This window comes from Zeus faber (assembly GCF_960531495.2).
Source record: "Zeus faber genome assembly, chromosome: 22".
Lineage (NCBI taxonomy): Eukaryota > Metazoa > Chordata > Actinopteri > Zeiformes > Zeidae > Zeus > Zeus faber.
In genome coordinates this window covers 8,313,043-8,432,726 of record NC_137209.1, presented here as the reverse complement: position 1 = coordinate 8,432,726, position 119,684 = coordinate 8,313,043, and the positions used below count along the sequence as shown (strand labels likewise).

Below are 119,684 nucleotides of genomic sequence, written 5' to 3'. Positions count from 1 at the left end.
GATTATAAATGAATTTATCAAGACATATGCGCATATTTATGTCGAAGTGCAAAGTCACCGCTTTGCGCAAATCACAGCTTTTAAGTCTAAAAAGGAAATTCTGCCGATGACGTCGCATGCGTCACACATAAAACGACAAACGGATAAGAACAAACCGGAGAGTCCTTCAATCATATGTTCGCATGGAGCGTCGGGTTCCACACGCAAAAAAAAAATGTTATCAACGTTAAAAGTCCGATGTCTCCACGTCCACTATCTATAAATCTTTTTATATAAGTGAATCGGGGGTGTTTGAGATGTTTGGCGGCACTTTTGAAACATCATGTAAATAGTTGTAAACACCCATTGATGGATCATGATAATGTACAGACATTCTATCCCAGACTCAGTTCATCCGATGGCCACTAGGGGGGAGGTCTGCCTGGCGGATACGATAACGCACTCGATGTGAAGCGCGCTTTAAGGCACTGGCGAGGCAGTGATAAGGAACTGCTTCTGAGATAACAGGCAGAAGCCAGGGGGCACAAACCCCAATCAGCCATCCCATATGTATTAATCAAGTCCAATAAGCACAGATAACCGAGCTAGAAGCATCATAATACATGTTGTATTAGAACACACACTGGCACATACACAGCACTCTATATTGCTTCAATGTAAGCACTATGAAAAAAGGAGTGGGACATTTTGGCATCTGGAGGAAGGAAGGGCTTCGCAACGAGGAACGGAAAAAAAGGAGAGTATACGGAGCGGAGGGAAGAACAAGCAACGGTCTGCGGAGGGAGTCACGTTTCCTCCTCTTCTCTGTTAGGAGAAGACGGTGCTGCGCTGGTTCGCCTCCCCCACCTTCTCAAAGAACATGAAGTCCTGGAGAGGGAACGCAGAATAGAACGTAAAAAACAAAACAAAAAAAACAAAAAACGTGTCTACACTCCGCGCTGACAACTTTTTTTGGGGGAAAAAATAAATAAATTAAAAAAAGGACGATACATACGATAAGGAAGCAGGCGCCCATGAGCACCGCCTTCATTTTGACGTCCATGTCCAGCGGGAACTGGATGCCAAAGTTGTCCGTGTCGGTGAAGACCTCCTTGAGGAGGCCGCTCCACTGCTTGCTAATGCGGCCGATGGGGCTGCCGCCGTCGTTCCCCTTCAGCTGCGGAGGAATCGGCACGAGATCTTAAAGAGAAAAAGACGCGCGACCGCCTGTCGTCGCCCCGCGGAGTCATGCTACTTCCGCATAAATGACAAGGGAACGGAGAAGACGGCGCCTTCTGCGGCTTACTTTCAAAAAAGTAAAGACGCCTTGATACGCGTCTCGAGATCTCAAAGCTGCGGTTCAGCAGAGGGGGTTTAATCTAAATCTAAAATAATCCTACTTTGATAAACCCAGAATTCAAAAATGACTTCAGGAGGCGTCGCTTACTGTAAGATGAATTAGCTCTAGACTAGGAAGTGCTAGACTAAGTTCATTAAGGACGAGTCAGCTCGTCTTTTTTTGCCTTCTTTTAAATCCTGTTTGATTTTATTTGTATGACATGTTTTTATTTTCAATTGTTTATGTGAAGCACATCGAGTCTGCCTCCTGTATGAAATGTGCTATATAAATAAAGTTGCCTTGTCTATAACCGGCCTCCTGTCAGACAATCCATTTAACTCTGTTGTCAAACTCGACCTGGTGGCCAGGTTTAATCCACCTTCACTTAGACCTGGACTAGCTCTAATCTTTCTTCTGGAAATCTGATTTTTTTATTTTTATTTATTTTTTTATTTTTTTATTTTTAAATTAAAACCAACACCAGGGCGAGTCTGAGACTATTATTTTTTAATGACTATAAAACTATTTTCAATGACTGACAAACCCCCCCCGGCCCCCGGGTGGAGCTGGGATCCTGGGGGGTAACAAACATCTTTTCACCACCACATCAGCATTTTTGTTCAATAGCTTTTTATATACAGAACCGTCTACGGAGCCCAACCTGTCAGACTGCTTAGCTCTTGGACTGCAGTTGGATAACTCCTCGACATTCCTTACAGTGGAAACGCACGGCGGCTACCAAAGGAATTTAATTGTCCCCCAGCATTCCCGAAGGCGGCGCCCGGCACTGACCTCGAAGTTGACGTCCCCGCAGCAGTTACAGGCGAAGCAGGGCCCCTCCAGCTTCATCACCGTCTCCTTGTTGGCCCCCTGGATGGAGAAGCGAGGGACGAACGGGTGCCAGTCCTGCTTCACGTAGCCCACCGTGGTGCCAGGCGGCGCTTGGACCTCCATCTTTTTTTTTTTTTTTCGCCGACACACAAGCGAGCATGTATGTTACACAACCGCACGGCGCAAAAAAATAGAAAGCAATGACACGGAATAAAATGTTTTCCTAGCACAGAGACTGTAAATAGGAATTTGGCCGGACGTCACATGGAATTCCGAGTGATAATCGAGTCAAGAGCGCTGCAGCCGCTCGCATTGCCAAAGTAATTTGTCTCACATGGCGCCATTCCTGAAGATAAACAGAGGAATGGAACGGCGGAGGGGCCCATGCTCCGGCAGATAGGGCTGAACTTTACCCAGCAGGCCAGCGATGTGGTTGAATAGAGGGAAGCAGAGACTGATGGAGACAGAGGTCAAGAGCCGAGGAACTGGCCGAACCCGCTGTGTCAATGGTACCAAGCGCTCCTTCCCACACATCCATCCACCCATCACAACCAGTTGCTAATTTGTAAAAAATATTAGGGGTGGGGTCTGGTGCGGACAGCATTCCTTGGCCACAGGTTTTACTTTGATCAAACAATATTGATAAACCAGCGAAGAAACAGAATTACAGGGTGAAACGCAAACCCTGAGAGGCTTCCATTTGTCTCCTGGCCGAGGAATCCTTTCATTTTTGTCTATTATTTCGGATGCATTCCCTGAATTTTCACCCGGACAGAACTCCAGTGTTTTCGTATCTTATTTTATTTACTTATTTATCTCATTTATTTACTCATTTAATCATAAGGATCTAATTAAGCAAGCGGCTAAGATAAGGCATACAGGATTCAACGCCGACCAACACATTTTTCATCTTCTAATTGAGATTCGGGAAATCTGTTTCCCCGCCGTTGTTATTTTTTGTGCACAATTTCCACCAATAATTCAATCGCTGCCAAACAACCAAACAACAAGAAACTGATAGTTATCCAAAGCAAAACTATGTCAACATTTGTCTTCGTCCGACACCGTGAAACCAAACAAAGCATTAACTGAAACGTGATACAAACTGGGATCCACCACTTCTAATTGGAGAAAACAGCTGGACAAACATTCACACACGCAGCAGCCTTTCCATTGTTTAAGATTAATTGTTAAGAGTGCCAAAGCTTAGAATCAATGCTTGTCCAGGAAATATTTCCAACCTGACTCCATTTACTCAGCCGAGAAGGGAAAGTTGAGTTATGCTTCAATCTGTTAAATGTATTTAGTGCTGTGTTCAAGGAAAACTTTGCAATTTCCTAAACCTAAACCTTATCTTTTTTCCGACCGTTTTGAGTCAACCCGAGTGATTGGCGTCAGAATATTTTTAATGTGTCCAGTATTGGGAGTAAAATATTCCGATACCAATTGCTCAAGTTGACTCCCTATGATCAAAAAAAAAAAAGGAGGTTAAAAAACGATACCGGAGTTTTCTATTAATCCATGAACCATAAGTACATTATCCATCTCCAGAGACTGTTAGGGTAATAAGGTTGGATATTAACAAAGGTGAAGTTATCCTTGGACTCTGGCCACTTGGCTTCATGCCAGGTTCGGCACTATTGAATGGATAAGGTGTTGCTCATGGAACATTTTATCAATACATGATGGGGCAATTCAGATTCATAATGGGTGTGGCTGACACTCATAAACAATGGCACACACACACACACACACACACACACACACACACACACACACACACACACACACACACACACACACACACACACACACACACACACACACACACACACACACACACACACACACACACACACACACACACACCTACACACACCTCTTGCAGGCAGCAGGGGCACCAGCAGGACACGCAGCGGCAGGGCCGGATGAGCCGGATCACCTCCCGGTCCGTGTTGTCCTTGATCTTCATGTCGAAGCTCCGCAGCGAGCCGCAGCAGTTCCTGGTGCAGCAGTCGTTCTTCTCCTTGGCCTTGTAGATCTTCTGGCCCAGGCTGTTCTTGATCTCATACTGGTTGTTGGTCTCAAATCCAATAAATGCTGGGAAGAACACGACAGCAGCAGGGTTAGATAAGCACGTCAGTCCAGACAAGAGGCGAGGAGGAACTTTTTCCTGATTTTAAAGTGGCAATCTGCAAGATCGGCTGTATTCTGTGGGTTGCACAGGGTTAGGACCCAGAATTTTGAGAGAGAGAGAGAGAGCGAGAGAGATTACTCCTTTGAAAGGGAGTTAATGTGATAAGGGAAAGAGGATGAAGGCTTAAAAGTTGGGAAATGGGGGTCGAAATAGTATCAGAGTTAGGGTTTGGCTTTACCTTCTAGAAGCTCCACTTTCTGGTGGATCAGGATCTGGTCAACCTGAAACACGTGTCAAAACAGCTTAATATCACGACGATTCTTCATATCTAGATCTCACAGCCCCTGGCACGCTCTGCAGCCCTACCTGCGTGAGGTACTCCAGCCCGGGCGGGACACCGACGGGAACTACCGCTGGAGCTGGAGCCGGGGATACAGTGTTTAAATGGCCCCCTTGGCCCGGAGCTGGGCCCTGGCCCACGGGCCCCGGCTGGTACATGACTGGTTGGCCTGGGGCAGGCTGCGGCTGGTAGCCGATGTTGAAGCCCATCTGCGGTGGAGCCTGGGAGTTGTCGCCGTACCCCCCGTGGGGGTTAGGGTACGGGGCCACGGAGTAGCCTCCAGGCTGCGACATGGGGTACATGCCTGGTGCCTGGTTTGGGGAGCTTGGGTAACCTAGCAGGACCAACACAGGGTTTGGCTGTTTACTCATTAACATTATCAAAACACCGTTTATCCTTCAGAATGCAAAATCTTTAACTTGCCCACACAAAATTGAGCCAACATATATTTTTTGGCTTAAATCTTTTGCCTCTAGTAGGTCTATATATTTTGCTCCTATTTTTTTTGCTTCATATATCCAGTAGCCTACAGGGGCTTCAGAGGGGAGTAGTCAGATCCCTTCACTTTCCGCACACTTTGTTTTGTCGATGTGTTTTTAAATGGATCAAATTGCCGTTCTTTGTCCATCAATCTACACCCAATAACCTATAATGACAAAATGAATACACATTTAGAATATTTTGCTAATTTATTAAGAATCAAAAACAGAAATCTCTCATTTACTTAAGTATTCAGACCCTTAATTCAGTACTTCGTAGAAGCTCCTCCGGCAGCAATTACAGCTTCCAGTCTTCTTGGGTTGGTCTCTACAAGCTTTGCACACCTGGATTTGGGAAGTTTTTCCCATTCTTCCTGGCGGATCCTCTCGAGTTCTGTCAGATTGGCTGGGAAGCATCTGTGAACTGCCGTCTTCGGGACACTCTCCACAGATGTTCCATGGGGTTCAAGTCTGGGCTTTGGCAGGGCCACTCGGACACTTGTCCCGAAGCCACTCCAGCGTTGGCTTGGCTGTATGCGTCGGGTCACTGTCGCGCTGAAAGGTGAACCATCCCCAGTCTGGGGTCGCGTGCGCTCTGGTGCAGGTTTTCCTCAAGGACCTCTCTGTGTTTGACTGTATTCATCCTCCCCTTAATTCTGACCAGTCTCCCCGTCCCTGCGAAGCGCCCCCATAGCATGATGTTGCCACCACCACCACCACCACTGCTGTAGGGATGCACCTGGGATAAGCCAGGTGATGAGCAGTGGATGAGGTGTTCTGCCCAAAGAGTTCATTTTATGTCCAGACCAGAGAATCTTTTTCCTCATGATCTCAGGGCTCCAAGCGGGCTGTCATTATGCTTTTAAGAGTGGCTTCTGTCGAGCCACTCTACCATAAAAGGCCTGATTGATGGAGTGCTGCCGAGATGGTCGTCCTTCCGAAAGCTCTCTTTAGAGTGACCTTGGGGTTCTTGCTCATCTCCCTGACCGAGGCTCTTCTTGCCCGGTTACTCAGTTTGGCCAGACGGCCAACGGTAGGAAGAGTCCTGGTGGTTCCAAACTTCTTCCATTTCACAGTGATTGAGGCCACGGTGCACCTGGGAACACCTAAAGCTTTCCAAACAGGTTTTCTACCCTTGGCCTGATCTTTGCCTCGCCGCAGTTTTATCACGGATGTCTACAGAGAGTTCCTTAGACTGCATGGTTTGCTTTTTGTCCTGACATGCAGTTGTCACAGAATTGTGGGATATTATATACACAGGTGTGTGCGACATTATATACACAGCTGCGTGGGACATTAAATACACAGGTGCGTGCCATTCTAAACTATGTCCAGTCAATTCTATTTGCCACAGGTCAGGACCATTAAAGCAAACAGGACGCAGCTGACAACAATCTGGAGCACCACAAGCAAGGGATCTGAATACTTATGTAAATGAGAGATTTCAGTTTTCGCTTTTTAATACATTTGCAAAAAATAGTTATTCATATTTATATATTATTTATTATTAGATTTATTGAAAATCTTGAATATTACATGTGGACACCTAAGCATTATAAAGGGAGTAGAATGTAGAAGGTAGAATAACAAACGCACATTATTGTTTACATCATTAACTTTCAGGGCTGCCCCAAAAGAGTCGACCAAAATTAGCCGACGAGAAGAGTCCTCGTCGACCAAGCTTTTAATTGGCCAATTAGTCGCTGTGCCTCGTCAAAATTAACCTTAAAACCCTTATGGCTGGACTCGTGTATGAAACGCGAGATGGCTTTTAATCTGAAACAAATTTGAACAAAAATAAATGTTTAGTCTCCTTGCTGGTGGTTCCAACACATTCAGAATACAATAACAGGTAAGATGGTCATTAAGAGACAGCTTGCTTCATGCGTGCGCACCGCATGAAGTTAACTAGTTTTAAGGTCTGAAAAAAGATTGTGTATATTATAAAAAATATTGCGTATTATATAAAAGCCATTTGAAATCAGGAATCACATTCTTCCACAACCAAATCGTATTTTAAATCCCCGACGGCAGCTGTGCGCCTAAGCTCCAGGGGGGCTGGGGACTGGTAAAGTCTCCGGGGAAGCAGCGAGGTCGGGGCGCTGTAAAGGTGGCGGCTTTACAGCGGGGATCCGCGGAGCTGGGAAATTTGCCCGACAACGGGTCCCTAATGAGGGGATTTATCTATAATATAGCAGAGTGTTAACAATGTTAGTTAGAACATTCTCTCTCGGCCCTGGAACTCAAACTATTTTCTGAAAACCCAAGAACAAATATTTCACTAATGAAATTGATATTGCAAACGTGCAACGATTAGTCGACTAACGGTTTGAACCGACAACTAATAGTCGACTAGGAAAATCTTTGGTCGGAGGCAGCCCTAACATACATAAAATAAAAACTGAAATGTTAACATTAACAATGAGGAAGGCATTTGCTATTCTAATATCATTTATAATGGCTTCAGAATTCACAAAATATCACATTAGCTTCATAAAATAATTTACATTTACATTAAGTCATTTAGCAGACGCTTTTATCCAAAGCGACTTACAATTATTCAAACACCGACGGACGCAGCCATCAGGAGCAATTAGGGGTTAAGTGTCTTGCTCAAGGACACTACAGCATGCTAGCAGGAGGAGCCTGGGATCCAACCAGCAAGCTTTAGATCACTAGACGACCAGCTCTGCCTCCTGAGCTACCATCCCCACCCCCCAATTACTGTGGTAACTACCAGTAGAACACATTTTGTTCATTTCAATTACTTTGGGAAAAGGATTTCATAATACTTTGCAATTGTGATGAGGAATTATGTACAACTCAGTTGCCATCGCTATTGTTCTTTGTGGGGGTTTTGAAAACAGACGCCGGGAAAATTCATATTGCAACAACAGTTTGTGTTGCTTTAACGTGAGATATTTCGAGTCGGCTCAATTCTCATAGTCTCACATTACGCAAGTCTCACATTTCCCTATATTACGTAAGAATTGTGTGATAAGCAAAGCAGAATGCACTGTCGTGTTGGACAGGAACAATACTGCACATTACAGAAGGGGGAAAATAGAAGTGTGTGTGTGTGTGTGTGTGTGTGTGTGTGTGTGTGTGTGTGTATGTGTGTGTGTGTGTGCGCGCGTGCGGCGTTCTCCCCTTGCCAAGAATATAACATCTCCTGCACTGTCTTTGCATGTTGGCAGTATCATTGTTTTGTTTTGTTTTTTCCTTTTATCCCCATTGTTTTGTTTGTTATTAATTATATTTTGGTCCACTTCTTGACTTCGCAGGATGTAAAACCTGAATTTCCAGAAAAGTAAACGGCCAAGCACCCCTCACCTAGTTGCTTATCTTGTCAAACACAGTGACAGATGTGCGCCAGGGAACAAAAAAAGATTTAAAGCCACTCCCTATTCCCCTCGTACAGGTGTCCATTAATATATTGGATGGATTCCAGAAGCTGTACATTGTTGTTTTGTTTTCTTCTTTTTTCTTCGCTATAGCATTAATTGAAGTTGGCAACTGAATATTGTTATATATTGATAACTTTAATTCAGATATTTGAGTCAAATTATATACTCTTCATTTGGAAATGTAATTTTTTTGTTTTTGTTTTTTTTTGGTCCACAAGTTAAAACGGCTAGAATAACATATTGTACATGTCCTTAACCAACACTACCTCCAACGAACCAACGATGGAAGAGGTCAATTATTTCTCCATTTGCTCAAGCTCAACTGTGACAGTCAAAATCAATGCATAATGTTCCCAGATGCACTTGAACCCGACCCTATTAGTTATTTACTCAACCTACCTTGTCGTAACACTGGACTTCGGTGCTAAAAATGAACATGAGTTACTTGGTCAATTGTTTGATATTTCACTAAAATATCTGATTGCATATTTAAAAAAATAAAATAAATAATAAAAAAAAATAAAAAAAAATAAAAAAAAGGAGCTGCACACAACTAAGATAGAGATGTTTCTATTCAACGAGCAGAGGCCGGTTGCTTAACAGATGAATGAGATCTGAGGACCCACGTCCCTGGAAGGATCCCACAGGACCATTTAGAATTAGTTTTAATTCGGCTTTCAGATGCTTTCAGATTTAAAATGATGGGAAAGTGTGGCAGAAATATAATGCCTGTTATTTCCGACTTAAACACAGCTTTCATTGCTATTTTGTTTTGTTTTTTGTTTTTTTTTGACATGCAGCTCCATCAGCTGATTGTCGAGGTGACCACGACAGGTGATGCGGAGATCAGTTTACAATGTTGTTATCGTTGTAAACAGAGTGTAAAACAAAAATTTTCCACTGGCGCACCTAGTTTGACCAAGGCAACACATAAATCCTTTAGCCGTGGTCGAACAAATACATAAATTTGACTCACTCTTTTTGGCCTCCAAACCATCGAGACTAAACACACCTTACATTTGTATTCAACTCTATTTTTAAAGCGTCGCTTCCGCAGTGAAGAACACTGGGAACACAATATGCGTAATGAGAAGAAACCAGGGGGGGCTCTGTGTTGCAAAACCAACTTTCCCGGTCGTGAATTGGAACTAAAAGCGCCATGGCACATGACCTGGAGGTTCAGAAGAATTTGCCAACATGAGGTACGACATGCTAATGTGCCTCAACTGACCAAAGCGGCTAGCAAGCGACAGTCCAACAATGGCCCCTAACATTCCCCTGATCTTATTTAGAAGACTTTGTGACAATTTAGTGATAGCAGAATGTGGCAAATTAGGCTTTATTGGGAGTTTCATGGTGGAAACCCAAGAAGCCAGGGGTGCTGAAACCAGGTTTGGAAACTTAATGGAAATAGAGGCTAGGGTTAGGAGGGTGAGGGGTTCGGGTTAGACCGGGATTACAATTATTTGCTATTATTTTTGAAGTTGATCTAGTGATCCTTGGGTGGTCTGGGATATCTTTTAGGAGTTTTTCGGAAATCTTTTTGAATGACTTTAAAGTTTTTATTTTGAGGTTGTGCCGTGGGGATGGTCTGGTTTGAGAAGCCACACTTGACATGGATCGAGGTGATAGGGATCAGAGTGGCTGCATATCTGTTGCTCGGTCTAACCAGCAGCAGGTAAAACCTCGATCCACACACTCACTCAAGATAGGAGCCCTGTCATGACATGGATGGGACGTGCTAACTCCACCTAGCCTCCTCTCTACAATGAACTGGTGTCTACAACCCATTGTCTTCTGTGTCTCTGTGCCAGAGGGCCCTGAAAACGCCACTTAGGTGGGTGTATGGTAGGCGACACTGCCACAGATGTATTTAAAAATGTTGTATTAATATGTATTGTGGGGGAGGGTAAAAATAAACGACTTTTAAAATCAAAATGACAAAAGTTTAGGTTTACGGCAAGGGTGAGGGTAAGGTGTGTTAAGTGGGTTAAATGATGTTTTGGGGGTTTAATGGAAGTAGTGTTCGGCGTAATTAGGCCAGATTTTCTAAATCGAGGTCTCGTGTGCTATTGACATCCGATAACAACGAAAGGAGAAGAACACACGGCACTTTTGTTTGTTTGTTTTGAACGGAAGTTAGGCGGATGGGAGTAGCTCTTCATAAATGTTAATGCTGCTTCACTTCTCTCTGCATTCCTATGTCTGACTCGGTGAACTCACCAGGAAAGACAGGTTTTGCGGAGCGGTGGGTTCTTGAAATTAGGGAAATCACGAGGTCACGATAAACGCAAATGGAATAAATAGTCGGGTAAGGCTGGAAGAATTGAAGGGAGCTTTGATTCGAGAGGTCCTGTACACATAATTTTGCCATATCCATTGTTTCCTTTAAATAACTTGATTTAAGGTGTCCCGCCTACATAATCACCCACATTTGACCTTTTTGTCCGATTAAGATACAATATGAGCGAATAAACGATCTTCACGGAGGGGGGGGGGGGGGGGGGGTACCTTGTCAGTAGTATGCGTTGCACGGTTATGACATCACAACACAACATGACATCATAACAAATAAAAACTATTACGTGAAATGAACACGATCAACCAGTACTGGTAAAACAGATTGCTATTTCAGGGGTGTCTGGTGTCGCGTCTGACGTTAAACATGTGCAGGGTTTACTTTTGTCACGGTTCTCTGAAGGATACACGCTTGACACAAGTTTGGCCACGCACGGTGCTGTTAACTGACTGACGAGCGTCATAAGAAAAGGCTGACGGAGTTGCCCTTCCACCCCTCCCGCCGTAACGCGAGCTACTCACCGGGACCTGACATCGTGGGAAGCGAGTGGGGGGGCTTCTGCAGAAGTGGGTCCAACTCTAGGGTCGCTGCGGGAACCTGGAGGAGCAACCGTGTCTTAGAGCGGTAGTCCGTGAGGTTCGTTTGTGAAAAAGGAATTCCACATTTCACCGTTTTGCCAGATGTTACAATCAATCAATCAATCAATGCACTGTATTTTGCGTTATGCGCATTGCCGGTGGAGGTGTTGTGGTTAGCAAACTGTTGATCTGGATGAACAATGACCAATATCAAGCCCTGATGAAGGTCAGTAGGGGGAGGAAGAAAAAAAAAAAAAAACAGCAGCCTTGCGTAATCCACCCATCTGAGGATGTCATGGATTACCACTTTAACACGAACCACAAATTCATCCTAACTTACATGCAGTACGTGTTAGGATGAGGGGAAAAGTCACAAAACATTACAAGAGTCCACAGGGGTCCATTTGCAATAAAAAAAAAAAATACAATAAAATAAAGTCTTTACTAGCTTGGTTGGGTTTCGTTCCACGGGGGAGTGGACGGAGAGAGGGTGTGGGTTAGACGAGGTAAGAGCTCGGGAGGATTCCACAACATTCCCAGTTCAAAAACAGGATTTCCCCTTTTCCATCGTCTGCTTTTAATCTCCATTAACGCAAAAAGATTAACAAAAAAATAAAAAATAAATAAAACTAGGACGCGCGTATCAACACAACGCGGAACACGAAGCCGGAGCCACGATTTCCACTGAGTTTTAATGACCGTTGCCGACGCCGGGACTCCGCTCCCCCGCCGCTCGAAGACGCGGGGAGGGGCGGGTGGATAAGACGTCTTACCTCTACGGTTCCCCTTGGCGCTCGGACAGGTGCTGGAGCCCGGCAGAGGTGGACCCTAGGGCGGTGGGGCTATGAAGGACACCGCCGTCTTCACCGGGAGCAACAAGCTTTCTTCGGGCATTCTCCGTTGGCCCCTCCCACTTGGCGCGCGGTCTCCCGTTGCCGCCCCCCCCCCCCCTCGACCGCAACCGGTCGGAGCCCGGGACACACGACACACGACACACGATATGGAACCGTACCGCTGAGTCGGAATAATCGCGCGGTCTTCTTGACTTCTCTCCGTCCGGTGCCCAACTTATAATCGCTTATGCTCTGATCGTCGTAAAAGAAGAAAAAACAACAACAACAACTATGTAATACTCCTGTCGACCGCTAGAGGGGAGTAATGTGTCACTAATGTATTGGGTTTTTACTGTTTTTTACCGTATGTACTATATATACAGTACATATACTATACAGTTCTGCTTATACGCTCTTGGTCTTTATCAATACATATATACAGAATGAGAGAATGTATATAAAGTATACTGCATATATAGTATATATACATATATGGAATTGAAATTTACAGTAGATGTGTATATATATAGAGAGAGAGAATGTACTGTAGGTATACTGCATATATATATATATATATATATATATTGCTTTTTTATGACGTCAGATATTTCTCCAGATAGAGGCCATGACACAGATGAAGCATTCATTCTCTACGTTCATTTGTTTTTTATTTAAATATCCGCCAAATGAGTCCAAAGTAGAATTTGCGCGACGACCAAAATCGTATAAAATAAAAACAATAGGTAGGATGGGGACGTCGTGGAGAATTGATATACGTTTTTTGTTTTTATTTTACATGTATTTTATATCAATTCAAATGGTGACACCCTGTCCAATTGTCTGAATGTGAGACTTCGCTCGTGGTTTTGTCATTGGTTCATTGCTGCCCGGTGCCAACAGAGTGTGTGTGTGTGTGTGTGTGTGTGCGTGTGTGTGCGTGCGTGTGTGTGTGTGTGTGTGCGTGCGTGCGTGTGCGTGCGTGTGTGTGTGTGTGTGTGTGTGTCTATATTTGGCACCTGCTGTAATGTCTGATACTTATATAGGCAGAGTGGGAGGGCGGAGTTTGGGCAGCAGTAAACAAACTCACACACACACACACACGCCCACACCCTCACTCTCTCCCTTTCTAATACACACACGTAAACTCACACAGACACTTAAAACACACACACACACACACACACACGCACACACGTACACACACGCACACGCACGCACACACACACACACACACACACCCTGAGGGCCCCGAGAGAGCAGACCCTGTGGATGAGTGCAATCAGCGCTGCTATCTACTGTGGCCCCCGAAAGGCTGATCTGTCAGCGCTGGGCCCAGCCTTCCCAAAATTAGAAACAATTATAACAGGGCGGGAAAGGAGGAAGAGTGAAAATGTGCCTGGGCGCCCGTGTGGTGGAAGGAGGGTCCCTCCTGTCCTCTATCTTTCCACCCATCCCTCCTTTCCTTTCCGATCATCCTTTTGTTTCGGGTCGTGTGGAGTGGGCTCCGTCTGTGGTCTGCGCGGGATAACAATCTGCTGCTGGGGAAAACAAGCTCCCCAAGCTGACCACACACAGACAGCACTTCATTCCTGTCCATCTGCGTACGTGCTGCGGTTACATCATTGGAACTTTTTTTTTTTAGATTTGATGAAGATCGATGAGAATTGATGATTTGCACTTCGAAGAATTGTCTTTCAATCATTTTGTGTCATTGATTATAGGCTTGACAGACAGACTGACAGACAGACAGACAGACAAACAGATAGATAGATAGATAGATAGATAGATAGATAGATTGATAGACAGACAGACGGACAGGCAGACAGACAGACAGGCAGACAGACAGGCAGGCAGACAGACAGACAGGCAGGCAGGCAGGCAGGCAGGCAGGCAGACAGATTGACAGACAGATTGACAGACAGATGGACTGTTGGACTGATAGACAGATAGATAGATAGATAGATAGATAGATAGATAGATAGACAGACAGACAGACAGGCAGACAGACAGACAGACAGACAGGCAGACAGACAGACAGGCAGGCAGGCAGGCAGGCAGACAGATTGACAGACAGATGGACTGTTGGACTGATAGACAGATAGATAGATAGATAGATAGATCGATAGCAATAAACCAAACAGAACAGTTAACTGTACCCAATAAAAAATAAAAAAGCCAACATGCCAATATACACTAACCCTAATGATAAAAAAACGATATTACCTCAAATAACATACAAGATATATATAAAAAATATAATAAAAATGAAAAAGGTCATGCCCAAAAATTAGATGCAGTTCCACTGTATATTGAAGGATTTAGACATAGAAAATAACTGTTGACACTGACATCACAATCAAATTCCAAATCCCTGCGGACACACACACACACACACACACACACACACACTCTTCCCTTATCATGTTGTCATCGGTCCTCATATCTCCTGGAGAGGAAGGTAGGGAAGGATGTGTGTTGTGCTTGTACGTGCACACCAAGGGTTCCCATTAACCCCTCTTCCTTGGTGATGGTGATATAGAGCCAGTGGAATTTAATTGGCGACACACACACACACACACACACACACACACACACCCCAAACAGGCCCTGACCCCAGACACACAATATAACCCCACCCCGGGTCCATGGCTACAAATACCCTTCCATGGCAGCCATGAGCAGAACCCAGACACTGGCACAAGCTCCCGCGCCGCTACTTCCACCCCAGAGAAAAGGTACAGAGGTGTTTTTTGGGTGGTAAAGTTTTATGAGAACTTTATTTTTTTTTAACAGTTGTTTATTCGTTTTTAATTCTCTTTTGATCATTAACAGGTTTATTTTTATTGTCTGTAGCTCATTGTTTCTTTTTTTCTTGTGCTTGTTTATTTTTTATTGTTTTTTGGTATATTGCCACATTTTTCTTGTTCTTGTTTATTTTAAGAATTTCTTTCTTGGTTGTTTATTTTCAGGTTTATTGTATGTCGACACTCCAATTTTTTTTGTAGATTAAGTTTATTGTGTATTGCCAATTTTTCCAAAGTTTAACATTTTTACACTTTTCATTTATTGCATATTGTCACTTATTGGTCATTCTAATTATCATTATTTAATAATTATAATGACCATCTGTCTTTACAGATGCTTGCCAGGTGTGTGATACCCATCTTGGTTATTTACCTGTCGCTGCAGCAGATGTCTGCCTTGGTCATACCAAATAGATTCAGAGAAAAAAGGGTAGGTTTTTTATATATATCGTTACACGCTCCAATGCTTAATTGCATTTCTTTGTGATTTTATGAGCCTTATTTTGGTTTATAGGTGAGTATGTACTGTAATATTTAAAAGCATATAAGAAGGGGGCTGTGAGGTTTTCCCTTTGATCCAGTCGTGTGTTTAGGAATTCAATGTTTTCTTTGGACCACGTCAATGTTTGTAGGAACACAACGTAACATATTTATGTTGTTGTTGTTCAGGATGTGAGCTGGCTCGACCAGGAGTTCTTCCAAAATCTGCCCGACGGCTCCAGGCCAGGGGATCTCTCTCTGGGGGACGCGGCTGACGTGGCCCAGGATCCAGGAGAAGAGCGTTCCCAGTTTGACGCCCTCCTCTCCCAGATGGAACACCCCTCCAGCTTCCGGCCCAAAATCCACAGCCATCGTAGAAACAACAAGAAATGGTGAGGACAACGGCCACAGCGGGATTTGACCTAACGCTGGGAAAAGGTTGCACTGAAGCTAAGATAATTTAAGGTTATTTAGGACTAGATATTGATCTCTGATGTAAGGGCTGTAATACACTACATAAATCGACTTATTTTTCTGTACATTCGGCTACATTTAAAATTACAACGTGGCTTATGTTCAACGTATTATGAAAATTGATGCTAGGATTTACTTTGAAACCTAAACTTGCTATTTGCTCATCCGGGCTTTAACCCTTTCCTGGTCTGTAGGAGAAAGGTGGCACCAATGGACGCCATTGGCAGCTCTCTAATGTCCAGCCACAGGAACAGGAAGGTAAAGACATTGAGAGATGGATGAATAAATAATGGATAATGAAATAGGTGTTTATACACATGTGCTTGTTCCAGGATGAACCTCACGGCTATTGGGAAGACGACAGTGGTTAAGGGCACCATGAAGCACAGATTTCCTTGGAAAATCAGCTTCAACACCTGAAGTCCTGCATAATTAACTTGCTACTGTACATGCATATATCTGGTAATGAAACATGATATAATCCATTTGAAGTTATCAATATTTATTCCTATTTGACTGCCACACTCCCCATGTGTGGTACATGTTGACTAGCACCCTCTAGTGGTGGAAAGTGAATAACAAATACTTCATTGAGTACCCATAAAGAAATAAAAAAGTATTTAAATGCAGTGTTTGTGGGTTATTATTATTTTTTTTTACATTGTTGTAACTTCATCAAGTGATAAGCCAATACAATTAAAATCTTTTCCCCAAAAACTTTTAATTCATCAAGCTACAATTAAAGAAAACAATATCAGAATGCAGAAAATATAGTATTTGCTTGGCTATTTTCTCTCTTCACTTTAACATATGTACAGTCGTCAAAGAACAGGATATGTACATAGATTTAAAGAAGTGGTGGAAAGGGGGTGCAAATTCTACTGGGGACTAATAAAGACTCTCCCACGGGCAAAATGAAAAGCAAAATGGTAAAACCAATAAAATAAAGGAAAAACAAAAAGAAATATGACACCACGACTGGTGTGGCCTCAACTTCCGTTTCTGTACATTACTGTATGACTTTGTTCTCGTTGTGAGACAATCAAATCCAGGTCCGTTCTTATTTTGGATAAACTCATCTGCTTTCCAGACAGTTGAGGGAAAAAAAAAAAAAAAAAATGACAGAAAAAAAAAAAAAATATATATATATATATATATATATTTTACAACCATTCATGCACAAGTCTCAAAGCCACCTCTACACGGTACAAGGGCCTACCTTTCATCTTACAACAGTGAAATATTCCACCCAAAAAAAATAAAAATAAAAAATAAAACAACGTTCCAATATCAAAAACAAAATATGGAAAGAACAAAACTCAACAGGTTGAAAGTTCTAATTAAAAGGTGGTATATGGTAAACGTACACAACCGACAAGCCAGACATAAACATTAAGCGCTGATTTGTGAATAAAGGTAGCCGCTACACACTATTTGAGATTACATAAGTCGTAGCAAACCAGATCCCCCATCAGCCACTGCGCCTCTTAAAAAGTGCACTGTCGACCTGCACGCAACCCGGGAGTTGAGGAATTTTCTATTCAATTTGTGTGCATTTCAGAAGTCTGATTTAAATCGGGCGCCTCTCGGAACACGAAGATTGAGATTGATTCTGCAAATGTTTGAGAACCATGGGAGTAGGCTGCGCGAGGTCTTCAAAACTCAAAAGCTGCAAAATGAGAGCAAATTTTAATACGCCGCCCGACCTCGAACTAATCGACATTTCCGAAGAGAAAATAAAAACAAAAAAAAAAAAAAAACATGAAAAAAACGGGAGTATGCCACTCCTCCGATGAGTGATACATTGTCGCCATGTAATGGTTGCTTCGTTACAGGTAGCAGGAACAACTCGTTCGATTGTGGACGTGTAGACGCTCACCGCCGTCGGAATCGAACCATCGACCCACGTGTTTAAAAGTAATTTCTCTCCACTGTCATTGTGACTTTCTTTATCTTTTATCTTTCGTGGTGGGGGTGGGGACAAGAACAAACCAAAAAAAAAAAAAAAAAAAAAAAAAGTTTGATAAATAAGAACGGCTGTGATTGTCTGAAGAAAACCTGTGACGGCCGTCCCGGAGGAGAGGCTGTTTTGAAGACGACAGGGACCATGGGATTCGGGGGGAGAGAGGGGCGAGCGACCGCCCGGGTCCGGTCCGGCTCCCTAAGTGTCTTTCTTGCTCCCTAATCGCCGCAAGTCCCTGCACTTGTGGCAGTAGAAGATGTCCGGGACGTTGGACTTCTTGATCTTGGCGCAGGACAGGTGCACCCATATGCTGCACTGGTTGCACTCGATCATCGGCCTCCCCGCAAACGGCTTCCCGCAGTAGCAGGTGATCAAGTCCCACGAATCGTCGCCTGCGCGGGACAAAGGGAAGGGGAAGGGTTACTTTCCTGCAGGCGCTCGGCACCGCCTATCTGAAGGGTGGTGCAGGTAACCGATTACGGTACTGGTTACGTGCATCATAACCACTGCCTTAACCAATTACGTGCATCATAATCAGTTAAGGCATTGGTTACATTACATTACACGCATCGTAGCTAGTAAAGGTACTGGTTACGTGCATCATAACAACGACCTTAACCGATTGCACCCCAACCAGTTATGGTATTGGTTACGTGCATCGTAGCCAGTAAAGGTACTGGTTACGTGCATTGTAACCACTACATTAACTGATTACGTGTATCGTAACCAGTTATGGTATTGGTTACGTGCATCGTAGCCAGTAAAGGTACTGGTTACGTGCATTGTAACCACTACATTAACAGATTACGTGTATCGTAACCAGTTATGGTATTGGTTACGTGCATCGTAGCCAGTAAAGGTACTGGTAACGTGCATTGTAACCACTACCATAACCGATTACGTGCATCGTAACCAGTTAAGGTATTGGTTACGTGCATCATAGCCAGTAAAGGTACTGGTTACATGCATCACCCTTGAAGAACTGACAGCGCTCCAACAGATACACAGATTCAGATTGTGCTTTGAGACCCGGGCGGAGCGGCGTACCTGACTCCACCATGATGTCTTCGTCGGCGATCCAGGTCTCGCCCTCGCTCGAGCTCATCTCCGCCTCCCGGTTGGACTCGTCCGCCTGCGCCTTCCCCGCCTCCTGCGCGCCCGGGCTCGGGGGCCCGTGCGCCGCCACCGCCGGCTCCTCCGCCCCCCCGGGGGGCCGCGCCACCGCCGGCGGCCCGCGCCCCGCCTCCGAGTCCGTCTCGCTCTGGGTCGCCGAGCTTTTGAGCTTCTTCGGCGCTTTGGGCTGCGTGGGGTTTTTGCTGCGTTTGATGCGCGACCTCTTCTCGCCCTCGCTGCTCCCGCTGTCCGCCACCGTCGAGCCCAGCGACAACTTCTTCAGCTTTTTGTCCTTCTTGCGCTCGGCCTTGTGGCCGGCCTGGCTCTCGTACAGAGAGTCTTTGAGGCGCATCTTGTCCAGCAGGGTGCTGTCCGGGTGCAGGCGCCGGATGTTCTTGCCCTTATTGGCGCGGGCCTTGCGGACAAACGTGTGGATGGTGTGGATGTCGGAGCTCCCGTCTCCCCACGCGGCCGCCATGGAGCCTCCGCCGCCGCCGCCGCCGCTGTCCGCCGAGAGCCCGGAGCTGTGGGCGGAGCTGGATGACGTCGGAGACCATGAGCTCTCCTGCGGGACAAAGAACCCATCAACGACAAGCGAGCACGCGTCCGCGGCGGCTTTCTGCCGAGAGTGCCAGCCAAACAAAACGGACCCCGCGGCGACTCACCTCCTTTGGACTGGGGATATAACCAGCATACGCCAGAACAAAGTTGCAGAACTTGTTGAAGTCCTCGACCGTCCTCTTTCTTTTCTCCGGAGGCTGTGGCACGGGAAAAACAAAAACACAACCGTTGAGAGAGTCGTTTGAGGAATTCGGGGAAAAAAAACGCAACGTCTCGGGGATGGGGGGGGGAAGGAAGGGGAGAGCTGGTTAAAACACACTCACCAGAGTCTCGGTCTTGCACGCCAATAACGAATCTGTAAAAAAGATGGAGAAGAGACAATGAGGGACGGGTCCATTCCTAGAGGCAGGGCAGTGGTCTAGCTGCATACAGTGCTAACGACGAGTCGGTTCGGCCAACGACAGTAAATCAAGTGAATAAAGCGACGCTGAGCTCAACGGGAGCCGAAAAGAATGTTAAGCGACGCTCCACCGACACTGTACGTCTGCACAATATTATTCGAGCCGTGTTGCGTCCACCCTGATACGCACAGCATATGTACAGATTGTATATGTTAAATGCAAACTTCCAGAATTCCCCGTTTCGGACAGCGTGTGAATCTCCGGCGCAGAGGTGTGTTGTGTAATGCCGTTTTTTTTGTTGTTGTTTTTGTAGCTAATCTATCCATCATTGTGGCTCGGCGCTAACGTTAGCAGAAGCTAACCCAAGCTAATCCAGCACGTTATGGCTGAATGCTAACGGGCTAGCGCGACAGAATCAGCGGTTAGAAAGCGTGATCGGCCGGCGGGTCGTTTAACGCGTTTCGACCCCTACTTCTGCGGCGACGACCGCCAAGACACGTAGTTTGGCGGGGGCACGGATGTGTGTGGCGTCGACAGAAAGAGCAGAAATCCGACCGAACTCCCCCCCCCCCTCCGTGAGCGGAGTGCCGCCATGCTATTGTTGGCATTCGGTTTGATAACAACCACTTTGCGTCGTTTGGGGGAAGCACCGTTACATTACAGTCTGTTGACATTTTGAGTGATGTTAACAACGGAAATGTTCATGTTCGGTTGGCGAGCTTTTGTAAAAATCCGCGGTGGTGGCGCCTTTAGCTTCCCAGCTAGCACACCGACTTGGCGCTGCTTAACACGGTCAACGCTACTTAAGTTTGATTCGTTTGTGTTTTTTTGTTTAATTTCGGTGGAGTTATTAAGAAACCACGAGGAATGAGGTCGAGTTGCCGCGGGATAAACACGAAAAAAAAAATGTTAACGTCAATATAATCGGACTTTTTTTTTTTTGGACCGCGCCGCCGCCGCCGCGGAGCGAGGGCGCTCCGAAGCCGCCTCTCTCTCTCGGCTTCGCGATCCACGCAGAGCCGACCACAAACCCCCCCGCCCCCGAATCCGAGGGGGTCGGCGGACAACGCGACGGTGCACCGGCCGTACCTTGGTGCTCGGACATTATTCCGAGCATCGTCGCCCCAGCAAGGCCTCGCTGCGCTGCTCCCCCCGGCGTGGCTGCACCTTACGGAGCAACTTCGCTGGAGATGGATCCGATCGTACGTCTCGGTGTCCTCCCTCCCTCCCCACCCCCCCCAAAAAAATCAAAAACAAGACCCCGGTGAGAATAATCCCCGGTCCTTATGGAAGAACCAGCCCCGCTGCGATCCGATCCACAGCGGCTCCGTCTCCGACGCCGGGCGCAGTCTAGCGACGTGAATCGGGTCCGTGACACAAGTTAACCGGAGCTCATTTTCCCCTGCGTCGTTGCATTCGCGCCGATCTCCCCCGTGAAAGCGGAGCGCGGGTCGGCGTGTGGGAGCACCAGCCTCGGGGAAGGCGCGGTTACATGGTGCGGATCCAAACGCAAGACGCGCCGTGCTCAACTTTCGGCGATCCGGGCTCGACTAAAAATACTATTTCGCACTGTGCTGCCTTTGCACAGCCTCTTGTGGCTGCCAGCGCGCGGGGCACTCCGGGCATTGTAGTTTACTCTACACGCGTTTCCCTCGATCCCGTGGTGGATTTAGACAACGTCCCGAACTACATATCCCGGATAACTAGCGATGCGGGGCTGGCGGACGATTCGTTCGCAGCGAACGCCGCGTTTGCGAGTCGGGATTCTCTCCCGACTTTTATTTTCACAAACTAAAAATACGCAATGAGGACAAGATTCAAGATTTTTTTTTTGTCACATACATATACATACTTTCATACACATATAAATAAAAAAAAATCTTTCTAATAGGCCGACTAACTGACTCCTAAAACGTAATACAGTAAGTTGGATACTTATAGAATAAAAGACAATAAAAATAAAATGAAATAAAATGGAATAGATAGAGGGAATATGCCTATGTATGTACAGATATGTGCATTAAAAGCCATCTGCCACGAGTCATATTGGATGTGACTGATTTATACTTTCGCACCCCACAAAAAAAAACAAAAAACAATTCTGGTAGAAATGAGCGTGGTCCGCACGTTGCATTTGTCCGTCATAACAAACATTTCCGAGAGAACTTGACTACAACGTTTTCCATGCGCAACACAGGTCCGACCGGGAGTCGTTCGCCGCGCTGCGTGATCCAACCGGACCCGATCAGCGACGGGTCGAGGAAACGAAGCGACTCCTTTCTCACCGGGCGGCTCGAAAAGCAACGAGGCCGAGGAAGGAGTCGAACTTTTCATCACGAGACCCTCCGCAGCGCGCGCGCGCGCGCGCCCAGTATCTCGGCGTGTGCCAGCGCGTCGACGATGCCCCGTGTATTCCGGGTGTTGTAGTTCATTAGCCGCGCGTATCCTGTACGACCCAATGGGGATTTCACAACTTTCCGAACTACATGTCCCGTACAACACCAAATAACAACAAGACTCGGAGGCTTGTGCCCGCGTTCAATTGCAATTTGGAAATCGGCAGTTCGAGTCGGTCGTTCCGCCTCCGGGACGAAAGTGTTCCATTTGCTCTGGCCGGGAAACCTATTGACGCCTGCGGTGTATGCGTTTCCTTGGCGAGGGAGTTCTAAAAAGCGACCACCACGTGTGTTACAGCAACATGAAAACTACGACGGAATAGTGTCGATCGAAGTTAGTTGTTGTTCAAACAAAAACCCACGCGAAGGGACCCCGTCGCCCCTGCCGCCGTGTTGCCAGGGCGATTGCCTCGGCTCACTCGCCCTAAAAACGACGTGCGCCGAATTTCCGACTCGTTGAGTTCCAATTTAAACGGCCGTTCCTTGACCACTCATTCAAGGGTGGTTCTGACTTTTCCGAACTTCAACGTTACCGGAACGCAGCACTGTAGCCGCCTTCATAGTTTTGTACATAGTGGGGGAAACGCGTTCCGTGGGGGGATGTGACTTGTGCATCCGATCGGCGACCCTCCCCGCTCCGATAGTAGAATCGTTCGTTTCCGGACGTTCCATTGTACGTCGTTATCTGGATCCGCCAGCTCGCCGCGTGCTTCGACCATGTTGCTGGAGTTAATGCAAGGAACCGAGGCGGGGGGGTTCGTTATAATACAAGGTAAAAGGCTCCGTGCACGTCCTACATACTACACTCCATACTACACTCCATACTACACTCCATACTATACTCCATACTACACTCCATACTGTGTGTGTTCGCGTGTCCATGCGCTCCAGCACGAATTATTTGCATCACCTTGCAGATTCTGCAAGTTATTGTGGCCGACACCTTCTGTGGAGCTTCATCAATGCCGCGTTGAAGAGGTAGGCGTGTGTGTGTGTGTGTGTGTGTGTCGACTTCGTTATTGTAAGTGTGAAACTGACACGCCCGTCCTCCGCTTCAAGTCCTCCGTTATAGTTTCCGTGTCGCACCACGCGGTGTCGCCACTAGCTAGCGCTGTTAATGTTAGCGTAAGCATCTAGGCGGAGCCATACGAGCGACGCGAAACCGGGCGGAGAAGCGGTTGCCCGTGGCAACGGTCATTGCCTACATACGGCGGTGGTTGTTCGGAAATAACTGCCCGCCGGTCGCCCCGCCACTTCCAATCGAAATCGAGCATTCCATTGCGCTTTGTGATAATTAGGCCCACGTCCGATTGAAACGCTCTCGTCTTGACCCTTTTTGGTTTAGGGAGGAGGATGTCCACGTCCTCGGATTTGAGGTTAGCGAAGAGGAGCTCAAAAAGGAACTGAGCGAGTCGTGCCTGCAAAGGTAATCAGGTCACAAGCCCAGTTTATTGGTCTCATAATAATGATCTTAAGTCTTTCCCTCAATTATTTGTTGTCCCCCCCACACACACACATACACTGATCATAGGCTACACTTCCATAATGCTTTCAAAGACCCTCTGGGTTGGACCGAAAATCCACCCTTCACCGTTCAGCAGTTCACAGCGGGGGACCTGTCTCGTCTCCTCAGCCAAACGCCGCGCACCAAACCAGTGACCCTGGTGATAGATTCCCTGTCGTGGATCCTGAGGCACCTGAGTCCCCCTGATGTCTGCAGAAGTTTACAGCAGCTGAAAAGAGGTTTTTGCGATTATCCTACATGGCAGCTTGTTTGTACTATAGCATATCATGTTTATTGTCCACTCACTCTTATTTACCAAATAAGCGATACAGAATTCTGAATGTTTATCCTTATTCTTAACTGTGTATATATAAGTTTGGACCATTAAAGAATTTTCATCTCATTAACCAATCAGTGGACTTCCTGTCATGGGTTCTAAAAGCACTTAAATATAATACACACTAAACCTAAGCTTTGTTTTTGTTTTGCTTTTTACTTTAACTATTGCTACAGAAATTAGATTGGAAGTTGTGAATAAGTTGTTTACAGTGTACGTCTTGCTGAGACTGTGTTTTCTGTGCATTCTTGTGGCGGAATGACACCTTAGCAGAAAGAAGTATTGATTTCCAGTTTCCCCATTCATCAAATTAAGGCTAAAGTGTGGTTTAATATTTCTGTGACATTATATGTGGTTTATGTCCCTTAGATAATCGTTAATTTCCATCGAAGCTAAATGAGCGCTGATCATTTCAATTAGACTTCTTCTTACCTCATACCAGGTGAGGGGTAGCTTAAAGTGAAAGTTATATTTATCTATTGATGACATCACTTCCGTGCTGGATCAGTGACTGAAGTGAAACCACATCACATAATTTACAACACTCTTTACTCTTATTTGATGTTATTTTCAGTCAGACTATCTGCATATGACGTAATTATTTGAAATTGAATGTATTTTGATACCGCGGTGTGGTGTATTCTGTCCTCTCTCCTTTAGGGGGAGCTGTGAGAACTATTCTTGGCCTCCTGCACTCAGACCTGCATCAGCGTGGCTTGGTCAGAAGCGTGTGCCACTTGGCCACGTCGGTCGTTACCGTGACCCCTGGGTTCAGAGGGCACGAAGCAGTGGCAAATATAACCAGGCGTGCGAAATCTGGCAAAGTTATGCAAGATGTAAGAGCTGTAATTTTCCCCCTGGGTCTGTACATTGTTGGGGTCTGGGAGCCGATCACGAGAATTACTGACACCGCTCTCCTCATTATCTATTGATTTGTCCTCAGGAGGAGATTTTTCGGTACAAAGAGGATCTGAGCGTCAGTATACAGAGCAAGCCCAGCCGTGCTGAGACCGCGGACACAAACCCCGATGAGTCCGAGGTCCAATCTCTTCCCCGCAGCTGCGCACGGTGTTAGGCGAACATGGCGGAAGGAGGTGCAGACGTAGAAAGGCTGACCAGTGTGACTCTTTCCGCATTTTTTTTTTTTTAGGTGGACCCAACCGCCAACCTGACCTTCAACCTACGCTTATCGGACACGGAGCGGGAGGCCAAGAAAAAGTTGCCGCTTCCGTTCGTCTTCAGTAAAGAGAAGTGAGGAACGATTCCGTAGCCGCTGGATGGGCCGTTTCCCGAACGGAGCCACACGCTGGCACATGGTTGAATTACGACGGCCACAAATCTGCCTTCTTTTCTTTTTTTTTTAAATAGGAAATCGGCTCTACTGCATTCAGGGCCGGGCTCTGGGAGGATCGTCTATGAGCCGGATGCCAATGATGACTACGACCAGGAGGACCCCGACGACGACCTTGATGTCTGACCAAGGGAGCTAGACACGAGTTCAGGACATTATGTCTGAAAACCTTCAGCTTGTTTTTGTTTATTTTTGTTTATTGGATTTTAGTAGTTGCTTTCGCTAATTTATGTTCTGGAGTGTGAATAATAAAATACAAAATATTGCATTATATTATGATGCCTATGAGTTAAAAAAAATCTAATATTGGAATAAAATAATTTATTTTAGCTTAAAAATATTACTCTTAATTATTTGAATCATATATTTTTTTTACATAGGTGTTCTAGGGACTTATTTAGTATTTTTTACATGATATTTACTGAAATAAAAAGCATTTCAAGGGCTGTAGTCTTGATTGTACACATACTTTCAACTAACAAATTGACTATATCGGTTCTAAATCATGCTGTATTTGTTCTTTTGTCCATAGTTTCTGTAAGATTCTCTTTGTATGTTTTTTTTTTTTCTCAAACAACCTGCAGTTGAGTTGACATGCCCCTTGATTTTGTTGAAAATATATATTTTATGAATATTTCAAATATTAGAGACCTTCAACGAGTTTTGTTTTTCTAAAAGCGATATGATAAATCCAACATAAACACTACAATTAAAAATAATAATACAGTCAAATGCAGCTTGTCAATGTCTATTTTCTTTCCGCGAGTCGTGCCAGAGGAAACCATTTCTAGTGGCGATCAGACGAAGCCTTCAGTTCTGGGGCTTTCGCCTGGTTTGTTGAACGCAGCAATATCTGGTGGGCTATGGTAGCCAAATGACGCCACGACATACACGCAAAATATATTACAATGCTTCTCTCCCCCGGGTTTTCTGGGAGTATTCCCTTGCCCGCATGAGGGTTCAGACCAGGGGATGTTGATTTCTTTGTGAAATGTGGGTTTGTGACGCACTTTGAGACTTGTGGCAGTTTCCCCTGCCACACGCCACCCAAATGGCATTTTCAGGGACCTTCGACACAGAGACACAGACGACGGGGTTTCAGACAGTTTATTGTCCAGAGTGGGCTCGGTGGAATAAGGTGCCTGGTGCAGATGGAGACGTGTCATGATAAGGGCTGCTCTCCTGAGTGTGTGTGGGGATGGGGGTTTCACCTGTCGCTCGTTAGACCAACCAATGAGCAACAGGTATGCAGCCACTCTGATCCTGGGTCCCCAAATACCTAGACCCAGGTCAGGTGTGGCTGCTCAAACCACACCACCCCTACACCACATACCCCGAAACCAAACTGAGGCCAGGGAGAATACCTGGCCGAAGCCTACCCCACCACCACCAAGTAGAGAACAAAAATGAAAAACAAATGACTCAGAAACAGGGTTGCTATACCTTAAATAATAACACACCGGACTCTGAAACAGGGTTCCCATACCTTAGACCAACAAATGTCCAAAGAAAAGATATTAACTGGTCCCCTGGAGGGACCTTGTTCCGCAAAACAGCACAGTCCACCGGCTTCCTTCCCCCCGAGGCAACAACAGACTGCTCCCTCCTTCCTTCTGGAGTGTGGGGCCTCGGGCTGCTGTGCTGGCTTATGAAGGCGTGGCCGGACTTGGCTGGTGCGGAGGCTGTTTGGAGGGGTGGCCTGGCTGCTGGGTTGCTGGATGGAGTAGCTAGCTGCCGGTGGTTACCTGTGGTGGTTGCTAGGGGCTGCCTCTACCCCAGTCCTCCGCCGGACCCCCTGGGTGCTGCTGCTGCCAGTCGGGAGAGGGTTGGTGCTGGGGCTGCCCGTTGACCCGCTGGTGGCTCCAGGGCGTCTTTGGACGGCCCTTGTGTGTCCCTGCCCCATGCTGAAGAGTCCCTGTGCAGGTGCCAGTGTGGCAGTTTCGCCCTACCACACGGTACCCAAGTGACATTTTCAGGGACCTCCGGCACATGGACACAGGCGACGAGGTTGTAGACACCAGTTAATTGTAGAGAGAGGGCTGGTTGGAACAAGCCCAGGAGCAGATGGACATGTGTCATGACAGGGGCTCCTCTCCTGAGTGTGTGTGGGGATGGGGGTTTTACCTGTTGCTTGTTAGACCAACCAACGGGCAACAGGTGTGCAGCCACACTTGATCCTGGGCCCCCAATTATTTAGACCCAGGTCAGGTGTGGCTGCTCAAACCACACCACCCCCACCCCCACACCACAAGATGGACTCAATTGTAATTAAGGGCTATACAAATAAACCTGACTTGACTTGACAAAGCTCAGCACAGTCCCTACAGGTGTGCTATTCCTTTGTGGAAGGTTCTGACCAACGGTTTCCACATGATTCGCCTTTTTCGTGACAAATGGCAAACATACATACATACATACATACCTACATACATTCGGCAAAAAGCACGCGGCTGGTGAAATCCAGTCTCCATGGAAACGCATGTCAGCACTTAAGAATTAGACCCACATGGCCTTGTCGTGGTTTCCACAGCTACCTGGGGCCATCGCCATGTTAACACACTGTGACGTCACAATTCTCCCCCTATAACGCTAAGCGTTTGGACGCGCCAGCCGCAGTTTACGCCAAAGAAGAAGACGTAGAAGCATCTGTGAAACGGGAATTACATCAGCAGGAAAAATGAGACGGTGAGTTAAAATCTGATGAAACATCGCAGCCACCATGGCCTCGATAAATTGTTGATGTTGCTGACACCACCCAGCGTGGATTTGGAAAATAAGGATTAAAACAAGGAAAGCGAGGAATCGGTAGCTCCTGGATGTTGAAACTGCTTATAATTTTCAGCGGAGAAAAGTTTTACCAAACAAGCTTGATAAGGTGAAGGTCAAAGGGAGGGCGTTTAATTGGACGGCAGGAGCGGGACAATCAAAAGGCCTCAGACATAAGAGAAATCTAAGGTTGAAAAATGGAACGTCACAAGGAAATGTGATCAGTCTGTTACTGCTCAGTGTCGCACATGTAATGACCAGAACATTTCCATATCCATGATTCCACGGATGGGGCAACAGATAGAGTAGAACAGGGTTTGCTTTTGTAGCCCCATAGATGTGGACATAGGGAAGGAATTATATGGAGGGTCACAGTTCAGAAGTGGCAAAAGTACTGAAATGGAGAGGACATTTGCAAAATATCTGCCATATACTATACATAATACTGTATTTAATAACTACCTCATAACCCTGAAAATGCAGCCCACAGACCTCATACATGACCCACAAACGTCTGGCTCTTAGAGACCTCTGATTTATAATCTTTTAAGAAATCCTGCTCCTCAATGTCCTTCTTGCCTGTTGAGGCCTTTGCATGAATCTCCCTCCTTCCTGTCAGAGGATTGGTGCCCTTTGTGGGCGCTGCGTATAAAAGATATCCAACGTGTTCACACCCTTCAACTTGTGCTGAAAGGACGTCGTCAAGTAACCCCTTCTTCTTTTCGTAGTACCAGATCAGGACGACATCTAAAGATGTGGTTGCTGAAAATAATGATGTTTATCTTCAACGGCTGCATCTTCGTAAGTGTTGAAGCTTTAATCAAGTCTGATGCACTCTATAACGTATGTGTTTGATTCGTGCAGAGGACGTTGCAAAATAAACAGCCTGGTTGAACACTTGTATTTTGTTTTAATGATTATCCATATCGTGTGGACAATCGGCTGAAAGGTCACACCCAAGAACAAGCCATTTTTACAGAGTTGCTGGAGGACCATGCTGTGCAAGATGACTCATAATTCTAGGCTGTTTATCCCAGTGGGCGACGTCAAGGTGTTCCACGTAGGCCCACTCCCCGTCTTTTCACCTCACCATCTCTCTCCCAATCCGTGGAGGCAGATGGTGGGTGCGGCCATCCTGGGCCTCGGGATCTGGGTGACGACGGACCAGAGCTCTCTGCTTGGGCTGCTGCAGAGCATCAAGGACCTTCCGCCCGAGGTCAGCAAGTTGGCCAACGTGGCCTACCTGCTGATCGGCGTGGGCGCCGTCCTGCTCAGCATCGGCTTCCTGGGCTGCTGCGGCGCCATGGAGGAGAGCAGGTGCATGCTCATGATGGTGAGCGTGTTTGGTAGATGGAATGAGGACAAAATAACGATGCTCTTCTCACAACATAAATAACTATATATATGTGCATTTTCAGAATTTTACAGCCCTTTCATAACCCTATCCAAATTGTACTTGACCTAACCTAGCTATTGCCTCTGTCGTGTGCGCCCCTCTTTGATTGATTGATTGATAGATTGATTGAGCTGATTTTATTTCATTAGCAGCAGCATCTATGAACCACACTTACTTGCATATAGGTTAGGCTGAGGTTAATTACTTTTTGAAGGTGATCCCAGTCTCTTTTTTGCGGCAAACGTTTTTGTCTTTCCTCTTTATGTTCTGGATCTTTATTTGAAAACAATCTCAGCACGGTTGACCTCGTCTGTTTAGCACTTATAGATAGAGCTCATCAAGAGCTTTCAAACAAAAAAATGTTTCTGCCCAAGGTGTCAGTTACAGCCCATTTGCACCAAGCCCTATATAAATATATGTATATTATCTATATATAAGAGATCCCATCCATGGGACCCAATCCCATGGATGGATGGATGGATGGATGGGTGGGTGGATGGATAGGTGGGTGGATGGATGAGTGGGTGGGTGGATGGATGGATGGATGGATGGCTGGAATATAAAATGATGTGGGGACAAATGAGAATCAACGAGTTGAGAACCCATTGATTTAATGTGCTCTGATACCTCAAATAGTGAGTTTTACTTCCAAATTAATATGCGCAACACGCAAGGAATTTCCTTTTGTTTTGTTTCAACCCTTTTCACCGGTGTGAATCTCTCCCTCACAGTTCTTCCTCATCGTCATGTTGATCTTCATCTCCCAAGTCGTCACAGTGGTGATGCTGCTTCTCTTTCATTGGCTGGTACGTTCAAATCTGCGGCGAAGCGAACACTGGTTTTGTTTCGCAGTTTTTGCCTTTTACACAAACGTCATCTCATCCTGTCGCAGGCTAAAGAGGTTCTCGACCAAGCCGAAGTTCACATCATCAGCAACATCAGAATATTTTACGGACTTTCGAACGCCACGACCTTTCTTTGGAGCACTGTGATGAAGCAGGTAGTATGTATTTGTTGAAGCAGAATATATATAAGCGCTGCAAGATTTCAGACTTTATAGTCCCCAAGGGGAAATTGACAATGGTGTCGCTTCCGGATCATGAGATCTCTTTGGATGGTGTTAAAAGCAGAGCTGGAGTCCACAAAGAGGATCCTGACAAAGGTGACCGGGGAGTCCAGATGCTGGAGGAGGAGGTGCAGCAGGCAGGCCACGGCATCCTCTGTGCCCCTCTTAGCCTCATAGGCAAATAGTAGGGGATCCAGTTAGGGGGAGACAACTGGCAGAGTAATGTTTAGCAGGAGCTTCTCCAGGCACTTCATTATTATGGATTTAAGGGCAACAGGGCGGTAGTGGTTGAGTTCTGTGGCCTGGGGTTTTTTAGGTCCCGGGTAGCATTTTGGTATTGTTGCAGTCAGGTAGGAATTGCAGAGGGGTGAGTGAAGAATTGGTGAGAGTTCCAGGGCACGGGTCTTCAGCACCCTGGCTGGGATAACGTCAGTCCCGGCTCAGCTTCCGCCATACCTCCTCCTCTGTAAAGAGGGCCGGTTCTTTGGGGTCTGGTGGAAAGAGGGCTCTCAGTCATCCTTCACATTCAGCTCAGACTATCAAAGCGGGAGTAGAACGTATTCAGTTATTTTGCAAAGGATTCTGGATCGGTTATCGCACACAGGGTGGGTTTGGGTTCACGACCAGTTGGGGTTTTAACCTTCTGAAATGCCTGCTTGGTGTTCATGTTACCAAATTCAAAATAATAATAATAATAATAATGATAATAATAACAATACATTAGAAACAAAGCCAGCTTAAATTCAAATTTTAATTGAATAAATGTTATTTTTTTATTTTTCACTGTTTTTGTTTGTTTTTCTCTTGTTTTTAGTTCAACTGCTGCGGTTACAGGAATTACACAGACTTTTATGCCTCCCCCTTTTACAACCTCACCAGTGGCCATTACCCCAACACGTGCTGCAACTCAACCGTCGAGGCTGCTTTGTGCACTGAAGAAAACGCTAAATCAGCGGTACGAAACCTTTCTGGTGCACATGATCTTAACAACAAAAAACATAGCTCTACATCATTGGGGCAATCCGCTTATCATGCCTATCATGATAAGATCAGATAGTACTTTATGAATTGTGATGGAGAATTAATAGATATCTCTTCCAGGTGATTGATGGGTGTTTGTTCAAAGTGCAGCAGAAAATTGTGCATGAGAATTCTCTGATCTTCGCAGCTGTGGCCCTGATTACCATCGCCATCGAGGTATAGTACAGACATCTCTATCACCTACCTTTTATACACACCTTTAACTTCTCTGGCACATAACCGTTTATAAAAATGTGAAAAACTACAAATAATAATACAGTAGACATAATTGTTGTGCAGTATGTCCACAAAATGTAGAGCTCAAATCTTCCTATCCGCTTGCACTCTATGGTTCATAAATCTTTCTGTTTTTTTCTCAGAATTATAAGATAGAAAAAAATAATAATACAAAGATGATACAGAACAATTTTCTTGGCACATACATCGATCAGCCACAACATTAAAACCACTGACAGGTGAAGTGAATAACATTGATCATCTCGTTCCAATGGCACCTGTCAAGGGGTGGGATGTATTAGGCAGCAAGCGAAGTCACTTCTTGAAGTTGATGTGTTGGAAGCAGGAAAAATGGACAAGCGTAAGGATCTGAGCCAATTTGACAAGGACCAAGTTGTGATGGGTAGACGACTGGGTCAGAGCATCTCCAAAACGACAGGTCTTGTGGTTAGTACCTACTAAAAGTGGTCCAAGGAAGGACAACCGGTGAACCTGCGACAGGATCATGGGCGCCCAAGGCTCATTGATGCACGTGGGGAATGAAGTCTAGCCTGTTTGGTCCAATACCACAGAAGATCTTCTGAGCACAAATTACTGAAAAAGTTAAAGCTGCTTTAATAGAAAGGTGTCAGAACACACAGTGCATCACAGCTTGCTGCGTATGGGGCTGCGTAGCCACAGACCGGTCAGAGTGTCTATGCTGACCCCTGTCCACCAGTAAAAGCAGCTACAATGGGCAGGTGAGCGTCAGAACTGGACCATGGAGCAATGGAAGAAGCTGGCCTGGTCTGATGAATCACGTTTTTTTCTACATAATGTGGATGGTCGGGGTTAGGATCCGTTCCGATGGAGCATCTGTGGGATGTGCTGGAAAAACAAGCCCGATCCATGGGGGCCCCACCTCACAACTTCCAGGACTTGAAGGATCTGCTGCTAATGTCTTGGTGCCAGATACCACAGGACACCTTCAGAGGTGCCTCAACGGGTCAGAGTTGTTTTGGCGGGATGAGGGGGAGCTTCACAATATTAGTGGTGATTTTAATGTTGTGGCTGATCGGTGTTTTATTCCTTCCTCTTCCAGCATATATTCCTGGATGTATCCCCTTTGTTATGTTCTATTCTACATTAGCAAAAAGTGGCCAGTTTTAATATCTAAACTCAATTAAAAACTAAAAATTCTAAAATATATAAAAGCTTGAGCTACAGCAACATAGAAATTATGCAACATCATTTTTTGACATATTACAGGAAGGTCACCTGCACATTGTTGGCCTCTGTTATTGGACATATGCTATGAATACTTTATAATAATTCTCATTTAATATACCGTCCTTACAGATTTCGGCCATGGCGGTGTCGTTGATCCTCTTCCGGGGAACCAGAAAAAGGAAAATAATACCAAGCCTGGACTGAATGCCCCACATTACCCACTGTCTGATGGACAAGTACAGGGGTGTGGGGGTTGTGGTGGAGCTATGGTCCTCGTGGTGGCTGTAGCCTACCTACACCCCATGGACTGGGGGACGTGCTGAAGGTTTTGGGCTGGTACATACAACATGGTACATGGATTTGGATTTGGATTTGGATTGGAAGCTGTCATTGCTCATGTTTTACATGTAGTGAAAACATGATAATGATCTAATAACGTGCTGTGTTCAAAACTGTTTATCAGAAGTTTCTCAGATTGTTCTATTAAAATATAATAACACAAAACACTTTCTTTATTTCTCCACTTCCATACCAACAGAACAATGGCCTTGTTGATTTTCAGTTGAAAAGAACAGCAGCAAGCCAACCCTGACACAGTAATGGACAGACAGACAGATACAGTAGAAAGATAGATGCAAACAACCGATATATACAGTAGATGGATATATAGATAGAGTAGACAGACAGACATATACAGTATATGGATAGATAGAGAAGACAGACAGATACAGTAGATGATAGACAGAGTAGGCAGACAGAAAGATACGGTAGGTGGATAGATACATACATACATACATACATACATACATACTGTAGACAGATAGATAGATCCAGTAGATTGGTAGATAGTCGACAGACACACAGACACAGTAGATGGATAGAGTATACTGATAGATACATACTGTAGACAGACACAGTAGATGGACAGAGGAGACAGACAGACACAGTAGATAGCTAGAGCTAAGACAGACAGACACAGTAGATGGATAGATAAGACACAATACAGTCAGACAGATAGTCGATGGATAGTAGGCAGACACAGTAGATAGATAGATACAGTAGCTATATAGATTGATATATAGATACAGTAGACAGGCAGATACAGTAAATTGATAGAGTAGACAGACAGACAGACCGACAGATACAGTAGAAAGAATAGACAGACAGATGCACTAGATGGGAAAAGTAGACAGACAGACCGACAGATACAGTAGATATAGTAGCCAGCAAGACACAGACAGACACACAGAAACAGTAGATGGATGGACGGATGGATGGATGGATGGATGGATGGATGGGCGGGCGGGATGGATGGATGGACAATTCCACTTGTCATGGAAACACATGTAAACATGTCGGGGAATATCCCACATAGTCCCGCACCCTGGTAGCTACAGCAACCGGGGGCATCGTTATGTGACATGTTTGTGACGTCACAACTCTCCCTCTATAAAGCCTGGATGCAAGCCTCCGTTAAAGCACAAGAAGGAAGAAGCTGCTGCTGTCACTGGACGCCGAAGAAGAAAGCACATACACACACACGCACACACGTACGTACGTACATACATACATACATACATACATACATACAGTACATACATACATACATACATACACACACACACACACACACACACACACAGCCGTTTTAACTGTTGCTGTGAAGCTTAAGCTCTGTCATGGATTGCTATCCTGCTGACATGCGTGCAAATCTATCTTATCTAAAAAAATGACATTATTTCGATGCTATTGACATTATATTGATCGTGTGCTCTAACTGTGAAATTGTGGTGAGGTTTATGGTTCTAACTTTTGAGTTTTCTATTAGTTAAAATATACTGTATTTACTTTCCGACAATCATAAGAAAATAACTTTCAGATGATGCGGTTGCATGTAGCTTTTTGAGTGAAAAAATAGGTGTTTTTAGAGGACTTTGAGAAGTGCACAGACTTAAACATCTGCACGCTCTAACTTGGTTTACTGTGGTCTGTTTTCCTCCCCTCCATCCACTATGCAGGGGGTCAGCCATGCCTTTCGGTAACACCCACAACCAGATGAAGTTCAACTTTGCCCCCGGGCAGGAGTATCCAGACCTCAGCAAACACAACAACCACATGGCCAAGGTCCTGACTGAAGACATGTACGAGCGGCTGAGGGACAAACAGACCTCCACTGGATATACTCTGGACGATGTCATTCAAACGGGGGTTGATAACCCAGGTAAAAAAACGTTTTTTTTAGATGGGGCTGATCAGCCCGGTGCCGCTGTTGAACCCTCTGTGTGTTCGGGTTTAACCTTTGTCTGCGCGTCTAGGCCATCCCTTCATTATGACGGTGGGCTGTGTGGCTGGAGACGAGGAGACATACGAGTTGTACAAGGAGCTGCTGGACCCTGTGATCGGAGACCGACATGGTGGGTACAAGCCCACGGACACGCACAAGACCGACCTGAACCCCGACAACCTGAAGGTAACTGCAGCCTCAAACGCTCTTGACAGGGCCGGTTGACCCTGGGATGACACAGCCTACCAAGTAACCAACCAACCACCTCCTCCTCCTCCTCCAGGGCGGCGATGACCTGGATCCGAACTACGTCCTGAGCTCCCGCGTCCGAACCGGCAGGAGCATCAGGGGCTTCTGCCTGCCGCCGCACTGTAGCCGCGGGGAGCGCCGCGCCATCGAGAGGCTCTCCATCGAAGGTAGAGAAATGCAGTGCTTCCTCCTCTGTAGAAGAAGCATCAGGGGGTGATTGGCTGAAGGAGCAGGTGAAATGTAGAGGCAGGAGATGATTGGTCGACACACCAGGTGAACTGTAGAGGAAGGAGATGATTGGCCGACACAGCAGATGAAATGTAGAGGCAGGAGATGATTGGCCAACACAGCAGGTAGATGTAGAGGAAGGAGATGATTGGCCGACACAGCAGGTGACGTGTAGAGGAAGGAGATGATTGGCCTGACAGAGTAGGTGAAATGTAGTCCTGCAGTTGGAGACAGACTGAGTAAAGATTGTGCTTACTGAAGGATTTTCCCCAAAGCAACACTTAGGGCCCAACATTAAAACGATGGAGAACCAACGTGTACACGTCTTAAATTGTAAATAATCCATTATAACTCATGACTTTGTTGGAACAAATGAGCCCTGTGTTTAATTCCCTGATTTTCTCCAATAGAACTAGAACATGACCCACATAGCGCCACAGGCACATTCCCACTTGATGTTTAAAAATTTGTTCCATGTTCCTCCAGCTCTGGCCTCTCTGACCGGAGATCTGAAGGGGAAGTACCTCGCCCTGAAGAACATGACGGAGGCCGAGCAACAGCAGCTCATCGACGACCACTTCCTGTTCGACAAACCCGTCTCCCCCCTGCTGCTGGCCGCCGGGATGGGCCGCGACTGGCCCGATGCCCGCGGCATCTGGTCGGGAACCTTGTGCCTTTGCGACGGGAAATATCATTTTAGCTGTGTTTGAACGGACTCCTTAAAAAGAAATAAACACCGGTTCTGGTCTTGACAGGCACAACGACAGCAAGACGTTCATGGTGTGGGTGAACGAGGAGGATCACCTGCGTGTCATCTCCATGCAGGACGGAGGCAACATGAAGGAGGTCTTCACCCGCTTCTGCACCGGCCTCACAACAGTTGGTTAAAGGGACAACCATCCATTTGGGAGGGTATTTAGGTTTCTAAGCGCCCCATCCATCAGCCCCACCAGTAGGGGAAACCGGAGTTGCTTGGCACACGCTGCACTCTCTGGCATCATTTACGTTTGAATATTCTAGCCAGCAGCAAATGAGAGGTTAGGTCTCAGCTTTGAATAAATATGTTTTAATGTACACAAACGTTTTCTAAAATTAGGCGATTTGTGATTAATGTCATGCTGTGCATTTGTGCCAATCCAACCCCCGTGGGGCTGGTTATGGGGTTGGTTGGCACATTGTTAAAATGCTATATCAACAAAAGAATTAAGCAATCAATAGAAACTATTTGAACATTTAATTCAGACAAGAACCAGAAAACATGAACATTTAATAGAATATCTGCCCGTTTTTCAAACCAAGCAACATTTTTCAGCAAATTCATCAGTAGGAATGTCTGATTAGTTTCTCCATTGACCATTCAAAATGATAATAATTAATGTACAAGATAAACATTTTTAATCTTTCAAAAAAGTTTTAAAACTCTCAAAATGGCCCCCAAAAATATACATTAACAGTTACAAGTTCATGAACAAGGAAACAATCGTTCAGACATTTGTGGGGCCAACCAACCCCGTTCACATTTGACCCAACTTTGTGAAGAAATTATGTTGGCCAATGTTAGTCCACAGACTTTTACTTTCACTCTGTATAACTGAAATGTTACCCTCACTTAGAATCATTTGTCTTACAGATACATGCAGGGAGTAGCAAACACTGAAATGCGCACACACAGTGGTTGCTCAAGGAATGTGGCTTCTGCATCTTCCCTTCCTTCCTCCAGGGGCGGCAGGGCTCTTATACTTGGTTCTGCATCTTTTTAATTGGGGTCCTTTTTTTATGTTGGAGGTCTGAGACCCATGTGAGCACAGGGAGAACATGCAAACTCCAAACAGAAAGGCCACTGATCGGGAGATACCCACCTGAGCACGGTGCCGACTGTGCCAACCCCCACTGGTGCCACTCAAACGAGTGGCCAGTACGCAGGCTCGAACCCACTGAGCTAATCAGCCAAACTGAGATCGTCAGTGAGTAACGATATCTACGGGTGCTGATCTGGTCGAGCCACCAGGACGCCAAAATGAGTGCAGGTCAAGAAAGCAAACATTTTCATGTTTCATTTTTGTTTCTTTGACCTTCAAAGGAACAGAAAATGAGCCGACCAACCCCTGTTGCCAACCAACCCCAGTATCCCAGCTTGGATCATGGTCCAGTCGCTTGCCTCGTCTCAAAAGTTGAAATATATTTAGTGGAAGTGGTTTTATTGCCTGTGCTTTGGAAAATGATGAAAATGCTTGACACAATTATTTTTCTTTCCCAGATTGAGAACTTGTTCAAAGAGAAGGGTAACGCGTTCATGTGGAATGAGCACCTGGGCTACATCCTGACCTGCCCCTCCAACCTGGGCACGGGGCTGCGCGGGGGCGTCCACGTCAAGCTGCCCAACATGAGCAAACATCCCCAGTTCGAAGACATCCTCGGCAAACTGAGGCTCCAGAAGCGTGGAACCGGTAAGGAAGAGCACATTATGCCGGCCGGGTGGTTGGGTAGAGCAGTCGCAATTTAGTACATAAATCGCCTGATTCCAATTATTTTTACAGACTTGAGATCTTTCTGTTCCATAATCACATTTTTTCCAGCCAAATTTGAGGGGGAGTTTAAGACAATATTCAAAATTTCACAGTAAATAGAATGCAAAGTAGGTGTGTCTCCCATCAGTTGGGTTAGGAAAAATCGACTCAAATGTTCATGTTCAAATGCCAACTTACTATCACACTATTACACAGTGGCATGTAATACTAACTCACACTGGTCTAACCACTGACTGCCCGTTTCAGGGGGCGTGGACACGGCTGCAGTGGGCGGAGTGTTCGACATCTCCAACGCAGACAGACTGGGCTTCTCCGAGGTGGAGCTGGTTCAGATGGTGGTGGATGGCGTCAAGGTGCTGGTGGAGATGGAGAAGGCGCTGGAGAAGGGTCAGGCCATCGAGGCCATGATTCCTGCCCAGAAGTAAACCGTCCCAGACTGCCAAAATAAATACAAGCGCTAAAAGATAGTGTATTTGCATGACTATTATTCTCAAAAACCGTCTCTTGTCATGTCGTCGATCCAAACGAGGCCTTGTCTGGAGCTATGACTCAACTCAAACTAAGAGGTAACTTTGCAAACAACAAGGGATAATAAAAATTATGACAGGATGAAGGACCAAAACTCTGTGTGTTGCAAGCTCAGTTTCAGGAGACCAAATTGGAGTGCACATCTCTGCAACCCAAATGCACCACTGTGCATCAAGCTTTATCGGCACCGATTGCAATTCCTTCCAAAACCACTAGGGTGTCATGGGACTCGATGCTGACTTTGTTGGGTGCAAGAAAGTGAAGCCCCACCAACTTGCAGAATGTAATAGATTACAAGACAATATATTATACATTAGCAGTGTATTTTATTAACATTTTGAAAATCATTGAGCAGAAAATATTCAAAATCTTTCAAAGAAAGAAAAATGTATTTTTTCTTGTGAATTAACTGTGGTGCCGCACACTGCACTCCAATTGGTTACAACCAATGCAACGCTGAGGTCAGTGGTTGTCAACACGGGGTCCATCAAGAGGTTCCCGAGGGTCCCCACCCATTATTTTATTTACAAGACATTTGCATCATAAAATAATGTAATAAGGGCTGTTTGGATCATAGCTTCACTGTCATCTCTGTTACTATATCCAACAATTCAAATGTTCTCAGATTGACGTCCCAGCGTTAGAATGGTATCACACGGGGTGCTTGGCCGAATGCGTAAGTTGAGGGTCCTTGAGATGAAAAAGCTTGAGAATCATTAACTTTAATTTTTTTATTCTAATTATTATTATTATTTTAGAATATTAAACGCAAGAACTACTCAATAAAAAAATGTATCTACTTATATTCAAAATCCCATGTTAAAGAATCAACTGGTTCAAGTAGAGACCAGGTGGACCCCCCGGCCCGGACCCTCGAGCAGTGCCCCTCCGATGCCGTCCTCTCCCTACTGCACCTCTGGACGCTGACCCGTCGAGCTCCTGAAGTTTGCAGACACCACCGACCTCATTGGACTCATCTCTGAGGGGGATGATGAGTCTCTCGGGCTTAACACTCTAAAAACAGCGGAGACGGTGGCGGACGCCATTTTTTAAACGTATTCTCTATATTTGTATCTCTTTTTTTAGACTGTTAAGCTTGTTTATGCCAGTGGTCTGCACAGCAATGCACCAATCCTTAGTAAGACAAATTCCTTGTATATGAAAATGACTTGACCCAAATAGATTCTCATTCTGATATATTAAGTTTACTCTTCATACTTCAGAGCTCGTATTGTGGTGATGAACTACAGAATTGTATAATAATCAGGATACCCCCATCCTGGCATGGTTTTATCCTGATAAAACACTTAAAGATGCTCAAGAGTAATATGAATTATTATCCTTTAATTTAATTGAGACAAAAAACAAACATGAAAAAATGTGAGTATTACAAACACAATTTGATATTAATATAAATTATAATAATGTATTAATAATATACAGTTGATTCTCCTGAACGTTGTGCCCTCTCGTAACCATCATGAAGGTAGAGTTGTGCAGTTTTAGTGGATATAAAATATGCCAGATAACAAGATCAACATACAACTTTGATTTAATTATTCCTCAGGGTTTGTTTTTTCTTTGTTTGTTTTATTTTTTATTTTGTATTTTATTATCCTAGCCATTATCACGGTCAAAGTGTCTGGCGCTCAGAAACCGTCTAACCCACAGACACAGGGCAGTCCACACACGTTGTGGTCCAAGTTTGATCCACATCGGAGTAGAAGGAGTTGGTAACAATGTGTTTCTATCACCTCCGTCGGCAAAACTAAAAAGTCTTGTGAAAACACTGCAGACTACTGATTGGCCACAGAGAATCATCATTGCGTCACTGTGCCATCATTGTGCGACACGGGTATTAGAGTGACTGAGAAAGACTCCCGTTACACACAAGACTTTTTTGTTTCATTCAATTAGGAAAAAAGTACATCTATGATAAAACACTGTTATTATTGGTTTTGTTTGGAGAAACGGAACAGGGACACGCAGGGATTTAATGGGTGCCGGTCCTAATCTGGGACCTATTTGATCGATCTGGCACCTCCTTTGACATGTCAATCACATACCTGGCAACCCTCCCGTTTTTCCCGGGATTCTCCCGTCCTTTACCTTTCTCTCCCGCTGTCCTCCTGAGCTCTCTTCTTAGCTATCTCTCTGTCTATGAGAGCGATCCCTGCATGTCCCCGTTCCCTGATCGTGTTCCGGCAGGATCTGGCACAAACTAAGCCCTGGTTATATGTCATCTTGAATTGTAGTTAGTTATAACATTAACCTTAATAAATTCTTACAGTATTGCGAACAGGGCTTGTACATTGTTTGGTCACACCGCCACACTCATCACACCGACTAATCTGGACCCTGTGCGTTGCTGTCTGCGGCTATATTTAGGGGTCCAGCCCCGAAGGTTTTTGTGAATGAAAAACTGACATCAGTAGTCTATGGATGTCATGGACCCACTGCATAGATAAAAAAAAATGTGTATACGGGGCAGTCCCGACATGCCGTTGCCCAAGTTTGATCCCGATCGGTCCATTATTGTGGAATAATTTAGTAAAAAAAAATTTTTTATCATCACCACAATGCGCGCACATGCGCCAATGACGGCTCGTGCAGGTCACATGATAGCATTGCAGTCTAGTGATCAACAACAGGGTCCTCACCAAGAGACGATCTGAATAAGACTTGTGTTCGGGGCAGTTCCATCATGGCGATGTTTGAGTTTCAGTTCATAATTATCGAAGAAGTTTGTTCTCAACAATCCCAACCGCATGGGCAAGTTGACAGAGTACACAGATCGCGTGAGTTGGTAACCCAAACCTTACCAAGATACTGTCAGGCACAGATAGTCGCGACTGGACTTAAAACTAAAGGAACAATCTATACAATACATATATAATACAATCTTAATTATTTTTAGATCTAAGTGCAGCCTTTGACACTGTAGATCACACCATTTTAATTTACCGTCTCCACACCTGGGTTGGCATCAAGGACACTGCACTTGGCTGGTTTTATTCCTGCCTTTTAGATAGAAACTTCGCAGCCACCATAGGTCACATTAGCTGTGGTGTACCGCAAGGTTCAATTTCAGGTCCAGTTTTATTTTCAATCTATGTGCTGCCTCGGCCAAATTATCCAAAGACACAATGTCTCTCTTCATTGCTACGCAGATGACACACGGATAAACCTTCCTCTGAGATCTGCTGTCGTAGATTGTCTCAACGCTCTATAACACTGTTGGATTGCACGGAATTTTCAGATATGTTGACCCCATATGTTGACCCCAGCCTCATGTCCTCAGGCGGGCGGGGCCCTTCTGGCTGTTCCAAAGTCTAGACTCAAAACAAAAGTTGACCGCGCCTTTTCTGTCAGGGCCCCTCGACTTTGGAACGACCTGCCCGCGGAGATTCAGCTGGCTGAGTCAGTGACTTCTTTAAAATCACTTCTCAAAACCCATTTTTATAGAGCTCCTTTTATGTGATGCCGCACCCTTTCTTTCTTCAATTTTATTTTTATTTATTTATTTTCATTTTTCCCTATTTATTTCTCATTATCTTATTGTATTTATTTATTAATTTGATTGTCTCTTTATCCACTTTTTCAATCCAATGAATGGATTTAATTCCTGTTTATTAATGTTCCTTTGCCTTTTGAATTCATGATCTGAGCACTCTGCTTGAATTTAATCAGTCAAAGCACTTTGTAAACGGTGTTTTTAAAGGTGCTATAATTTTTTTTTCAATAAAAATAAGATACAAATTCTTCACATTGCAAAGTGACAGGTATTGATTAAACAATTACACAAAGGGCAGCGTATTAAACATAATATAATATATACGCTTTCTGAGGGAAACTGACATGCACGAGAGTAAGTTCTACAAAATAAAAACCCAATCACATCACTGTGCTGTATTGGTATTAGAAAGTATGCATTATGCATTATGAAATATAGCCATACCAATTGATAAAACCATTCAGAGATCACTGGTAAATAATGACGCCTGCTTATTTACAGTAGTACTGTATCTGCAGTACATTTGCAGTACAGTGTGACTTACCAAGCAGCTTTGTGAAAGCCAAATGCTATTTCAATTCACTGTTTATTTATAGGTTCATGAAATACATTATTATTGTGAAGGCAGTTTTCTGTTCATTTACAAAGTGCCATAAATGGATGACTAATCGTCATAAATAATAGCGATCACAATAGGCTAAAATCGTGATTATCATTGTAGCCCTCCTTCAGAATGATGACCGCCATTAGTTGCAGCCGAGGAAACTCGCCCGCAGCCACAAACACCGCCAGATCATAGAATTACACTGTAACCAGGCTGGAACGGATGAACATCTGCAGTCACAAAGCGCACCGGAACAGAGAATCAGAGCACACCCAACCACTGAACTTTAATGAAGGGCCAGCCACCCTGGATCCCAGGGTATAATAGTAATAATAATAATAATTATTGTTATTGGTATTGTTATTATTATTATTATTATTATTATTATTATGATTGTTTATTTGCTAAATTACACTACTCCTCCCAGTTTCAGCTACTGTCTATATACAAGATACAATAAACATATACATATACACTATATACATATACAAGAAATTATGAAATGTCTAGTATTTGTCTATTCTGTTAATGTGTCTTGTTTTCTACTTATATCTCTATTCTTCCGCCGATAACTGGAAAGTGAGGACCAATATCCAGGTGAGCTGGTTTCACAGGATAGCGCTTCAACATTCAAACCTATGGAAGCACTTCCGGCGGGTCAGTGAAGTCGAGGCGTCCGACGTCACGGCCACGTCATAACACGCTGTCGACATTGATGCTGCGTTCTAACGACCATCGGAAATCGGTCATCCTGAGTAGGCGGCCTCCCGCTGTCAAGCTAGACGTCCTCCACTGACTCGGTTCGGGAAAACATGGTTTTCACGCAACAGAGGTGGCGGGGTGGTTGTGTTCGTCGACAAGCACCCGCGCAGGAGTTGAAAAGACCGAGTAGTTCATGGTCGGGATTTCAAATAAAAATGCGACGCAAGGGGAACTCCGACAACCGTCAACGGCCCGCGTTGCTTGACGTCGGGCCCAGGTGTCACGGCAAGCGCCAGAGCGATCGGCGCCGAACGCAGGTCGCATTTGTCCGAGTTCCGACTCGACCGGGAATGCAGCACACGCGTCCGATTTCATTCTTCGCGGAAGTGACGCCACCAGGACGGCGATGGCGGCTCGCAGTTGTATTCCGGATTTGCAGTGAACTACAAACCCGCTTTTATGGCGACTAGCTTGGACTTTTAAAGACTGTGAACATTTTTTTTTTATTTAAATCTCCTGGGACGTCGCGGAAATCAAAACCGCAACGGCTCGCCACTTGACGTCGCCCGGTCCGAAAGTTGTAGCCTATTTCCCCCCCGAAGGTTCAAGGTGGTCACCCCATCGAGCTAGCGCTAGCTTGCCGCTAGCTTGTGGCTACACGGCTACTGGACTAGCTTCTCACCGGGCTGCGTGGAAAGCCTTCCCTCCCTCTCCCCGCCGCATGCACAATGTTAAGGAATCCCGCTCAATGAGACCGAGCTGGGAACGCACACGTTTCGCGTCGGCCTCTCGGTGATTTCAGCTCCTGGTTCGAACGCCCGCCGCGGATAAAGGGACGGACTTTTGAATTGGTGTCAAGCGAGTTCCTCGTAATTCGCTGCAACTTCTCCCTCTGGCAGCCTGCCGCCGGCGCAGAATTCTAGTATTTGTTTGCTCCATTAGGGTCGTTGCGTGCCTATCAACATGCTGAAGACCCGGCAGTGTTTACTCGGCATCCGCACTTTCCTCGGTGTGACGTCCAGACTATGGGGCTTCATCCTGTATATCCTCAGAAAGCACCTCCGCACGGTAAAACGACCCTGTTATACCACACGATATATATCACACGATGTTATACTGCACACTTTCCTGTTCAAACACAGTACCTGATGTTATACTCCACACTATACTGTTATAACACAGTACCTGATGTTATACTACACACTGTACTCTTATAACACAGTACCTGATGTTATACTGCACACTATACTGTTAAAACACACTACCTGATGTTATACTACACACACTGCTCTGTTAAAACACAATATCTGATCCTATACTACACAAACTATACTCTTATAACTCAGTATCTGATGTTATACTACACACTATACTGTTATAACACAGTACCAATGTTATACTACACGCTATACTGTTATAACACAGTACCAATGTTATACTACACACACTATGCTGTTATACCACAGTACCCTATGTTATACTACACACACTGTACTCTTATACACAGTACCCGATGTTATACTACACACACTATACTCTTGTACACAGTACCTGATGTTATACTGTACACTATACTGTTATAACACAGTTCCTGATGTTATACTTCACACTATCGGATTATAACACAGTACCTTATGTTATACTACACATTATACTGTTAAAACGCAGTACCTGATTTTATACTACACGCACTGCTCTGTTAAAACACAGTATCTGATCTTTTACTACACACATTGTACTCTTATAACACGTTACCTGATGTTATACTACACACTATACTGTTATAACCTGATGTTATACTGCACACACTATACTGTTGTAACACAGTACCTGATGTTGTACTGCGCACACTTTACTCTTATACCACGGTACCTGATGTTATACTGCACACTATACTGTTATAACACAGTACCTGATGTTATACTACACACGCTAAACTGTTACAAAACAGTACCTGATGTTATTCTACACACACTGTACTGTTAAAACACAATACCCGATGTTATACTACACACAATACTGTTATACCACAGTACCTGATGTTATACTATTTACACTATACTGTTATAATGCAGTACTTGATGTAATATTACTTTACTGTTATACCACATGCATGCACACTGCTCTTCACGGCAAATCCACTAACAAATTGCCTATTTTTTTTCCTGAGATGACATTAGATGATATATGACTGTCACTGAAGCCCCTCAAAAAATAAGTTAGAGAAGTTAGTCTTTAGTAAAGGGGGGGGGGGGGGTAGGTCAGTGCAAGTGGGGTCCAGGTTTAGGTTTTGTTTGTTCAAGTTCCACCTTCCTCCTTTTCTAGTTCTCGTGTGCATGCGTATGCATGTATGTCTTTCTGCACATAAAGGAAATCACTACATGAGGTAACATTAACCGAAACTATTACACTTCTACTTGTAATTGGTGAGGTGAAAATATCCATGTCCACAGCCCCTGACCGGTCACCTTCAGCGGTTCACTTAATGCCTCTATAATAAACATGGCATTTAAGGTGACAGAGGCCCACTGTGTATAACCACACACACAGGTGCTTCACAGGCAGTTGTTGCTGCAGATATGCACAGGCACTGTAGATGTAATTTGAGTGGACTTTGACTTTATCTATCGAGGCAACGAAGTTGGAGGAGTGTCTTGCATGTTGTAACAGTCCCGTTATTAGAGATTTACCCTCAGTTCATTGTGTAGCACTTGCACTCTTGTGTTGTCCACAGGATCTGAGAGTAAATAGCCCAGTCCAGTTTATGGCCAAAGTGAGATGGATTATATCAGCACAGAGAGTCCACTGTTCTCTCCTGCTCTCTCACTGACACAATCACAATTGAGATATATTGTTTACATGGTGTGATGTACTGGCACTGTAGCACTATCCAATGAGTTATGAGCTACAGTGGGAATAAGATGTGCTGTAATTGTTACTAATACAGTCTCACTTTCAACTTAGCTGTTACTATTGGGCCTCGGGTCGGGTTCCAAGAATGTACTAAATCTGCAGCACACTTTGACAGGTCCTTGCCTTGCCACAAATCCATAATCATTTATGCTCAATGTGTAATGTCTTAACGTTTTCTTTCTAAACAAAATCTTTGAATACAAAAACAAAGGCATAAGTAGTAGTATCTTTATTTATAAGAATGACAAACTAAATATCATGCTAGGAAGGGTACCCCCACTGCATAGAGTAGCTCTATTCTTACACGGCAAAGGGGACTGACCTTTTAATCATTTGTATCATCAAAAGTCAATTTGGATCATAGATAAGACTCATCATAACCCGTTGCCTGCGAGTTTGGGCAAGCAAAAGGCCAGAAAGCCATGATTCATCTTCTATTGTGGAATGCTTCTGCATATAATCTCAGCACAGTGACATGGGAGAAAAGGTGTGCTTTGCTGAGTATAGTCTGCGGGAGGCTTTTCCAATGTGTGCAGGGCAGAAGGATGGATGGCAGATGGAGTGATTGGGACCTGCTCTGTAGGTCAGGTCCCCCCGCGTAGCTCCCAGCCCGCTGCCACCACGAGGCTTCCCCTGAGCTTGCTCTGCAAGGCGACCTGGGCAGGGGGTGGGAAGGGTGGGGAGCTTTACCACGTTGTGGGTACCAAGCCGCCGAGGCCTAATCAAAGTCACCCTGCAAGTCTCCTGTTCTGCCTGTGGCACCCACACTGCTGACATCCACAGACAGCTGGGGTGATTAAAAATAGCCCCCGTGGAGACGAATGCAGAGGCCCTGGGCAGAGCAGACCTGTGTGGTCACTTCCCTTAGGTGAAAGCGAGCAGGTTGGGGAATAGGTGCCAGGGAATGTACAAGACTGGGGGAATGTTTGGTCACTTCTTCTCTCACGCGGCATCTGCATTGTTGGGTTTAGTTATAAGAACAGATGAGGGCGACTGGCTTTTGTTGTGAAGCTTTAAAGGCCTTTATCAAGAAAATCAATTGGATCTCCCAGTTATTCGATTGATACGTCACGTGCCCTCAAGTCTGAACAATGACCCTGTTGTTTGTTTGTCTTAAATGGTTTTAATGGGTTTAGATGAGACACAAAAGCAGATTTTTAAACACTACCACACTTTCAAAAACCTCTTTGACTTTTATAAGTTAGAAAACTAAAATAATAAGGTTTTGTTTCTCTCTGCATTGACACAACGGGTCAAGTTAGCATCTGTTGGCGCTGCGGGTATAAACACGATATTTCAAGTACATTAACTGTGGGCTTGTGCTTCTCTTATCTGGCATGTAGGTTATTGTTGAGAGTAATCTGTGTGTATGATATGACCTGGTGTTTTGAACTGCAGCGGTTTTGTGAGTGTACTTAATCTGCTTTGCTCATTTTCAGATTATCCAGTACCAGACCGTGCGATATGACACTCTGCCTCTGTCACCCATCTCCAGAAACCGACTAAGTGAGTGTGCTTCATGCTCTCATATTCATCAATTCTCTTTTTATGGGTGGTTTTCTTTTGTTTGTTTTTTTCAAGTCAGCCAGGGGATGGAGAGTCGAGACATGTTTGTGAAACATGTTGCTTTTGCAAAGTCAACTTAACTCAAACAGCTCTTCCACTATGAACCAACGCTTACTTATAGTGAAGGCTAGTCACTTAGTTATAGTCTATAATCACCCAGGTATAGTTATTTCCAAACTAACCAAGTCAACTGTCTGCCACTTCTAACTTTTATCTTTATTCCTTTTCCTTTAACTTTATTTCCTTTATGTTTTCACATTGCAGGTGGACTTAAAAGAGCCCCCTCTCTCAATTCTATTTCAGCGTTGATTAAATGTCAACTCATTGGTGACATCGCAGCTCCTTTGGCACTCAGCCTCCACACTTCTGTGAAATAGTCAACATGGGCTGCATGCATGTTTTTATCATTTGGTTGTGGGACCTTTTTTAAGTAATCTGACCACACAATCCTTCAATCACCACCAGCAGCCATTCTGGTTATTATTATTAGCGGTGCAGACTCCTTTGAAGAGTAATCTGTATGACAAGCCTGAAGGGACTGAAGTGTCTAGCGATGCGGACTGAGGCCAATTCGTGTTCACTGTGCACAAATGATTTGAACTGCCCTTCTTGGAACAATTAATTTGTGGGTGGTTTGATGCCTGAATAATAAGGATGATTTGTTACTGTGCTTGATTAAGGTGTTCACATATCCACCGAGTGTGGAAGTGTAAAAACACTCGCATTCTTATATTGAAAAATGTTTTTGGCATATTTTGTGTTGTACCGTACAGGGGAAAAAAAATCACCTTAGTTTATTTCTTTGTTTCAAAGACACAAGGAAACAAAACGGAAGGAGGGAGATCAGCAGGGTTGACTGGTTTGAAGCAAGTTCAGAAAGTAAATCAAATCTTTTGCGACTTTTCACCCAGAGTTCATTTAAAATCAATTTTTCGTCACCCTTTTTAGAATGAATTCCAATGAAAGTTATTCTTCCAGTGCCGATAGCCAAACTCTGCTGTCACTGTAGTCATTTGTTTTCATTAAACAGTTGCGTAATGAAGTCTGGGATACGCTACGCATGTCTGACTAAATGCTATTACTCCTCATGACTGAGAATCTCCCCTCTGCTCTGGAAATGTGGGAAAAAATAAGGAAAATGCTGCTTTGCTGTGGGGGATTCAGCTTTGTCGAAACCGAAACACTGTTTTTTTATCAGTGTCAGTGAGTGGCATCCATAAAATGTCAAAGTATGTTGCATGTTATGCAATACAAATGTGCGTTGGGGCTTTTTCTCGCGGGTCGGGGTTTGAAAAAGTTGAAGTCCGTTGTCAGACCGCAATTTCATAATTTTGTTACTCATATTGTCATTCCCAAAACGGTGAAACCTGTTGTGCATCTGTAAGGCTGGCGGCTTTAATAGGTTTGAATCAAGATTGCTTGCACATGCAGGAGAACAACTGGAAGCCCGCAAAGAAGACTACTACACACCCTCTTACTTGACTTTGAAAGGTTCCATTATCTGTTGTTGAATCTGTACATCTGGTCGTTGAATCACTTATCTGGTATAGAGAGCTGTTTTACTGCTTCTGTGTCGTTCGAGTGTACAGTAGAATCTTGGGGGGGAAACAGTAGAATAAACATTCTAAACCCACAGGCAGCCTGCTCTGACACTGACACGGTTATTGTTAAGATCAATGCCCATGAGATACAATTCAGCAAAAGGAGTCAGATGTTTCAAGCTCCCCGTTCGACTGGCCCCGAGCATACATGTATGTGAGCAAGAGGAGACAAATGTTTACGTTACAATTTCATAAATATGCTAATCATGTTTCCACTTGTTTTATAGGAAAGTTGTTCACAAGGCCTGTTGACAAGGGACATTAGAATACACATTTATTTATTTTCCTTCCAGCCTTGCCCTATGACTCGCTATGTCAAGCTGCCAATTCCAATTTATTATTGAAACATTGTTAATTATTTTTGCTCTGACAGCCAAGTTTTTCTCCGCTTGGTTGCTACCATAATAGATCCCCAGTTATCTTTCAGACATGCAGCACTTTTCATATTAGGCTTGTAAAGTCATAATCGGCAGAATATGTCCAAAAATGTTTGTTTCTTACACTCCACGTGACCTTAACTAAATCTTTGTCCTTTGGAGTGGAAAAAGGAATAGGATGCTAATGCTTAAATTTATACAAGAGTGGACGACTGCAATCACATTCTGGTCGTAGAGCTAATCCAAAATTAAGCCATTGAATTAGATGAAAATGTGGCATACCAGATCTCTAAAGAGCTTTCGCACTCATTTAATCACAATAGCGACCCCTGTTGGTAGGAAGGTCCCCTGTGATCCAGATAAAATAAATCTTAAAATATTCAACACAGGTAGTCCTCACTTAACGACCGTTTGGACCTACGACCAGCTGTCTGACCAGTCTGTATTGTGCGCTGCGTGCAACACCACGGCGTCTCAGCGTCAAGCATCTCATCACCCTTTATATACTATATACACTATAATATAGTGTAAATAGTGTATACTATATATGCACTATGTACACTATATTTTTCTTCTCATCGCGTTCTCAGTCTCGTTCCCACTGTCTGTCAGTATTCACTACTCTAGCGTTTTGCCATCACCACGCCCCCTTACCATGAAATAGCACGGGTCCTCGCTTATCGACCAATTTGCTTAATGACCGTCCACTTAACTGATCGTTAAGTGAGGAGTACCTGTACTCAGTTGTGAAATCAAAGTGCAATATGAGGCAAGCATGACACCTTCTTCCTTTAAACATGGTAGTGAATTTAAAAAATATGATTAGATCTGCCCCCAGTAACTAAATGTGACCCACCGCTTACTTTAGGGTCATTTGGTGGCATTTGACTTTTCTTTTTTTTTTTTTTTCTTCTTCTTTTTTTTCCAGAGCTTCAAAACAAGATGTCACTTGTGCAAATCAAGCAAATATTTTTAAAGCTATGACTTGTTAATGACAAGGGTGTGGCAAATTGTGATTCTGAGATCATCACCTCCAAAGTTTCCCCCACACATGGCTTCATTCAGCTAGCTCCCAGAATACAAATGGGGTTGGAGTGTTACAGAAATTAAAGGGTCGCTTTAATCTGCAGTTTTTTCAATCGGTAGTCTTAAATAAAGTGGCAGACAGACGGTTTTACTTGTACATGGGTTGGATCAGAGATGTGCTAAGGAGCAGCTGTCTGAGTCGAACAGTTTATTCTGGGAAGTCAGAAATAATATATAGTCAGTTTGGCGTCACAGATTCGTACTGTTTAAAGTTAAGGTGAACTCTGTGACGAATGTTGTTCTCGCTCTCCGCACCTGTGTCAAGGTGAGGTCTGAACACTGATAGCTGCGTCAGGCACTCCAAGGCTGGGGCGTCTGTGGGAATTATGTGAAAATGTGACTGGTGTTGTATGAGGTTGTGTTCATCATTATGTGTGTGCATATATGTTTATGTGATTACATAGATTTATATATATTGTAACATTGTTTTGTTACATTCCACCCTTTTAATAACATAAAGAGATAGGAATAATAAAAATTGACATTAAAAAATGTAAATATTGAGACATGATTATATAATTTCTCGAAATGAGTCATCATAAATGCTTAAAATTATTATGTAATAAACTTCAAATGAATGACATTATAATAAAACACTCTGCAAAACATCAGTGGTGCTAATTCACGAAGATTCAAAACACCATGTCACAACCTGTGTGGGATACAAAATCAGTCAAAGTTTAAAATAGTAAATTACATGCGTGAGTCTCCATTAGAGGTGTCAGAAACCTAATATATAGGGTCGGGCAACAAAGTTCTTACCGATTGGGGCGGTCAAGCAGTGTAGTAATGGCACAATACCATACGGTTTTGTAGGGACAATAGGCGGAGCCCGCAAGGTTCTTGTGTCGTGGGGTTGGTTATAAGGAGAGATTAGTTCATAAAGGCAGTAAGTTGATAATGTAAAGTTTCAATGCGGAGCATAGTTTAACCAATCCCGGTCGAAGGGAAGCGCGAGAGTAGGACCTTTTGGCCCACGGTTCATAATTTGTGATCCTCTGGGGCGCCGGAGCCCCAAACGGGGTCATGGGGGCTGAAGGTAGGTAGCGCGCGTTTAGTGCGAGTGGCCAGCAGTGTTGTTGAAAACTGAGACGACAAAGGTGTGATTGGCCAGCCAAACCGAGGCGCAAATGCCATTCCAGCCGACTGGGAGATGGGTGTATGCATTATGGCCACATAACCAGAAAACACCGTTTAGTAGACGCTGAGTCAGTGCTATGTGTCGTAGTGCCGGGAACATATATTTTATTAACTGTGGTTGGGGCAGATATATTCTCTGGACAGTAAAGTATGTGAGGTAAAGTATGATCATGGACAATGTATATGGGGTCAACAACAATTATAGCAATGGTGAGTAGGAAACAAACAGTGCCGCGTAGGCCACAAAACCCTGTAAGGCGGAAAGGGTGCCATGGCCGCAGGTGTGGTTAATATGGTTCCTTCGCAGTTGTAGGGTGAGCAGCGTTTGGCGTACACTCACGTTGTCTCCTCAACGAGGAGCTAGAGGGGAGTAGGAACCTTCTTACAGTGGGAGGCGTGAACCCAGGAGGCGCAGCCTTTGACCTTGAGGGCAGTGTTGGTGACAAGCAGGACTTGGAACGGTCCCAGGAAACGGGGATTATGTCAAGTCGACCGTCGTAGGTTCTTTACAAGGACCCAGTCGGCAGGTTGGAACCGATGGAGAGGTTTGTGCTCAGGCGGATGTTGAGCTGCTTTCACCTTTGTCGAGTAGCGGGTGAGACGGTTCTGGTGGTTCAGTTGGGGTTATGTGCGTTCAGTCGGGTTCAGTCAGTTGTAAGTTTGTCGTGGTTATATGTGGGTATTGGTTCATAATTAGCGCTATTATCTTATGCTAAATGTGTGTAGCTTGGAGTGGGTGGCTGTGGATCCTATGCGGGGTTAGCCACACACACACACATTCATACGACATCAACAAAGCGCATGCAGTTGAAATCTCTTCCAGAAATTTCCCTCAGTATGCTCCAGCCCTCTAGCCGTTCACTTCCTCCCATCTCCGTCCGTGACTTTTAACAGTCCTTTCGTCTATATTTTTCCGTGTGGTTCTGTTTCTCTCACAATACAATGATATTTCCGCCGTCTTTATTCCAACAGCACTCAAACAACATCAATTTCAGCAACAATGTTGCAACATGAAAAAAAAATTGGTGCACACGAAGAGGAAACACACATTCTTCAACTACCCAAGTCCTACCACATCCCAGAGAGTCAACACTAATACAGATTTTTAAAATGGCTCTGCGCACCTTATTTTCTATGGGCCCTGTTGACTGGCCGAGGCGGGGGTCAGACGATGGTCCACGATTCAGATCATTCAACAAACCTCCATACTCTCACAGATTCCGTTTACACACAAAACACAACAATAATTCATTCAACACTTAACACACAGATTCTGTTCTCTGCACAGGAATATTGCCACTGTATCTGCATTTTTACTCTATGTTTGGCTGGTGCTGAAACGGTGGGGGCTTTTTGTTCTGTGACAATTACGCTGCTGGGAGATTGTTGATAAAACAAACTCTGTGAATGGTGCCAGTGAGCAGTTAACAGTTGGCTCTTTGTTGGAAGGAGAAATATAGACTAGGCAATACAAAATACAGAACTATTTAGCACTTAATAACAAAAATGGATTGAAAGAACAAAGAATAAACCATGGCCTGTACTCACTCTAAGAATTGTATCACTAGCTCCAGAGCTATGATATCGTCTTGTGTTCCTCTAACCTGGATTCATGCCACAAAGACTCACAAACTTTGACTCTTTTGGTACAACGAGGGTATAGTTATAAGACCACTGACTGTGGACGTGAGAGTTCTTGCTGGTTCGTGTTTAATTAGCATTTATTTTATATACTGAGGTGCAAGGCCATTTATAACTTTATTTACAAGCAGCAGAATTTTAAAATCAATTCTAGTTTTAACCGGAACCAATATAGAGATTTTAGAACAGGTGTGATGTGTTAAATCTTTTATTTTCCATGACGTCAGTGGGGGCGAGTAGTGTGGCTTGATTGAGTGGGGAACAGCGTTGGATTTTTATGTTTGGCATGTCAAGCGGACGCACATGATAACGCAGAAATCTTTGTGGTGTCATTTGTGTTGGCTTACCAGTTTGTAGGATCACTTCTAATTTAGAAGTGAAATATGCCACAGGCCGGAGTTTTTTCCCCATGGGGTTGACACAGCACCGATAGCATATATCCACCCTTTTGATCCACAAACTTAGTAAACAGGAGTCTATAGTCAGGGAAACCGAGTGTGGGTGCGACGGTAAGGGAAAGTTTCAGATCAGTGAGGTCCGCCGGAGCCTCGGGTGTCCATGTCACCGCATCAGTCGGACTAAGACCAGAGGCATGGACAAGCACAGACCGGGGGGCCTCACGTGATGCATAGTCAGGGATCCATTGGTGGCAGTGTGACGGAGTTCTGAGAAAAGACATGAGTTGGCATTTTGTGTGTGGGAGTTCAATAGCTTGGATAGCAGAAACACGTTTTGAGGGCAAACATTTCCCCTGGACAGGGAGCACGTGACCCAAATAGGTGACCTGCCCCTGTACCAGTTGAAGCTTGTCACGGCTGACTTTGTGGCCGTTGTCAGGGAGAAACTAAGAGAGCGAGTGTATCTGTGCGACATTGTTGTGTGGATGTGCTGGCAACGAGGAGATCGTCTACATACTGCAAAAAAGTGGAACCAGCCGGAGGTGTAAACTTTGCAAGGTTATGTGCTAAGGCGGCATGGAAAGTCCATGTCCAAGTGGAACCCGCAAAAGTAAAGGCGAACCAAAACTCAGTGGCAGGGGCCACAGGGACAGAGAAAAAGCATTTTCTGGTCAATAACAGAGAAACAGGCCACTTCTGGGGGAAGTTGTGTGAGGATTGTGTGTGGGTTTGCGACGACAGGAGCCCATGGTACAACAGCAGCGTTGACAGGTCACAAATCTGATTGCCTTTAATGGCGGCCTTCTTTACTGGGAAAAATTGGAGTGCTTACAGGTGGATTGGTAATTGGGACGATAATGCCTTTTTCCACGAGAGCTTTGAAAACGGGTTATGCTGTCTACAGCGTCATGCGGAAGGGGGAATTCAGATTGACGAGGGAAATAAGATCCTTTTCGTTGAACCACGTAGGGAGTGGCCTCTTTTATTAATCCGATATCAGCGGGACCAGTGGCCCAAAGACATTGGGGAATACTTTTTAAATCGTCTTCCGTTAATACGCCTGTAAACGAAAAGCTGTTATCTACATCGGTTCGCAGCATAAATCGTTGGATGGGTGCTGCAGTGGTGTGGTGTAGATGTCGGTAGACGGCTGTAAAGTGTGTTGGGCATCGAGGGAGAGGTTTCCCAGTCCGACGCGCTTAAAGCACAACGGAGCCAGGGACCCAGGTCCTTCCAGGCAGAGGAGGGGGGTTTCGCCAGTGAAACATGTGGTGGCTGGATCCATGCCATCCTGTTGTGGTGTACTGAGAGAAATGGGAACAGCCATAGTACAAACTACACGGTGTAAGAGTTTCTGTTTGTGTTGAAACATCAGTCCATTGAAACAGGTAGTCAGTTAGCACATTTTCGTGTGTGTGTGGGTGTGGGTGTGTATGTGTGTGTCTCCTCTGGTGCTTCTTGAAAAAAAAAAGTGTCATTCTCAAAATCGTCACATTCAGGTTGAAGTCCGCTGTTTGAAATGTTCTCTGATACCCGTGTAATCCGGGATTGTTCAGCGTCTCAGTAAGTAAACTATGTTTCCCCATGTAATCTAACGGAATATTTAACTCCACGGTTTAACATTTTTCTAGTATTTATTAATCAAATTCTGTTTTGAAAATACATTGAGAGATAAAAATAAAAATAGGTAACACGGAAAAATCAAATTTTCCTTCTGAAAGGTTTTTTCAATTAATTTGGCTGCTCCCAGCGATTTAGAAGTGTGCGAGATAGCGGGTTTGGCTGCTGTGGGTCACAAATTACATTCTAGTAAGAAACTCGTAACATGTTAAATTTCTAGAATTTGTAACAAACCAAATTCCATGAAAATCGTTTCAGAATTAAGCAAGTTACAGTCCAATTTGTAGAGAAATCTGCACCTCTCAATACACATGGTATTTGTTTACTAGCGGTTCTTGACCGCTCCAACATGGCGGACGAGCAGACGCGTAGCGGTGCTATTTGGTTCACGACGTCCTAAAGTAGCAGTAACATAGCGCGACGTACTGTAAACGAATCATTGCGCTTCATGGTAAACACAGCAGCATCTGTCTTGTCTCTGTTCTTTTCACTGCAACTCTGCATCCAGATGGATGGAAATACTACTTTAAAAAGTAATGGCGGCAGTAAAACTACTTCACTATGATGGTTCAATTTTGCAATTGATCCACGGATCAACTACGCTCCGTTACACCACTTATATTCATGATGAAGAACAATAATTGTTGGGAGAGAAACTTAGATATGTACCTAATGACACCATTAAAAGATTGTATTGATTCAAGAGGTGGTCTTTTGCCAGGTACTCCAATCCAGCTTCAGGGGTGTGTTGCCGACCCTGCATTCTGCTCCTCCCCACTGAAGGAGCTGACAGAAAAGGGAAAATCTCCCCCACACGGGCTCTGTGCAAAATCCTTATTTCCAACCACTTTGTGTCTCCAGATGCGGTGAAGAGGAAGATTCTGGTTCTGGACTTGGATGAAACGCTGATCCACTCTCATCACGACGGGGTTCTCAGACCCACAGTGCGACCTGGCACGCCACCGGACTTCATCCTAAAGGTAGCGCACGCACTCAGAGAAAGCCGAACCCTGCCTAAAAGTCAGCTTTGTGCCAGTGGAATGAGTCCCTCTCATCCCTTTTTCCGTGCAGGTCGTCATTGACAAACACCCGGTCAGATTCTTCGTACACAAAAGGCCACACGTTGACTTCTTTTTAGAAGTGGTGAGTACTGTTTTGAGTCCCAAGTTTGACTTAAAGGGGCTCCGCTTAGAAGTGTAGGAGCCGAGGCCAGTGGCCACAACACACAAACTGCAGGCTTAATTGTGTGTGTGTGTGTGTGTGTGAATTGTGTGTGTGTGTGTGTGTGCGTGTGTGCCTGTGCTTGCGTGCGTGCGTGTGTGTGTGTGTGTGTGCCTGTGCGTGCGTGTGTGTATCTCTCTGTGTGTGCGTGCGTGTGTGTTTCTCTGTGTGTGTGTGTGTGTGTGTGTGTGTGTGTGTGTGTGTGCGCATGCAGGTGAGCCAGTGGTATGAGCTGGTTGTGTTTACAGCTAGTATGGAAATCTACGGCTCAGCAGTCGCAGACAAGCTGGACAACAACAGAAACGTCCTGAAGCGAAGATACTACAGACAGGTAACACTCAGTACTGCTCAGGTTCCATCCTGGTTATTGTAATTAAGAATGTTTAAAGACGACATTTAACTATTATCGCAATATTGCCATTACGAAGAAAAATCCCAGACGATTTCAAGTCTCGTATCACGTGATCAAGTTTCCTTCCTTGGTTGACAGCACATCGTGGCAATGTGACATGCTTAACTGATCTTCTCAACTCTAACTCTGTCTGAATTCAGTGGCTGAACAGGCGTCTGGAAAGGATTTGTGTATTTATTCGACAATATTAAAAGCCATGATCAAAGTTAATATCACTTAAATAAGTTATTTGGATTTGCCATTGATTGTCTACATGGGAAAGAGCCACTGCAACATATCTTATCTATACAGTACAGTCACATGATGCATTTCAACCTAAATCCCATTGGCTTCAACAATAAAGCCGTAATGAAAGTATTTGGTCTTCAGAGGTCTTTCAAATTATTTTTTACCCATTTAACCTCCGCTTTGTTTTTTTTCTCTTTTCCTTTGGCAGCATTGTACATTGGAACTAGGTAGTTATATCAAAGACTTGTCCGTGGTGCACGACGACCTGTCAAGTATCGTTATACTGGACAACTCGCCTGGAGCGTACCGCAGCCATCCAGGTAAAACACAGCGGCTGTTTCCGGCCCAAACATTCTGTCCCTCTACCGTCGGATGCCAGCAAGAGGCTGTGTCAAAACGTACTCCACCCCCCGGGCCCAGAAAACTCTCAAGCGGTCCCTTTGTGAGTGGCCGCCGGTGTTGTACACCGTGTTTCGGAAGCTTGTGCTTCAGAAATGCGGCGGATTTTGCGCTCAGTAGCTCAGATGTTTGATGATATGAGCAATGGAAAAAAAAAAAAAAAAAAACTGGGAGAAGGCCGCGCCCCTGCCAGGGCAGTCTGTTGACGTTCCCATGTTGACAAACCGTATCTTTGCTGCCCCCAAGCCGATGGAACGCCCTCCCAGAATCCTCTGCTCCAACCAAGCTGTGCTTCGATGCAGTCCAATGGGGCGAACGTCTCAGCCTTAAAAATGACACCCCTTTTTTTCGAGAACGGGAAACTCGCGTTATAGTCACGCGCGAATAATGGTCAATGTCAACTTTTTTTTTTCCCGGAAAACAACTTTTTGCGCAGAGCGTCTGAAGCGTAACCTTAGCAACAGCAGGGTTTCTAGTTGGGAGTCACACAACTTCCTGTTTCTAGTCTCTAATGCAGCACAGATGTAGCCGAGAAAGCTGATTTTGCGGAAGTGCAAAAGACTCAAAGCCCTGAAAGACCGTAAAAAATGCACAGTTTTCCACCATCTGTCGGTATAACGATATTACGACTGTCTGGCTGTATTCTGAGTTTCCTGTTTTCTAATAAGGAGATTTCAACTGTTTCGTAAGGCTTCAACGTTTGCCCCATTGTACTGCATTGAAGCCCAGTGAGAAGCTGCAGCAGAACAGAAACTTTCTCAATAGTAAACTGTTCGGTGAGGTTGCTCTACGAACACTTATTAAAAGTTGTTTCCCATGATTTATAAGGCCGCGGTTGAAAAATGTTGAACATATCGACAATACAATGAAGTGTCACGTGCAGAGAGACACGTGCAGAGAGACAACAACAGCAGCGGTCAAATCTGGTTTACAGTCTGTATTTTCTCTGCTGTTCTTTTTGGCTCTTCCTTTATTTGTCATCGCCCGGCACATATCCATTTAATTTGGATTTACTGAATTACCCATGCTCACATTTTCACTCACAAACAGGCACACTGTTTTAATTGTTCATTTTATTTTCATACATTTTGATCTCTGCAATTTTACCACGTTTGGTTTATCCCTCTTTTCAGCTTGGAAATGCTGGAAATGAGATGCGTTTTCAAACCAAGTCAAAGCCCCTTTCCACACGGTGGATTGTTTCGTCAATCTCGTCGTGGACCTCAAATCGTGTTGCCCTGTTGCAAAACAAGCTTTTCACGTATTGCCTTCATATCAGCTTCTCTAAGCAGGCTGTTGATTTATTTGTGTTTCCTTTCTTTTCTTCCAGACAATGCAATACCTATCAAGTCCTGGTTCAGCGACCCTAGCGACACAGCACTTCTTAACCTGCTCCCAATGCTGGACGCACTAAGGTAACTGATTTGGACTGTATGCAGACCTGCCAACCTGCACGCATTTTGTGTACCAACTACGCAATTCTTGGTCAAAATATGCAGGCACCAAATTCCAGCTGAAACTACAGAAAATATAATATATATACAATATGATATGATTCGCACTGAGTGCTACTTTATTATCCACCGAGGTGTAACGCTGCATTGTGAGCTCAAACGGAAGTGGGAGAGTTATAATGAAGCACAAAAATGAGAACGTAATGTTAACATGTAAAACGTGAGATGCACCGTTCGATCGGCCATGAACGCAATTGGTTGGTCTTCACCGGCCGAACAGTGTCAGATATATTTTCAGATTCTGTGCCAAATGTACACACCGATACTGTGTTCATGTACTGTACTCGTAAAAACGCTCCGATACTCAAACCTGATACTCAAACGTAATGTAACGTAGTTACATAGTCAGGTGTTTGGAGGTACTCCATGGTAAACAAAGCAGGTCAAATAAATGATTTATCATCTGACAATATTGTAACATTGTGCAGACTGTATGTATCACTGTCACAGCGGAGCTCCCCTGTAGTGAAAAGTTTGACTCTTTGAGACTCGTTCTTGACGAGCCACACAGTAAAACGAGTCGTTCCATTTGATTCACTTGGTTTAACGCACGGTGATCAAAGGAGGATTTCCAGTGAATGAGAGTGAGAAGAATCGGCCATTTATTTTATTTATTTATTTAGTTTTTGTAATGATTGCAATTTATTTACAAAGTACCATATAAATATGGTATAAATGTATATTTGAACTTAAAGTGAAAGAGACTTTAATTTGAAGTTTGAACTGGACATTTCCATGTTAGTTATATGTTGGGTCCAGTTACAGGTTGAATTATACTGAAGCTTGGTATTATCCATATTCTGTTTTGTTGGAACTCAGTCACAGATTCATGTTCTATTATTGTTCCACAGTGAATAATGAACAATAATAAACCGTGTAAAAATCAGCAATCTCACTATTGTGGTAACTCACGGATGTATTTGTCATCGCCGTACAGCAGATCAGAAATCGAAATCTGCAGGTCAGAGTTAAAAAAATATATAATAATAATAATGTGAAATAGGAATCAGCCAAGAAAATTGCAATCGGTGCATCTCTCATTAGTGAACATGTTCGGTAACTTCACTAGATGATGCATTTCAAGGGGTTTATTCATATGATGTGAATGTGTGTACTGTATATAGATAGTCGTTGTAGCTCGCATACGATGTGATTTAGTGGCAGTAACTCAAACACCACGGAAACTCCCTGTTACACTGTTGTGGTTCTCAGAATATTTAACCGAGGTGGGCAGGTCTGTGTGTGGAAGACTTGATTAAATGTGATCAGTACCATCTTCGTGTCTCGTTTCTGTAACCTGCTTTGTCTGTTTTATACGATTGTAATTTGTGCGCTGTCTCTGACCCCGTGTCCCCGTGGTGTTTCCTCCCCCAGATTCACTGCTGATGTCCGCTCCGTCCTCAGTAGAAACCTCCACCAGCACCGACTTTGGTGATTGGCTGAATTCGGATGGGGTTGGCCTTGTCGAACGACACCCCCCCCAGCCCCCCGCGCCCCCCCCCCCCCCACCCCCCCTCCCTCCCTCTATCCAGTCCCACCACTCCCACCGCTGACACCCCCCCCCCCAGCCCAGCCCTCCAGAAGCCTCTCAGACTGGCGCTGAGGAGCAGCCGTCTCAAGTGGGACGAACAGTTTGGGATCAAACGAGCCCAAGACTACTGGGAAGGGATGAGGAGCCGGCTCGTTTCTTTCCTTGATTTGTATTTTGTTTTTATTTTTTATTTTTTCCTTTCTCGAAAAACAGAGTGGAGCCTCTTTGCCTTACAGCTCCTGATACTGACTAAGTATGTCCGGAGGTGCATTTCGTGGCTGTGAGTCAGGGTGTTGCGAGCTGCGTCCGTTAGCCTTTTTAAACTTTTTTGACGATGGTGGAGAAATGATGTATCAACAAAGGCAAACAAAGACAATTGTCTCCTTTTTTTCTTTTTTTTTTTGTTCATCACTCTGGACGCGGCACTTCGGTAGATGAGGAACCATTCTACTCTAACCTTGCGGGGGGAGAGGGGGGGGGGGGGGTGGGGGGTGTCTGAAAACCCTTCTCCGTCGATCCCATTGGCCAAAGGGGATTCGGTGGATCGCGAAGAATTCCGAGGTACTTCCGTTTTTTTTTGGTTTTGTTTTTTTTTCCACGAGGACGGATAAATGTATGTGACGTGGTGACGTTTTGCTTGCTATCTACCATCCACAGAAGTCTTTCTGGATAAATAATTGAGAAGACTGATATTTTTCCATTTCGCCCCCCCTCCCCACCTCCCCTCTTAATCTCCGTCATCACTTTCTCCAAAGCTCCATATTGCGACTGTGGGAAACGGACTGGAGTAAAAGATGTAAGGAAAAAATAATAATGGCTCCTCAAGAGACATGGACTGCTGTGCCGCCTTTTCAAAATATCATGTTTTCTCTCTTCCTATAATATTCTATATTATGACTTTTGGATACGTGACAATAAGCCCCACCCTCTTTCCATTGGATGCCATCCTAGTTTCAAAAACAATAGGACATGCACTTCATTTTCTCACATTTTTTGTTGCAGTTGTTTTTGTATCTCGTTGGGACATTCCAACCGCCCCCTTTTAAAATTGACCCGCTCTCCATCCCGGATGGGTTCAACTGTCTTACCTGCCATCGTTAAATGCATTTGGAACAATATCAGTCCTGTTAAAAGCTCAAAATGGCTTCTTATTGGCTCTGTCTCCAAGTCTGTGTTACTAATAAAACACTTGTCAGTATCGATCAACTTTATCCAGTAAACATTTTTTCTGATCATTATTCGACCGCAATGTTCCATCGGGAGTTTGTGTTGTATGGTTCATGCCATTTCGATTGTGACTTGCTCCGGCTAGGATGAAAAATAATACATTTGTCAGGTATGACCATTCCACCTCTTGCAATATGTCGCCATCGTGTGGTGGGAGGAGAAACCACACCCAGCCTTTTTAGAGTCACTGATGGTTATTGAGTCTTATCTTATGACCAGTATACACCAAAGGTTGGTTGTTCTAAGGGTCGGGAGTCGTTTGATTTGAGATGGTCAAACTCTTGAGGTTTTGTGAGAATATGAGCGGGGTTTGATATTAACTCAAGTCTTCAATCCCAAAATATGGGCTCCCGCTGATCACCATCATAGCTAAATCCTATATTGGATGCTCTACAGGAATGGAAGAAAAAAAACAACTTGAAATGTGTGATGCTGTTTTTTTTGTTCACCCCTGCCCCCTTTCTTACAATCACTGTTTCAAACGCCATAAAACTAATTATTTTCAGGGATAAAAAGCAGAATTTAAGATTTCATCACTCAGCGGAGCAATTGGATTTTGTTTTTGAGCGGAAATGCATGTGTAGCAAAGGAAATGAGAATCAGAAAGGGCAGCTTTATTTATCTTTATTTAAAATGTTCAAGAAATGCTTATTCTGAAATTGTGTGTGGAGGGGGAGATAAAGGTGCTGTTGCTGAGAATGGATCTTAAAGAAAGGTTCTTGATCCACATGATGCCTGAAGAAGACCCTCAATGCATGGAAAAATGTTACATCCTACACCGGCCTGAACTTGAGTCCTCTGAAAGGGGAATAGATTTTTTTTTAAATGTGACGCATGCTTTTAAAATTGTTTGTTTGGGATAGTAAAGGATCACAATATTTGCTGAAAAACTTTTTATTATTATTATTTCTGATAGAATACGTCGCACATTTTAGCTGTGACTTGCAGCCACCGCCCCACTCTTCAGGCGCAGGGCCTTGCCCCGGCTCCTCCTCGTTAGTTTTCGGCAGGCTCGACGCATCCAAAAGCACCGCTGCTACTTTTAATGTCGCTGTTCAGTTGATCACGAAAAAAAAAATAATAATAGTGATAAATAAATTCCCCATAGGCCTCATACTTTCCACAAACCAACTAAGCATGATCGTGTACTTGGTTTCCTCCTGACCACACAACCCATTTGGATGTTTTCATTCTCTTTTCTCCCCCCCCCCACCTTCTGCAATATTTGTACTGCTGCCACTAACAGCATTTCCCCCATCCCAAGAGATATGTTGATGTATGATCTTATGATGATGATTACTACTATTATTATGTATAAAAGCTTACCCGGCCTCATCTGCAGGGCACTCTGCAGTGCGCCCATCCAGGCGCTCGATGGAGGGGGCGTTTCGTCGCTCGTTTGCACCACTCTGATTGGGGGGGGGCAGGGCAACAGGGGCGACTCTTCTGTTTCCCGGAGCTGAACTGTTGCGTCTCTGCGTCCTATCGTGTGCTTATGATATCGTAACAGGACGGTGATCATCGAATAGGCTCATTTTGGCACGTGCACCTACACGGGAAACCAGATCCAAAATGTAAACATCCGTCAAGTGCGCGCAGGCGGGGACTTTACGCTCTTGTTTGGTGCTCCCCCACAGAAAAGAAACTACAAAATAACGAATAAAAACCAGAATCAAAAATAATAATAATAATCATATCATCCCGCACACACTACACACAGGATATATGACTTATTCAACGAGGAGGGCGGTAATGCAACGTTACGATTAGATTCGAGCCGCCGTAAAAAAAAAAAACCAAAACAAAAAAAACCCCAAAAAGAAGCGCGAGAAGAATATAACCGTCTGCCGCCGCGATTCGCAGTCATTTCCGATCGAACCGGCGTCGGGGCAGCCGCTGTCTGAGCCGCTGTCTGACGTCACAGCGTGTGACGTCAGAAGCCCCGCCCCGCCCGCGCTCCTCCCGCAGGGTCATATGACAAGGACAGGCCGCGGCACGACCCTCCCACGGCATCCTGGCGCTGTGAGCAGGCGGGCTGAGAAAAAGAAAATAGTCCCGATTGAAAAAAAAATAAAAGAAACAAACACGCATCCGATTGATTCGATGCCGGCGGTAAAATATTAAGCACGATCCACTGCGGCAATTCGGAAACGTTGTTTTTTTTTGTTTGTTTGTTTTTACCCTGAAGTGCTCATCTTCGTTTGCAAAGAGACGCGAGATTGCGCTCCGTAATTGTGTTATTGTGTATCCCTCCGCCGCAGTCGCACTAGGAAAACAGCTGTGACGGGCTAACGCTAAGCTAGCAGCGGTTGTTTTGGTCGGGTGTCGCGGAGACAAAATCGTCCCCCGAGCGATCGCAATCACACACACGGATAGTCACCGGTCGGCCGTTTCGCCAACTATGAAGTTCCAGTACAAAGAGGAGCACCCCTTCGAGAAAAGGCGGTCCGAGGGCGAGAAAATCCGGAAGAAGTACCCGGACAGGGTTCCAGTAAGTTGGGAGTGTTAGCCTAGCCTAGCTCCGTAGCCTGTTCCGTGTTGTTAACATTTCTGCTAACGTCAGGCTAGCATCTGTGCTAATGGAACTTTAGCCCGATGGTTATGCGATCAAACAATAACAGTCCGTGTTGTTGGCTTGTTTTTGTTCGGTTAACCACACGTCTGTGGGATATTTCTGTCGTTTAACTGACTGTCGCAGTAAAAAAAAAAAAAAAAAAACGACAGTTACGGCCTTCCTCAAATCCCGAAATGTCTTGAAGGCCAAATAATGAACGATTTATTGACTCTGACTTGTGTGTTTTGTGTTATAATGTCAGCCAAACAATAGCTGGACGAGATCAAAACAATCGGTAACAATAATGACGTAACAAGGATAAAATGCAAAAAAAACAAATATATGCAGAGTCAATAAACCTATAAGCTAACGAGGAATAACAAATTATGAAACACACAACACACCGAGAAATCAACAATAAACCTCTGTATCAGCAATTGCAAAAAAAAAAAACGGTAAACGGCGAAATATGATTAGCACATGTCCGAGATCGTTGTTGATTAAAACATATATGCGTCATGTAAGCCTTGTTTTGAAATGACATCCAACCTCAGCGGACCTTAAAATAGGCGGCGTCGCCAAACAGGGCGTTTGTTTACGTCAGGGTGGATGCAGTGTTGACAGATTACACCATCTCCTCTTGACCGCGAGATGGTCAGGAATGTTGGCGTCTAAAGCAAACACCAACTATAGATCCGCTTCCCTCAAATCTAAGCCCTAACAGTTTGCCACGGTGCCTTTGGTGCATTTCACCACAGATGGCCAGCATAAAAAAACAACCTGAAATAGAATAAAAAGCGGCGTGAGATAAAAAAAAAAATATATATATATGGTCAAATAGGACTTAAAGTCCCTGTCAAGTCAATTCCGAGATTTGTTTCCAAACGCTTACACGTGACGAAGTAATTGCCGAAAACATGTGGCAAAGACTGAACTATGTGGTGCTGAATTGTGCAAAATGTTGTCGTCCTGATTTCTTTGGGCGGAGCCGAAATCAGGGGGCCCGTGACGCAACCTGTTCCCACCTGGCGCCGTCCCCGCCCTCTAACGCCGTATAAGAGTCGAGCCTCTTCGCCGGCGCTTCTCTCGCTCAAATCGCGACGAGGCGCTGCCGGCGAAAATAGTTTGCTTTCTCGCTACGGCGACCTCGGTCCCACAAACGCATCTTCCCCGGATGCCGAAAAGGTACCGAGCTGTTCCCTCCGTATTCACGTTTCTGTTCCGAGCTGATTTGGGATTTCTATTTGTGTATGGATTAGTGGTATTTGACGCTTGAGAGAGGCTGCACTTCCGGGATTGGGCCTGGTTTCTGCTTCAGCGGACACGCCCACGGCGTCTCAGGGCAGAGAGTACTGCCTCTTTTTTTTCTTCGCGATTCTGAAACCTAATTGTGTATACCTGGCGATTATTTTTGAATCGTTCAAATTTGGCCCTGTGGTTAATAACCCATTTTTAATACCTCGAGCCGTGTCAAAGGGATACGTTCGCAGTTCAAGTCCGTCACTCTTTGAAACGTTCAACATAATTTCCCCTTTCAGGTCATTGTGGAAAAGGCGCCCAAAGCCAGAATAGGAGATCTAGACAAGAAGAAATACCTTGTCCCCTCCGATCTGACAGGTAACAAGGCTTGCTGCAACTTCATGTAGCTTTTTCTTTGTTTTGTTTTTTTAATTAGTATTGTTATTTTTTAATATATTAAAAATCTTCTTTCGCAGTGGGCCAGTTTTATTTTCTCATCCGGAAAAGAATCCACTTGCGAGCTGAGGACGCCCTTTTCTTCTTTGTAAACAACGTCATTCCACCCACCTCAGCGACCATGGGACTGTTGTACCAGGTACGGGCTCATCTCACTTTTATTTCACTCGCCGGCGCTCCAAGCAAATCCACTTTTCAAATCTAGTATCCGTGCAAAATTTCAATCTATTTATATATTTTTTTCCCTCCTCTTCTCATGGCTACACGGTTTGGTGAAAGTATTTTTGACATGGAGTATATGCATCAGGTCGTTGAGGTGCTTGCATTCCGTCCTCGGAAATGTAAGGACCGGAATACCGAAGTGCTAGACTGGTTGTTTCGTGTGAAGCCTCTGAAAATGGAAAATTATGCCTTAAAAAAAAAAAGTGCTTGATTTTCATTTACTAATGCCTGAATGAGCCCTGATGCAGGCCGCTTCCTCTTTCCTCTGCCTTTCGTCTCGTTGAGGTCGACCACATTTGTTTTTACACCCTTCCCTCTACCCCGGTGGAATATCCACGGCAATATCCGAAAATATGAATCAATTAGACTAATACGTCCCACAACTACGTCTTTAAACGTACAGGTATTTGGTTCCATTCCAAGCTGTCCAGTGACTATATCAGCTTACAACATCGGTGTAGCGGGTTTTCTATGGACGAGCTACGTCCGCTCTTTCGTAGCCAGCTTTGGTTTTTCCATTTATTTGGTTTTCACTCCCGATTTTTCTCTCCCTCTCTTCCAGGAGCACCACGAGGAGGACTTTTTTCTCTACATTGCCTACAGTGATGAGAGCGTGTACGGGGAGAGCCAAAGGGAAATCTGATTCCTCTACCCCGCCCCGCCCCAGCCCTTCCCTCTCCCATCCTTTCACCTCCCCGCTCCTCCACCCTTCATTGAAATATTAAATCCAGCGCAGCAGCCTAGAGTTCCGAGTGAATAATGTCGATTGCACTTTCACCCCTGCCTGCCCCACCCTCTCCCTTTTCTCCTTCCCGATCTATTTACGTCTTTATTGTTCTCCTGTAGTCTGAATCTTATTTGCCTCCGGTGTTCTTTTTTTGATTGAGGACTTCTGTCAAGCGGTTTCCTTTTTCTCTCGTATTGATCGAGGCCGACTGACAAAAAATCAAGAGTTAAAAAATAAAAGCCGGTGGGAGGGGGGGAAAAAAAAAAACACCTAAAACAAAACACAAAAGTCTATGAATATCGTGGCATGGTTGTAGTTCTATTAAAGTTAAGGGACGTAGAAAGTCGGACGTGAATGTTTGAAGTTAAAAGTCAATAAAATGTTGACTGTGGTTGTTTGGGAATGTAATGCACCTGACCGGGATCAGAAAACGGCCCGAGGCGGCCTCGCTTCGGCAGCCGGCCGTAGAGCAGACCTCCCATTTTTTCCTTTGGGCACACGAGAGCGGCTTGTGAATCTGGCGTTTAGGTTCTAATCCGCCGGCCGAGCTCATTAGACTGGAGTAGTGTAGCGTTCCGACTAACCAACCACGCTCCTTCTGCCGCCGCTTTCCGTGGTAAGACTTCATTTGATTGCTGTTATGATTATCGTTGTTATTATTGTTCTTAATTTTTAGCGGCTTGATTTCTAAACTTATTGTAAAGCTCGGTGCAATTTGTTATTTTTATTTTTATTTTTAAAGTTTGGTTTCTTTTTTTTTTTTTTTTTTTTTTTAAAGAGGAAAAACAAAAAAAAGATCTGAACTCTGTATACAGCTGCATTACTAGCTTTCTCTCCACACATTACCATACATGATAAAATGTGATAAAAGCCACGTATGTTTTGTCTTTATTGATCAAAATTATGGGCATTGTTTGGGGTTCCTCTGAATTGGTTTCAATGCTCGGGTGAATATAAGTTAGGCATAGTATTCTTGCACGAAATGTCAACCAGTTACAGAAAAGTAGACGGTGAAATAAAATCCTGTCGTCAGACAGTTGCAGTGAAAATGTCTTGAACTGATTAAAAAATAATATAAAATAAATGCATCTTGCCGTACGAAATAGTACGCTGGCATGTACTAATTGCTATGCCAGTTTGATGTAAGATTCATTTCTAGGCGGTTGAAGGGCTTGTGTGTGTCCTGCCTACTGTATCAAAGAAACAACAGCATTATAGATGTATACACAGATACTTGACTGGTTTGGGTTCTTTTCTCAGAAATTGAAGACAACCCAAACAAAAGCCGCAGCCTGGGAGCCAATCTTGCCTGTCGTACTTCTCTGTTTGATTTCCGTTGACATTTGACACCCCCCCCCCCCCCCCTCCCTCCTTTTTTTTTTTTTTTTTTTTTTTTTTTGAAGGAACTTAGAAAGGTGGCCACGCAAAGGTCCTGACCTGTGAGATTCGAGATGCTTGATTTGTCACATACAGGATGAAACAGAATCAGGCTTCGCTGGCCCAGCGCACTGACCCGTGCAGGGAGTTTGAGTCCAGTTTTCAGTGGCTCTCAGTATGTACGGAACAAATATAAAAAAGAAAATAAGTGAAGCAAAATGCAAGAAAAATATTTACATAAAATTATACGTATACCAATAAAATACATTTTTGCAAAAAATGCAACCGATATATGTGTGTATATGACTATGAATGCAGTGTGCAGTAGAAATAAACATGATTTATTGATTTATTCTTTAGAATATACACTTATCAGCCATAACATTAAAACCACCACTAATATTGTGTAGTTCCCCCTCGTGCCTTCAAAACAGCTCTGACCCATTGAGGCATGGACTCCACAAGACCTCTGAAGGTGACCTGTGGTATCTGGCACCAAGACGTTAGCAGCAGATCCTTTAAGTCCTGGAGGTTGCGAGGTGGGGCCCCCATGCATCGGGATTGTGGTTCCAGCACATCCCACATGTTCGGTCGGATTTTCCTCAAAACAATCCTGAACAATTTTTCCAGTGTGGCAGGGCGCATTATCCTGAACGAGGCCACTGCCATCAGGGTATACTGCTGCCATGAAGGGGTGTACTTGGTCTGCAACAATGTTTAGGTAGGTGGTACGTGTCAAAGTAACATCCACATGAATGCCAGGACCCAAGGTTTCCAGGCACAACATTGCCCCACCGGCTCCTTCCCATAGGGTATCCGGGTGCCATCTCTTCTGTGGGATCGGAGCAAACGGGCTAGATTTTGCTCCCCATGTGCATCAATGAGCCCATGGGCGCCCGTGACCCTGTCGCCAAGACCTGTGGTGTTGGCGATGCTCTGACCCAGTCGTCTAGCCATCACAATTTGGTCCTTGTCAAAGTGGCTCAGTCACTTACGCTATTTTTCCTGCTTTCAACACAACTTCAACAAGTGACCGTTCACTTGTTGCCTAATACCCCACCCCTTGACAGATGCCACTGGAACGAGATGAGCAATGTTATTCACTATTGTGATACAGGGCTTCACAAATAAACTCGACTTGACCCCGTCAGTGGTTTGGAAGTCACCTGGAACACCCCAGTCCAGTAGGCGGTGTAGTACACCAAAACGTTGTCTGTCAACCGCCTGAAAATACAAAGAAGAAGCAAGTTGTTCCTTGTTGGTTTTGAACCTATTTAATATCATGATCAATGATGTTTTTACGAATATAGATAGAAGGATGGGAGCGGTGGCACCGATGGATGACGGGAAAAGATTCGTCAAGGCTAATGGACAAAATGAACGCTCTGTGTAGTTAACAAGAAAGAGGGAGGGATGAAAAGCCAGAGTTTCAAACGATATGGGCAACCCACGGAGGAGGTCAATACATTTAAATCTGGTTAGACGAAAGAAACACGTGAAACACTCGAGCAAGGTGCAGGAAAGTCGGTCAACCCAACGAGAGCTGTAGCCAGACGCTGGGGAGCGGATGAGGAAGCACCCACGCATGTGTGCAGGGCCTGAACGGGACCCTCGGGAGTTCATGGGGGCTCCGGAGTCGAAGGAGGAGAAACTGATGATGTCTTACCGGATCCGATCCTCGGGCGTGGCACGACCCAGCCAAGGGCGTGTGCTGCAGCGATGCCAGGAGGATAGGAGATGTACACGTAACGAACCGGGGTGGACCGCAACGGGTAAAGATGTAGAATGTGGACCCGAGGAAATCCGTTTTATTGCCCCGACCCCTAGATTCCTGAAAACTCTGAGTAGACTGGACTGGACTAATGACACTCATGCACTTTATAAGAAGGGTGAGGTGTCTTGGAATGTATGGCGTCCCAAGACAGCCCCATCATATAAGATAATTACTAAGAGACGGTATCAGGAGTCCCAAGAGAGAGAGAGCACATCACACACATTCTTTTATTGCGGTTGCAATTTGTTAGTAAGAGACTTGGCAACGGACTGACTAATCAAGGCTTTCGCCTAATTACAATTTACATTAAGCAGACGCTTTTATCCAAAGCGACTTACAATTATTCAAACCCAGACGGACGCAGCCATCAGGAGCAATTAGTGGTTTAGTGTCTTGGTCTCTAATTAATGGAGTATTATTGATTTGATTGATCACATGCAGAAAAACTGATTTGATTTAAATACGGTTGAGTGCTGTGAATATTGGTTTCATTATCTGAGTATGGTTTACCTTGATTGAGGCTGTTTTGAGAGTGAACATTGATGTACATTTTGATAATTTAAGATAAATGAGTATGATCAGATGTATCAGATCATGAACAAGTGAAGTTGCTTTCATAAGTGGGAAGCTATTGGTCTCCTTTGGGGTTGGTAAATTTAGTTTTTTTTGGTTGAGTGTGATTACACGGTGCTTTATAAATAATTTTTAAATAAATAAATTTTAATTTATAATAAAAGAAATGGATACAGAAATTACAAAAGTAATCACTCCTATTGATGTATTGCAAAAGAATAATCCTCCAAAAAAAATGGAGCAAGCGTTGGCCTGACATTGACCGTGGCCAGTTGAAGGAACTCTTAACCCGGATGTGATTAAAACAATGCAGGTGCTTGTGTCCACATATAAAGTAAATCAAAAGAAAGGAAAAAGAGGAAAGAGACACACAGAGAAAAGACAAACAGAACTTGGCATTCTGCAGCTGTTCGTAAAGGTCGGACAGACATGGTTTGAAGGAAAAAAGAGAACAAAGTAGACAAGAAATAAAGAAAAATGAAAAGGGAGCAGAAAAACTGATGGAGAAGATTACCGCACCCTTCTCACATACAGCATCTGTAAAGAAGCCCCCGCCTTATGAGAAGGAGGTGAAGTTCACTGATGTTTATCCCCAGCTCCCAGTGATGACAACGAGGGCAACTATTTCTTCAAAGATGAGGATGAGCAAATTATAGAGATGGGCAAGGCTACAACAACCATAAAGATGTATCCAAGCTCCAACAGTACCAAGAGAAGGAATCGTTTGGGAAGCAGACAACAAGTCAGAAGCCTGGAAATAGGAGAAGGGAGTGTGAGTGACTCTGACGAAGCTATTGGAGGATACGACCCAGCAGTCAGAAGGATGTGGGCTAAAGCGGAGGAAAAAGGAGCATGACCAGAAGGAACAGGACCAGGAGACTCTCAGAAAACTCAACCAAATACAGTTGGTGGATAAGAAGAATGAGGATAAGAAGGCCAAATAGAAGGTTTATAGATGAGCAGAACATAAGGAATTGTAGGAAGATAATGCACTGCTGCGCCCCCTAACGGGAGCAGCCGAAAGAAGAGGATTCTTGGTGCTGGAATGAGGAAGTAAAGGAGCGGCTATGAAGATAAACACTGATGATTATCTTAATAAAAAGCATAACATTGAGGAAAGTGTGCCACATATGACTTTAATGGTGGCTGAAGGGTTTGAGCAGAAGCACATAGGAGAAATCATGAAGGACTGATGGTAGCAACACCCGACCTACTAGGTCTGATGATTCAGGAAGCACATGGGTTAGCCCATGTTGCAAGGGGGGAGGTAAGAAGAAAAATCACGAAAGAGTATGGTTTTTGGGCACCGTACTTGCTCGAGCAAATTGATTACGTCATAGGCAGATGTATAATGTGTATGTCTTAAAAACAATGTTCAGAGGGGTGTGAAGAGTCCATCCGGTCACATTCCGTTGGTCATGGATTTTGTTGACATGATAAGACCAGTAGGAGGTAAAAGATACATGTTTGTCGACGTGAATAGATTTTCACGGGGGACTGAGGCATGTCCAACCAAGCGTAAAGATGCTCAGTCAGTTGCCAAGCCAAGTTTTTGTGTCGTGAGGTCATAAGCAGGTGGGGAATTCCAGAGCGCATATCTTCAGATAATGGGAAAGAGTTTGTGGATAAAACAGTAAAATTAATTCTGCAAAAAATTGGGAATTAAACAATGTCTAGGAGCTGTTTATCATCCGCAGCGTCAAGGTGTTTGTGAAAAATTGAATGGTGTGCTGAAAAATCGCATTGTTAAAATCTGTCAGCATACAGGTCTGAATTGGGTAGAGGTGTGTAGTTAGGAGAACACTAGTAGAGAAATATCCATTCTGAATATTTGATTCCGTCATAGACTCAAGTCTATTTTTAGCTGAGAAAATGCATGGACAAAGGGGGGAAAAGGAAAATGTTAATCATATATTGTAATAATGTTTAAGTGTAATGCAAAAGCAAAATTATTATACTGTATTTGATGTGTGTGCAAGATACTGGTCCGGAGATCCTAACAGCCTAATGGACTTGAACACTCAAACATGGACATTCATAAATGGAGGATGAAAATGGACAACGGACTCTGAATGAGGACATCATGATCAGGAGTGTCGAGTTAAATAGCATTGAAGATTGATGGTGTTAAAAAGCAACAGTTCAATACATACATATGTGTTATGCATGTTTTTATGATATTGGAGTTTGTTTATTACAATGTAACCTGTATTATGGATGAAAAGTCTGTATACAACAGTATATACTTTTAGCAAGACATATTACTTTGATTTAGTATTGTTTTTTTGAAGTTTTCTGTAACAGGGTGAAATGGATATGGGACCTCAGGTGTTTTATTGTTTTGCGGGGTTTTGAGGGACATTGATGATCGGCAGGGACATGTTCACTGGAGGGTCCGACCAGCCTGACTTTGGACAAAATTCTTGATTTATTTCTGAGGTTCTGAGTGTATGCATTTACATGTAACATCCTGTACAGTTTTCTAAACCCTTCTTCTTTGCGGTTAATTGATTTGGAGTGCAATAGGTGGTTGCCTGTGGCCGAGGATTGTTTGTTGAAAGAACTAAGAAAGGAAGCTGCCAGATGGGTTTTTCGCTCTCACACTCCACAAATGTATTGTATTGCTACGACTAAGCCTGTTCAGGAGGGTATAATATAATCAGTTTGTTTGTTAGTAGGTGATTCTATTAAGCCAATTTACGTCGTAAATTCAATTACTTTTATCTCTGTCGAGACTTTGTGTAGTCTCGAAGGGAGGAAATATGAGGTGTCTTGAAATTTGTGGCGTCCCAAAACAGCCCCATCGTATAAGATAATTACTAAGAGACGGTGTCAGGGGTCCCAAGAGCGAGAGACCGTTGCCAGGGGCGCCGGTGATAAGGGAGGTGGAATGTGTCTTGTGACCTATGTAGGGGAACCAAATGGTAAATGTTGTCTGTGGGCAAGCTTAAAAGAACAAGTTACATTCGACAGAGAATCCATCCGTCCTAGGCAAGTCTGGTCTGATGCTGTTCTTTTGTAATAAATCAAATTTTTTACTCAAGCGGCGTCAGCGGTCTCTCCTTCTTTATCAGCACATCAAATTCATCAAGAAACTACAAGGGTCAGAACAGACTATCTGCTTAGAAGACTCAGGTCCTTTGGAGTGCAGGGGACTCTCCTGTGGACCTTCTTCGATACCCTAGTGGCATCAACCATCTTTAATGAAGGGACTTGACAAACTGATCAAGAAGGCCAGCTCTGTCCTGGGGGCCCCCCAGGACCCAGTGGAGGTGGCGGGAGAAAGGAGGATGATGGCTAAAGCTGTTATCCACAAGGAAGAACGAATCCCACCCAATGCATGAGACTCTGACGGCACCGGAGAGCTCCTTCCGCGATAGGCTGCTTCACCCAAAGTGTGAGAAGGAGCGCTATCGCAGGTCCTTCCTTCCTGCGGCTGCCAGACTGTATAACCAACAGCGCAGCCACTAGACCACACACACACACACACACACACACACACACACACACACACACACACACAAACTGTGAAAAACCCAAAGTGCAATTTTCTATCAAAAAAAAAATCTAATCAAATAAAATGAGTACAAGCCCTGATGTGCAATCTGTCGAAATATGTGCATTACTCTGATTCCTATTTATGTTGTTTCTACTTAGGTATATGTTTTCTAAATATTTATCTTGTTAACAGTGCTTACCCTGATTCTCACGTACTTTTAGTCACTACAACTCTTTATATGCCCTCCATTTTCTGCTGTCACTTTTTGCCGCTGTTACTGTGAAAATGTAGCCGTTGTGGGCCAAATAAAGGTTTATCTTATCTTATCTTATCCTAGATCCCGACGTTAATGGAACTGAAGAAGGAGAGGGAGGAAAATGAAAGAGGCTTTCGCAGCAGGACAATATGTACAAGGAGTACACACTGTCGTTTTTCAGACATTAATACAGACGCTTCTGTGACGGAACATGGCAAGGCAGGCGCCGGAATGCACAGACCAAAAACGAAAACTATGGCTGGGGAAAGGATCGGGAGCCATCGATCAGTTTTTACAGCGGTGATAACAGGTCTGCAGCGGGTGGAAGACGTTAAGCGGGACAGAGTGGGTGTTCTGCCGCGCTCCTCAGCATTAAATCTATGGGATCAGTGAGAGACGACCCAGTGCTGTAAATCCACAGGGGCTCTTTTAGACCTCACAGAATGGAACAGGAAAGGATATTAGATTTTGTTGGGTGCCTGCCTGTGTGGGCATTAAAGGGAGTGAAGGAGCGGACAAAACTGCCGAAAGGGCGACCGATAGGGACGATATTTTGGGAGATGTAAAGGGGAAGGGATCGTGAGGATATGGCAGGAATGATGGGATGGGGCCAGTTCATTTTTGTTTTCATTTTATTTTTGTTCACACAGGAATCAACACGACACTGTAACCGGCGGGGAGAAATATGTCATAAGAATGCAGAAAAAGTTGATCATTTACTCATGGAATGCAATAACAAGGATGAGAGGGAGCGGCCCCTTCCAAGGATGAGGGAGACAGGTAGAGGAACCCAAAGGGGGACCCTTGGGACAACTGGAGAACGGGTAACCGGCGCCCAGAAAGCTGTCGTTGAATTTTTGAAGGATACAAGGCTTTACGATGGATCGAGATAGTCCAACATTTTTAGTGTATGTTAATCTGTCCAGGTTGTTTGTTTTGGAGCATCGTATTTGTCCACGTCATAATGTAGTGTAAATATCATGTCTGCATACTCCGTTCCAGTAGGTGGCGGTGTGCACCTTCAAAGGCAATATATTATAATCCGCAATGAAACAGGTTTTGAACGTCATTACCCAGAATCCCGTTCGTCGGCAAAGCAGGAAGGGATCATTGACACCGGAAGTGTAACAAAAAGAAGAAAAAAAAACAAAACCCACCATTGAGCTCGGCTAAAATATTCGCCATGTTAATTTCTTGGGGAGAAATTTGGACTTTGCTTTGTTGAAATTCTGGCGACGCCTCGAGTTAGAAGTCAAATAAACCCTCGGGAGGGAAAGGGGGAAATTCTTACAAAACGAAGTATAAAGCAACGAAAGTAAGCGGTCCCTTTTCCTTTAGCACAGCGTGCTAGCGTTAGCCTAGCTGTGAAGCTCGTCGCCTTTTTTTATTCTGACTGTAGAACGTCAGGTGGCCTCATTTTTAAACGAATGCATTACATCTAAATAAGCCCAAAGAGTTAAGTTAACTTTGAGAGTTTCCTATTGCCTATACTACTTGCCTATACTAGCGCAGCGGTTAGCATTTGCATTTTTGCAATATTGTGTGTTTAAACTATCATAATTGTATAACTTTTGTTTTTCCACTGTGGTACACTATATACACGTGTGTGTGTATGTGTGTATATATATATATATATATATATATATATATATACACACATATATATATACACACACATAATATGTATTGCATGTTGCCAATTTTCTTTCTTTTTTAAATTCTCTTCACTTCGTTATTAATAAAGTATGTGAGCTGCTTGACACCACAATGGTTAACATTGAGGAGTGAATGAAGTATCGATCTAGTCAGGCCTTCGGCAAACTCTTGTGCCTTCCTTTTGTCAGTGCTCGTTCACTTAAACTATTTCCCCCTGCATCAGCTGGCACCTCCACTACCTGTCACCATGCCTGCCCTGCTGGAGAGACCCAAGCTGTCCAATGCGATGGCCAGAGCCCTCCACAAGCACATCATGAGGGAGCGGGAGCGCAAAAGACAAGGTGCTCTGCCTTACATGTGTGCATTCGCGTCAGTATCGGACCTTGGGAGATTATAGTGATGCATTTTTTTTTATATAACAATGCACACTCTTGACCACTTTTAGAGGAAGAAGAGGTGGACAAGATGATGGAACAGAAGATGAAGGAGGAGGAAGAGAGAAAGAGAACAAAAGAAATCGAAGAGAGGATGTCTCTGGAGGAAACCAAGGAACAGGTAGGAAATATTTCACAAAATGAATTAATAGACTCTGGGGGGAAATTGTGCATTGATGCATGTAGTCTTATTAAATGTAATCTTCTTAAGAGTTAATCAAGTGGATGTTTTATGGTAGTCTCATATACAGGGTTCCTACCAGGTCCCTTAGGTGCTTGAATTTCATAATCAGAAATTTAAATGCTGAAAATAGCCACTTTTGTGCTTGAAAAAATCATTGAAAACCTGTGATATTCCTCATGGTTTTGTTAATCAAATCATAGCGTAATACACCTTTTCCAGAATCACTTATATGACAGATGACGCCAGGGAAATGTACATTTAATCCAGCGGGGATGAGACAGATGGAAGGAGATGCAACAATGCTGCCTTCCCCAAATGTATCGTTAGTCCGACTGGCCGGTTGCCGATTTGGGATGTTACAGCCTTACAATGCTGTTTGGGAAGTCACAGCTCTGTGAGTCTCAATGCTGATTAGGAGAGACAGAACAGTTGGAAATAGACACATGAATGGTAGATGACAAGTGTGTGTGTATAGATAGATAGATAGATAGGTGTGTGTGTGTGTGTGTGTGTGTGTGTGTGTGTGTGTGTGACAATGAGACTAAGATTTTATTTAAATTTATAAGGATCACATTGAAAGTGCATAATTCTGGAATTTCTCTTTGGGGATTAATAAAGTATCTTTATCTTATCCCATAAAAAGTACTTGAAATTCCTTTAATTCAAAGCATTGTGATGCCAGAATGAACCATGTGACTAACTTCAAACCACAGAAATAACTTAACACACTAATGTGACATGGATAGCTTTGCCTGGAAGTCAATGTCTTCATTAATGTTATGTATATTTATGTTTCTGCATCAGGTGATGAAGATGGGAGAGAAGCTACAGGGTCTCCAAGAAGAGAAGCACCAGCTCTTCCTGCAGCTCAAGAAAGTTCTCCACGAAGAGGAGAAGAGACGTAGGAAGGAGCAGAGGTAGTGAGTGGATTTTATATATTTATATACATCCTCATATAGGTCAGTTTGGGCCTCAAAGGCCTTTCAGCATGTACGCCAGTGTCTCCTATGAGCTTTGCGTCCACTGGTGTGTCTGCTTCGTGTGCCCTCATGCAGTGACATCACAACCCTGACATCAGCCAGTTACCAGCCCAGTCTGCCCATGCACGCAGGACAGCACCTCCTCAGTATCCAAGGTCGGGCACCGTTGGGTGTTCCGCTTGCGGCACGATACCCTGGCGGAAGGCACAATTTGTTGTCCTGGTCAATTAAACGTTAACAACTTGGTTTGGGTTTCCCTGTTTAAGGTAGTCCAGTCAGTCATAGCAGACCTGGTGCACTGCTCGGAGAACGCAGTAAACAGCTGTTCCAAACCCCCGTGATCCCGGTAAGTGAAGCAGCACCACATCCAGCTACCGGGCTCGGGCGAGCGTTGAAAATTCCAATCACGATCGTGCGCATGGTGTGCGCATGTGTAGAACGTAATGTAATGTGGCAAATGTGGTCGCCCCCGTTCCAGAAGTGCAGGATTTATTAGTTGCAAGTAAGGTATTTACACAAAAAAATCCAGTTTTAATACATTTAAGTCCAATCAACGGGGAGACATGTGGTCCGACAGTGGGGACGCGTTAATTTTTCCCTTAACTCAGTTGATTATAGAAAGTTTGTCATACAAGCAGGAAACAAAAAAAAATAAACCGATCTAAAATAAAAAAGACACGCCACGAGAGCCGGAATGCAATGCTGTCTGGAGGAGAAACAAAAAACTACGCTCTAATTCTCTGAGCAGAGCTCTGACATCCCAACTCGGCATTCCGCCAGTTGGGCTAACAATACATCTGGGGAAGGCAGCGTTGTGCCATCAGACAAACCCTTTTTTAGCAGGGTTTAATTTATATTTATTCATTTATTTATTTATTTATTTTAAAGCGTGAATGGGCATTGAGGTAGCGGATGGTCTGGGCATGATATATTCATGAGGAACGCATTCTCACTGCACCCACGATGTTGTGCACGGCTGAGCGCTGATCCGCCCTCCTGCTCCGTTTGCCTAGAGCGGGAAAAACTTTCTTTGTTTGTTTTTTTTGTTTTTTTGTTTTTTTTTGTTTTTTGAGCACCTGCCCCATTTAAAGTTAGAGAGTGAAGGATTCGGGGCACATTTTGCTCACCTGTCCACCTCTCCGACGATACCGACGGTGCGTGCACCAGTACGGTGTGTTTATTATATTTTACATCTCCTAATAGAACCAAACAAGCATATGCATATGAAATGAAACCGTGGCTCATGGGGACACTTTATCCATGCCCCCTCACCTATAGCGATTGTTTTAACCTTCCAAGCTGCCCCAGGTGAGACCTGGCTCTCCAGCTCTGGCCACAATGCGCCATGCTCGGTGTGTGCTGCTGGCAGAGCTCGGAACACCTGTAGAGTCCTGATGGAGCCTTTCCCATAATAATGCCTGTTTATTTTATTTTTTTAACCTTTTTTATTTTTATTTGCTTTATGCTCATAAAGCATAATGAATTCATGAATATGAATTAAGTTGAAAGACGTAGGTTGTTCGATTTTTGACTTTGAATTTGTTTAATATCAGGCAGTACAAGCATAAATAAAGCCTTGTCGGGCCTTTCACTGTCTAAATCACGGTCACACCGCCTGACATTTTACACTGTCAAGCGGCCACAGAACTCCCAATTTACCAATTTATTTATTTTTAATTCAAAGTGGTTTGTTTCAAATGGAGCGTTCTTTGTTTATATATATATATATATATATATATATATATATCCTCTTCTATTTTACATGTCTTTTTATGAAGTTTATTTTAATGGTAATTCATTCAGACACACAAAAGGGCATCATGTCGTTGGCCCAACAACCTTTTTCTGTGGTTACTACAGTGGATCTATAGAAGAAAACAGTTTTGTCTGATGTTTAGAGCAGAGCAGGTTGGTATGCAGAGCAGGTTGGTATTAAGCCCTGCTCCTCTACGATGTGTCATTTGGCTAAAAAGGGAGACATCCCGGATCACCCAAAGTTCACACTTCAATGTCATCAGGGGCGTCACTATCAGACTCAGCCTGGCTTCAGCGCTGCCTCGGCAGAGCATGGGCAGTTCAGCGGGGGTCAAGGGGTCCACGAGCCGTACAGCGTGGCCCAGTCCCAGCACCCCTCCACCTACGCCCCCGGACCCTCTGTACCAGTCAGCTTTGCCAGCAGCTCTCAGATCAGAGGTGCGCAACAATGTGGGAACGTGTCTCGCCTATTACTCCTTAGTGGTTTGGATGGATTTAGACGTCAAATGAGCTTTTGTGACTTGTGTTTTGAACCCTGTAAATGATTGCTCCTCCTTCCAGGTGCATCTGCGTTCCAGGCCATGCAGTATTTACCCCACCAGCAGCCCAGCTACCCCGTCCACAGCCACTTCACCTCCCAACCCGGTCAGTTCCACCGCCCGCTGTCCATCCCCTGTGCCCTGACCATCATTCCATTAACACACACAGCCCCGATGTGCTCGAGAAAGTTGTCTAAATTGAGAATACAGAGGGAATTAAAGATGATGGAAGTCACATTCGGGGTCCAACTGCTGCTCTGTCCTCTTCAGGGTTCATCCCTGGAGCAGGGATTCCCCTCCAGAAGCAGCTGGAACACGCCAACCAACAATCAGGCTTCACCGATGCAGTAAGTCCACAGACGGCTCCAGATTTTATGCTTCAAGTGTAAATATATACAGTGCATCCGGAAAGTATTCACACCCCTTCACTTTCACCACATTAAATTCCTTTTTTTCCCCCTCATCAATCTACACACAATACCCCATAATGACAAAGCGAAAAAGGTTGTGTTACAAATACAACCTAATACAAAAATGTATTAAAAATAAAAAACTGAAATATCGCATGTACATATGTATTCACATCCTTTGCTATGACACTCAACATTGAGCTCAGGTGCATCCTGTTTCCATTGATCATCCTTGAGAAACAGATTTGTTTTCATATGCTCACGTCACGACGTTGCCTTTGCAGTTTTACTAATTCCCCATTCAATAGATTAATGACACCCTGGTTGTTTTTCCACATTAATGTTGGTGCAGGGCGCTTTGAGGCCCATGCATCCCCAAGCCCTCCATGCCACAGCGGCGGGCCTGCTGCCCACGCCGCCCTCCATGACGGTCCAGATCCCCACGGCCAAGGTGAGTCCTTCAGACCGGTTCGAGTTACCGGGCGAATCGGCCCGAGCGGCTCCCTCCGCTGGGAGCCCACAGAATGCGGCCGCACTTTCGCAAGGCTTTCGTGCCAGTTATTGTTCCATGCCTCTGTTGACAGGCACCATTCCAGAGCTCCCCGCAGGCCGCTCCCCGTCACACCTTCCTCTCCCACACTCAGGGCGGACAGAGATTCTATCACCATGGCAAATAAACACATCTCGACCGGTCCGGAGTTGGCTCGCTGAGGTAATTACTATCGCTGAGTCAAGGCTCCGTTCAAGATTCCGGAGGAATACGTCGCATGTGTAAAGGACTAGTTAAAGCACCATGACACCTGTGCAGCGGTGTGTCTTCATCCTCTCCCACTCAACTTGGTCTTGATGAGAGCTCTTAAGTTGGGTGTAAAAATGTTTACTTTTGAATCTGTTGTTGCTTCAAACTGTCCCACGCAAGCCTTTGAAGGGTGCTCATTACCACGTAACACAATTGTTAGCAGTTGTTTTGTACACTTCCTGACATTGTTTTAACCAGGCATGCAAACTTGTCACCTTTTGGCGAAAATCGCCGTTTTGAGACCAAAATTGGCCACCTCCATGATTTCGTGGAGATTCGATGAGAAAATATTTGGGGGGGCTTCAATCCATCTGTATGTCGATCTCTCAAAATGCGCAGGCGCTAAGTGGGCCCGGCTGTCACCTGGCTGCATTTTAAGACCGAATGCGTCACACCAGCACAACAAAATGCTGTCCCATTCCGGAGGCTCCTTCAAATGCAGTCTAGAAATGCAGCCTTGTCTTCGTCGATTTTAAGGCTTCAACCGTTGGATCCATCGCAGTCTACCCTACCCAAGATTTATTGCGCGGCCAGGGAGATTGGATTTTATAAAAAAAAAAAAAAAAAAAAAGAACAATTAAGCAGCTGCGTGTACTTTCATTTATTTTAGCAGTCCACCAAAATCAATCATAAGCAATTCAGTTGCTGAATCTTCACTCCTATTGCATCGACGGACTCATTTAAAAGTTTTCACTGATGACTACTGGAGGTCTGGGCCACACTGTCTGGGCACTAATGCATTTCCTATGGCAGACACTGAAGCAAAGCCGAGGCGGCTCCAACTTGATCCAACCAAACCCCATAAGATCATAAATGTGTCCCACCGCAGCAAAACCCACATTGTCGCGCATTTATGAAATCGCCAGAAGCAGCTAAATAAGTTGGGGGGGGGGGACCTTTCTAGAAGGAAAATTCGATTTTTCCAGATTTGTGTTCCTTTGTGGGCTTTTTATTTATTTTTTATCTCAACGTATTTTCAAAGCCGTGTTTGATTTATAAATAGTAGATGTTTAACCGTGAAGTTAAATATTCCTGTTAGATTACATGGGGAAACGCAGTTCACTTACCGAGACGCTGAACAGTGCTGAACAGCGACGATCGATGGTTTCCTCCATATCCCATGTGATGTGAAGTCACAATGTGAAACCATTTTGATAGAGTTCAACCTTTTTAATCTTACGTGTTTTATACACACACCTGGATCCATTGTTGTGTAGGCGGCGTAACACGCGATGGAAAGGTGACATAATTTCCATAAAACAAGAGGCGGAGCTCTCGGAAAACTTTGAGGGTAATTATCTCAGAAACACACTTTGCCGAACCCTCGTTATTAACAAACCATAGCTTTAAAAACATTTGCTTGATTCGCATAAGTGACACCTTCTTCTGTAGCTTTGATTCTCCACTTTCAAATGACGTGAGGGTGGGAAAAAAAAGAAAAGTTAAACGGCACCAAAAGTACCTCAAATCTGCGGTGGGTCACAAATGAAAGTAATGATCGGGTCTTATGTCATAAAGTATTTTGAAACACGTATCCTATTTTAGCTTAGCTCTAGCTTATTTTGATTTTAAGTTTCGTAGTCCTGAAAACGTCAGATTAGTGACAGTCGCATTGTTGTGAAATATTGGAGATATTGCATATATATATATTAGTTCTAAAGCGCCCCAATCCTCCATGTAACATGGAAAGTGATGATGACAATGAAAGTTAGTTTTTTTGATTAGTATAATTTTGTTGCGTTGAGTTAAGTGACTCAACATCAACTTAGTGAAAGGCGCCATGGAGATCAGGGCCGGCTCTGTTGATAACTGACCACTACGTCCACTGCACGCATAATTCACGCCACACAACTCAACAACATGCACTGGCTTGGCGGTGCGGGCCGGCAAGCACCCACACAATTTCCCGGAATTGCCTAGTTTAACAATATTGTTCTTGGAGAGTATCAAGTTTTTAATTGGTTATGTACCTAGTGGGGCTGCCTTTTGTGCTTGATTCACAATTTGTACTTAATGTTGCGCAGTCTTGTGATCAAGTCAGCCCTAAAGTAATCCTAAAAGTAATCAAAAACTAGCATTTAGTAACTTGGGTCATGCCCCCAGAGCTTGAGCCAGGACGTCCGAGTGGGCCTTGGTTTTTTTCCGCTCACGCATCCTTCTCACCTTTTCCGCCCCTCAACAGTTTGCATGCCTGATTAATGGGAATGTGCTTTTTTTTTTTGAGTACTGGCATATATTCTGTCAATTGTCTGACTTGGTTTTAGACGAAAGCCGGATTCCACCGGATCTCTTAACTCTTCCAAAAATGTTTTTTGTTCTCTTTGCCTTCAAAAGTAGAATTTCAACTCGAGACGACTTTTTTGAAGATTTGAAATAAAAGAATGAGCACACACAACAATAACAATTTGTGTTGACTTTAATTGTTGCCCAGGGAGACATTCTGCACAGCTTGGACTTTTGTATGAGCACAATAACGTAAGGATACCAGAACTCCCAAAACTTCTCTTGATAACGTGAGTTAGTACGAAGCTAGAACGGGCTTCTAGCTGTCGGGGTGGCTTGGTTCCTTTTTTCGGAGTGGAATCCAGTCATTCCTCCAACCTGTGCTATCTGCAGACCATGCTTAGGGCTCCTTGCCCAGGGATTCAAGGGATGGTAGAAGATAAAGAGATATGTACGGCTGAGGGGAGTCCTCGGTAAATATTCTATGCTATGCTCTTCGAATGTCCATCAGTTTCGGCCTTTTATCTTTAACACTTCAACATTAACAAAAAAAAACAAAAACGACAGCCTGATCCGCGATACCGATGTCTTCACTTTCTCTGAAAGATTTTTGACAATACACAGGTTTCAGGTGAAATGCAATCCCAAGAAGTATGAAACGAAAGGAGGAACTCGTCCCGGGTGTCCGGCCGGGCTTTTCCATCGGCCAACAGAAGAGCGCCAGACACAGAACCCTGTTGGGTCGTAGGACACGGTGTCAATTCAACGCGGGGGGGAACCTTCGCGGTGCCAGCGCTTTCACCGCTGTGCACCGTGACGAGCTGAAACAGAATAAACGACGCAAATCTAGAGTTGAAGCCCTTGATAAGTCAGGGGACCGTGTGTGTGTGTGTGTGTGTGTTTAAAAAAAAAAAAAGCACTGCAGTTATGGCAGTTTCACCTCGTTTGCCAGTAGGAAGCGACTGAACGTATGTGTGGACCTTCTCACTCCCTGGCGAGAGACGTTCCTCTGTTCTGCGCTCTCCCCTCTCTCTCAGCCTGCGCGCTGTGACCCGCATGTGGCGTGAAGTGCGTCTACATAGAGAATGTTTTGACTATTTGCCATTTCCAATCGTTTATTAAACGTCTTCTTTACTTAAACCCAAACAAGGGCCGGAAAAGTAAAATGTGTGTGAGAGAGACAGTTAGGTGGGGAGGGAGAGAGAAAAGATGGAAAAAAAAAAGAAAGAGAAAGGGGGGCTAGCATTGACCAGGCAATTATCCCTTCCTTTTCCCCCAGGTCCAGTGCATCTTGTTTGCCCCTGAAACAAAATGGGAGAGAAAGGAGGGAGGGGGGAGGAGAGATCAGTAGAAACCGGGGCAGGAAGATGGGAAGTAGATAAAAGAAAAAGGGAAACAGGACTCGCGCCAACACTGAACCATTGACGTTAAAACTACGGCATAAACACCAAACAACAACTTGATTTTTTTAACACTTTATTCTACAGCCCACAGTTTTGCAAGTAAATAAGTAAGGTAAGTCTTGACCCAACACCGTAGGAACTAATATATTATAATATTGCAAGCGGTTTTTGAAGCCGGTTTTACACCGAATCCGATAACGGATCCGGCCGTCGGAGCCCCTAATGCCTGTGCGTGGTTCGCATCACAAAGAATGATCGGAGAAGCCGGGAGAGTTCTCAGCGGGACATTTACAATCGTCAACGAATGAGTTTCAAACCTCGTTTTATAGAGTGTTTGCAAAGTGTGTGCCAATTAAAAAAAAACATACATTCACAATTAAATAGATTTATTGATGGCGGGAAATGCGTAACTTCCAAGCCCGGTTCCAACAACTCTGGCGTGTCATGACCGGCAGCATTGGCTTCCGGTCGCAACCCGCCACGCGAGTTCGAAGATTAAGGTCCCCCCCCCCCCCCCCCCTTGCTTTCCATAGAAAATGAATGAGACTTCCAGCGACGCGCTGCCATCTGCGGGATTCGGCGTAAAAGGCGGCTTCAGTGTTAACCGGTTAGGAGATAAGCAACAGCATGGTACAGGTCGAATATACATTGTTGGTGCAAGATGAACTGGGCTGTAAAATGAAGTGCTGCCCACGTTAACCACACACAGGGGGGAACAAAGCAAAACAGAACGAGCTCAAGAAGTGAAGTAAAAAAAATTTCAATCAGGCTTTCGTTTCGCATTTAAACATTCTATGCGGGTCCAGGTGAATACAATACTGAAGCTCATAATGTTGACATGGAATTAAAAGTGCATAAGGGGTAGGCAAATCCATTGCAGCGTCGTCCAACATTTAACATAAAACTTGCCGCGGGGCCGCTCTCTTTCGGTTTGTTTTCCCGAAGATACAACAGCCCCAATTGACAACAGCTAGATACACACAGACATTGTGCAAAAAGTGACAGGGAGGGGGATAGTTTTTACTTTTAAGCCAAAGCAAGTGGGGCTAGGGTAAAAAAATAAAATAAAACCCATCCTGGGGACTGCGGCGCGCTTGGTTTTTTTATGTAAACCAGATTTGCCTTCCCCTTGGGTCGGAAGATGGTACAGTACAGGTAGACATGACGCCACACGCGGTGCCTTGCGCACACAGACACGGTACGATACACAGCACACAGGCACTCCTCTTGCGGCAGGCTTGGATCGGGCGGGTGGAGGGGTGGAGAGGCGGCGTGGTGCCGGTGCGTGGGCGGCTCTGTATTTACCTGACGTCGCCTTATTTAGCCATGGGTTTCATGGCAATGGCCGCCTCCTCGTTCATCGCAATCATGACGGTGATCTGAGCAGAGAGACAGGGCGGGGTCTCACTTACACTGAACGATTCACACTCCTGACAGTTGAAGGTTGCTGCAACATAATGACTACCAATGATGAATATCAATGATGAATACCAGCATCTTTTAAACGCCTCTTCATTTTTTTTTTTTGGACGTGTCCCGATTTATTGGACGTCGCCGCGGAAGGGGCAGAACAAACGCCACTGACCGTCATGTCCTCTCCGGCCTCGTACTTCGTCTCGATCTCTTTGCCGAGGTCTCCTTCGGGGACCCTCAGGTCGTCTCTGATGGCCCCGGAGTCCTGCAGCAAGGAGAGGAAGCCGTCTGCGATCCCGATCAGCTGCCGAGCCGGGGAGAAGAAGACCCGAGTTAAGCCACACCCTTGACGTCAAATCCCCCCCCCCCCCCCCCCCCCCAAAAAAGTGCTGCTCAGCGTGGAGCTAAAATGGACGCCGTCCCAGCCCGACTGATAAGTCAAGCGACGGATCGCCTCTTCCCGCCCCCAAAGCCGGCGTGTGACAGGACTGCCGTCAACGCACTTGGCGCAAAACCTTGGCGCGGTCTTCAACGTGTGAACTGGACACTACGACCCGGGGGCCGCTGGAACACCGGCCTGTTTTTTGTTTGTTTTTGGCTTGGTACCCCTCTCCCGCACATGCGTGAACTACCTCTTGATCCTGTTAGAAATAACTCTCTTACGACACATTTAATTCTGTCTTCTATTCTGAAAACATTTGAGTACATTTGTGTGGATGAATTAAGCATTGTGATTTGACAATGATTTGAGGGTCCAGAGGAATCAATACATTATCACCACGGAGCGGGCCACGTTAAATTGTCTGGGGGGCGAGACCCCGGCATTCTGTTCGGACATACCATAATAACAAGCCACGGGCTTCCATTGGCCATTCCATGGTTAATCAAGGGTAACGGGCCGATCCGGTCTGTTTCAAAAGCCTATTATGGATGTGTTGGCAGGCCGCGTGTTCGGCTCCTCTGATGTTCAGCGGATTGATCCGTATTTCTCTGTGTAAATTAAAGAAAATACAGATCAATCTGCTGAAGTTATGCATTCATTAGGGGGAAACAAGCTTTGTTCCGATTTCGACTGATTGATTCTCGTAGTTTTGTTACTCTTGGCACGTGTTCCAATTCAACACCTGAAAAATCCCTAAGAAATGTGCCCCGCCCCCACCCCTCAACGCTTCTCCCCGCCTATTAGCAGAACGCAAAGGACCTTCTAACAGGCTAATCTCTTCTCCACACGTCGTTACCATGGATACGGCTCCTGGCTATATAGAGTGGAGTGCATATAGACAAGAGGCCCCCGGTGTGGTTATGTTGCGGTATTAGTTTGGGAGAAACAGCTTTCGGCGCCGCGGCCCCCGGCCGTCCCTCTCACCTGGTAATCCAATCTCTTGACGGTGGGCACGTCCATGTTGTGGGTGGATGGACAGATATCTTCATACTTCTTGCCGTTGAAGATATCGATACCCACCATGTGGACCTTTTGGAAGGAGCAGACGACATCATTATCCAAGGAACTTCAAAACCCCTGAAAATTTGCAACACGACCATAGTTCAATTGATGGGAGGAATCCATGAAAGGGTTTGGGTGTTGAATTAGGGGTGGACTAACACAGATCCCATGCGTTTATAAAACAAGAGAATGTTGGAGAATGTCCACTCTTTATCAAAGATGTCCGGCTTTCCTGGGATGTCTGCCGTGCATCCTGGTTCTCCCGGGGCTCAGGGACTGACCTTAGCGTGGCCGTGCTTGCCGGTCTTGGAGGTGGACATCTCCACGATCTTGCACGGTCGGCCCTTCAGCACCACAAAGCCGTTCTTGCGCAGGGCCGAGCACTGGGTGGGGTAGGTGACGGAGGCCCCGGCGTCGCCCGTTTGGAACTCTATGTCTATATCGGCCATGCTCGCTGCGGTGGAGGGGAGGACAGAACAAAAGGGCGGGTTGGAATCGATCCCGCTCGCGCTTTTCCTGTTTACGTGACGGCGCGACGTGTTGGGTCGACAGACCGTTGCGGTGTACACATCGCTGTGCAGGCGCGTCCATTTTGTGTCAGATTATGTTAACGTTTGAAAATCAGTCTTCCTTTTGTGTATCATATTTCATAGACATTTATGATAAGTTGGACTTATCGGTTATATTTTTACAAATAAATCCTTTGTATCCACTGTTAAATATTGCATGGCATTGACAAATATGTATTGTTAATAATAATAGTAATAATACATATATTTGTAATTTGAATACAATATTTAACAATGGATACAAACTTTTTGTAAAAATACAAATGATAAATTCATTTATTACTATTAATAATAAAAAATATATATATTATTAATCGACATCCAACGGCCCATGATCCAAACTGTTGGATGGATTGTTGTTTAACGGGACAACACCGTCCTGCTGTCGTCGTCGTCGTGTTTCCTGGCGAGTGAGCTGTACCAAACATTGAAACATCGGACGTCAACATTTTGGACCCGCTGCCGCTCCGTCACGTCTTTACTTATTTCGCGGCTGATGACGACACGGGACGCCGCCGTCCCTCCACTCGCACAGCTCCCGAAACGGCTCCTCGCGCCCCGTCCACGCGACCAGGGGCGGGGTTCATTCTTCGATTCCTGTGACGTTTTCGTCAACTGTCGCGACCGTTTCCGCGCCGTTTTCCGCGTCCGCTGTCGTGTCCGTTCGCCCGCCCGCGGCCCCCGGAAGGCGGCGGCGGCGGCGGCGGCGCGGTCCACGCTCCACGCGACACATTGTGACGTTGGAGAGCCCGCGGTGTTTTTTTTTTTGTTTTTTTTTTGCGTGGGAGCGGGATAGCGCGAGCCGCTACACGCGCAGCCTGCGCGGCCAAGCGCGGCCGACGAGGCCCGACGGCGCGAGACGCGCCTATGAGTCGTTCGCCATGAACGAATATTCGAATGAGTCATGAAGTCGGAAGTCAAGAGCGCGAGTGATCGCGCCGGGTCGTTTGTCAACGTTCATATAGAATTTGACTCGTTAACGCGTCCCCCGTTCCGCCAAAAACCTGTTATTTTGACGCAGGTCAATTAATGTTGCGAATCGCGCAGTTTGAGTTCCTCCGCCAACGCCCAATTAAACAAACGACAGAATCAAACGATTCCTGTGAGAACTCCATAACTCAGGACTCTTTGACTTTCGGCCATTGTTCAGCGGAAGTCCTCCCTCGCTTAACAGCGCATTTAACCAACCCCATCAAACGAGCAAGTCGAGAAATCGAACTCTTTTTTTTTTTTTTTTGTTAGTTTCGTTTTTTTTAACCGAGGGACTGGTTTAAAAGAAACAAACTGAATCCGAAAACAGGAGTCGAACCTCTCATCGCCGCTGCGGCCTTCCGCTGGCGGAACGTGCGCGAGCGGCCAGGCGCGACAAGCGCGCCGCTCGGCCGCCCCCGCGGCGGTGGGCGGACGGGGGTCGCGCCTCGGGGTCTGAGAGCCGCGACCGAGCCCCGCACGGCCCCCGCCCGGTCGCCCGGCGTCCGGCGGGCGTCCTCGAACGCGCGTGCCCCCTCCCGCAGCGGCCTAAGCGTGTGTGTGTGTGCGCGCTGCGGTGTGACGGCCCGCGCCGCCGAGCGGTCATGACTAAGCTAATACGGCAGGAAGACCTGGGAGCTGCGGTCCCTCAAAATGGACCCGCACGAAAACGAAAACAAAAACAACGTTTACGATCCCCTTCAAATGGGAAACTTTAAATCAACACACACCGCGCCGCCGCGAACGCTCGGGTTATTCCGAATTATAGCTTTTTTTGGGGGGGGGGGGGCGGGGTTGTACTAGTCGAATTTGAAATGGATAAACACGGTCATTTTGTGGGTTTTGAGTGGGAATCGGGTTTTAACTGCCAGACACGTGCAGGAGGGGGGGGGGGGGGGGGTCGCCCAGACCGCTGCGTGTTTTGGTGTGGAACTCACGGAGTGATGGAGCCCTTTTTTTTTTATCTATCTCTTCCTTCCTCTCGCTCTCCCTTTGTGGTGCCTGGATTTCCTCCTTTCCCCCCGCTTCCTGGATCCGCAAAACGGGCTGCTCCCACCGACGCCTCGCACGGTCGCGCCCCTTCTCCTCGGTCGTCTCTCCCTCCCTTTATTCTCCGTTCATTCGGGGCCTCCCCGCTCCGCTCCGCTCCGCTCCTTCCTGTGTGTCTCTTGGCGCTGTAGCGGTGCTGGCTGCGCTGATGTCCGCTACCGGCCGACCAGGATTCCCAGCCCTAAACCCCGCGCTGTGTGCAGCCTCACCGCCTTCATCCAGCCTCCGCGGATACACATCAAATGGAACTCGGCGGGCCTGTGCGCACTGCGCATGCGCCCCCGCCCGCCCCCAGTTCGAGCGGAATAACTGAACCTGCGCCTGTTTGTACGCGAGACCCGGGAACGACGCGTCTGGCGCGAACGACTTTTTCAAAGGACTCGACTCACTCCGGAAAAGGCGTCAGCGATCGACTCGCTCACGTAATTTCTGAGGATTTCTGAGCGGACTCTTGCGCTTTGTTCCCCCGGAAGTCCTCACCCAAGTCGGGTACCCGTGCCGCTGCGTCAACGGAGTCCAAGTCGAACGGCGGGTCTTGAGTCCGAGTGAAATGGAACGACTCTTGTTTTTTGTTTTTTTTTCGTGTGACTCGTAAAGAACCGAATCTCAAAAAGAGTCAAATCTTTAGTCGCTGGAGCCCACCGGTCGCTTGGACAGTTCCATCAGCACCGCGGTGTGACCTTAACCGATCATCACTTTCTGAGGTATATTTTGGCAAGTTTTCACGCACATTTCAAATCAAATATATATACAAAAAATAAAAAATAAAAACAATGGCTCGGTGTGTTTTCAATGTATATGGATGCAAGTATATGGATGCAATATGTTGTTCACTGTAGTTTGTATACGGGTAGTCCTCACTGAACGACCTACATGTTTAAAGACCGTTCGGACCTACGACCAGCTCCCTGACCGTGGTCTGACCGTGGATGGTTCCGTATTGTGCACTCCATACAAGCATCTCATCACCCTTTATACACTATATACGCTATACACACTATATAAACTATACACACTATATACACTAGACACACTATATACACTACACTATACTTTATACAATATATACACCGTATATATCTCATCTCTTCTCCGTTTTCGGTCTCTCGTTCCCACAGTCTGTCAATATTCACGACACTAGCGTTTGCAATCACCAGACCCCCTTACCATGAAATAACACTATATACACAATACACATTATATATACTATTATATACCAGGGGTCGGGAACCGTTTTGGCTGGGAGAGCCACAAAGCCAAATATTTCTAAATGTATTTCCTTGTGAGCCATATAATATTTAATAAAATTGAATGCAACTTAATGCGTGCATTTTTTTAAGCAACGCATAAATTTTTAACGTGTAACACATCCGAGTACTTAAAAAAAAGCGCTATATAGAATACATTTCTCTATGTTCTTCTTCATAATATTGTTGTTGTACTGTAGCTAACCAATAATAAATGAAATACATTTTACCATTAATGCGACTTGTGGTGCTGCATGGTTTTGCTGATGGCCTGATGGTTTAGCCTCATGCTGCGTTGAGGCTTCCACCAGTTTAACGTGAGCGTAGGCTGCTCTTAATGTTTGTCAGACGCGAGAAAGACTGCTCACCAGCCTATGCAGAGCCAAACATTGTCGATACGACAATACTCACACGCTGCATTGTGTTGTATGTGACGGGAAGCTCTGTTCCAAGTTTTAAGTACCAGCTGGTCTTCAGTTTCAAGTTCAAGAGATTATTTGTCACATACATATTGAAGTTTTTTTTTTTCCCCCCATTTCTGTCCACTTGTGTCCAGCTGATCGGGCCGACTCGAGGCAGGGAGTTTTCTTAATGTTTGTCTGTCTTACAGAGGGGATCGGCGCACGGGCTGGTAAGCGGCCCAGCAGTGGAACGCCATTCCTCCTGCGCCCAAGAGGATCATTATTATCCACAATTAATATAATCATCCTCAGTGATATATATATAATTGTGGCCTGCGTGCCGCATATTGAAACGAACGATAAAACTCTCGCCACGCTCCGTCCCCCTCCCTAAACCCTCACCTGTGGGCAGAGACCCGGGAGGGGCAGGGCGCCGAGTCTTTCTGTGGTCCGCAGCCGGTGCTTGACTACGCTACCCTTTGTCCGCCCCATTTATATTTTGAAAATGTTATAAAATTGTAATTTCTCTTACCTGTTTTACTTTGAAATGACGCAATAATTATTTATTACGTGTTCATTGTGATGAAGAATTTTAGCTCAAAATTCTCTGCGACCCATATACCGTCATCGAAAGAGCCATAGGAGCCATAGCCATAAGAGCCATATAGTGTATATAAACTATATACACTATATATATTATATATACTTAATACAATATATAAACTATATACACTATATATACTATATACACTATACCTCCGCTCTCAATTCAGTCTCGTTCTCACAGTCTGTCAGTACTCACTACACTAGCGTTTGCAATCACCACACCCCCTTACCATGAAATAACACTATATACATTATATATACTATACTATATACACTATATGTACTATATACACTATATATACTATATACACTATGTACTCTATATACACTATATAAACTATATAAACTATATACACTACATACACTATATACACTATATATACTATATACACTATATATACTATATACACTATGTACTCTATATACACTATATACACTATATACACTACATACACTATATATACTATATACACTGTATATATCTCATCTCATCCCCGCTCTCAGTTGCGTTTCCACAGTCCGTCAGTATTCACTACACTAGCGTTGGCCATCAGCATGCCCCCCTACCCTGAAATAACACGGGTCCTCGCTTATCGACCAATTGGCTAAACGATCTGGTCCTAGGATTGGAACTCTGTTGTAAAGTGAGGAGTACCTGTATTAAAACCACAATATCATATTTGTCATGCAATTCAATTAACTACAACCACTCTTATTATGGTACCAATCAAGGGATTACTACTCATCGAGGCAACTACACCTAACTTTGTTTGATAATTTCCTGCATAATGTTTCCGTCTATAGGCCTCTTAATTAGCTTAGAAACTGCTTCTTAGTATGCTACTCTATACTCGTGCGTAATTAATTTAATTGATACTTTTCTTTTTAGGTTGTATGCTTTTTTTTTATGCACAGTTAGGTGTGTTACCCCTCTCCGCCATCTCTCTGCCTCTGCTGCATTGAGATTTCCACCCAAAGACCCCAGTCTTGTTTGAAGTAGGAGCAGTTCAGCTTTGCAGTTCCCTTGTGTTAAATTTCCCGGGGACCTATGACCCATGTGAGCGTAGGGTTGGGCAGAAGTGAAGCAAAGGAGACACCAATCAACACATGAAATATGTATTGAATTCATGTACAAAGTGATCAATGATTTCAGCTTCTCATTGGTGCACAGAGGGGTAGCTACATATAATAATAATAATAATAATAATAATAATAATAATAACAATAAATAATAATAACAAAAACAACAACAACAACAACAATAATAATAATAATAATAATAATAATAATAATAAATAAATAAATAAATAATGAATATTTAATAAAGCAAATAATAAAGCATTTGCCACATACATTCTGCTCTAAACCTGCATACCACACAAAGGAGGACCTTATTTTATTGAAAATACATTTTATTAATGTAAATCATCAATCGTGTCATAGCCTTGGTGTTGGAATAAATAAGTGTAGTTCGCATCGAGGTGGTATTATCTTAGTGAAAAAAAGTTTAACCTTTTTATTTATTTATTTCCAACATATACTGTATGTAAAAAATAAATCAACGAGCAATTACAAATAAATAAAAAACAGTAATACAATTATAATATTAATACTAAAGTATACTAAAATATATATATATATAGATATATAAATTAAATAGAGCAACCTTATCAAGATTACCGTGAAGGACTTCTTGACTAATGCTGCATTCATTTGGAACTCGGGGCTCCGTCATTCCGTGTCGCTAGTCCCACTACCGAGCTAAATGTGGGTCATTGTCTCTGTCTCTGGCTCGGGAACACGTGGAAGCCTGCAGTAAATGTGTGTTTGTTAAGCAAGCAGTAGGTCAATAATAAATACAAATAAATAAAAGTCTGCTAACGTAACAACAAAAAAAAAAAAACTGCAGTTGAGATGATTTTCCAAATAAAAAACGGATAAAAGCGAACTATCACGTTTACTGTTGCGTGTGTTCCCGTCGACATTGCTGCGCTACACGAACGAATGCTGGTTACTGCTGCGGGCAGATTTCTCTAATCCGCGAACTCGGACACAAGCGACCCGGCCTCGATATTGCGACTTGAATTCCAATTTAAATGGACGATCAATTGCACCTCCCGCCAGCGGGAGCGCGGTCTTCCGAGCTCCAACGCCGCTCGAACGCGGCACGGCCTACCTTCCACCTGACAATTTCCAGGACGTCCAATCGCGCCGAGACCCCCCCAAATTGCCGACCACGCTCAGCCAATCACATTCCAGGAGTGTCCCCCGCCGGCGCGATGGAGGCGGGGCCGGGGCGCGGCTCGTGGCGGTCCCCACTTAAAACGTTTGGGAAGTTTGGCGAGCAGGAGGGAGGGGACCGGAGAGAGCGCGTTCCCCGCAGTGAGTATGACCGACGCCGAAGCGCCGAGCGCTCCACCCCCGGCGCCTGTGGAAGACAAGCCCCAGCCGGAGAGGAAAGTGATAGGTACGGGGGCGTGTGTCACCTGCTGATAAGGGGGGAAAATAACACGGACCGCGTGGACGAGTTCGACCCGAGTCGGTTCGCGTTTGGATACAGAACTTCGCGATGTTGAAATGTCTCTTCTTTTCATCCCGCGGGAAATTTGTGCGACACCTGTGAGACGAGTGTCCGGAGCGGCGGCGGTTGGGGGGGGGACGGGTGGTTTCACGAGGAACACGTGCTCCACGTTTGGCAGCCGTTCGCTTAGTGAATCATCAATATGGCTGATACCCTCTTGCCGTTTATCGCCTGTAGGTTATTTGGTGTCGGTGCGTTAGCTGTCTGTACCACAATGCACCGCACACGTGCGAAGACGAGTTCCTTGTATACGAATATGAGCTTGGCCGAGTAGGTGCCCTTTTTCTGGGGGTCACTCACAGAGGGGGTTGGAACAAACTCGTTTGCGTGACCGTCGCGAAAAGGCGACCAACCCAACTCGGCCCCGGTCACGTGGTCAAAGGGCACCGGGTGCGCGCGCAGGTGTCGTTAATTGGTTCCAATTAGAAATAAATCCGCAAATGTCGGGTTTTTAAATCATCGTTGTTCATCAATTCATCACAATTATTAAATTGTAGAGGGGGGGGGGCAAAGCTGACTAACTTATAACCCTTTTATATTTTCTTCTATAAACGTGCGGTGTGTAGAATTTATGGAATGGGCTGGGCAGAAATGCAATATAACGTTCACAAGTGTTTTCACTAGTGTATCCTCCCATGAAAATAAGATTTGGGTTTTCGTTACCTCAGAATGGGACGTTTCTACCGACATCGGAGCGGCGCAGCTTCCACGGAGGCCGCCATGTTGCGCCGCCATGCTTTTGCAGGAGCCCAGAAGGGACACAACCAAGCGCTGGCCCTAGAACCAACGGACTACCCCACCCCATGTTGGGGTGGGGTAGTCCGTTGGTTGCGACCTGCAACTCCACCCCTAGATGCCGCCAAGTTCCCCACGCTGCACCTTTAACTTGCTTTTGCTTAAAATCACTCAAATTCTGGTTTCGATTTTTATAATTTCTACGCCGTTTTTTTTTTTTTTTTTTGCAGCGTGCACGCAAGTATAACAACATATGCTTCGGATTTCCACAGAGGTGGATCTTGCCCTTTGTAATCTGCCCTAAATAGATGAGCACTATAACTGTGCTGCACTACCCTGTTATCCCGCCCTCTTGACCTAGAGGGAGAAGTGATTTTGACTCATCGCGTTTAATGATTGACTCCTCACCACCAGACGAGTGAACTTGCCCGGCCTGAACTGTACTTTTAAATTGAAGGGCCGAAGATGGGGGTTTTTTTTCCGTTCAAAATCCTGTGTATCCTTTGTCTTGATGGGAGACACTTCTGACGTACTCCCTACTTGCATTGTTTCAGCCACCTTGGTCCAAGGCACGGTGAAGTGGTTCAATGTGCGTAATGGCTACGGCTTCATAAACAGGTACAGTGTTCCACGGTGACTACCCTGCTGTGTGACTCTGAAGGCGGCCGCACTCCGATGGGTCGTGCCCTCGTTCCGTTACCGTGTGGCTTGAACTTTGCTGATAACGGGTCTATTCCTCGTAGGAACGACACCAAAGAGGATGTTTTTGTTCATCAGGTACGGCAAGCAGGATTGTAGGTTTTCAGTTTCCGACTGGAAGTCGGTGTCGTGTTTTTGAGTATACAACCTGTCTTCTCAGTCGGCGATCAAGAAGAACAACCCAAGGAAGTTCCTCCGTAGCGTAGGAGACGGAGAGGTGGTCGAGTTTGACGTGATCGAGGCGGCCAAGGTCAGATGTGATTAAATGTCTTGTGGGATTCCTCACTGTGCACTCGTTGCTTTCCTGGTCACCCGGAAAGCGGAGACACCTTCTGTGTCTGAGGATGTTTCCTATTCACCTTTTATTGAACGTTGCTCGCCTAAGGATTTCTGATGGGCGGGGCGCCACTGAATTCTCATTTAAATTTGGGCTGTTAAAGCATGGTTCCTACAAGGTCATTGAGCTGCCTGAATTTTGTCCTTGAAATTTTAGTACTAAAATACCTTAAATAGCTCCTTTGGTGCTGATTCTTTCTAAGAACTATAATTGACAGCATACAGACATTTTTGTAAAATCTTTGATGGACAATTCCATGTTATGTTCAAAATAAAACGGACAAATAACTTTTACATTTTCTCAAACTGTACCAGGTTACAGGAGCTACTCTCAAACAAATGTCCAAATAAAAAAGGTCCGGGTTACTGGATAGTTTTTGTAAAAATAAAAACCAGCTCTGAAATGGGTTGGCTCCGCCACGATCAGAGCTGAGATCGCTTCTCAAAATCCTACCCGCCTTCTCATGGCCCGATGGGTGGGAACTGCTGCATCGGGGATAAGCAACCATGTATATTTTTAAAACAAGCCCAAAGACTTTAAAATAAATAAATATATAAATAAATTTCCTCCAGGTGACTTTGAAGAAAGCTTTTCCTTTTTTTTTTTTCCTCATCCTTTATCTCGATAAACCGCAAAAAGTTGCACCATGTGGCACATGTGCGTGTGAGTTTGACCGGCACAGAACTGGATATGACACTGATCGGCCGGTCAAGCTGGAAACCAGCTGATTCCAGTCACCGATCGGTGCGTCTCTTAAAAAAAACAGTTGAAAACCTGCGATATGACCCTTGGTTGATATTAAAATCGTTACGTAATAAAACATTTTCTGTATTGCTTTTACAATGTGTGTATTCCAGTGAAATGTAAACCATCATTTTTGGGAATAGACACTTATAATGGATGACAATGAGATTAATAATGATGGTATAGATATACTATATAAAAATGAATACAAATTATATTTTGATTAAAAATCAGTGTATATTTTTGTGTGAAATAAAAAAAAAAATGGTACTTTAAAGTCCTTGAATTTCAATTTGTACTGCCAGAATGAACCTTGATACAGTGTTGCTTGTAGAAGACTGCAACTTGGAAGCTGTTGTCTTAACTTGGCTGCCCCCCACCCCGTGCCCTCAGGGTTCAGAAGCGGCCAACGTGACTGGTCCTGGCGGGGTCCCCGTCAAAGGAAGCCGCTATGCGCCCAACAAACGCCGCTTCCGCCGCAGATTATTCCCTCGCAGCAGCCCCCGGGGCGACGACCAGGGAAAGCCCGTGGACGGCCAGGGTCCCCCCTCGGAGGGAGAGGGCCGAGGGGAGGACGTGAGCACACAGCCGGTCCAGAGGCGTCGCAGGCCCCGACGACCGCGGCAGGAGGTACAGATGCACGTTATGAAGTTTAACCCCAATATCTAGCTTCCCCGCCCCTGAATTGAGGTGAAATGCGATTAAACTATTTGAAATAAGGAAACGTGGACATTTGCAACATACTGGAGCAAACAAAATGAAATGTCAGCGTTCAATTGCTCTAACTTTCAGACTGATTCCTTTAACCGGAGTTCACTATAGGCACTGCGTCCAAAAACACGAGGTGGGATAGTTGTGCCTTTTCTGTCAACTGTAGACTTAGAAAGTCTGACGCAAATTGAGCTGCTACTGTGTTTTTTTTTTCCCTTTTTTTGGAAGATGATTTGTATAGAGCGGTATGAGGTTTTCAACAGGCATGTTCTCAGTCACGATTTGTGTGTGATCAGGGGGAGCTTGTGGGCCAGAACAATGACTTTGCAGAGGGTGAACAGCGGCCGCCTCGCCGTAGGTTCCGCCCCCCTTTCCGCAGGTGACCAGAATGTCTTTTCCCTAAACCCACTCCCACACCTGTAGTCTGCAAATGGGATAGAAATGTGGATCTTTAACCTGTGCCCGATGTCTGAAGGCCGTTCCGTCCCCGCCCCACTCCTGAGAAGCAGGACCAGCAGGAGGCTTCTCCGCTAGAAGGTGATCAACCCCTGGATGACAAGCAGCCAGAGGCCACTGGGGGCCAACAAACGGATGGAGAGGCACCAGAGGCCCAGAAACCACGCAGACAGTTTAGCCGTCGCAGGCAAAGGACTTCAGAGTCTTCTGCGTCTAAAGTAAGCCTGGTACAGGGAACGGCTACCTTGACGTTTGACGCAAAATAAACTGGATGTTTCAGTGAGACACAGAATGGTGGAGTTGATCTGCACAATTTTCTGAGATGCCGTGCTTCAAATGCTTTATTTTGGGGGTGCCTTCAGCATGTCATTTAAAATGTGACTATCATTTAGTCAAAATGAAAATAGAATAGACTTGTTTAGAATTATTTATGCTGGTGCTCGCATGGATAAAAATGCTTTTGCTGTTCTAAACTGCTTGGCGTTGGGTCATGAGGGCATTTTTGGACAAATGTGCAGATTTTCACTAACAGCAAAGCTTTAACCAGACTTGGTCACTCTTGGCCAGGCCTTAACCCAGAATGCCAATTTAAAAACATATTTAGTACAAGCTCTTTTTGGTAAAACGTAGGTCTTTGCATAAGTCTAAAATGGGATGTCTGTTATTGACTGGCTATGCAGCTCAGCATGTATATAGTGCACAAACTGCCAAGCGATGTGGCTTTGTGTTGGTGTTTATAAGCGTTTCAATTATTTGTTACTTGAGGCCAGCATAATAAATAGCGGTGCATGGATTGTGCAATTCTGGGCCAATACCTATGTTTAAAAACAAAATGCTAGATAAACATCGACCAGTCATTGGTGGATGTCTCATTTGCCGATGGTAGTCAAGGCGAATATCGGCCGATATGACGTACGGCCGATTAATCTGCATCTCTAATAATAAAGCTGCCTTTTTTCTTTCTTTGCATTTGCTGTTGCACAACTGCCATTTCAGTGTTGGCTCTGCTGATTTAGTTGCTTGTCCTTTGGTGGAGGAATTGAATTTAAACTACAGCAATTTCCAAATGCAGAATGGCACAGAGAAATCTGCATCAGAGCCCGGAACTCCCCCTCAAACCTCAAAGCCGGCTGACCTCAAATCCACACCCAAGGCCTCTCCCAAATCATCTCCCAAATTAAAATCACCTGAGGTAAGCGGTTCACTTTCTCGGCCGAGCGGTCCCTTGGCCCTGATGCAAAGTTCTGAACCATAATAAAAAAAATTGTGTGGTTCATAATTTAAATATCACTTAAAAAAAAAAACGTTTGAAGTGTCTGCTTGTGGTACTCTCCTGTAACAGTCGGCTGCCAAAACAGTTCCTGCCCAAACGGAATGACAGAGCACGGCGTGACCCTTGGAACAAGGTGGGGCCCTGCACCGTGAAACAGATTGGGTGGTGAGATAGGGGGGAGTTTAGGGTTGCATTTCTGCCACAGTGTCAGCCATCTTGCTCACATGGCGTTTAAGTCAGGGATAATGTTTAGCCAGCGGGTGATGATCGCAAATGAATCCCCTTCATGGTAATAATGGACCCCTCCTGCTTCACGGTGGGGCCCTGATCATCCTGTCCTATCCTGGGTTTTGTTGCAATTATGACCTGCTGGCTGTGCATTTCCTGCTTATCCTGTTACTTGGCAACTTATTACAAATAGACATGAGGAAATGATTTCATAACCAGTATACCTCATAGAATCGATTTCCGGTTTTGCCGGTCTGATTGTCGCCCCTAAACCGGTTTCATTGTGAGACGTTCTGGCAAATTATAAAAAAAAAAAAAAAAAGCCTACATCAGCCACCAGTGCAGACAGCGCAATATCCAACTTGTCTCTTCCACGGCACCAAAAACCCGCTAACATTAACATATGGCTTTTGCTTTCAGTGGGAAAGGTTCCACTCGGCGTTCGGTCCGGGGACAAATGACTCTGCGGTAGTCACGGGTGTTTATCGGCTCCAGCCCTGATCAGCGGTGATGTGGAAACATGACACCTGGGTAGAGACACAAATTTTCGCCACTTTTTACAGGATGTTGGCGCGTTTAGACAGGAATATCCGTATCACTCGATCATTTTGTTTCCGATTTTAGAATTTAAAATAAGAAGTTATTGACTTTTATTCCCGCGTGCGCGACCATGAAATATTTGGAGTGTGGGGACGGCTCCGGACGCGCACAGAGCAGAGAAGCCCCATGCTCCCCGCCGGTCCCTAAGGGGCCCTGCTGTTGGGGGAATACCCAATGCTGTTTTCTACTTTATTTAGTTTAAACCCCCCCAATCACACTGGAAACATCCCCTTTCCAACGCGCTCATGATGTTGAACATGATGCCAGGAAGAGGCAGACTCTCCTGGAAATGGGAAGGGTATAATCACCTATTTGTAGCAGGGTTTACAGGTGTAAACCTGCATATACACGCACATTTTGGTGCAAAAACAGTTGTATTGCATTAGTAATAAGCAATACAAGTTTGTTTATAAATGGACTAACGGCCACTAGTGTCTGACAGTCACCAGCTCAGGAGCTGCCGCTGCTGAGTCACGTGCTACACCTAGTGGTAAAGTTTGGTAGTTCGGTGTTGTGCTTCATATCAAACCTGTTTAAAGTTTTAATACCATCCCAACCCTAATACCTAGTGTTGGCATTAGTATGGGAGTGGAGTGATATGAGGATGCAAAACGGGGCAGAAGGTGGTTGCCCGTGGCAAGTCATTAATCTCAAATAACTGACCTTGATTGCTGCTGTTGACCAATCGGAATAGAGTATTTGAGAGCCATGTTATTAAAGCTGCCTTGACTGTAAATGGAGTTTGTCAGAAAGGTCCAGGTGAATAAATGTCACGTCTGTCCCTTCTAACAAGCATCTTTTTGGGGGCTCATTTTGCGACTTCTCTCATGTTTCTAGGTCCTAGGGCTGGGACTTGGTCCTTTTCAGAACACCTGCAACCACTTTCCCCCTTCCCCACACTCTCCCTGTCCTGAAACCACCCAGCGTTCCACCTGTTGTCCGGCCGCCCCCCCCCCTTTCCATATTTTCTCATCGAGGCATTTCTGTTCCAAGTGGGAGGGGTTGGATGTAGTGGAGGACGGAGGTAGCAGATGAGTTAAGTTAGAAAATTAAAGAATTTAGTATCTGCTTGGTTGCCCAAGGATTCCATTTGCACTCTATTGTTTTTCTTTAATTGTCTAAGAAGGGGCACAACCAGTAGTTTTTAAGTTAAACCCGTGGGAAAGCCAAGCCATTCTGAGTTTGGTGGTGCATTATGGGAGTTGCCAAGGTTCTGCTACCACTGCACTAAATTCTAAACATGCCAGCCCCCATTTAATTCATTGAGGGTGGCTTGATTGTAAGGAAAGCTTACTTTTCTTTTACCTGTACTCTTGTATTTTTTTTTTCCTTTCGGAGGGGAGTATGTGCAATGTAACTTAGAAAAAAATAAATCATGTTTGCAAAGATCAGGTGTCTGTCCTTATTGTGCAGTAAATCTGAAAAGAGCATTTTAAAAAAGAAACCCAGTGTTCACACTTTATATAAATAAGGGTCCTTTCAGCATTATCAACACAAGTGTTTAACAGCAGTCACACACTAAAAGAAGGGAGAACCTAACACATGATCAGAATGCAAGAGAAATGAGGCTGGCTTTTCCAACACAAATTGACAGGCATTTGTTTGCTGGTAGCATTACAGTAAAAGGTAACCCACCCCCCCGCCCCAGGAAGTCAAAGGATCAAACATTTCAAATTAAATCAAAACATTCAATACTCAAATACACACTCATGAAGTTGCATCCTACCCGGCTGTGCAATGATTTCCCTATGAACACAATCTGCTTTCTCATCACGATCGTCTGTTATTGTAGCATCCACTCTAAAAACCAAGGATGGTGGTGTAGATAAAGTGCAGGAATTTTTACTCCACCTCCCGTCTAGTATTGCCTTTATACATCATGGAAGAAACTCTGTGGCCATAGATGCCTAAAAGTCCAGGCTTTTTTTTTTTTTTTTTTTTTGTACCCCCCCCCTTTACATCTTGTGACGTGCACAGCTGCCTCTGAGCCACAATTTATTTTCCTGTTGGCCATAAACATCTATCTTGTCACCGTAGTAGCATCAAGAGCCTGTTTTAACACCCAATCTCCCATTGCCCTCAAATCGCTGTTGGCCCCCCCCAAATGACAATATAGCGGGCAGAGTTAAGTTGGGTGGCAAGGTTTACGGAAGTGAGAAAATGAACCCGTTGCGTTTTCCCATAGACCATTACCGGCCCAAACTTTAGTTTACCAGCAAAGCCACTAAAGCAGTTTCTTATTTACAATGGTGGAGAGGAGCTAAAAGATAAACATGTTAAAGGCTTAAACATTAACCATAGATAAATAGCACAAACATGGGTGTGAGAATGGTGTACCTTTTTTACTTTTCAATGAACCGGGATTCTTTCAACACTAGTTGATGATTCAACCGGGAGAGTTTCATGTCCATCCGAGGGTTAGAAATGCTCAATGATGTCTATGGGAAATGTAAAAAAGAAAGTTCCATAAACCGTGCTGCTCAATATCCCTCTGACTACTTCTCCACTTTATAATTAATGGTGAGACATTTTGTTTCAAAATATTCAGTTCCTCCAAAGTTGTACCCAGTTCCATTCTGCCCCCAACCACCTCCAGACCGGTGTCCTCAGTTGAGTTCGTCCTCCCCCAGGTAGTCCAGCTCCGTGCTGGGCTTGTCCATGTCCAGGTCCATGTCCATGTCGATCATACCCCCCGCGGAGCGCTGGCTGAAGTTGGCTGCAATCTGGTCGAAGGACTTGCCCCGCGTCTCCGGCACCCGGAAGAACGTGAAGACGAGGAAAAACAGGAGCAGCGCCGCGAAGATCAGGAAGACGTAAGGCCCACACAGGTGCTGCGAGGATGGAGGTTCGGAAGGTATGAGGGAAGGGTGCACGCAGAGCATTGCGACGGTGTCGAAGCCAGCCGAGTAATGTCGGATTGACATTCAAAGGGGTTGAGCAAACACTGCAAGGTGGAGTTCTGTATCATACGCTATGTGCGATCACCAATGGGAAGAGGCTTTAAATATTTATATCAAATTGTCGGGATATCGCTGTGCTCAGAGAATCCACGCGATCCAGCCGAGTTCAAAACACACCACATTGGTAGTCGGCGCGTGTACTCACCGCTATGTACTGGAAGCTCATGCCTACGATGAAGTTGGCGGTCCAGTTGGAGAAGCCGGCCACGGCCATGGCCGCGGGCCTGGGACCTTGGGAGAACAGCTCCGCCACGAAGAACCAAGGGATGGGGCCTGGCCCCACCTCGAAGAAGGCCACGAAGCTGCAGATGGCCAGCATGCAGATGTAGCTCATCGCCGGAACGCTGTCCTGTCGGGCCAGGGAAAAAGTGGATTTCTGGACTTTGGGGAGAAAAAGGCAACGACACAGTTCTTGTAAGGTTTTACGGGAAACACTCATGCACTCATTTCTGGGACGGACCAGTAAGACGAGGGCCACCGTCATGACGACTGCAGAGATGCACATCCCGCCCAGTCCCAGCATGTGGAGCGTCCGCCGTCCGATCCTCTCCACCAGGAAGAGCTGTCAACGGGGTCGGCGGCAAACAAACGTCAGCAACGACAGCGTCCGCCCGGAGATCGGTAGGTGAATCGCCCAACAACAATCGCTCTGTTTGGTCATCATGTCATATGGTTTCTCCGCAGTGAAAGAAAACCGGCAAATTTTTCGGCGACCCTTAACACCAGGGTGAAGGTTTGCGCCACTTCAACTGAAGCATGCTTGACCTGAAATCAAGTTTGCTCATCGGAGATTCAGCCTTGCTTTGTGATCAATGTGTTAAAGTAATGGAAGCCGACTAAGAACCCGACCATAGCCTCTCTACACAATCCAAAATAAACTGGGCCGCCGGCTTTTCAACAGAATAGATCACCGAAAAAATAGAATGTGACCGACCGAGACCACAGTGAAGGCGCAGTTGACCACGCCGGCTCCTATGGTGGCGTAAACTGGACTCTGGATTCCTGCCTTGATGAAGATACTGGTGGAGTAGTAGAAGATCTGCTCGGAGACAAGAAAAGAGAGAAAAACAATCAAATGTTTTTCGACTGCGAAACCCAATCTAAACCCTTGGCAAGTTTTATTTTAAGCCATGTCTAGGGATCCAAAAAGGTTTTGGCCAAAAGCCCAAAAAGGAAGAGTGGACGAAAGGGGGGGAAAAAAAAAAAAAAAAAGAAGTGGTTGTGTCTCGTTATCCAAACGTCCTCTGGTCCTGTTCAGTCCGATCTAAACTTTTTGGATTTTGGGGGTTTAGCCAGACCTCAGAGCCTGGGAGGACGCACGGACTCACGGCGTTGATCCCGGACAGCTGCTGCGAAAGCTGCAGCATGATGGCGATGACGATGGGCTGGCGGTAGAGCGGCGAGCGGAACAGCTCCGGGATGGACACCTTCCTCTCCATGTCCATCCTCCTCTTCTCCTCCTTCATCTCCGCCAGCATGTACCCCACCTCCTGCCGCCCCGTCAGCCTCCTCAGGCCTGTTTGCAGGACCCAGAGAGAGAGCGGGGAGTTGAGGAGGAAAGAAAGGTTTTTGAGACGGTTGGAGAGAGGTGAAGTCCACAGCGGTTGCTCACCGCTCTTGGCGTGGTGCTCCTGGCAGCGGACGATGTAGAGGAACCGCGGGCTCTCGGGGCAGAAGGGGAGCAGGGCCATCTGGAGGATGGTGGGCAGGATCGTCACCCCCATCAGGACCGGCCACAGGTCCTCACTGCCCAATAGGGACTCCAAACCCAGGACCTGTGCAAGGAGGGAGGGAGAAAGACAGATTATGTAAGGGGGCAGTTACCCTACTTTTTCTCATTGGTGATATGGGTGTTTTATAACATTTTATTCGATAGAAAGCGAACTCTTGAAGTTTTAGTGTCCGTATAATGACCAATAGAAATAAACAAAAATCCTGCCTGCGCTATGAGGATGCCTATGACGATCGCCAGCTGATGGAGCGTTCCCAACGCCCCTCGGAGACTGGTGGGCGCGATCTCACCCACGTACATCGGCGTCAAACCGGACGCCAGGCCTGAACAGAGGATGAATAAATAGATAGATATATAGATAAAAATAAATAGAATAGGAATATTTAAACAAATGGCAATATGCAATAAACAAAGATCTGCTAATAAAACAATATTTAATAAACCTTAACATTAACAATAAAAAAATAATAATCCTAAAATAAACAACAAACAAGAAAAAAATGGGCACATACTGTACACTAAACCAAAATAAACATAATAATAATAATAATTATTATTATTATTAATAATTGAATGATTGATAATAATAATTCAATAACATGAATAAATTGTAAATATAAAACAAACTTAACGCTAAACAAAAGAAAAAATAAATAATAATGAAAAAATTGGGCAATATAGGCTACAATAAACAAACACAAAAAAAGAATTATAAAAACAGCTGAAGGCCGCAGTACACAGGGTGTAGTTTAATTGTTTTAGGTACGTATTACAGTTTTCTGGGTTTTGTGAGACGCAGCACAAGTTACTAAAGTTACGAACACCGTGGACTTACGTCTGAAGGACGGTGTTTTAAGACTAGCAATCGTTCCTGGATGACGCAGTGCCGACACAAAAGAAAAGGTTGGTTCCTCCAACGGTTGTTAGAACTTCCTGTGGCGCGAAAACGTCTTCTTGGAACGATTATATTTCCTGGGGTTTTGTAGAACGCTGCACAAGTTACAGTTTTCAGAGTTTCCTTGAGACACAGCACCGGCTCAAGCCGCCCGTCTAGGTGTCGCCCACGCAAGTGGCTGGAGGGGAATGACTTCCGAGAAACGAAGATTGGACTTATATAACTTCTATGATGATGTCACAAAATGGCCGGCTCCTGAAATTAACGAAATTACGACAGTTTTTCCGCACATTTTTGCACCAAATGTAGATCGATATTGATCAAACCCGAGCGACGAGACGTCTGAAAAGTCTTGGTTTTAACGAGACCCCAACCAGGTCTCTGTTTACTTCCGTTGTCGTGTATCAGATACTTTTTCACCCGGAAAACACAGAGATTAAAAACAAAAGAAACGCAGAGCAATGACAATAAATCTAAACATTTGAATTAAAGAACATTGAAATTGAAATTGCATCAGAAACGACTGTCTTTCCAGTCACAAAACAAATGCAGTGAGAGTGTCGGGGAATGAGGCGCTTCTCTTTATCCATGTTTGATTCCGCAGGATAATTAGTAATAGTAGAGTAAAAGAAAAAGAAAAGGAGCCAACCCACCGCAGTAGGCGCCGATGACAAAACGACCCATGACCATCATCTCAAAGGAGCGGCTGACCTTGGACATGCCCATCAGACCTCCCCCGATGAAGGCGACCAGGTTGTTGACGAGCATGGCTTTCCTCCTGGTAAACACACACACACATTATGTAAATTATTATATAAATTATGTTATTATAAACATATTACAATACTTACAATACAATACAATTATTAAAAAGCTGGATTCGCAATTTTCACTAAAATGCAATTGATGACATCATGAAAAATACCACATTTAAAAAATCGAAATAAATTAACATCTAAATGAATTTTTTCCAAATGAATTTAGATAGCCAAACAATATTAAGATGTTGTTCAGTACTGGTTTGGTGGTAGGGGATATAATCATTTTAAAATCTGTGGATGTTCTATTCTGGATCAAAACTAATATTTTGCTATATTACATCTGTTTTTTATGCAGTAAAGGGTGTAGATTACATTACGTTAGTGGTTTCATTAAAAAAAAAAAAAAAAGTTTTCATGATTGAACCTGATGACCCCCGTCTCACTGTAGCACAAGCTCCATCGGGATCCGCTTTCAAAGGGTGGGGGGGATGGGACGGACAGGGGGCACCGTCCCGGGCACAGTTACGGTGGGAAACTGGGTCAACAAGCGACGTCTGGGACCCAGTTCCTCCCAGTTGACCCAGTTGTCTGGAGGGATCCATTTTGGATTTCCCCCGGAATGTAAAAAATTCCCAGTTGACTCACGACTGGGCCTCGTAGCACCAGACACATTCAGAAAAAAATAATGAATAAGTTCCAAAATATGTATTTTTTGATTGAGCCATATTTTAGCCTACATACCTCATGGATCAGCCGCACTCATAGACAAGATGAATTAAATGTATATTTGGGGCGGTCCCGACATGCCATTGTCCAAATTTGATCCAGATAGGTCCATTATTGTGGAATAATTCAGTAAAAAACTGTTATTTTAGACTACCCATGCACACAACCCACAAATGAATAACCCAAGTATTCTAAGAAAAAAAAAGTATATTTTTAGTGTGTTAAATCAAAAGTATATTTCTACCTGTTTGTACTTTTTTGTGCATATACTTGAAGTGTATTTTTTGGCACTTATTATTTACTAGTACAGTTACTAGTATACTTAAGTACTTTAGTACTTTAACTTTGGTATACTTGTCATTAACATGCTGTAAGTGTAACTTAAGTAGGCTTGTAAAAAGTATAGTGAAACATGAACTTCAACTGTGTGTGTGATTAGTATACTTGTTGAAGGTGTGTTAATTTGGTCGTCCAAATTAACCAAGAATACTGTATATTCCAAAAGTTGTCAAATCTGTCAGACAACTTGACAGCGCCACACGCCCTTTCGGGCAAATAACTTTCCCACTTGGGACGTACCATGTAATGTAACAAACTCAAGCCTTCAACACTGCTTTCTCACATAAACAAATACAAAATAAGTAACAAATGAACTTTCCAGTGACCAGCTGCCTAAAGACAGAGTCCCACCTGCCGAGCCACTCGGACACAAAGCCCACGCAGAAGGAGGAGAGCATGCCCCCAATGGAGAAGATGGCCACCGACAGGGACCAAAGCGAGGTGAGGGTCCCCGGGGCGATGGGCTCTCCGTAGCGGTGAAGCCACGTGGCATTGTAGTCCTGCTCGATGATCTGGAAACAACCGCAGAGAATTGAAATGTCAGAAGAAAAAAAAAAAAAAAAAGAATAAAAAGCTCTCATTCCAAGGGTGGATGGAAACAAATATTATTATTCATTTATTTATTTCACAAACTAGGAGTAGTTAAACCCCCCATCTACTTTATTAGTTTCAATGTGTGTTGCATTATTATAATAACATAAGTAATAAGCTAATGTAAATGATTTTAAATTATTTATAAATAACCAAATAAATCACAAATATATTTATTTGGTTTGTTTATTCTACAGGGACAAACTATTACTGTGTTTTGATTTATAATTAATCATCATTGCCTCTCTAAGAGGAGGATACTCCGTAATCAACAATAAATCAACAAAATGGGAGCAACAGTCCATATTGATTTCTTCCTGTCAGCATTGTCATTATGATCAGAGATACAATATTATTATTATTATTATTATTATTATATTGCGATAGTTAATTCAAAACTGAGCGTCAGTAGTATACAGACCTCATGGTTCCGCCACACTTATGACAAGATTAATTAAATGTATAATTGGTGCAGTCCCGACATGCCGTTGTCCAAGTTTGATACACATTGGTCCATTATTGTGTAATAATTCAGTGGAAAAACTGTATTTTTTATCATCGTCGAACACATGTGTATGCAACAACTGGTTCCTCACCAACACCTTTATGGATGTCATGGATCCGACAAACCCACAGACAGTCTGAATAAGATTTGTATTTGGGGCAGTTCCAACATGGCATCATTTCATCCAGATCAGTTCAGTATTGTGGATGGAGTTTGTGATCCACAATCACTACCTCACCAAGATTGTGCCACCGCACACAGACATATAAATCCTTACGCGCATGCGCAAGTCGACGGAGATCACGTGATAGCACTGCAGTTTACCTGGCCGTTACAAGTGAACTTCTACACTCGTGAAAATATACCGGATGGGAGAGCCAGGACGCCGGGCTCTCCCTGGATCGTTGTTGGCTCCGGCTTCCGGCTTTGTCGGCTCCAATTGAATGGACTTTCAGCTGCGTGCAATTTGCCCTTGTTTTTTGTCTGATCGCAATTATCCATGTGTGGCAAAGTTAATAATCTGTGCATCCTGCATACAGTATATAGTCGCGATTGGACTTTAACTAAAGGAATATAAGATATAAACTCTTAACCATACAAAGTTACAAAGTGACAGGTATTATTTTATTACTATTAACTATAACTATTAACTATAATTGTTTGAAAAAAACATAGTTACATTATTAGCAGAAGACTTAAACAAAGTGCAGTATTAAACAAAGTGCAGCGTATTAAAAATCATCAATATATACTGTACGCTTCTGAGGACAACTGACAGACACCAGAGTAAATTCTACAAAATAAAAACCTAATAACATCACTGTCTGAATTTAAAGACATTCCAGAGATATCAATGTATACAAACTACCTGAATTATAATTACTGGTAATAATAACCATAAGAAATTACATAATACAAGGAACATGTATTACGTTATTAATATAAATACTTTATTATTCTGAAGGTAATTTTCTGTTGATTTACAAAATGCCATAAAATAATTCTGTTCACCAAAATGGATGTATATTCATGTTTAAAAAAAATCGTGATCACAATATTGACGAAAATAATCATGATTATCATTTCAGCCATAATCATGCAGCCCTACTTCAGAATGGTAACTGCAAGGTGTTTTTAGCCAAAATTATTATTTTTCATCTCTCTTGTCCCTTGCCAGTTGTTACATGGGCTCCCTAAAATGACTTAAAGGCGCAGTGTGTAGGATTATAGTGGCATCTAGTGGTGAGGTTAAAAAAAATCCCTCTCTAATCCCGAAAATCCCTCTCTAGAGCCATTGTTTAGTTTGTCCGTTCTGGGCTCCTGTAGAAACATGGCGGTGCGACATGATGGCCTCCATGGAAGGGGACCCGCTCCCTATGCGGATATAAAGGGCTAATTCTAAGGTAACGGAAACACAATGATCCTTAACTGGGATTATACACAGGCAGGGCGCCAGGAGGAAGTGACTGAGGTTGCAGTTAGAAATGGCGAGGGGGCAAATCTTTTTATATAGTTTTTACATACATTATCATCCTGCAAAGCCTAGTTCTGCATTTATTTCATCTTGCGGGTGACAATACAGTGGTGCAAGCGCGTTCTGGCATGTTGTTGTTATTATCAATCAATGATTTAGCAATCAACTGTCAAGTTTGCCAGATAGAATAGAATAATAAAAGAGAAAATAGAAAAAATGCAGAAAGTACAACTGAGGGGACAAAGCCGCCGCGTGGCGCCGGGGCCCGATTAATGAAAACATACTTATGAATATTATATTCTATTTTTGCCAAGTCTGCTCCGTAAATTGTACACAGTGCAACTTTAAGAGTGTCAGCGCATAAAGGGAGCCCGATGTAGTACTGGCTTGTGTGTATATTATGGAGTCATTATAGTCCAAATATATCCATTATAATACCATCGGTGTCATTTCCACAGCTCACCTGACTGGGCTGAGCTCGCGTGACCCTGTCTGGCCACATTCCTGCCCGTGGTTATTTATAGGATTTAAGGTTTGAGGTTTGGTAAGGGTGGTGGTGGGAGATGTTTTGGTTTTTTTTGCTCTCATCGACGCAACAATATTTTTGTTTAATTCCATGAAGCGTGGACGCCATCTCTAACAAGGGTTTTTAGAAAGGGTTATGTGCATGGTGCAATACAAATAATCGGCCATTTCTAAACATCTCTCTCTCTCAGTTTGTGTCCGAAGAGGAAACTGCAGGCGATCAAACCAAAGTTACAATCCTAATGCCCCCACGCCTCCCAGCCCTTTAAAAAATAAAAAAATAAAAAATTCAATTATCTGCATTTTGCACCCCGGCGGAACAGTTGGGGACAGTTTTACAGTTTGACTCTAAATATGAAGACTGAAGAAAGTCCTGGAATGACCTGCTCCAGCACGTTGTGTCGCAGCAGACTGGGGGATGGCAGGAGGACGGAGGTGTGTATTTCTCGCAACATCCTCATGTTTACACTTCCATGCCACGGGGACTTTCCCCCCACCCCTCCTCTTATATCTTTAATTTTACTTTCTCTCTTTCTCTGACACACCCCTTATCCCTATTGTACGGTCAATAAGAGCACATTAGTCCTTTATCTGATATCTTCAGAAAGGATTGTCAGGCGACACAATCACGGCAAAAGGCGGACGACGTCGAAAACGAGTTGTTGTGATAGTGACGATCACCTGACAGGAAATGTGTGCTTCCTTTAGGAACAACGAGACATCTGGTACGAGATGCAATGCACATCCGTCATTTTGGGGTGTTATTTTATATTAACATATTATTTATAGTTAAACTGACAGTGTTTTTTGCAGTGTTTTACCTTTTGAGGTGCATTGATGACGCCAATGTTGTATCCGAACTGCAGTGATCCCAGCACGGCTGTGAAAACTGACAGAGCGAGGGTTCCAGTCACCACCTGCCGTGCACACACACACACACACACACACACACACAGAGTGCAGAATACACAATGCATACACACAGAGGAAAATAACACAGAGGGAATTCAGTGTGTGTGTGTGTGTGTGTGTGTGTCTCACTAAAGCCGTGTTTTCCCAGCAGGAACTTTCCCCAGGACTGAGGAACCTATGGAATAACTCAATGTATTTTAACCACAGGAACCAAGGTCCAAATTCAGGCCAAGACCAAAAAGTCCCTGCACGGGGTCCAGGACCTTTGGGAGTGGGGCTAGCAGCGCTGAACCTTTCTGATTGGTCGAGTACGCGCGGCATTTGATGTACATTTGAATGTACACCGGCCGAGTGTATAGCGGAGTGAGTGCGATTTTTCCCTCCTACGTACGCGACCCAGGTTCGATTCCCGGTGTGGGAACTCATGTTGTTCAATATGTTTCAAAAAGGACAGAAGAATAAAATGAACAAAGAAAGACAACCGAAGTGATCAAGTGGAATATCACTTTGGTTGTCTTTCTTTATCCATTTTATCCTTCTTGATGGTGTATGGCCTTCTGCATTAGCGCCACCTACTGGACTGGAGTGGAGCAGTTTGTTGAAGGGTCCCACGCAAAGATGATGTTTAAAAAGAGCCTCATTCGCACAATGTTGATAAGTCTTTAGACGGCGCTGGAAGCGCAGACAGCAGCGGGATGAAGGACCCGGTCAGTTCCTGGGACTAAAAGTTCCCTGAACGTTGGTTGGAAACGCGGCTTAAGGTGAGGTTGTTTCTTGTGGCCATTTCCTTTCTTTCTTTCTTTCTGTATTTATTTTTTCTTTCTTTGTTTCCTTCTTTTATTGGCTTTGTTTCCTTCCTTCCTTCTTTCTTTCTTTGTTTCCTTCTTTCATTGTCTTTCCTTCTTTCATTCCTTCCTTCTTTCTTCCTGTCTACACTTCTTTCCTTCCTTCCTTCCTTCCTTCTTTCCTTCTTTTCTTTGTTTCTTGGTTTCTTTGTTTCCTTCTTTCTTTCATTTTTTCTTCTTTCTTTCTGTCTGTTTCTTTCCCTCTTTTGTTTCCCTTTTTTCTTACTTCCTTTCTTCCAACCTCCCGACCTGTAACCTCACCGGGGCCTCTTCTACTGTAATTAGAACAATGGCATTCATTGGCATTTTATATATATATATATATATATATATATATATTACAACACAAAAATAAATGCCATTGTTATAGTTATATATACAATAAAACTAGCACCATCACGCAGACCCACGGTGTTATGTGCCAACTGATTTTAAGTGGACTATATATAAGTATGACCCTGCGTGGACATCTATTCGGTGATGTCCAGGAGGTTATGGAACTTCCCACCCACACACACCTGTCTCCACAGTGAGTGACACCGGGACCCCCGCCCCCCCTCCACACACACACACACACACACAGACCAGGAGCACGAGGGGGGCCTGACGTCTGGCCCGCTGGTGACGTGTGTTTGTGTTTTACAGAGACATTTGAGGCTCGGCTCTAGTCAGCTGGTGGCAGGACGCCCCATGACATCACACAGCCTCAACCCTGACTCAAAAGAGTCTGAGTAGTTTATGAGGGCTCATATTTGAAAATAATATTTTTTTAGTAGGGTGTGTGTGGTGATTCTGAAAGTTAAAAATGAATACTAGTAGTTAATTACCAAATAATGACAATTTATATAGGAAAAGGCCGACCCTGTTTGAATGTGCTTATATTAGGACAATACTGGCCTGTATGCAAGACTTATCCTGTTCTATTTCAAGTTTCCTAGATATTAGATAAATATACATAGATACTAATAGTGATTCAATCCAGTGTAAATATTTTTCACTTATTGGTGAAATACAAATAAAAACTAAATTAAAAGTTGGACATGCAGCAAGACTTTAACTTGTCTGAGGTAAAGACTTGACCTTGGTCATGCTGATTGTCCAGATAAACTGTTTTGCATTCACTGCCCAAAACAAAGGGCTAGATGCTTGTGTGTGCGTGTGTGTGTGTGGCGTGTCTTTGTATATGCACAGACACTTCACATCAACCCTGCACGAACATTTGTTGTCAAGAGAACGTGTCCCGTGTTAAGAAAATATAGAAATCAATGTCAGCCACAACCGTAGCCTAATAAACAGACATTTATCCAATTCATTAAAAAATATAATTAAAAATGTTTTAATTTTATTTGATGTGATATGACTCAATTTTACTTCTTCAAGGCAAAATGAAACTGTCATCTGTAAAACATCACTGATTTAAATATTATTATTATTATTATTATTATTATTATTATTAATAATAATAATAAGAAGAATAACTTCAATACATTTGCAAAATGAAAATCTTACGTGGATTAAACAACTAAAAATAAAAATATAATAATAATAATAGTAATATAAAATAATAATGAAATAATAATAATAATAATTAATTACCTCTCCACCTAACTGCTGAAACCCGGCCGGCATATTTTCGCTTCAGTCGGTCACAGTTGTCTCTCCCTCCCCTCGGCAGAGGAGCAGTTGGCCACCACGTAAAACCCTCCCCAACAAGGACAAACGATTCCGATCCCGGAATAAAGAAAAAAAAGAAGAAGAAGAAGAAAGGAGAAGAGTCCGGAATAAAAGTTTTGCAAACTTTTTGGAAACTTTGAGTAAAGTTTCTCCGAAGTTCCGAGTGAGTTAGACGGTGGTCTGCAGGAGCAGTGAGCCTCCCAGACGACTCGAGAGACTAGAGGTCATCTTTAAAAGTGAGTGGACGCAAGCAGGGAGCTGAAGTGACCTTAAACGCCATTGGCTGAGGCCCAGGAGAGTGTTCAGTGTACACACACACCCACATGCAGGATTTACAGGCAGAGCCCTGTACACAAGACATCTATACAGGAACAAAATGTTGGGAAAAGTTATTGGCACATTGGACTTTTTCAATTAAGCCTAAATAGTATGTAATATATATTATTATTATTAACCCTTGGACTGGATCAAATTGACCTAGGGCCATATTATGGCTTTAAGTCAATTTGATCCAGTCAAATATATTTTTTCTTCTCACAAATCCAGTCTGCTCTAAATGAAGTTTGTGTGGGGTGCTATTAACCCTTTGGTCACGATTGCATTAAACCACTAGAATGATATGGATATCTAAATGTAAATAGCACTTTCTTGAAAACGGAAAATAGGTTACATTGGAAATGCATGTTAGAAAGTTTAATAAAATGGAAGGGACACAAGTTTGACGAAGTTTGAAGTTAGTCTCAACAATTTTGTACTCAAGGACTTATTGTTTCGGAAACAAATGGCCACTATACAGTATATGACACATGTCTAATGACTTATCTTCTTTCTAAGCAGATAAAATTTCACTATTTATTGCTCGCAGGTCCAGTGTGGGGAGAGGCATGAAAACTATTCAAGGAGGTTTGCTGAGATGAGTCACTGCAGTGGTAGTGGGGACATTTTGGGTTTGGAAACCCTGGTGTACAGCTGCTGGACCTTGGGCTAACTCAACACCAACTGGTCTCGCTCGGTGACTCAACGTTTCTCGTGGACGGGTCAAAGGGGCTCTTCTTTGCCACTCTGCCGGCTATTGTCTGTCTTTTGAACAGCAGTAAACCCGCTGCTATTTTGGACCACATGCCAGAGGGGTCACGCTGCACGGCCAAGCAGCCCTCTTCCGTAAAGGCTCCCCTATTACACAAAAAGATATTAATCCTCCTCTGGGCAACAGGTGGGCCCTAAATTTGGGTCATACCAACAGGGTTAGCACCGTAGGGCTGGCCATCCGGCAAACTGGGGGCACTGCGTGTGTCTGTGAGGCGGAGATTAAGGGGGTGTGTTGTGGCAGGCAGTGTTCCATTGGGTGGACCAAGGTAGAACCGGTCAAAATCCCATTGGAAACATCTCCGCTCCACATCTCACAATAGGACCTCTCGTGACACACCCCCATTGCCCCACTTCATGTCTCTGCCCACTTCCCTCTCCTTCCTCCCCTTTGACCTCCAGCCAAAACCAGGCTCCCCAAACACAGTGGGTCAAAAGTGGTGTAGTCTAGTTTATTGTGGTTGGTAAATTCTGATGAATCCTTGGAGGGGCTGCAGCTGCCTAGACTGGCAAGGTCCCCTGCAAAACGTATGTTATTGCAGTTATGCTCTATATGCTGTATTTGTGAAACAAAACCACTAAAGTGAAAGTTGTGTCACAAAACAATATTGTTAAGTATGCTTGCGCATTTTAAGTGGGTATACGGAAATCCTGGGTCCTGGGTTTACCACTGGGTCAAACCAAAAACCACCAGAACAAAAGATTCTGAACTTTTTCACCACGGTAGTGGAAGTACGTGATGAAATTTGATGAAATTTGATTCAAAGGAAGCTCTAACGTGTGACTTCAACCCCTCCATGGTTTGTCAAAAGTAGGAAAATCCCTCAGCATACACTACACTTACACTACACTTTCGTGTTGCGAAAGAGTGATTTCACAGAGCAGTTTGAATATGTAGGTCAGAAACCCACCATGTCACAAAGACAATCTCACATCATGCACACAGTTGCGCTAACTCACTGGGCTACTTGAAAAAAAAAGGTGGATGATCTGGATTATTTCTGAATGCAAAATGTCACTTTTGTTGTCCAAAACCTCGGAGAGGCGTGTGTGTTACTGGTACCTGAAACACGGAACAAGTCACGAAACCTCAGCAGTCACGCTATTCTCCTCTTCTATTTGCCACAGGTACCTGGAAAGGCTGCAATGTAAATACCTGCACCCATCTAAATGCCAGGTGTGTGCGTGTGTGTGTGTGTGTGTGTGCGCGGGTGCGTGTGCAGCAGGTTGTTAGGGAAACCTGCTTGGGGAAAGTGACGTAATTTGTGTCCTTTGTTGATCCCTGTGGAGGGACCACGGTGGAAATAAGCCCCTTTATTTATTTAGACAATTCAATCAATTGTCTTTTCAATGTCTACAGTGTATAAACTGGATTTTTTTGGTCAGGGCTTTAAAAGGTAGCACAGGAGTAGTCTGAATAATGATTGCATTCATTGATTGAATTACAATGCACTTCTGGTGAGTGTCTTTCTGGAGTGGGTAGATTTGATTCTTTATTGTCATTTCCTCAGCGCCCAGGGACCAACTCCGCTGCTTTTGCCAATGCCTTACTCAGAGTGACAGGAGTATTAACCCCTAACATACATGTCTTTGATGGTGGGAGGAAACTGGAGCACCCCCACATATACACAGTGAGAACATGCAAACTCAACACAGAATATACGTCTTTGAATATTTGTCTTGCTGTGAGGCAACAGTGCTAACCACTGAGGCACTGTGCCGCCTCACCTTAGGGGGGGTTTGAATTGGAAATTGTGTCCTTTTATTGTATCTATATACAGTGCCGGTGGGATCAGGTTCATGATGGACCCGTTGGCATTACCAGCACATTCACTCAAAGGTCAAACAGCAACCAGGCCCCAAAGTGGCACCTGACCGCAAACTGAGCTCATGCTTATTGAAGTCAATTCCAAGCGATGTTATATCTGCAGAGCACTGAGACAGAGAGACAAGACGAGAGATGTTATATCACAGCTGCACAGATGGAGCTCAAACGCTTTCACCGCAAGCCGCAATCCGATATTTGTATTAAAAACCTATTCGTTAAGAACGGGTTTTAAATAAATTGCAAAATTATAATTAAGGTTAGATAACACTTAATTAATCCTCAGGGCAAAGAGATTAGAAGTAAGATGATATCAGACTAACAAACACATCTATAAACAAACTTAACATGGAGTTGCACTTCTCTATCTAGTGATCCCAATATGAGCAACTGGCAGTTGCTCATATTGGCCACATAGAAGCGGAGAATGGATTTAATTTGAGTTTAGAAGGAATTGTAAATGGATAATGTGATGATTTTTATTTTTAGTTATTTTGGTTGCTTATTTGTTTTGGCACAATCACGGCGATTGAGGTAATCAGTTCACATGGATATGAGTGGGGACATCAGTTAATTATATCTCCTGTTCACCTGCATGGCAGGGGTAGAAAGGGAGGGTGGAGTGGGCCACTGTCTTTTTTGTTGACCGCTGTTTTTGTCTGTGATTATTTGAGTATATTTTCTGCATGTTATACAAAGTTGATTTCTTAAAAGTAATTATTAAAAGTAATAAAATGTATATTTTGATCATTGAAAATCGTTTTGTTTTTTTTGGTAACGTGTCAGACCTTTTACTTTGTTTCCAGCAGTCGATACAGGCTGTACATAATATGTAAGTGTTTTAAAGTAAATTGAAGTAGTTTATAAACAAGTGGAATAAAATATGTACGTATTTTATTT

General features: G+C 44.4%; 11 protein-coding genes across 19 annotated transcripts; 7 read left to right on the top strand and 4 right to left on the bottom strand.

Moving 5' to 3' along the window:
* Positions 1 to 585: 585 nt before the first annotated feature.
* Positions 586 to 12,295, bottom strand: LOC307246875 (phospholipid scramblase 2-like). Its single transcript, XM_080022912.1, has 8 exons — positions 12,163 to 12,295; positions 11,333 to 11,408; positions 4,653 to 4,960; positions 4,525 to 4,567; positions 4,029 to 4,249; positions 2,111 to 2,272; positions 995 to 1,156; positions 586 to 867 (listed from the first exon to the last, which is right to left on the bottom strand). The coding sequence occupies exons 2-8, from the start codon at positions 11,343 to 11,345 to the stop codon at positions 808 to 810; spliced, it is 969 nt and encodes a 322-aa protein (XP_079879038.1). The 5' UTR covers positions 11,346 to 11,408; positions 12,163 to 12,295; the 3' UTR covers positions 586 to 807.
* A 2,635-nt stretch (positions 12,296 to 14,930) lies between these two features.
* On the top strand, positions 14,931 to 16,497 carry LOC307247507 (uncharacterized protein). The gene is made up of 5 exons (XM_080023665.1): positions 14,931 to 14,957; positions 15,361 to 15,456; positions 15,696 to 15,898; positions 16,175 to 16,238; positions 16,313 to 16,497. Exons 2-5 carry the CDS (start codon positions 15,361 to 15,363, stop codon positions 16,349 to 16,351), a joined length of 402 nt encoding a protein of 133 aa, XP_079879791.1. The 5' UTR covers positions 14,931 to 14,957; the 3' UTR covers positions 16,352 to 16,497.
* A 191-nt stretch (positions 16,498 to 16,688) lies between these two features.
* Positions 16,689 to 21,198, bottom strand: phf23b (PHD finger protein 23b). The gene is made up of 5 exons (XM_080023678.1): positions 21,108 to 21,198; positions 19,941 to 19,972; positions 19,722 to 19,814; positions 18,991 to 19,621; positions 16,689 to 18,335 (listed from the first exon to the last, which is right to left on the bottom strand). Exons 1-5 carry the CDS (start codon positions 21,133 to 21,135, stop codon positions 18,142 to 18,144), a joined length of 978 nt encoding a protein of 325 aa, XP_079879804.1. The 5' UTR covers positions 21,136 to 21,198; the 3' UTR covers positions 16,689 to 18,141.
* A 1,384-nt stretch (positions 21,199 to 22,582) lies between these two features.
* Positions 22,583 to 26,325, top strand: elp5 (elongator acetyltransferase complex subunit 5). 2 transcript variants are annotated; one of them, XM_080022927.1, is made up of 8 exons: positions 22,583 to 23,186; positions 23,332 to 23,392; positions 23,760 to 23,840; positions 24,048 to 24,157; positions 24,916 to 25,091; positions 25,199 to 25,294; positions 25,406 to 25,506; positions 25,624 to 26,325. In XM_080022927.1, the coding sequence occupies exons 1-8, from the start codon at positions 23,132 to 23,134 to the stop codon at positions 25,730 to 25,732; spliced, it is 789 nt and encodes a 262-aa protein (XP_079879053.1). In that variant the 5' UTR covers positions 22,583 to 23,131; the 3' UTR covers positions 25,733 to 26,325. The 2 variants fall into 2 exon arrangements, with proteins under 2 accessions (XP_079879053.1, XP_079879052.1); XM_080022926.1 differs by having other exon boundaries at positions 23,946 to 24,157.
* A 9,003-nt stretch (positions 26,326 to 35,328) lies between these two features.
* LOC307247192 (creatine kinase B-type-like) lies at positions 35,329 to 39,014 on the top strand (the record flags this gene model as incomplete). The annotated part of the gene is made up of 7 exons (XM_080023282.1): positions 35,329 to 35,521; positions 35,616 to 35,770; positions 35,868 to 36,000; positions 36,548 to 36,719; positions 36,817 to 36,940; positions 38,319 to 38,508; positions 38,836 to 39,014. 7 exons carry the CDS (start codon positions 35,329 to 35,331, stop codon positions 39,012 to 39,014), a joined length of 1,146 nt encoding a protein of 381 aa, XP_079879408.1.
* Positions 39,015 to 44,358: 5,344 nt separating this feature from the next.
* LOC307246939 (CTD nuclear envelope phosphatase 1A) lies at positions 44,359 to 62,738 on the top strand. 2 transcript variants are annotated; one of them, XM_080022990.1, is made up of 8 exons: positions 44,359 to 45,005; positions 48,290 to 48,356; positions 57,141 to 57,259; positions 57,351 to 57,422; positions 57,715 to 57,831; positions 58,349 to 58,367; positions 59,870 to 59,954; positions 61,428 to 62,738. In XM_080022990.1, the coding sequence occupies exons 1-8, from the start codon at positions 44,901 to 44,903 to the stop codon at positions 61,486 to 61,488; spliced, it is 645 nt and encodes a 214-aa protein (XP_079879116.1). In that variant the 5' UTR covers positions 44,359 to 44,900; the 3' UTR covers positions 61,489 to 62,738. The 2 variants fall into 2 exon arrangements, with proteins under 2 accessions (XP_079879116.1, XP_079879115.1); XM_080022989.1 differs by having other exon boundaries at positions 58,349 to 58,460.
* Positions 62,739 to 65,066: 2,328 nt separating this feature from the next.
* Positions 65,067 to 68,883, top strand: LOC307246884 (gamma-aminobutyric acid receptor-associated protein). The gene is made up of 4 exons (XM_080022922.1): positions 65,067 to 65,302; positions 66,904 to 66,982; positions 67,081 to 67,199; positions 67,845 to 68,883. The coding sequence occupies exons 1-4, from the start codon at positions 65,213 to 65,215 to the stop codon at positions 67,923 to 67,925; spliced, it is 369 nt and encodes a 122-aa protein (XP_079879048.1). The 5' UTR covers positions 65,067 to 65,212; the 3' UTR covers positions 67,926 to 68,883.
* Positions 68,884 to 76,665: 7,782 nt separating this feature from the next.
* Positions 76,666 to 84,628, top strand: gps2 (G protein pathway suppressor 2). 4 transcript variants are annotated; one of them, XM_080023404.1, is made up of 11 exons: positions 76,666 to 76,803; positions 77,368 to 77,485; positions 77,590 to 77,699; positions 78,567 to 78,679; positions 78,818 to 78,897; positions 79,009 to 79,088; positions 80,761 to 80,935; positions 81,059 to 81,142; positions 81,307 to 81,383; positions 81,799 to 81,897; positions 82,031 to 84,628. In XM_080023404.1, exons 2-11 carry the CDS (start codon positions 77,392 to 77,394, stop codon positions 82,121 to 82,123), a joined length of 1,005 nt encoding a protein of 334 aa, XP_079879530.1. In that variant the 5' UTR covers positions 76,666 to 76,803; positions 77,368 to 77,391; the 3' UTR covers positions 82,124 to 84,628. The 4 variants fall into 4 exon arrangements, with proteins under 4 accessions (XP_079879530.1, XP_079879529.1, XP_079879528.1 ...); XM_080023403.1 differs by having other exon boundaries at positions 78,567 to 78,682; XM_080023402.1 differs by having other exon boundaries at positions 78,567 to 78,682; positions 80,740 to 80,935.
* Positions 84,629 to 84,655: 27 nt separating this feature from the next.
* Positions 84,656 to 91,825, bottom strand: LOC307247285 (eukaryotic translation initiation factor 5A-1-like). Of its 3 annotated transcripts, XM_080023400.1 has the most exons (6): positions 89,780 to 90,749; positions 89,010 to 89,182; positions 88,651 to 88,755; positions 87,457 to 87,588; positions 87,177 to 87,250; positions 84,656 to 85,769 (listed from the first exon to the last, which is right to left on the bottom strand). In XM_080023400.1, exons 1-5 carry the CDS (start codon positions 90,201 to 90,203, stop codon positions 87,188 to 87,190), a joined length of 897 nt encoding a protein of 298 aa, XP_079879526.1. In that variant the 5' UTR covers positions 90,204 to 90,749; the 3' UTR covers positions 84,656 to 85,769; positions 87,177 to 87,187. The 3 variants fall into 3 exon arrangements, with proteins under 3 accessions (XP_079879526.1, XP_079879527.1, XP_079879525.1); XM_080023401.1 differs by lacking the exons at positions 84,656 to 85,769; positions 89,780 to 90,749 and adding an exon at positions 91,205 to 91,825 and having other exon boundaries at positions 86,373 to 87,250; XM_080023399.1 differs by lacking the exon at positions 84,656 to 85,769 and having other exon boundaries at positions 86,373 to 87,250.
* A 4,133-nt stretch (positions 91,826 to 95,958) lies between these two features.
* On the top strand, positions 95,959 to 101,835 carry LOC307247100 (Y-box-binding protein 2-A-like; the record flags this gene model as incomplete). The annotated part of the gene is made up of 9 exons (XM_080023165.1): positions 95,959 to 96,037; positions 97,441 to 97,504; positions 97,630 to 97,663; positions 97,746 to 97,835; positions 99,060 to 99,296; positions 99,674 to 99,756; positions 99,853 to 100,051; positions 100,906 to 101,025; positions 101,755 to 101,835. 9 exons carry the CDS (start codon positions 95,959 to 95,961, stop codon positions 101,833 to 101,835), a joined length of 987 nt encoding a protein of 328 aa, XP_079879291.1.
* Positions 101,836 to 103,760: 1,925 nt separating this feature from the next.
* On the bottom strand, positions 103,761 to 116,090 carry LOC307247360 (solute carrier family 2, facilitated glucose transporter member 4-like). 2 transcript variants are annotated; one of them, XM_080023511.1, is made up of 11 exons: positions 115,796 to 116,090; positions 113,264 to 113,359; positions 109,699 to 109,859; positions 108,175 to 108,299; positions 106,834 to 106,949; positions 106,507 to 106,669; positions 106,223 to 106,410; positions 105,829 to 105,933; positions 105,355 to 105,456; positions 105,040 to 105,243; positions 103,761 to 104,765 (listed from the first exon to the last, which is right to left on the bottom strand). In XM_080023511.1, the coding sequence occupies exons 1-11, from the start codon at positions 115,826 to 115,828 to the stop codon at positions 104,541 to 104,543; spliced, it is 1,518 nt and encodes a 505-aa protein (XP_079879637.1). In that variant the 5' UTR covers positions 115,829 to 116,090; the 3' UTR covers positions 103,761 to 104,540. The 2 variants fall into 2 exon arrangements, with proteins under 2 accessions (XP_079879637.1, XP_079879636.1); XM_080023510.1 differs by having other exon boundaries at positions 105,040 to 105,456.
* Between the last annotated feature and the right edge of the window lie 3,594 nt (positions 116,091 to 119,684).

Bases quoted from the DNA above. Each gene is read 5' to 3' on its own strand.
- LOC307246875 (XM_080022912.1), bottom strand. The intron at 2,273-4,028 runs GTGTGTGTAGGT...AAAAAAAAAAAG, and splicing joins GCCCCTGCTGCCTGCAAGAG to ATGGAGGTCCAAGCGCCGCC. The intron at 1,157-2,110 runs GTCAGTGCCGGG...ATTCCTCCGCAG, and splicing joins GCGGGGACGTCAACTTCGAG to CTGAAGGGGAACGACGGCGG.
- LOC307247507 (XM_080023665.1), top strand. From the start codon at position 15,361: ATGCTTGCCAGGTGTGTGATACCCATCTTGGTTATTTACCTGTCGCTG. The intron at 15,457-15,695 runs GTAGGTTTTTTA...GTTGTTGTTCAG, and splicing joins ATAGATTCAGAGAAAAAAGG to GATGTGAGCTGGCTCGACCA. The intron at 16,239-16,312 runs GTAAAGACATTG...TGCTTGTTCCAG, and splicing joins CCAGCCACAGGAACAGGAAG to GATGAACCTCACGGCTATTG.
- phf23b (XM_080023678.1), bottom strand. From the start codon at position 21,135: ATGCTCGGAATAATGTCCGAGCACCAAG. The intron at 19,815-19,940 runs GTGAGTGTGTTT...CCCGTGCCACAG, and splicing joins CGTGCAAGACCGAGACTCTG to CCTCCGGAGAAAAGAAAGAG. The intron at 18,336-18,990 runs GTACGCCGCTCC...TGTCCCGCGCAG, and splicing joins AGACATCATGGTGGAGTCAG to GCGACGATTCGTGGGACTTG.
- elp5 (XM_080022926.1), top strand. From the start codon at position 23,132: ATGTTGCTGGAGTTAATGCAAGGAACCGAGGCGGGGGGGTTCGTTATA. The intron at 23,841-23,945 runs GTAATCAGGTCA...CACTGATCATAG, and splicing joins AGCGAGTCGTGCCTGCAAAG to GCTACACTTCCATAATGCTT. The intron at 25,295-25,405 runs GTCCAATCTCTT...TTTTTTTTTTAG, and splicing joins CAAACCCCGATGAGTCCGAG to GTGGACCCAACCGCCAACCT.
- LOC307246939 (XM_080022989.1), top strand. From the start codon at position 44,901: ATGCTGAAGACCCGGCAGTGTTTACTCGGCATCCGCACTTTCCTCGGT. The intron at 48,357-57,140 runs GTGAGTGTGCTT...TTGTGTCTCCAG, and splicing joins CATCTCCAGAAACCGACTAA to ATGCGGTGAAGAGGAAGATT. The intron at 57,832-58,348 runs GTAACACTCAGT...TTCCTTTGGCAG, and splicing joins AGCGAAGATACTACAGACAG to CATTGTACATTGGAACTAGG.
- LOC307246884 (XM_080022922.1), top strand. From the start codon at position 65,213: ATGAAGTTCCAGTACAAAGAGGAGCACCCCTTCGAGAAAAGGCGGTCC. The intron at 65,303-66,903 runs GTAAGTTGGGAG...TTCCCCTTTCAG, and splicing joins AGTACCCGGACAGGGTTCCA to GTCATTGTGGAAAAGGCGCC. The intron at 67,200-67,844 runs GTACGGGCTCAT...CCTCTCTTCCAG, and splicing joins CCATGGGACTGTTGTACCAG to GAGCACCACGAGGAGGACTT.
- gps2 (XM_080023402.1), top strand. From the start codon at position 77,392: ATGCCTGCCCTGCTGGAGAGACCCAAGCTGTCCAATGCGATGGCCAGA. The intron at 79,089-80,739 runs GTAAGTGAAGCA...GATCACCCAAAG, and splicing joins TCCAAACCCCCGTGATCCCG to TTCACACTTCAATGTCATCA. The intron at 81,898-82,030 runs GTGAGTCCTTCA...CTCTGTTGACAG, and splicing joins TCCAGATCCCCACGGCCAAG to GCACCATTCCAGAGCTCCCC.
- LOC307247285 (XM_080023400.1), bottom strand. From the start codon at position 90,203: ATGACTCATTCGAATATTCGTTCATGGCGAACGACTCATAGGCGCGTC. The intron at 89,183-89,779 runs GTAAAGACGTGA...CCTCCACCGCAG, and splicing joins CGTCATCAGCCGCGAAATAA to CGAGCATGGCCGATATAGAC. The intron at 87,589-88,650 runs GTGAGAGGGACG...CCGGCTCGGCAG, and splicing joins TCAAGAGATTGGATTACCAG to CTGATCGGGATCGCAGACGG.
- LOC307247360 (XM_080023510.1), bottom strand. From the start codon at position 115,828: ATGCCGGCCGGGTTTCAGCAGTTAGGTGGAGAG. The intron at 105,934-106,222 runs GTGAGTCCGTGC...GTCTCCGAGCAG, and splicing joins AGCTGTCCGGGATCAACGCC to ATCTTCTACTACTCCACCAG. The intron at 105,457-105,828 runs GTCGGTCACATT...CCCCGTTGACAG, and splicing joins GCGCCTTCACTGTGGTCTCG to CTCTTCCTGGTGGAGAGGAT.